Genomic DNA, 144,179 nt, shown 5'->3' on the forward strand with positions numbered 1-144,179 from the left:
CATGTGAAGAAGTCCTATGTTGCCCAAGAGCTACTAATTCTTATTCATTACTTACGTCTGTGGTAATTTCTTATAAAGCACTACAAATACTGACTTCTGACATATTAATAATTTGGTATTTCATAGACGACAGAGCAGGTATGGATTTCCCCCCAGAGCGCAGTTGGCAGGTTTCATTGTGCTGGTTTTGCTTTAACTAAAAGTAGTTTAGGAATGGGCACAGGTTAATAAACTAAAGTTTAACCTTGACGAGAAGAGCTAATGGTGAATAGAAGGTCTGACCCGGAATTTATGGTGCCGTCCACTCCGGATGGGGTTGCACTCCCTTTGAAAGAACAGGTCCATAGTCTGGGGGTGCTCTTGGACTGTGGCCTATTGCTGGATAAATGCCTTTTACCAGCTTCCACTATTTACTCAGCTGTAGACATTTCTGTACAGAAAAGGTCAGTTCATGATGATGCATGCCCTGGTTACATTTAGATTATATTACTGCAATGCACTGTGTTGGGCTATCCATGAAATGTGCTTGGAAATTTCAATTGGTGCAGAAAGCTGCAGCCAGGACATCGACTGGAGTGGATTGTGGGGACCGTATTTGTGGGGGCCAATTAACACTAGTTCCCGGTCTGTCTAGGCACAATTCAAGGTGCTGAGCTTTAAAGCCCTATATGGTTAGGGACGAACATACCTGAAGGACTGCCTACTCCCTTATGAACCTATCCAGCCACTGTGGACATTTTCCAAAGCCCTGCTTTGGGTGCTCCCACCTTCTGAGATTAGGCAGGTGGCAACCTGGGAGAGGGCCGCCTTGGTCATGGCACCAAAACGCCAGACTCTGTCTCCTTCTGTTGTCATCTTCCACCCACAGGTGAAGACTATTTTGTTTCATTTGGCTTTACCTCTTTCCTGCCGAATGTTTTGTTGTTTTTATATTTTTGTATGTGTATTTTAGTTTTGGTTTTAATTGTTTAATGATGTGTTTTTGTTGGTTTTCAAAATGTTATTTTACTATGTATGTTTTTAATTACCCTTATGAGGGCAGAAATGTGGAGCATAAATTTTGTAAAATAAAATATATTAAAAATACAGCATTTATTCATCATCAACGGAAAGCAAGTAAACCTTGATTCTGATTAAAATGACTTTAACAGGATGATATCAGGGCTTACATTTTCCTGCATTGACTCTGCTAATGTACTGTTGCTCTCCCCACCATCCAAGCGCCCCCTTTGTAGTTTAAAGGCTACTAGAAGCTGGTCTTCTATGTCAGACATTATATGTGCAGTATGAATGTGTGCCTTATGAACGCAGAACTGCCTCTGCAGATATGATGGGGAAAAAGGGATAGTATTACAGGGCTGGCATGAGACACATCCATGACTTCTTTCCAGGAGGATCATTTTTCAGTATGTTTAAAGAGCAGAGCAGGTGAGGAAAGAGAAGAGCAGGTGCTGGGGAAAAAAGCCAAAAGGGATGGACATAGTGGGCCTCAGTTACTGAACGGAGCAATAGCTTCTGATATTTGAAAGTTATTGATTAGCCTCAAACTCCACATCACAGCATAGATACGTCTGGCTTTAGAATCTTCAGGTTATTTAAATGGCAAACATTATGATGTTTTCCCCTCAAGCCTCCTTCAACACCACCTTTTAAAATAAAACATGGCATAAATTATTGATATATGTACAATTTCCAGGTTCAAATACCTAGTATTAAGAATGCTGACATATTCTGCACATGGATGGGTAATCTTGCCATATGTTTACTTCGAAAATGGATAGGCCATGAAGCAAAACTACAGAGTCGTCCAAAAGCGCAGAACAAAGATAAAAGAAGCAAAATATCTAAGCAGACTGAATTAATGGTGCCAAACATGCCAATCAAGAACTACTGTTCACTTTCGTTTTGGATTTACAGAATAATGTGAACCAAATGCAGTAAATGCATAAGCTTAACATGTATTGTGTGCATCTTTCTGAGGCCTCCAACACATTACCAGTACATCCCACAGCATCCCAATCACTATTGAACTGCATAGTACTTTAGATATGCAAGCTTCATTTCCAAAGCTATACCCAATGTGCACGATGGTCCTGACTAACAAAAAGAAACACCCCACAACTTTTTATATCAGGTTATTTTTTTAATTAGACTTCTGTATCAACTTCAGTAGAGAAAGGGTGATAAAAAATGTACACGGAGAGCAGACCAAACTAGAACATGTCTTGGTAACAGAACAATTGCTAACAACATTTACATCAGGGGAAACCATTAGACAGTAAACATGCTTGCTTTCTTAGGACCCAAGATAACTGCTTAGTGCATTGATGCAGTCTGATATCAGATATAATGGGAAGAAGAACTGAGAGTGTGTGTGTAGTAGAACATTTCCAACAATATTTGAAATAATTAAGTTGCGTGAAAAAATTCTAAAATGTAGACTTTGAAGAATGGAAATAACAGTTTTTCACATTAATTTTAACAGAGACAGAATACATTTTTCACATAAAAGAACACCATCATGTTTCTGTTAAGATATCTGCAAATGAGGCAGCCAACCATTACAGAATGGCTATTTGGTTGTACTGTTTCCATCAGGTCTTGCCTTCTCCCTGTAGGTTGCCAGGAATTGTCAGCAGATATCATGACACACCACTCATTGAAGGCAGTGGAAGTTCTAAAAATCCACATAAATAATCATTCCCGAGGATAATGAATATGCCTGTGATTACATTAGGCAGGACACAGCATCTATTAGATGCATAATGTACTCATGGATCCAAAAGGAGCAAAAGTTAGTAGATGCTTCCCCTCTAGGTTTGGTCTTATTTAATGTGAAGAATCCTCAACTTGCATATTTGCCTCCACAGCAGTGCAGTACCATGTGCCAAGTTTTCATAGCACTGATGAAGACCATTTGGGCAGCGCTTGGAAATATGGGGAGTACTTGCATAGTGATTTGCTGAAGGTGGTTTGGGCCATGGGCCATGGGGAGAGGCTGTGTCTCAGTAGTAGAACATCTGCTTTGCATGCAGAAGGTCCCAGGTTCAATTCCTGGCATCTCCAGTTAAAGGGTTGAGGGTTAGGTTATGTGAAAAACCTTTATCTGAGACCTTGGAGAGCTGCTGCCAGTAGATAATTCTCATCTTGAAAGACCAATGGTCTGACTCTAGTCCTGTGAACATGTGTCCAGTGCACACAGTTTTTCTTTGTATGCACTGTGTTTTTCTTACATTACATTCAGTGTGTGCATAGCTGCATGCGTGATTTAAAACCCCATCCAGATACTGGTCCCCAATTTTATTTTTAAACTTAATGCACATTGGTTCTTTCTTACATGCAGATAAAAACTTGTGCATACAGGATGTCTGTATGTTCACCAGTGTGTGTACAAGGCTAGCATAAGGCAGCTTCATGCATTCACAATCACCTCCCTCTCTTCCTCAGCCTGCTGTGTCATGCTCCTCCTTCCTACAGTGGCCATGCCTCATTTTAGTCCCTTTCAGGAAAAACAGTGCACTGTCTAGTAGAATTTGCAAATGAGCTGGGGGTATCAAGCTTCAGCCAAAGAAACAACGGCACAATGAAAGGTGCGTATTCCCTATATGAGCCCAGGGCACCTACCTACCCTAATGCTGACTACTGATATGCACAGCTCTTACAGATTTTCAGTACAATTTCTGATTTCGTAAACTCAAGAGACAAATGCAGGGCTAGTTTTCATGCCTGTTTGAGCAACCATTCTCTGTTTGAGCAACCATTCTCACTGAAGACTGGGGAGGTCATTTGAGCATGCCAATTTGCACCGAACAAGGTTTGGAGCCCATGGAAATGTGTATCCAAAAGCAGGCTGCATGACAACATGCTCACTTATTGCATATTGTTAGTAAAATGCCATAGAAAAGTGCAAATTTTAAGAAAGCTAAATCACCTGCCAGCAGTTGCTGATATTCAAGATAGCACATCCTTAAATTTATTCAGAGTAGGAGGGCTCCTCACGTGTGGCTTTACAAATAAATTTTGACATGAGGAGGAGGGAAGGCTACAGATGTGGAGTGTTTAAAGGCACTGATATATACTTTCAATATTTGCTGTTTTCCAGAAAATATGCATTTGGTGCATTAGACTGCCTGTAATTCAAATACACCTTTAATTGTTTCTGGAAAGCAGATGAGCCAGAACAAGTATAGCACACACAGCAGCACAACTCACAGGGGAAATGAGAATTCACTAGAAAATAATAACGCAGCTCAAGTCTGATTTTTTAAAACTTACTTTTGCATAACTGGCACTCAGCCCTGTCTCCAAAAAGGCACTTAGATATAAAAACAACAACAACAATCAACCAATAACACAAGGGCATTTAAGGATTCTCCAGGCTTGCCAACTCTGATGGAGCCAATAGTAAAAGAGGCAGAAGCCAACATGTTGTGCTATTGTGATGCCAAATCACAGTGGCCAAGAAAGTAAAATAATGGCATATGTATGTTATGTGTACATCCTCACTGCTCCAGTTTCACTAATGATGGGTGTGTGCATGGCCCAATCTGTCTGTATGGATACCACATCCCCACCCTTGGGATGCAACACATAGCTTAGTTATCAGCACTCTTCAGCAGTGGGGGTGAAGCTTGCACAGGACAGAGCTGTTTATCTGAAGTGTCAACAGTTAATAAATGGTGCATCTGAAGCCATTTTTGACTAGGTGCTGTCCGTGGCTTTGCTGGGGCTTTTACATTTTCCAGTTAGCAAGGGGAGTGGGTGAAAGCTCTCCCTACTGGTGAGAAACATATCTGCCAGAACAGAATGGAGTGGAACTCCTTTCAACTATATGCAGGCAGTAGGTCACTTTTCTCATCTACTAAAACCAAGTAAGGATGGGTAAATAACAGAAAGGACAGAGCAGGATACATATGAAGACTAAGTGCTCATCCAAATGGTGTTTCTGCTCCTAGTTCTGTCAGATGGCATAGAACTGGGGGCATGGAAACGTTTCCCAGGAGAAACAGCTGCACTGGCATCCCAAAATAGCCTGAAAGCCCTCTAAAAAACTGGATTACAGGGTCTACAAACGTGGAAATAACATTCCCAATCCATAAAACTGGAGTTTGTATGTAAGGGCAAAAGGAAGACCAGGTTGGGAAATGGAGGAAGCAGGGTCAGAAGCAGATAGGATTGTGTAATTTGAAGAAAAGCCCAGATGTTCCAGATTTTGCTAATGCCTGTTTTATATCTGGTACTTTTCATACTAAAACAGCCTTGGCTTCATTTGAGAACTGTTGGGCATCTTGCTGGTGCACATGGTCTATCTCTTGAGGGAAAGTCTAATTCTTGACATATATTCCACAACCAAGTTAGAATAAATTCTCATTCCTCCCCTCAATTTCCCCATGGAACACACATTCCTAAACAACATCTTTGAAATGAAAAAAGGGTAGACATTTCCATCAAACTCAATGCTTTAATCTCAAACTATTTTTATGGTAAAGACCATTTATGGGGGAAAAAGATATGAAAAAAGACACATTGTCCAATATTTTCTGAATCCCTCAACTAGAAAATAAGACTGCAGATGACAGGTAAGAACTGTTCACCATGCAGGCAAGTCAGCTTCCTGACTAAAAAAAAGTGTTTGTATGTGTGTGTGTGGGGGTCTTGTTAAGCTGTTAATCTCCCTGGAAACATCTTTCATGTGGCGGGGGCAGGATAAACAGTGTGCATGTCCAGTGCCAAATCATCTCCTGTGTGGGTGGAGTGCATTGCACAAACCATATGTTCACTCCTGAGGCCTGGCCCATGGCCTCACCACATGGACTATGTTATCACAGCCCAAGAGTTTGAACAGGACTTGAACTGGGGCTAGGTATAGAGACAAATCATGTGATATAACTGGAATTTCTTTGGAAGATGGTGTGCATACATGTTTTTGAAGGGTGAGGAAAAAACTTAACACAACTTGGGGCTTCTCTCTCTCTCTCTCTAAACATGCACACGCACACTCACACACACTTGGGTGCACACTGCTCTTCAAACGAAGGCTTTCCCTGAGGTCCCGTACTTTTTAATTCACTTTGATGGAATACACATCAAAGTATTAGCAATTGCTCTTGCTGATGCATTCTTTTTGATGGCCTGTTCCTTTTCACAACAAAACATAACAACAGAATCAGAAAAACACAGAAGAACAGAGGTTATTACCTGAGTTCTAAATCCTAAAACCACAGCTTGCCAGAAGCGGGTCAGACATACAAAAATGCTGAGGATGTATCTCCATTGAGGTCAATGGCATGATCCCATTGATTGTCAATGGACTGAGATTGCACCGTTTCCCACTGGCTAGCTGGATTACTTCCATTGGTTTATTTTCCCCCAAGGAACTAGAAATAATTTTTTAAAAATGAAAAGCATAGATGCAAACTGTAAACTCATTCCTGAGGTATAAAGTAACAATATAACTTTTACAGTTTTTACCCACAATGAACCTCTGGTAGTAATAGCATTTCTGGTAAATTGTATGGCCTAGTTAAAATGCCCTGCAGTAACCCTTCCTCTGATTCTCAGGGAGAACCAGAAGAAATGGAGGATACTAAAATGTGACTTCTCTCCGTCCACAATCCTGACTCATGCTCTGTTAGCCAGAAGCCTATAGACAGAACCTTCTCAAAGATCACTGCATTTTTTGTCAGAAGATCCTGCAGTGACTTCTGCTAACACGGCCCCGATGCATACCTCTCTAGAATGTGCAGCCACTATTCAAGTACAGTGTCTGTGGTGACTTTTCCAAGAGCAGAAATGAGGCAAAGGTAAGCAGTTTTGACATTTACTTTAAATGTAAAATCGGACTATGAATGTTTGTTTGGCTGATAAATCAAACAAACAAATAAGGAAGGCTTCGACATATTTTCTTTTTTAAAAACAACCACCACCAGAATTGCCTCTTCACTGCCTGTCTGCTCTCCCCATCCTCATCTCTATGCGCCATTCTAAGCAACCACTTTTAGCGCAATAACAGTTCAACCTTAGATAGTGTCTTTCTGCTGAGGACCGCATGTAAATGTGCAGGTTTGTGCACAGTACAAACAAAACTCAGAAGGCTGCTATTATGACTTCTGTATGGAATGTGATTGTGCAAGTGCCACATTGCTGGTGTAATCCATAGTGACAAGTGACCCAACTCCCTTCTGCCCCGTCACCATCTGCAGCATATTGGAAATGTTTATTTTTGCACTGAATTTTTAAATTTAAATTTATTTTAAAGAGGGGGTTATGATCTAGCTTCAGTGAAGCGAGGCTACAACAACCTTCATTCATTAAAGGTGCAACAGGATACCTTGTTACTGGTGCTTAGCCAGGGCTTGTTGAAATACTGCAGCAAATAAAAAGAGTAGTTCCGCCCCTTGATTACACAGAAAAGGCCTTCCTTTTTGTAGTGCTCAAAAACAATAAAGACAATAGGTGCAAACATGCTTAAAAGGTAAAGGTAGACCCCTGTGCAAGCACCAGGTCATTCCTGACCCATGGGGTGATGTCACATCCTGACATTTACTAGGCAGACTATGTTTATGGGGTGGTTTGCCATTGCCTTCCCCAGTCATCTACACTTTACCCCCAGCAAGCTGGGTACTCATTTTACTGGCCTCGGAAGGATGGAAGGCTGAGTCAACCTTGAGCCAGCTACCTTGAAAAATGCTTAGCAGAGGGGGAAAAACAACAACAAAAAACTCAGTGCACCAAGAAAAATTCATTAGGAACATACTGATCTGAAAAATCAGATCCTGTTTAGAAAAAAAAAAAAAAAAGCTGCGTATCACCTGTAAAGGTCTTTTTATTCTTTCCTCCAATAAACTCCATTTTGTATCTACTGCCTGAATTGCTTTCCGTTTCTCTTTGTGCTACTGCCATCTTTTGTATAGGACAGGGATTCCTAATGGGGCTTCCAGCAAAATAAGGGCCTTGATCTGTAAACAAGTGTGCACATGGCACACCTGAGATCCTTAAAGGAGGAAACTTGCCTAGGAACTACAGTTGCCTACTCCAGGTTGGGAAATACCTGGAGATTTTGGGGGGTGGAGCCTGAGGAGGGTGGGTTTGAGGAAGGGAGGAACTTCAATGGGGTATAATGCCATAGAGTCCACCTTCCAAAGCAGCCATTTTCTCCAGGCGGACTGATCTCTGTTGCCTTGAAATCAGTTCTAATAGCACGAGATCTCCAGCCACCACCTGTAGGTTGGCAACCCTACTAGGAACAGACTTATTAGTTTATTACATGTTTTCTCAATTTGAATGGTTAAATCTTTTCCTTTTGAACATTGCAGAAACTGGCTAAAGATTAGATGGAACCTTTTTTTTCCCACCGGTATTTCTTCCTCTACAGCTTATCAACAAGTAGGAGTCCGCTTGGAAAGGGCATTAGCCTGGGTATGCACCCAAGTGTATATATACTGCAGCAATATGCATGCAAATACAGACACCCACAAAACATACATACATACATATATGGAGTACCGTATATACAGATAGCTGGGCTGCTGCACCACATGCATCTGTGTGCCAACACACATGTACTTGAATATGGAGATACAGGTACTGTTCACCCACACATATGTGCAAATTTCATATTTGAAATAAATTTAATTTTATGCTGCCATTGCCTTTGTCATAAGGGAAAGGCTTTGCTACACCCATCCTATTTCCTCAGATTTTGACTTATAATTTGAAATGCAAATGATGCAAACGCTCAGGCTCACCAAACTTCCCCTTTCCTCTGTCAGTTGGTTAACACCACTAATTAAAATGGATTACAGTTGTTAAGCTGAGCAGGGCAAGAGCTTCTTGCAGGGTTCTGTCCAGAAGCCCTCCCTGGTGTGAAAATAACATTACGAGGCGAGAATCCTAGAGCATGTCTCTTGTATTACGGATTGCACAGCAGAGGACCATGCTGAAGATCATGCCGAAGATCTGAAAGATAAAGACCGTATGTTACGGATGACCAGCAATGCACAATACAGTTCCTCCTCTACCTCCACTGTCACAATCTCACAAGAAACAGGCAACTTAAACCAAGATCACCCAGGGAGCTTTACATCTGGGAGCCAAAGTACAAGTGGACATGGGTCCATCAGGTGCGTGGTGGTCCAAGGAGCTCTTGTTCCCCCCACCACTTCTTTGAAGGTGCAAAAAACAGCCCTCCTGTGGTTGTTTTGGCACTTGAAACGGTTATGTGGGGAGGAAAAAGAGCTCCTTGGGCTGCCCCACACCACATGTCTGATACAAATTGGGGCCTTGTGGCAAGTTGTAAATAAGTACAACTGCTTCTAAAATAATGTTGGCAGTGATCGACCTGTGGCCACCATCACTTGTGCTTAGGCCCTGAGGATCAAAACAGTCAAGATGCTGCAGATCCCACCCCCCAACAATTATTTAAAAACAACTGCAGCTGTACAGGGCCTCAATTCAGATTGGTGCCATGGCCTGAGGGATGACAGAATTTAACCCTTCCCCCACTGCACAGTTTAGCTACTGAACCCCTCTAGTGCACCTCCTTTTTCCCTTTCAAGTTTATTAACAGCATGGAGAGGTTAGGAAGACAGCCTGTTTTGATTAAGACTGAACACTCTGACCCCTCTCCATATGGCTCTGGTCCATACTTGGGGCTATGGCTGCAATGTTCTGGTTCAAAACACTGAGAAGAACCAGTCACAGATCTCCCAGCCAGGTCTGTCTCTTCCATGAGGTGAGGTGAGGCAGTCCTCAAGAGTCAGATTCATCCCTCCCCATTCTCTTACCTTTTTCTTTGATGCTACCGCTTTCCTGCCCAGAAGCTGAAACAAGCTAATAATCCTTGCTTCCTGACCTTGAAGACTCTCAGCAAGGTGAGCAATCCCTACAGGCTTCCCTCGCAAGATTTCTTGTGTGAGATTAGCCATTCTTTCAGTTGTTCCTGGGTCTGCCTTAGGGTTTCTAGCTCTGGGTTGGAAAATGCCTGGAATTTTTTGGGATGGAGTCTGGGGAGGGCAGCATTTGAGGAAGGGAGGGACCTCAGAAGGGTAAAATGCCATAAAGTCCACCTGCCAAAGCAGCCATTTTCTCTAGGAGAACTGATCTTGGTTGTCTGGAGATCAATAGTGGGAGAGCTCCAGGTGCCACCTGGAGGTTGGCAACCCTAGACTGCCCTGTTGGAGTGCAGTGCTCTACACAATATGAGTTCTACCTCAAAGTGTCTGCCACTATGTTTGGCCTTTCCTAAGACTTTAGTCATTTATTTAGAAAAAATATCTATGGTTTTCAGGGAATCTGCCTGAGGTGGCTTACAAAATAAAACAAAATAAAAAACATTAAACACCATTAAAAATTGTTAATTAAATTCCAGCATTAAGATTCCAGCTAGGACATTAAACATTGAGCAGCTTAAAATGAGTGTTACTGTTTTTCAGGCTAAAAGCAGACAATAAAAATGGTGTTAAAAGATCAACTCTATAATTAGGGTTACCAGCAAATGGCTGGCAACCAGTGGAAGTCTGGAGTGGGGTGGGGACAAAGAGGGTGCCGATGGAGTGCATTACATCACTTCCGGGGAAAACCCAGAGATGATGTCATGCCACTCTAGGAATCGCCAGAAACACTCTGGGTTTTCCCTGGAAGTGAAATAACACTGTTGCATAAACAATTATTTTTTACTATATTTTTTCCCCAACGGCCACCAGAGTGGTGGTGGGCAATGCTAGCTTGGGGCAGGAGATCTTGTGAGAAATGTCTTAGCTGGTAGGCTGCACAGTATAGGAAGAAGCAGTCCTTCAAGCATGGGGTTGCCAGCTTCCAGGTGGGGCCTGGTGATCTCTTGGAATTACAACTATCTGCAGACTACAGACATCAGTTCCCTTGGTGAAAGTGGCTGCTTTGGAGGCTGAACTCTATGGCATTACACCCCCGGAGGTCCCTCTCCTCCACAAACCCTGGACTTGCAGACTACCCCCAAATCTTCAGGAATTTCCCAACCTGGAGTTGGCAACCCTGTTCAAGTATCATTGCTTTTTGATGGCTGAGTCAAAAGCAGTGTCCAGTACTCTGCTCACTCACACTCTTGATTAAAATGTGTTAGTATGGCCTTCTTTGAACCAGGCAGGCAGGCGCAATGTCCTCTTAAATGCCCAGATACCAGGCTGACTTCAGTTTTATTCCCTCTCTGAGTTTGGTGGGCATATTTAGGTCTCTACTGAATTATTTTGACTCCATTAGTATACCACCTCAGTTAAGCTACATCTGGGCAATCTTCAGACAGTAGCATAATCTTTAATGCAAAGCAGGACACAAGCAGGTACAGGACAGACAATTCTTATCCAAGCTGACACCAGTAAAATATGTCAGGAGGATCACCTTCAGGATCAAGTAGTTTGCGATGTGAAAGACCTGTACCTGAGACCCTGGAGAGCCGCTGCCTGTGTGAGTAGACAATACTGATCTTGATGGGCCAATGGCAGGATTCACACTATAAGGCAGCTCCGTATGTGTCTTCTACAGCTGGACTTTTGTACAATAGCGACACCTAGAGGCTGACATTACTCCATTGCTTAACTACGTGGACCCAGAATGAGAAGAATAGTGTTTCTCAGGGCTAATCTCTGTGAATGGATCTCTCCATCATATTTAGCGGGGGGGGGGGGGGGGGAACGGCTGCACCAGGCACCTGCTTGGTCCTCATGAGCATTTCTAAAGCAGGAAAAGGAAGAGATGTCTGCAAACAATCTCCTGCCCCGGACCAGAGTTCAGCAGCCTATTATAATTAAATCAAACTGAGGGGATTCCTCTATCTTTTGTGGTCATTACCACATGCTCCTGCTGTGATTTTGCTGGCTTGAAACAAAATGGGGCAGTTGGCACATAATAATGATAATAATAACAATAATCAACAATAATTAAAAACCAGACAACTACTCACTGTGATTCCAGCAATTCCGATTCCAACAATGCCCACTAAATGAAGCTTTGAATCAATGAGAATCTGGATTTCGTCCAGGCAATTCTGTTTAGAGACATCAAGGGAGACACATTTCACTTCAAAGCATTGAGGAGCCATCCTGATTTCAATTAAGTTCATACAATCATTTTGCCTGTGACAGCAAAGGGAACATCCAATCTGCCCCGTCTTCCAGCCATTGAATTCACTCTCTTCCTATCTCCACCATGGGTACTGGAATTCTCTGCTCATCTTTGCTGCCTCAGCTGTCCTGCAAAACAGTTAACAAGTAGCCAGCTGGCTGAAACCTTTATCCCCCACTTGCAGAGATGAAAGTAATTTGCATTCCTTACTGCTACCGTTTTCCGGTTGGGGGTGGTAGTGGTGAAAGCAGAAAATGGAAGATACCACTTCAGCCACTTTCATACTGTCTCTCCATACTGGCCTGTAACACCATATTTTCACCTCAACTTACTTGATTTGGCTTTCTCTGCCGTCGAGGCACTTGCTTGGACTTCTGTGGTTCCTTGTTTTTTTAAAAATTTATGCATGTTAGGTACATGCCCAAGCTCCGATATGGTTTATATGTATATAAAATTTCAGTACTTACATTGTGGAGACATCCAGTGAACAGTTGGCTTCTCAAAGTGAGAGTAGCCATATTTTTGCTTGTATCTGTCCCTGCAGACCTTGGTGCATTTTAAAACCTGCCTTACACTTTTAACCCATGTTTTATTACATTTTACCAGTAGGAGCAGAAAGAGACCCGCATGCCTGTATTAACCAGCAGGAGATGAGGCACCTCCTCTTTTTCTCTATCGTTAATTGATTAGAACATGCTCTATGTTTGTAAACACCCTAGCAGCTCATCCTAGACCTGGAAGTGTTGGAAAGGTGCACACAGAGTTCACTATCTCAAAGGCACCATTGAGTCCATATGAATCTCTGCCTGCCATGGAAGACACATATGATGTCCTGCTGCCTACTAGTGTGGCCACATACTGATACAGATATCTGTATGTTTATCCACCAGTGGGACAAACAGCAATACCACAGAGCTATTTCAGCTTCAGAAAATGTTCCAGAGGAAAGGCTTAAACTCCCCTTTCCAGAACCATTGTCTTGATCAGAATCGGGTTCACAGAGTTGGAAGGGACCACCAGGTCCTCACACACTTATTTATTTTTATTCTTAATTATTTCTATTATTCATAGTTCAGCTTTCTCACAGGGACTCAAGGTGGATTACACATAGCAGGTCAGTACAATTAACAAGCTCTGACCTAGAAGGCCCGGGCTAGCCCGATCTCATCAGATCTCAGAATCTAAGAAAGATTGGTCCTTGTTAGTACTTGGATGGGAGACCACCAAGGAAGTCCAGGGTTATTGCACAGAGACAGGTAATGGCAAACTGCCTTTGTTCATCTCTTGTCTCGAAAAATGAAAACCCTATGGGGTCACCATAAGTTGGCTGTGACTTGATGGCATTTTACACACACACAATCAACAAAATGGGACATTCAATAATCAATGCATTAGTATTTTAGAAGTCTGGAACCATCTTCTGGAACCACCAGAAAGAACTGAAGCATAGCATAAGTATTAACATGATACACTAGACAGGAATTATGCAATAGGATCCTACTTACAATAGGCTATACTCTGCAGTATAGATCACAGTCGCAAACATTTATCCAAGTATGTTTGTGAGCCATTTTGTACAGTGCATCCCTATTACCTGTGCAGAACTCCTAGGCCTTTTATGCATAGTCTGTTTCTGCTGGGTCTGCTGCTCTCTAACTGCACAATATTTGCAGTCAAATTCTCAAAAAACTATGCACAGGGGCTTTTACCCCTGAAGAAATTCCAGGAGTACCTTGTGAACAATTATGCATCCCCAGCAGAAATGTGGAGATTCTGAGTTCATCTCCCCCTTAAAATGCTGCTTTGTAATTGGCTGTAGTATATATTATTTGAAATACATCACCAGTCCCCGCCAGCCCTGCAGTGGGATTCTTTCATTTTAACTGAACTGAGTGGCCATTTTACAGCCAAAGCACAGAAGGGTCCGATCAACCCCCCCCCCTCATTTTGTTTCTGGTTATCTCAATGCATCAGTAATCTTGTACTGGCAAATGAAAAAAAAGGCTTTCATGCCTACAAGAGGATGTGTATAAGGGGAGGGTGGGAAAACAGCCCGGCTCTGTTCGATCCTCAAGGTCTGAAAACACTCCTTGTGAAACTTACCAAGAGGACTGCGGGGGGGGGGGGGTAATCAGCCCATCTCTGTTAAATCCCAAGGTCTGAGAATACTCCTTGTGAAACTAACCAAGAGGACGGGGGGGGGAGGGGATCAGTCCGGCTCTGTTCCATCCCCAAGGTCTGAAAACACTCGTGAAACTGACCAGAGGAGGCCTATGAGGGGAAGGTGGGAAATCAGAGGATAGGCATGGCGAGACAAACCCGAAGCAAAACTACGCCCAGGACCGGCTTTCGATTTGGGACCGAGGCAGACTTTAAATGTGTGGCAAAACAGCATCTTGAAAATGCAGGGGAAACGTGGGGTGGGGGAGCGAAGTTACTACTGAAGGTCCAAAAAATCATGCATAATTCCAACGAAGCCCCGAAGTAGTCTGGTGGTGATCGCGATGCAAACTACCCATGCATAAAAGGCCCTAGTGTCTTGTGTGGTTTGGCCCTCAAACATGCTAGAAGGGTACAAGCAAATTTCAAGGAGATGGGAGGCAGTAAGTTAGCCAGTGTCAATTGCTTAAAATTCAGCACCACTCAATGGCATATCAAGAGACTAATGAAACCGGGGGGGGGGGGGGGGAATCTGCCCTCTGTCTAGATATTTCATCTGCTTGTGCATGACACACACACCCTGCCCCAGTTTCCTTTACTGTTGCCATTCCAAGGTTATTTTTATTACAGTGTCAGAATGATCTGTCCCTCAGAAGACACTTACTTTGTGTTCCTGAATGTCTTTTGGACAGGTGGCCTTCACTTGAGCGTCACTTTCTTTCCCACAACACTGAAGCTACAGAGAGAGAGGGAGAGAGGGAGAGAGGGAGAGAGGGAGGGAGAGAGGGAGAGAGAGAGAGAGAGAGAGAGAGAGAGAGAGAGAGAGAGAGAGAGATTTTAAAACTCCATATCAGATGAAGTCAATTTTGGAAAATGTCAGAGAAACCACTTTCAAATTCATCTTAAAATCTTTCTTCCAGATAATAATCTAGGAAGAGCCCGAACACACTGGTTCCAATTGTCCAAACCCTATGCTTTACAGTGAAAGACAGGCAAGCTTTGCTTACTTTGATAGGTCCAATTTTGCCCATTACAAACTTTTCTGAGCAGAATGTTTTTTTAAAATAACAAGTATTGATTTTCAACAAGTATGTTTACCGCTAGTTATCATACAGATCTCTGTGAGTATAACTACTAGAACAAATAGCAGGTTAACACAAGTGACAGAATTGCCAAACAAAATGCTGAACAAATATGTATCCCATTGTTTTTTTTAAAGAACTTCCTCCTCCACTTTAGCATTACTACTAATGGTGTGCTTCTACCATTTAGGTGCATCCTAAGACTGGAGACAGATGATAGTTTATAAGATAACTGACATCAGTATGACAGTTATAGATTCCTGTGATTAACATGTTCGTTTTGTTTGTCCTGGTGTCCTCTCTTGCAAGTCATGCTTTAAAAACAATGCAAAAGCCTGTAGAACCTGTTCACTGGAGCACATGCAGGGTGCAAGCTTAAAGAGGCATGGGTATTCTGCAGGACTCTGCCTGCAATGCAGTGTTTTGTTTTTCTCATTTTTGAAATAAAATAGAAAATTTTATGTCATGTGTCTGCATGCACAATGGAATGTTAGCCTGTGTTACATGTTTGTACTGGACTCGCAGAAACGATGCTTAGGCAATAAGCAAACCATAAGGAATGATGCCTCTCATCTGCCTTTTGACACCCTTAAGAAAACAATGCCTGTCTCCATCCTGAATTACCAACTAGAAATGTTAAAAGGCTACTGAATGTGAAGAATGTCTAATTTGCTCACCCGTGAACTGAAATATATGTCCCATTTGAGTTTCAGTTTGCAGAGAAGTAGGTTATTATTTCAAAGACTGGTTGCAGTTCTTTGAATAAATTCTCAATAGCAATGGAAATGTAAGCAGTATCCGTTTCAGCATCCTTAGCTGGTATGAACACAGGAAATACAACAAGGCAGACTAAGGCTGTGATCCCAACAGTATGTTCAGTTGGAAGCAAATTTGGCTGAAATTAATTAGATTTACTTCCTGTAATTACTTGTTATATCTTTCAGCACTGGAATAATCTGTTTGGCTCTAATTCCTGTAATTTACTGAATGTGGCTGTTTAATGAAGCTGGACTGGTTTTCAATTTCAATTTTTAAATCAAGTCAATTAAGTACAATGAACTCAAGTTCAGCCAAGCAAAGTACAGGAATGACTGAAGTCAAAGTTCATAAACATCTCTGTTTCATTCAAATCTGAATGCACATATTGATTAAAATTTGTAAACACCTATTATTAGGTGTTATTAAAATTTAAATTTGTGAACACCTGCTCTACTGGACCTTTTTATTCCGTCCTCAGAGCTGTTCCAAGGCAGACAGTAATATACCAACGTGAAGAGATGACGATCAGTCTGCCTATGTTCAACATGAGCTTATTATTGGCACAGTATTGTGGCCACAACCTTTGTTGATAAGACCAGTGTGAGGCTGAGGGCCTAACAAAGGAGTAAGGTGGTGACTAACAGGCACATCTCACCTCCTGATGTAGGTCAAGTGATAAAGTGAAAAAGATTGATCACTGCAGGATGAAAGAAGATATTTATTTAAAATTTAATGTTGAGATCAGAATTCTGTTCATTTCCACCTCAAGCAGAAATGTATCCTTATATGACTTTGGCCCAACAACCATAACCTGCTTCCAGTGAAGAAGGAAATTCAGGCAGGGCTTCTTTCTGATTCCCTCTTGCATAACAACCAGACCCAACACAAAGATTAAATGACAACCAATCATATGAATTACCTGCTCCATGGCCCACCAGGGTAACAAGAGACCCTGGAATTTTCCCTCTCAAGGACTCTCACAAGTTCCATCAGGCCAAAGTAATGCCAGGTAATGGACATATGAGGCAGGCCCAATGCAACATTGCAGCCTAGATTTTTCTGTCAGCTCTGTATTTCTGCATTTAAATTTTATATTTATTTATATTTTACTTTGCACCTCCTATCATTTGGGTTGTTGGTTTTAAATATGAGTATTTCTATTTACGCTTTTTAAAATGCTGTTTATACTGCTGTCTTTAAATCAGTGTATTACTGTTTTTATTTATCTTACCCGTCTTCTCTCGTTTACTGCCATTTTTATTAATGATTTTGCTACTAGTTGGGGTAGATATTTATGCTTGCCATTCTTACTTATAAAATTAATTTTTACAGATTAATTCAATTTTTGGAACCCTTTAATCTGCTACCGCCTACCAAGTGCACAACATTATCATCAAATGCTGCCCCAAAGACTCAAGTAAAAAATTAAAACTCAAAAACAGCATTCTATACAAGGCACCTTTTTTCTATAGATATAATTTATGACATATGTATATGATTTCCAGATCTCAGAAATACATTAAATGAGACCCTCATGCCTGAGGGCCACCAGACACCTCCTATTAATCTTAGGTTTGGTTCCTTTTTTGCCATATGTGTCTTATTGATGGGCCTAGGGGGAAAAATCCAAGACCTGTGATTTTATCCTCAGGATGGGCTGAGCAGTACAAAACAACCCTCATCCTCTGGCTGACCCAAAGGCATTACAAGTGGGGAGAAGGGGCTGCCAAAAATCCTGAATACCCCACATTTGCCTTCAAAAATTCTGACTGCCCCACAAAATTTGCAGCTCACCCCTTGTGGGCTATATTGTCCCAATTAAGAATCATTGGCTTAACTCTTTTTATTGTTTTCAATTAAATAAACAGTAAGCTGCTTTGGAAGCATTTTAATTGAGAGTGTGTAGTATAAACATTTTAAATACAAATAAATCAGTTTAGCTTCAAATGCTGCTTCAGCATTCTGGTTTTTTGGGGCAGAGCAACAGGGCAGTAGGCCCCATCATCTTTCTGAAGCCCCCTGAAGGCAACCTCGATGAGCTAAAGATTAGTGTTCATTCACTTTACTCACCGCATCGTGGAACTGGATGAGGGTTTTGTTGCCTTTCTCTGCATCTTTTACATAGTCGTCATAAGCTTCATTATAGATAGCTTGGACCTCATCGACAGCCTGCAGGAAATGAAACATTGGACTTACTGTAAATGTTCGTTTTACTCAAGAATAGAGGAGGACACTCTGGAACGTATATCATGTAAGACACAGTGTCTTATTCTTGGTTCTTTTTGTCCCCATATACATTTCTCAAACATTCTCTGAATTGCCATCATGAGTGGGATGAGAGAAAAGAGAAAAAGTAATCTTGGAAAATCTTGGAAGAATTTTTATCTTAAGTCACGCAATTTTACCTAGCCATGAAATATTTAACCTGGACCATCATTTTGATCTTACTCTACTCTTTTATGAACAAATATCACATTATATTTGAATAGTTCATCAATATTATCTATTATATTTAAACATAGGTATCTAGGCAAAGTAGTCTGCTTCCAGCATTCATTACACAGGTTGATCCTGTTATCTGTGATAGTTGCAGCTTAAGCTGTTTGTCAATATTAGTGCCCATCAGTAGAAATAGTTTTTTTAAAATAGAAATTTAGCTTTAAAATGATGGAAGCCTGTGGGAAGGAGGGATGGCACCGCAGGGTTGGAAGAACATCATTCAATGTGTAAAGCCCCAAAGCCTTCAAAACACTTCCCACCCCAACACCATAAATGTGCAAGCAACACCATGATACTTAGGACCTTTTTATGTATTAAGAAGCAACAGTCAGGTCTGATGTCCATGCTGCTGGACCTCATACACATCAGTGAGAACTTCTGAAATCAGCTGCTAACCCTTGGCCTACTGAGATCCATGGCTGAGTTCAACCCTTGTCAGATATCTCCTCCTTCCCATTCATTATCTCACACACAAGCACACGCACATGGCTGCCTCTTTCAGGTTCTAGTGCAGGTATAAGGGAAGGAGAGAGTATCAACTACCTGGGACTGGTGGCAGCAACAGGCAAACCCAGCTGTTCTGTACTTTGTTGACTCAGCAGATGCCTGCACCAGCTCACCCAGGGATCTCAAAGAAACTCTTCTGGATTTTGCCTCTGACCTGATTCACCCTTTCCACAGCGTGCATCACATAGCCCCCATTCAACATAGACACCAGAGAGAGGAAAAGCAAGTGGAACCTGGACCGGTGATTCAGTTTTGGCAGAAGAACAGAACATTTAATATGTTTTGTGAAAGGGGCATGTGCAGGACTATTCTCTTGCCAGCCCTCAAATTTCAATTAGGGTGTTTTGCCCAAGCCCCCCTCCCCCGAACGTGTAGCTGGTACTTGCAGTAAATCTGGGCTTGCCACCTACATTACATTTGACAAACAGCCACAGCCAATCCTGGATGATGTATGTAACAAAAACCACACTTTACATTTTTAAATGTCTATCAAAAATGTAATATGTGAAGAAGTCCCCCCACCCAAGCTTTTGGACTTGTATTCCTAGATAAAAATGCAGCTCCTTATATGCTCTTATGATTTGTGGCTCATCCGCAGAGCATGAAGACAAGGTTCACTCACCGCTTTCTTGCCAATAAAAGCGAAAACTCCAGCAGTAACTTCTGCAGCGAAAATCACCAACAAGCAAGTAAAGAACTACAAAAGGATGAAGACGGGGACACAGGTTTAATTTGCACAGGATCTTGGATACGACAGGCTGGATTCAGATGGCATTTTCAACTTTGCCCACTTCTACAACAACCCCTGTCCCACTTTTATCCCATGATCCCTAGCGCAGCCTTTTGGGTAGTCAAGGGGGACCCCTTGTCACCAGTGGAAAACAGGGTTGGATCCACATTTTTTTACCTCATTTAAACTCCACATTTAGTACCTTTCCCCAAGTTTTGGTACTAAATGCTTTGTGCAGGTCAAAGGTATGGAACAAAAGGGAACTCTGACTCAGGGCAAAGGATAACACAGAGGAGAATGCAGGAGAGAGAACTGTTCTGGTGCTTAAATCTCACAATGGAGACGGTGTGAGAGGATGAACCAAAGCGGCTGCCAAGCAGGGGCAGACTGGCCATTAATGTCTCCAGAAAAATTCCTAGTGGGCCATTGCCTGGAGGACTGCCTCTCCCTGAGATGCCCAGCACCATCCCCCCCTCCATGGGGCACTTGGTGTCAGCCTATTTGCTGCTGGTACCAATTCAGCCTCAATGAGTTCCTGCTGACAGGTCGCCAGCTTGTGGGCTACACTAGCCCTCCCAGGCTGAGGCATCACCCCCTAGCCACAGCACTACAGCTCCTGCTTCAGCCAGACACGTTGCTTCCTTCCAAACACCTCCAGCAGCTATGGTTCCTTATCATGCAGTGCTTGTGGGGCTAAGTAGCATCAGCTGCACTATGCCAGCTGGAGGCAGTGGGAGGCAGAGAGCACAGCTGGCCAAAGCAGGAACTGCAGTAGTTCACCAGCACTACTGCCCAGTCCAGCCAAAGGCTGGGGAAAAAGCACTGCTGGTTGGCTCTAGAGACTCCCCTCCCCAGTTGTCCTGGACTGTAACACAGAGCCCCTTCCCATAGAGCCAAGACATGGTGAGCTGCTGAATCGCCAGGGGAAGACCACCACCCCACCTGGCACAGCTGAACAACCAACTAGAAGGGAAGGAGGAACTTTCAACTGCATGGGATGGCACAGACAAAGGACACAGGCATGCCTGTGTGGATGCTTGGGATGAAGTGTGTTTTTTTTGGGGGGGGGGGGAGACTAGGAGGCAGAACATTTACTGGCAACTCAGCAGGCATGCTTATATCCCCTTCAGCCATTCCTGTCCAAGGTAGTTGCCAGAGTGATTAGGAAGCAGGCCTCCTTCTCCAGTTGGCTCCTCAGCTGCATTGGGTGGGGAGAGTGGTCCTCCTCTGACCAATCCAGCGCTCCCCCTACCTTGGCTCTAGCCAGCTTTTCACCAGGGGAGCAAGGAGACAGCCACTATGATGCCTTTACCCTGGACATTTTTGCTTCTATGTCTACCCCTGCAATACTGAATTCTAAGCAAATGCCCACAGGATAACCTCCGTCCTTTTCCCACCCACCTGAGAATTCTGGAAAGATATTGTGTGACCCGAGATGCACAAAAACCCATTACTTACTGCTCCAAGCAGGCACTGAGATTCACGGGCAGCTCCGCAACACCCAAAAAATCCCACTGTCATCATAAGTATACCTGCTCCTATAAGCACATACAGTCCTATGGAGGAATCCAGAATTGTGGAAGGGAGGGAGAGACGGCAAGGGAGGAGAGGGGAGGAGGGAGGGAGAGAAAGACAGAATTAGTGAGAAATTTCTTCTACCTATGAGTTAGGATGGTTCTCACCTGCTTTCCATCCCTTCAAGTACAGGACTGGTCAATAAATACCCTTTTGTCACTAGACAGGCCAATAAAACTCTCAGTGTCCAGATTCCAGGTTGCCGTGTGTACCTCATAATCCTGTGGAGAGCACAGTTCTCACAGTTATGCCGAACTGCATTCCAATGCATTATCAAAGCTGCACACTGTCTTCACCCCTCAGAGTGGAAATGTGAAGATATAGGAGTGCGAACATGGCCTTGAAGAGCCAACAGCTGAGAGGCATGTGACTGCAGACGAAAGAAGCTATAAAGTACAGTCTCCCGCAGACAAGATTTATGCATTATTAAAATGCAAAGTCAGAGCTACTCCACTAGAGGGAGGAATATGCCCTTCAAATAAGAGATACTTTGGCAAATATTTTTATGCCTTAGCAGTTTGCTTTCTTCAATTTCCCCCCAAATTGAATTCTTAACAAAATGTTAAGAATTAAGTGGTGGTACTCTCAGATCTTTGAGAAAGTGAACAAACATATGGATAACAGTGACCCAGTAGACATTATATTCTTGGACTTTCAAAAGTCTTTTAACAACCTACCTCACCAAAGACTCCTGAGTAAACTCATGGGACAAGTCCTCTTATGGATTAAAAATTGGTTAAATGACAGGAAACAAAGTGTAGTAATAAACGGACAGTTCTTACAACAGAGGGAAGTAAGCAGTGGGATTCCACCAGGATAGAAACTGGGGCCAGTACTATTTAATTTGTTCATAAATGATCTGCAACTAGCCTGAGCAGTATAGTGCCCAAGTTTGCAGATGAGACAAGATTATTCAGGATGGTGAAAACCAAGGATGTCTGTGAAGAGCTCCAGGAGGATCTCCACATATTGGATGAGTGGGCAAATGAAGTACAATGTTGGTAAGTGTAAGGTGATACACATTGGGACAAAAAAAATATCCCAACTTCAAGTATATGCTAATGGGTCTGAACTTGCAGAAACTGAGAGGGAAAAAGATCTGGGGGTCGCAGTAGATAGCTCAATGAAAGTGCCAACCCAGTGTGTTACGGCGGTGAAAAAGGCAAACTCTGTGTTGGGTAATGACTAGCATAAGGTCAGCAAGTAAGCTGTATGAGGATATGAGGCCACATCTTCGCAGTCTAACACACCTGCTCCTTTACTAAAAGGGTGTTCCCGGTTATGGCCTCCATGAGGATCCCCATCTCAACATCTGCAATTGTGACATTAACAGGCACCTTTCTCTCTCTCTCATCTGATTTGCATGTTTAAACTCTGCACCTTAATGACCCAAACACTCCAGGAAGCTTCAGGGAAGTGGAGAGAGAGACACATCTCCCATTTCATAGGCTCAGGCATAGATGAAAAGGCTTCTCCTGCTCTGCTTCAGCGCAAAAGTATAAAACATGCCTGCGCTACAGCTTCTCTCATGAAAATTTTCTTGCCATAAATTATTTTCATGTAATAATGTTCGTATCCGTTTGCAATGTTTTGCTTCAGAATTGAGAAACTGTTTGATGCGTGGAGAATGAAAAAAGGTAATAAAAAGGGATATACTTTTTACTCTTCAAGACATAACTCTCACTCTAGAATAGATATGATTTGGCTATCTAAAGATATTATATGCAAACTAGATGACCTTGAAATTTTACCGAAGGTTCTTTCAGATCATAATGCACTGTTGTTGCAAATGAATTTGGGAATTAAGAAAAACAAATCTTGGCATATTAATGAATATTTATTAAAAAATAAGAAAATTACAGACAAAATAAAAGTAGAAATACAACATTATTTTCAAGATAACATAAATAAAGGCACATCTGAAGATGTTGTCTGGGATGCGGGGAAAGCAGTGATAAGAGGCATTTTAATACAACAAAACTCGCGGTGGTTTAGAGAAAGAGAGTCAAAAAAGAAAAAAATACTGGAGGAAATTAAACAGGCGGAAATACAGTTAAGAAAAGCACAAACCAAATTACTTAAACAAGAACAGATTGATAAAATAAAAACTTGGCAACAACAATATGAGATTTTATTAACTACCGATATAGAAAGAAAAATATTATATAATAGACAAAGATTTTTTGAACATTCAAATAAACCAGGCAAAATGTTAGCATGGCAACTTAAACATAAAGAGAGGAGAAAGCCAATATTGAAAATAAGGAAGGATGGAAAAATTTTATTAGATAAACAAAAAATTACAGAAACTTTTATAGATTATTATTCTAATCTTTATACACAGGGAATAGTTTTAGAAAAAGAGATAGAAAAATATTTAACACAATTTGTATGGGATAAAATCTCACAGGAACAGAAAGAATTATTAGATGCAGAAATAACATTAGAGGAGTTAAAATCAGTAATAAAGAAAAGTAAATTAAACAAAGCACCAGGAGAAGATGGCTTCACAAATCTTTATTACAAAACTTTTATGGATCAACTATCACCAAATTTATTGAGAGTTATGAATAATTGTATACAGGGAGGATCCATTCCAAATACCTGGAAGAAAGCAAATATAGTTTTAATACCTAAACCAAACGCTGATTTAATGGAAGTTAAAAACTATAGACCAATATCATTATTAAACAATGATTATAAAATGTTTGTGATGATTTTAGCGAATAGATTGAAGAAAATTCTTAATAGTATTATACATGAAGACCAAGCAGGATTCCTTCCGGGGAGGTTAATCAATCAAAATGTTAGAGTTGTGTTAGACTTACTAGAATATGCAGAATTTGATAATACACCTTTTGCAATGATATTTTTAGATGCAGAAAAAGCGTTTGACAATGTAAATTGGAATTTTATGAGGAAAGTGTTAGAATATATGGGTTTTGGTGATAAATTTCAAAAGGTTATTGGAAATATTTATACTTGTCAAACTGCTAAGCTAATAATTAATGGAGAATTATCATCACAATTTGAAATACAAAAGGGCACCAGACAAGGGTGCCCCCTTTCACCACTGTTGTTTATTATTATTTTAGAGGTATTGATGAGAAAAATTAGAATGAATGCAGAGATTGTAGGTTATAAAATAGGGAGAAATCATTATAAAGTTAAGGCATATGCAGATGATTTAGTGTGTTTTTTAACTGATCCTATTACTCAGATAGCTGAATGGAGCAAAATGATTGAGGTTTACGGAAAACTTGCAGGCTTTAAAATAAACAAAAATAAAACTAAAATATTGGTTAAAAATATTACACTCTTGCAGCAGCAGGAATTAGCGAGAGTAACAGGTTTTGGTATAGAACATAAAGTAAAATATCTGGGAATATGGTTAACTCCTAACAATTTTAACCTATTTAAAAATAATTATGAAAAAACATGGCAACAAATAAATACCGATTTGACAAATTGGGAAAAAATACCCTTATCATTGTGGGGTAGAGTATCGGTGATTAAAATGATGGTATTACCCAGGATGCTTTTTTTATTTCAAAATTTACCGATTATTAAGGGGTTCAAAGTTTTTAAAATTTGGAAGAAGGATATTCAAAAATTTTTGTGGGGAAAAGGAAAACATAGAATAGCGTATAAAAATTTGATTCAATTAAGAGAAACAGGAGGATTAGGTTTACCTGACTTGCAACAATATTATGAGGCTTCCTGCTTCCTCTGGTTAAAAACCTGGATTAAATTAGAAAACTATCGATTATTAGAGTTAGAAGGGTATAATCTTCGATATGGCTGGCATGCATATCTGTGGTATGAAAAGGAAAAGGTAAACAGAGATTTTAAAATTCATATTATTAGAGCTGGGTTATTTCAAATTTGGACAAAATATAAGAAGACTTTAGAAAATATGACCCCGGGGTGGATTAATCCAATAGAAGCTTATATGAAGAGGGGAAAACAATTAAACTTAGATATAGAGATATATAGGGGTATTATTGAATGGAAGGAGAGTAAATGGGCTTTAAAAAGCAGGGAAGAATTAAATATAAAAGACTGGTTTTTATATTATAAACTACAAGATATTTTTAATAAAGATAGTAAACTTGGATTCAGTAAAAATAAATCCGAGTTAGAAAAGATATTAGATAAAGGAAATAAAGGATTGATTGGTAGGATGTATAAATTATTGATGACTATTAATTTAGAACAAGAAAGAATTAAACCAGTCATGATTAAATGGATGCAGGATTTAGGATTCAATATAGACTTGGATAAATGGGAAAATTTATGGAAGAGGGAGTTTAAATTTACAATAACTAATGAAATTAGAGAAAATCTCTATAAAATGTTTTATAGATGGCATATAACCCCATTTATGATATCTAAAATGAACAGTCAAGATAAAGGAATCTGTTGGAAATGTGGAAAAGAAAGAGGAACTTATATGCATGTCTGGTGGACTTGTAAAAAAATCAAAAAATTTTGGAAAAAAATAATAAAAGAAACAAATAATTTGATTAATAGTAAAGTGAAAAGAAAACCATTATTTTGTTTATTGGGAATACCCACAAACGATATCCATGATCGGGATAGGATTATTTGTCAATATAGTTTTGCTGCTGCAAGGATTGTGATAGCGAGAGTATGGAAACAAACAAGTAAACCCTCAATTACAGAATGGAGAGAGAAAGTGTGGTTATATATGAGGATGGCTAGATTAACAGAAATTCTGCATGGAAATGATTTGGAAGAATTTAAGTTAACATGGTTTAAGGCTACCTCATATTGGGATAAGTTGGCAAAAATGGATTTTACTTTGTTATTTAGTGAGCTATAGAAAATTATTCTTTAAGCAATATTAGAATTTAGATAAATAAATAAAGCTACCGGACACTTCTATGGAAGTCATGGTGATGGGTCACTTTTGGTGGGTGGGGGGAAAGGGTATTTTTCTTTTGATGAATGTATTAAAAAATGAAATGTATTCAATATGTTATGTGAATACCCTTTTATATCTATATATGTATTTTTTTTTTCTTGTTTCTTTTTTCTTTTCTTTTTTTTATATTGTAAAATTTAATAAAAAAATTAAAAAAAAAAAAAAAAAAAAACAGAATTGAGAAACTGGTTTACTAATTGAATGAATGCTTAAAACAACCGGGACCTGATGTAGCATAATGATTTAAAAACGTGAGCTATGGGAGGCTACCAGTTCAAATGTCACACAAGCTCACGAGATGCCTTTGGGCAGGATTCTCATCTCAGTGCCCTGTCTCCAAGATGGCGTATGCATGTCATCATCATTGTCAAGGACCAAGAACAAGCTGAGTAACCCCTGGGCAAATGCCAGTCCCCCAGAGGCCAGACCTTACAGCCGTGATCTTAGATCTGCTGGCATGAACAATTTGTTTTTCACACTTCTATCTTAACATCTAAGTCTGATGGAGAGTCCTGGTGGGTTTGAAATAGGGCTGTTGATTCGATTCGTCCCGAACCGAAAAACAGCCGAATTTTCTCCGATTCGGCGGTTTTCAGTTCGGATGGAACCGAATTTTTAAAAAGGCGGGAAAACGACGAGCCAAATTTGGCAAGTTCAGGGTGCGCCGAATAAATTCAGCAAATTTGGGGGCTCAGAATCAGCAGCATAACTGTCAGTTAGTAAGCAGCATTCTTCCGCGGCCAATGGTGGCCAAGCTGGGTCTTCTCCTGGCCAATCAGAGCAGGGATTCTCACTTTTGAAATGGCCAGGAGAAGAGTCCAAAAACTCCCGTCCCTCCCCTCCCGTCCCAACTGTATTCATTGCCTTCCAATTTGGTGGCGGTGCTGCTGAGAGATCCGATTCCTGACTGGACTGAGCTGCTGGTGCTTACCGGAATAGGATTGGATTTACTTCTCCTCTGTGCTCCTGCTGGAAGACATCCACACAGTTTGATTTTGGTTTTTTTTCTCTATACATTTTCTCCTGTGTGTGTGTGTGTGGGGGGGGGGGAAGCAGAGTCTCTGTGTGTGTGTGTGAGGCAGTTTCTGTGGGTGGGTGGGAAGCCAAAGGGGGCTTTCACCCATTCTACCGAGGGGTGTGTGCCCGCTCGCCTCTGCGGGAGTGTGTGTTTTGTTTTTAAAGTTTTAAAGTTCAAAGTTGAGTCTGTGCGGCGGCTAGCAAGTCTCTCTCCGCTTGGCACCCGGCTGCGCCTCCTCCTACTTGGTTATTTTCCTGTTTGGGGTTGAGTCGTACTGGTTTGAGAGAGGGGGGGACTTTTATGGCTTTATTCCAATGAGGGAATAAACATGCACATTAAGGATGGGGGGACCCCTTCCGGGCCCCATAATTTCGAACCCTGTGACCCAATCTTCACAAAACATGGGGGTTCTTGCAAGAAGGGTCCCCTCAAGCTACGCTGAAATTTTGGTATCTCTACCTTCAAAAATGCCCTGCCACGGAGCCGCGGATAGCCGCGACTGTGCTTTATGGCTTTATTCCAATGAGGGAATGGAATAACGATGCACATTAAGGGCTTCCGGGCCCCATAATTTTGGACCCCGTGACCCAATCTTCACAAAACTTGACGGTTCTTGCAAGAAGGGTCCTCTCAAGCTACGCTGAAATCTTTGGACCTCTACCTCCAAAAATGCCCCACCACGTAGCTGCAGAAAGCAGCGACTGTGCTTTATGGCTTTATTCCAATGACGGAATGGAATAAATATGCACGTTAAGGATGGGGGGGACCCCTTCCGGGCCCCATAATTTTGGACCCCGTGACCCAATCTTTACAAAACTTGGTTCTTGCAAGAAGGGTCCCCTCAAGCTACGCTGAAATTTTGGGACCCCTACCTCCAAAAATGCCCCGCCATGGAGCCGCGGAAAGCCACGACTGGGCTTTATAGCTTTATTCCAAGAGGGAATGGAATAAAGATGCACATTAAGGATAGGGGGACCCCTTCCGGGCCCCATAACTCTGGACCCCCTGACCCAATCATCACCAAACTTGGGGGTTCTTGCAAGAAGGGTCCCCTCAAGCTACAGTGAAAGTTTGGGACCTCTACTTCCAAAAAGCCCCCCCCCGGAGCTGCGGAAAGCAGCGAATGTGTTTGTAATGGCTTTATTGCAATGGGCAGATGGGGGCCCACTTCTGGGCCCCATAACTCGGGACCCCCTGCCCCAATCGTCACAAAACGTGGGGGTTCTTGCAAGATGGGTCCCCTCAAGCTATGCTGAAAGTTTGGGACCTCTACCTCCAAACATGCCCCCCCGAAGCCGCGGAAAGGCGCAAATGTGTTTTTAATGGCTTTAAACGGCCGATTTCCCCCCCGAACTCTGAATTTCACGCCGAATTCCACGGATCCGAATCGGGGGAGTCCGGACTTCGGCATTTCCCGAATCAAAATGGGCCAAATTTTGCTGAATCCGAATTTTACCTAATTTGTTTTTCAACAGCCCTAGTTCGAAAGCTTGCAGAATGCATTTTGCATATTTGCATTTACTTATTTATATCCCACCCTGATCTGGATGGCCCAGACTAGCCTGATCTCATCAGATCTCAGAAGCTAAGCAGGGTCAGCCCTGGTTAGTATTTGGATGGCAGACCACCAAGGAATACCAGGGTTGCTGTGCAGAGGAAGGCACTGGCAAACCACCTCTGCCATGAAAACCCCCAAAAGAGGTCGCCATAAGCCAGCTGCGACTTGACGGCACTTCACACACACACATTTATATCCCACTTACCAATGCTATGTTTATTTATTGACTTCATTTATACCCTGCCTTACTCCCCAGTGGGGACCCAAACCAGTTTACATCGTACTCCTCTCCTCCATTTTATCCTCACATAAACCCTGTAAGATAGGTTAGGCTGAGAGTGTGTAACTGGCCCAAGGTTATATGTCTGTGACTGGGGTGTGTGTGTGCTGTCAGGACTTCTCTGCTTTTATAGATAAAAGTACTTTGTGTGAATCTGCCCTTTGACTTCCCAGTGGAATAGCAGTGTGAAAGCTAAGTGGCTGAAGTCCTAATCTGCATCTGGATGGCAAGCTCAATGCATGCTGCTCTGAGATTTCTAAAGGAAGAAAAGGCCACGTGTATGACAAAATCTGAATTTGGACCAGATAACTTTGATTGTATATGATGGGGAAAGAATAGGGCTGTGGCGTTCCCATGGCAAGTGACGAGAATTACAGGGTCTCTCCTCTGGCTGACTACCAGTTACCACTTTCTAAGAGAAGTCCGTAACCATAGAAAAAGAAAGCACTTCAGGCATCCTAAGTCATACCCTGTCTTTGGACCCACTACTAAATCACTATGCTCTCTCTTACAAGTCTTGGCTTTGTATTTCTCTATATTCCTGGCTGCTTCCCTTATCTGAAAAGTAAAGCTGCAATCCCTTGAGGCATAACGCCCAGATCTGGCCACTCCAAAGGGACCTAATTGCCAGGCAATTTGCCCTTGCTTCAGCGGCTTTGCGCATTTCACTTGTATGACTCACTAAGCTGAACTGTCATCTCTAAGCAAAGCTTCCCTTTTAAGGCATCTGAAGAAAAAGCACCTCTAAGCTCACTCACTGGATGAAATTCCTTGCGGAACAGAACGTGCTGTGTGCCCTGTGGAGAGCTGCTCTTGACTAAGGTGAAAAGCTACCTCCTAACTTTCCCCTTTAAAAGGGTTTGACCTGCCATGCAGAGATTGAGCCATGTCTGGTACTACCCTTCCTCCTTTCCCAGTGTTGACTTCAGCTGGAAAATATGAATGACAGAGATTTAAAGGCTCCCATTGACACACATATCCATCCAACATTACTCAAGCAAGATAAGGTAATTTTGGTTCAGGACTGTTCATTCAATTCCTAGTGTTTACAACTACAGAGACGGCCAACTTCTGTACTCCCCAGTGCCACACTTATTTCTGGACAGTGTTTTAGGGGCTGGAAGTGTAATTTGTGGCTAGGAAGTGACCCTTTCGCAAGTGGTCAGACTCCATCATAATAATAACTACATTTTTATCTCACCCTTCTTCTATGCAGCTTGGGGTAGCATATATGGTTCTCCCCCTCTCCATTTTATCCTCACAACCCTGTGACTGGCACACCATCACCCAATAAGCTGCATGGCTGAGTGGTGTTTTGACCTCCCAGACCCCAGTCTGACACTCTTAATAATTATAATTACGGAACATATGTGCTCAGGGCCAAACTAGATGTGACAGTGTCCTTGTCATTTTAAAGTCATTTAAAAAGTCATTTAGAAAGGGGAGGGGCTGTGGCTCAGTGGTAAAGCATCTGCTTGGCATGCAGAAGGTCCCAGGTTCAATCCCTGACATTTCCAGTTCAAAGGATGAGGTAGTAGGTGATGTGAAAGACCTACTGGAGACCCTGGAGAGACCGCTGCCAGTCTGAGTAGACAATACTGACCTTGATGGACCAAGGGTATGATTCAGTACAAGGCAGCTTAGAGTGCCATAAATGTGGAGAGAGCCTGATCCTGATAGGGGGAACAAGAGTGCCACGCTGTGGGCCTATCTTTTCAAGTGCTGAAACAGTCGTCTCTGTCTGTGTGTTTTGGCACTTGATAAGTTGCAGGGAGGAAGGATTAAGAATGCCTCAGCCTGCTGCGTTGCCCTCACAACATTTTTAAATGTCTTTAAAATGGCGGTGGCGTCCTTGTGGTGGCCACAAGGATGATGTCTCATCTAGTTTAGCCCTTAGAATCCATGCTGTTACATTACATGCAATTGTATTACATGCAAAAGTCAAAGGGTGAGGAAACACAAAGGTGCAGTCTCTTTCTTTACCACACCTTGATAAGCCTTTGACAGGGCTTCCCAGGCCAGCTAAAATGATTTTGAGAGTGCCAGCTGGCCATCCTTGATTTAGACAAGGTTTTTGTACTTTGCTTTGCTTTCCTCTCTGTTTTAAGAACGTCCCGTTTAAGTCTGGGAAAGGAGGCAATGACCTCATAACATGAATTAGCACCTGATACAAGGACAAAGCATTTTGTCCTCTAGCCAAGGACGAACAGGGCTTTTGCCTCAAGCGATGAATGCAGAATTCCATCGCTCTGCACAGCCTATGGAGTGACCGGAGAGGACTTTGCAGCTGCAAAACGGGTGGGGTACTGCGTGGGCCTACGATGGGAGGCTGGCTGTGTTCCAGGCAGGCAAGCTGTATCTTGCTTCTTCCCTGCTTCAGAGCCCTGTCTCAAAGGTGACATGCAAAACCTTCAGCCAGTGTTTCTGCACATAATTAACCTCAGAGGAAGTTTACTTGTTTATGCAGCCAGCACGTAATGTGCTAGAAACCCCAAAGCACCACTTACATTCGGGCTAATGATGTAACTCCTTCCTAGCACAGTCAGTGACTGCTACCATTGTAAAGGAGCCCAAGTTGGGAACAGACAATACTTTGTTAGACTGGGAGTTTAACAGGCTGGGGAAAAAAAGTTCAGGCATCCAATATCGGCTGTGTCGTCTTTATGCACATTTTCAGAAACATCCTGCTAAACTTCTGTAGACTTCTGAAGCTTGGATTCCACTTACAAGCTGAAGAATGTCACGTGCCAGGAAGCTTCCTTAGCTGTAAAAATGAAGTGGTTATTCTTTTCTTATGACCATTCTATCTCACCATTCTGCCATAGAATCCAGAGTGACATTTTAGCCTCATGATAAGTCTGTGAGGTAAGTTAAGCTCAACAAGAGTTGTTGAAGATATCCAGTGGGCTTCAGAGAAGAGAGGGGAAGTGCTGAGATTTCAAAAGGGGTGTTCGGAAAGGCAAACTGGGCCCAAATCCAGTTGATTCGGAATGGCTTCCCCCAGCAGCATCCCTCTGCCATCACCGGCTACTTCTCTACCCAAATTTAACTGTATATGGTCATGACAGCAACAACAGGGCAAAGGTGAGGAATCAGCATTTGTTGAAGCAAATTAGGATTTGAATGGAGCAAGAGTCCAGTAGCACCTTAAAGACTAACAAAATTTCTGGCAGGGTATGAGCTTTAGCGAGCTCAATTCTTCAGATCTGAATGACTGTCTGCAAGTGGAATCCCACAGAATTGGATAGTTCATTGTGCTACAGCAGTCATTTGTGGCTGGATTATCCTGTGTAAGCAAACTAATCCATTTGCGAACAACAGATGTAGCGCAGTGACAGCGCAATATCCAACAACGTGGGAATGCAGCCCTGCTGGTTTCACAAATTAGCCACAGTTAAAATAAAGTATGGTTTTGTGCTACGTCCGAAGCAATCCTCTGATCCCCCCACCCCCAGTTGCCATGTTGTCAAGCTGAGGTTTGTTAGAAGCTGGCAACACAGGGGAAGGTGTAAACAGTAAAACCATTCCCTCAGTAATCATTACCTTTTCCTCTCCTCACTGAATAGCGTTCTAAGTGTAATTGTCAAGAGAACCATCTTACTAGTATGGAAGCCCATAAATGAGGCTTCCATGGGCATAAATGGGCCCAGGGCTTCATTCCACTTAACCGGCTATTAACCGGAAATTAAGTTCTCACCAGTTTGGATGAAAACCCAGAGAGTTAATGGCTCAAGATAATTAAAAAAAAACCTCTTCATTTCAGTTTTCCTTCCTTCCTGTCACATAGCTCTCTGCAACGAAACTGAATCTTTTCTTCTCTCATGTTTTACTGCAGTAGCATTTGGAAGCCTTTTATGGAATCATATTATAATTGCTATTAAGTACTGCACAAATACTGTATCAGAGATTTGTTCTTTTCCTACTACATATTTACCATTACAAATTATTTAGGATTAGGAATGCAATGCCTCCAAAATGAAAATAATAGGACCTATGTACTTGTAGTAGGCAGTATGCTTTACCCTATGTTAAATTGGAGAAAACAGAGGAATAAAATAGTGTTTAGATTTTACTCTCTGTTGTTCTTCATATTTCCATTCCTCTTTTACCTTAGGGATAGTTTACATATTGAAACCTCTACATGAATTCTGCTTTAAAATCACGAAACAGGAAGGCAATGTGTATATTTTCGGCTTCAGTATGAGTAACTGGACCCCCCCCCCTTTAGGGTTTCTGATCACATGTACTGAACCAGAAAATACATGGGTTGCCTTCTTCATATGATGACCATGCCAATCAAAAGGATCAGGTGTAATGAACCCTCCCATTTTGGGGTGCCAAAATGCGAAGGACTGTAAAGTGTTCTGAGGCTGGTCAAAGATCACACTGTGCAAAGCAGATGGAGAAAAATCAAGGGTTTTCAGTGACTTATTCAAGGTTACAACAAATGCTTGTTTACATTGTGCATTTGCAGAGGCTTAGTGCTCTGTTAAAATCCAGCTGCTTGAACTATAGTGTCTATACACTGACAACATCTGGAAACTGATGCAGGCACTAGTGGTAGTGCAGTTTACACAGGCTAAGTGGAAATATTTTGAAGAGAAAAGGGGGGAAATAGTAACTTCCATTTGGCAAGAAAGCTTTAATTGTCAAGAGTTTAGTTCAGTTCTGCAATTTCTTACAATACTCTTCCCTAAAGACTCCATGAGAGCCAGCATGGTGTAGTGGTTAAGGTGTCAAACTAGGACCTGGGAAACCCGGGTTCATAATCCCCACTCATGCCATGGAAGCTTGCTGGGTGACCTTGGGCCAGTCAGGTACTCTCAGCCCTGACCCTGGCTAATATCTGGACGGGAGACCTCCAAGGAATACCAGGGTTGTGATGCAAAGGCAGGCAATGGCAAACCACCTCCAAAAGTCTCTTTCCTTGAAAACCCCACTAGGAGTTGCCATAAGTCAGCTGTGACTTTATGGCAAAACAAAATACTCCATGTTCAATCAAACTTTGCAATTTCTGAATATGGCATTCAATGATTTCTAAATACAGGAAATATCATTTTCATTTTCATTTTTAAGCTGTCCAAAATAAAAAGCAAAGACCCAGCAAAACCCGAGTTTTATAGACTCATATCTGCATTGAATATAACATATTATCAGAAATTTTTATCCAGATGATTAAATAGATTGGTGGGAAAACAGATTCATATACATCAAACCAAACTGTTCTTAGAAATTGCTGCAATATTGGACTGGATATTTGCTTAACATTTTAGTGGCACTGGGTGTAATTTAAAGAAGCAGATTGAAATTATGTATACCATTCCAACAGATAAACTCCAACTGAACATATAAGATATGTCAACTCTGGCTTGGGAAACTCCTGGCGATTAGGGGGAGGAATCTCCTCCTGGTAAGGATTGGAGTTTGGGGAGGGATCTTGTAGGTTATCCGGGCTGTGTAACTGTGGTCTTGGAATTTTCTTTCCTGACGTTTCGCCAGCAACTGTGGCAGGCATCTTCAAAGTAGTAACACTGAAGGACAGTGTCTCTCAGTGTCAAGTGTGTAGGAAGATATAGTCAGAAAGGGGTTGGGTTTGAGCTGAGTCATTGTCCTGCAAAAGTAATGTGCTAGTCATTGTCCTGTAAGTATCAAGATAATGTGCTAATAACGGTGTGGTATGTTAATATGGAACCATTGTATCCTGAAGTGATCTGTTAATGTGTGAAGTCCAAAGCTAATCTGCATGGCTATTGTTGACTATAGTCTTTGTTAGTCTGGAGGTTTTTTAGGACAGGAAGCCAAGCCTTATTCATTCTTAAACTCTCTTCTTTTCTGTTAAAGTTGTGCTGATGTTTATGAATTTCAATGGCTTCTCTGTGCAATCTGACAGGAAAGAAAATTCCAAGACCACGGTTACACCGCCCGGATAACCTACAAGAACCAATGAACTCTGACCGTAAAAGCCTTCGACAATATTTTGGGGAGGGAGCTCAGGTTTTTTTTAATACCATAAAGTTTGTCCCCTGAACGCTTTCATAAATTCCTTTTCTTTCTTTTTTTTTCTTTTTTTGCATTCTCCTTTTCAGATAAAATTCTAAGAAACTGGAAAAGGATGGTTGGGAAGTTTTTCTGAGGCTGCCCAGATAAAAAAGTGAGACTTTTAGCTTTTTCACACCTCAGAAGGGAGAGGGAGCGCTGGCAGCTCCAAATATCTTACTGCACTGGGTGGCTCTTTAAATACTGTGTGAAAAACACAATGGGTTTGTCCAGAAGAAGAACACTGACGGTACACTTTAGAGCAGGACTTGTCTCCCATCCCATGAAAGGCAAAAAGGCAAAAGGATACATGTGGGGGTGGGAGCAGGGAATAAATAAAGGGTCAAACTAAACCCAAATTTGTGTTTTGCATCAGCCATTCAAGACAAATCCTTTAACATAAAAACTAATTTGGTGATGCGTCTAGAGAGATCTGCTTGTGGAACATAGCTCATGGAGCGGCATTTTCCTGCTTTACCCTCCTGCTGCAGGCAACTGAGTCCCCTCAAATTTGTTCCTGTGGGCAGCAGATCCCCGGAAGCAGCAGAGGAGAGAAAGGGGGAGGCGTTTGCAAAGATCACCCCCGTTTCAACAACAGAAGTGCTCTTTTGTCATCAGAAAGAAGTCATAGGATACATGCAACAACTTCTTTTTGTGGGAAGCAAATGATTGATATTTGAATAAGTGACTGCAAATACCTTCTTCCCTGTGAAACCAGGTTATTTTTTGTTATTTAAAAATAAGATGCCGGTACTTGTATATTTGGTTGCACTGATTTCCATCAATTCCCCTCTCAGGACTTGGGAGAGCCTCCCAAATTGCACTAGTACTCAGTACTGGTCCCTGTGTGGATCAAATAAGTGGAAAAACTGGAGGATGGTCATCCTCCTCTTTATCACATGGAATGAATTTTTAAAAAGCAATTACTGCCCTGGATAGCCCACGCTAGCCTGATCTCAGAAGCTAAGCAGAGTTTACCCTGGCAAGTATTTGGATGGGAGACCTCCAAGGAATACCAGGGTCGTGATGCGGAGACAAACCAGCTCTGAACATCTCTTGCCTTGAAATTAAAATGCAATTAAAATGCAATATGACACAAAGATAAAGTTAAAACAAATGAGAATACTAATGACTAATAAAACAAAATAATAGACAAAAATGACTCCAAGAAAACTTGGCACAGGCGTAGAGTTGCCATCCTCCAGTTGGAGCTTGGGGATCTCCCAGAATTACAACTTATCTCCAGCTGACAGAGATCAGTTCCCCTGGAGAAAATGGCTGCTTTGGAAGGTGGACTCTATGGCATTATACCCCACTCAGGTCCCTCCCCTCTTCAAACCCCACCCTTCTAGGCTCCATCCCCCCCAATCTCCAGAAATTTCCCAACCCATAGCTGGCAACCTTACACAGGAGAATAAAAAAGAGCAATTCTAAGGAGGCCTCCTCAGAAGCAAGTCCTATTTTATTCAGTGGTGCTTACTCCCAGGTAAGTGTCCTTAAGATTGCAACCAAAGGCAATCACAGCCTTCTGAACAAACCCCTCATAGGCCTGAGCACTGATTGCCTGCAGCGCAGACAAATCCACGAACTGAACCCAGCTCTTCATGTCCTAACCAATGCCTCCCACCACTCCTTCCAGGATATTTCTTCATTACAAGCAGCTGGTTTTAATTATTTGAAATCTTGTCTGCTGGAGCCATGCAATTCCCCGCGGAGATTGGAGGCAGCTGGCACAACAACAGTGTGCCTGGTCCCCCAGCACTGTTTGTCCGTAAATTCAGTGGAGGATTCCTGAAAGCAGGTGCAAAACAGCTAATGGGTGGTGAAGCCTAGGCACAGAAGCATATTTTACTCTGGTTTATGTATGCACATAATCCATTACCACAACTACAAATCACATTTCTCAGTGGCAAAGCTATTAACACTGGAAAAAAGACAGATCGTGAACAAAGGGGGATGCTGCAGTACATGCAATATCTTTGCCCCACTCTGTCTTAATATCGATCATTGTTCATTAAAGGTGCTGTTTAAAATTTTGGAGCAGCCCTACCTTGTTCATTCTCACAACAGCCCTGTGAGATGTCAGAATTATTCACGTCCGACAAACAGTGGAAATGGAAACAAATGGTCCCTTCCCACCTTGCCATATGTAAAACAAAATGCATCCTCCATTCTTTGTCTTGGGGACTGATAAAAAGCTCTTTCTCAAAGCCAAGGCCAATCGAACCACTTGACACCCCACTGGTATCTCTTATTAGTAGCATGAACTCAGCCATGCCTGAGACAGAAACAAGATCATTCATGTATGCAATAATCAAGGTCATATTCTAGATAATCATGGCAGGTCATTGTCACAGACCAGAATACAGACTCTTCCTTGTCAGGCAAAGAGGCTGCAGACTCAGAGGTAGCAGTGGCTGGGAACCTGACACCACAGAAGGAGGCAGCTGAGACACCTTCAGGAGCCCTTTTGATGTCTGAGTCAGGCCTGCTCACCCTGTGATACAGCCCTGTCTTCTGACTCTGACTTGGACCCTTCACCCCAGAACCTACTGTTGCACCAGCGATCTCCTCCTCAAGCCACCTTACCCCCCAGCATCACAGTACTTATCACTGTAATTGGGTGCAGCACCTTTAAGTACTCGCAGCCTGCTCCTGAAAGGGAGTGGACCCGTATCTCCACCTCCATGCAAGAGTATTTAAGGCCTCAGTTCACCTTCAGCCTTTGGTGGAATAATATTCATGTTATGGTGCTGTTGGCTCAAACTGCCCACTGAGACGCCTGGACTACAACCTTGAGCAGGGCAGTAATCATTTTTTGAGAATGATTGGGCACTTTTGGAAGACACTGTAGGCAGGGGCCAAGCATCGTTTCTTTGGGCCCAGTAAAAAGTTTAATACAGTTCTATCTCCCAATCCTAATTCCATTCTTTACATACAATCCCTTGAGCCAGGAAATGACTTTTTAAAAAAAATCTCATAAATATAGTAATTGGCTTGTGGCCCAGGTTGGGCTTCTGTACACTTCCATGCCTTGGTAAAGTATATCCACCCCCTGCTCCTATTGTTCTTGGGGCCTGAGAGAAAGGGAGACGTTTTCTCTCAAGCTGCCTTTGATTTCTGTCCGGCAACGGGTTTTGCCCCGAGCGTCGCAGGCCTTTCCCCGGTCCCAATACTCACTCTGCAACCGGGGGGGGGGGGGCGGGAGGCCGACCAAGACAACTCGTGGACGGGGAACGGAGACCAGGTTTGGTCGGGAAGCCAGTCCCCCGCCCCAAACACCATTGCGCCTGGAGACGAGAAGGCAGAGGGGAACGGCGCCACCAAAGACCGGGGGTGGATGGGCCAGTGCAGCACAATCTCATGGGCCCCTCCTCTCCATTCCGCAGGCCGACGACCAGAACAGGGAGCGGAAGGAGGTCCCGGAGGGGCATGCCGGGTGGAGCTCGACAGCCCGAGAATGCGGCGGACCGATGCGGGGGCCGGTAGCGGGGACCACGCCCGCCACCTGAGCTGCGGGCGAGTGAGGGCCGGGCGGGGGCGGGGCTGACAAGACAGCCTGTCAGCCCAATTGGCCCCAGAAGTCAGGTGGGGGATGGAGCCTTATGGGCTCAGAGGGGGCGGAGCCAGGGAAGGGATCCCTAAAAGGTTGTAAGGTGGAGGCCGAGGAGGACCCCCCCTGCCCCGTTTAATCCCCCTCCCCTGCCCCCTTTTATTCCTCTTATCCTACGGAACCCAGGACATCTCCTCTACAGGAAAGGTGCCGTATAGCCCATCAACGTATGCCTGCCACATTGGAAATTGTCTCTTTTCTTTTCTCTTTGTTTCCTAGATTCTCTGTGTATGTTTGTGTTGCCACATTTGGAATCCCTTGCCTCTGTCATTATTCTATGGTCACAGATTCTGTCTTTGGTATACATTGGTTGCATCCCGCTATATAAATATTAAAAAGTACCATATGCACAGCTAATTCCCCATTTAAAGCGCATTTTGGTTAACACAAGAGTCAGTTCCAGCTCCCTTTCTGCTTTGGGCATCATATTTGATTCAGCTTTCACTGCTTAAAAATGCACTAAGAAGGATCTGGTACAGGACCACAGAGCTTACTTTAAAAACTGACGAGGAGACAAGGCAATTACAGCAGGAGCGGACACCAGACTGCAAGATGCAACTTGCTCTCATTATGCTGGGCTGCTCCTGTCTGCGTGGGCCCCCACCTCTAAGGAGAAAATCTGCTAATATCCTTCAAGGGGAGACATGACTTCATCCTAAAGCATGATCTGTCTCTCTGAAATAAACAGCAGCACTGCCGCCTCTGACAAGGAAGGGCCAGTCAGTGAGCTTCCAACTGCAGAGAATTTAGCCCCCACAAATGATATGAATGTCTAGGCTGATGGGGAGGGAGTATTCTTACAACATTAACACAGAAGACCATGTGAAGTGGAAGGGACATCATGTTAAATAGTCTACAAGGAAAATCCATTGGCATTCTAGCATATTATCTCTCTTTCAGTTATATTTCAGTTGTTGCAAAAAGTATAGAGTTTATCTGATGGCTTCCCAAATTCTGCAAAACACGTTTTCTCTTTGGTTTGATGCCAAAGACTCCCTCATTCAGGGTCTCATGCCACCAAGACAGAACCCCCTTGGACAAATTACAAAAATTGTGGCTGAAGATCTTCAGCTTCTGTGGATGGTCATTGCAATGTTTCCTACATTGCAACAGTATAGAGAAGGCAGCCCAAGCCCTTGGCCTGTGACCAAGGATTAATGATGTATTGTACATCATGCAAAAATAAATTAAAAAACGGTATTTTTCAGATCCAGATATGATGAAGGCAAAAAAAAAAAAAAGTCTTCCTGGTCCCAAATACCAATTTGGTCTCCCCCCCTGCCCCGGGATTTCAATATTATTTGGCTGCATTATTCCCTATGAGGAATCTTGGAAGGGCTTTTTGTTAATCAAATGGCACCAAGATTGCAGTAGAGCTAATGGTGCCTGTCTGCTAAATAACTCCCAAGTTTCAAGTGAATTGGACCTGAGGTCAAATTCTATGGGCTCCCCAGCTATCCTCCATTGGCTCTTATGGGGGGGGGGGAATTCCATACTTTCTCCAGGGCAAAAAAATAGCCAAAGACACAAGAGCAAGCAAAGCTACCACTAGCCAAAAGCCTCCCAATACAAACAGAACCAACACAGAATCCCAGCAGAATGACGGGCCAATGTGGCAAGCCTAATGACAACCAATGTCAAAGTAGAGAATCTAACCCTAATGATTTAACAAGGAGGGATGTACTAAAACTAATGACAGGGTTGTGCATTGGGAACAATAAGAAATGCTGGAATGCCCGCTGGATATAGTGGGAGCTAGGAATGCCAACTGACTGCACAGTCTCCATTGAAATACATTACAGTGCACAAAAGTTGCAATGGATTTACAATGAGGGCCCAGATAGAATGCTCTGAGACTGGAATGACAGCCCCCAGAGTGGAATGATGGCCTCTGGGACTGAAATCAATGGGGTTTAACGCACGGCCAATTTGTCTCGCCTTTGTGCCTTAAAAGTAGCGAATCCCCGTGGTCCACACGCACGACCGTCCAAGGGCTGCACATCGGACCCACTTTAGTCGCGAATTAAGGCAAAAAAAAAAAAAGGGTTAAGCAATCCCTGGTTTCTAGCGATCTTTTCGGTGCTAAACTGCTACTTTTTTTTTTTCCGCCACATTACCGGAACGCCGATGTGTGAGTAATGACTCGACTAGCTTGCTACTAATGCCCCTTACTGGTCTCCTCCGCCCCGCCCCCTTTCCTGCGCGAGCAATTGCCACTTCCGGTCTCCCGTCCCGCCCCCTTTCCTGCGCGAGCAATTGGTTGAGACGATGGTATACCGGAACGCTGGTGTTCCAAGAAAAAAAAGGGGGGAGAATCACCCTTTGATTGGATAACTCCTCAGCCAATCCTTGGGCGATGTCACTCCCCTGCTATCCCACATTGCGAACTATCCCACATTATATGGTTGGTTCAAATGCACGGGGATCCTCCAGCAGCTACTTGTTTCAGACTTATAGTGGGATGGGCTGGCGTCATGCGTTTGATTATCTAGTCTTAAATATTGTGGGATTAAAATATTGTGAGATAACAGAGGAGCGAACCAGGAACATTCTGCCCATGCATTAATCCCCAATGTTCTCAGACTGGACTGTCAGCCCCCAGAGTGAAATGATAACCCCTGGGAGTAGTAGGAGTATTCTGGGCCTGGAATGACAGTCCTCAGAGTAGAAGTAGCAGAGGTTTTCCATGACTGGAATGACAGGCCCCAGAGAAGACTGATGGTCACTAGGAATAGAATCAGTGCACTGGGATTGGAATGCCCAAAGCAATTTATCTGGTTCCAGGGCCCATCATTCCACTCTGGGTGCGGTCATTCCAGTAGCCGAATACTTCTGCTACTTGCAGGGATGATAAATTTTATTTATTTATTTATTTTGATTTGTAGCCCACTCTCCCCAGCAAGCCAGCTTAGGTGGTGTCATTCCAGTCCCAGAGCAAATGATCTGGCTCGGTCAAAGCTCTTTTTAAAAATGTGACTTTAAAAATGCCTATTCAAACGGGAAAAGTCAAACTCGTTCGTCCCCTCGACACAAGCAGGGGCGGGAAAAGTCAAACCTGCCTCTTGAGGGCTGTGCAAATCACTTGAATTCTACCACCCCGCAGTCTGTCTCGTGTGATCGGATATGTTTTTATTGCTGACTCAATATATCGATATATCAAAAATATAATGTCAATTTAAAAAAAATTAATTTTTTTTAACAAGGTGGAGAGGGGGAGTAGCAAACCTTTGGTAGACCAATCACATCGCTCAATGTGGATGGACCAATCACGTTGCTCAATTTCGGTGGACCAATCAAAAAGAACAGGGGGAGGGGTGTGTGGCTGGGTCCTTCAACCAACCAGGAAAGAGGAGCTCACTCCTCCCGCAATTTCTGTATACATGCCTCCATTAGCACAGGGTTTTATCCCTGATCATTCCAGCCAATGCATACAGTTTGACCCAACCCGGGTTACTTTGATCCTGGCTGAAACAGGGAATGAAGAAGGCTAAACCGACCATGCATAAATGACCTAAAGCAACCATGCGTTTTCGCCCTTAGTTGCAAGACCAAGATAACCAATTTCAAAGCACAGAATCCAAGCCAGACCAATGAGGCAAGGTGACGCCAAACCCTGGCAAGAAGAAACTGACATAGACACACAGTAACATTAAAGAACAGTCCTGGGAGCCTTAAAATGCTGCCCCCCCAATATACATAGTTACTGATTAATATTTCTGAAGTTTTTCAGGACTCATTTACCAGTATCCCGATAGAATCCCAGACTCCCGAATGTATCTGGAAAATACCAATAAGATATTTGAAATATTTGAATGTACATCCCTACCCAGGACCATTCTCTGCCCTGTGCACTTCTTGCCTCAATGACTCCCACTACCCCTGGCATAGTAGCAACTTTTCCTTATGACAGGCTCAACAGAGGGGCGTTGCCATGTGGAAATGCTTGAAAGCCCCCTTTTCCTTATGTAAGATGCAACAGTTGCTTCTAAATGTCAGTCGTATGATAGATGTTCAGGTGCTGCTGTTAAAAAGTTGGTCAGTGGCTGAAGGGTAACAGGAGCATTTTACAAATGACAAAAATGAAATCTAGTTGACAGTGGGGAAACATATGTGTGTCCCATTTATAAGCACCCAGAGCACATTACAGTACAAGGGAATGGTAGGTGGCAATCCAGAGTATGCTAAAATACGTAAGGAACGCTCAGTTTCCTATAATGAAAATGGCAGTCATGGCACACCTGTCCAATCCAAAATCATTCTACTTCCTACTCATTAAGCCAAGGAAGAACACATCCAAGCAATCTTCTTCTTCCTGCAGAGTCCTAGTACTAGACAGGCAGGCAAGAAGGGGTGTCAAATTTGAGGGGAAAGACTACCCATGTCTTCAATAGCTGCATAGCAGGAAACGTTTTAGCAGTCCCACCTTCTCCCATGACAGCAGAACTGTGAACAATGACCCTTTCATTATGGCAGTGGAAGGCACGGGGGCTCTTTCCCATATTAATTATTGCCTGGATTAGAATGAATGCCCAGAAAGGACAAAATAGTGGGCTGCAACCAGGAAAAGAAAAAAATCTAGGGAGCAAACAACCCTGTGCTGAGAATGTAGAGACACTACATGGTAGTGCTTCCACATCAATATCTTTTTTCCTCAGTGTTAACTAATTCACCTAGCCTGGTACTTCCTACTCTTGACCAACTACTTCTCAAGCAGAGATCTCTCATGGAGCTGAGATCCATCTAAATGAAGATGCAGAAGACTAAAATGGGGTGGGGGAGCTGTGAATTTTCTGCACTGTGCAGGAGGTTGGATTAGATGATTCTTAGGGTCCCTTCCAGCTCTATGTTTCTATGAACCTGAGCCCTTTCTCATGCAAAGCAGGTGGTCTGTCACACAGCAATGACCTTCCCTCAACTGAACAATCAATAAAGTATGGGGAGGGAGAGAAGAAAAAAATACTTTATGCCTGAATGTTTCCTTTGTATGAAGCATCCAGAACTAAATCCATACTTGCTTACCCACTTTGGGTCTTGACATACTTGGCAGAAAGGTGGGCATATTATAAATAAATAGCTTAAATTGTAGTATAGTTATTGTGGGAGTGGAAATACAGTTGTGGCATGAATAGGGAGGACATGGAACATTTGGCTGCTGATTGAAAGCAGGGAATTAGGAGAAAAAAATTGGCAAAAGGAGTGCAGAGGCAGACCTGGAGGAGTCACCCATATCTACAGTTTCCAGCCTCTGACATGGGAGGAGAATTGTAAGTTTATTCAGAGATTGTAAGTCTGCACCAACTACACGAGCAGCTCAAAGATACTTGACCAGGGATATGGGGTCAGAATAAGTAACCCAGTGATAGGGGTTTCAGATTATACCCTGAAGACCACCCCAGCCCACCTTTGAAGAAGTGAGGGCAGGGTGAATTTTGGCTGCGGTCGCGAGAAGAGCAAAGAGTTGGGCATTGTCAGATCTGACGTGCAATGAGGGGAGGAGCCAAGGGAAGGGATATTATTGACTGGGTCGCGCAGACCCTCCCTCTTTGGAAGGCCTGAAACTCTAGTTGGTCTCTAAGGTGCTACTGGACTCAAATCTAACTGTTAAAGTGGAAGGCAGGTGAACGGGGGATCAAGAATCAGAATCTTTAAAGGGTGTTTGTGAGGTGGGGATTTTGGCAAAATGTTTGTCTATGGGTAGGGAGGCCATTTACGCATGGTTTTTTCCTTGCGGTCACCCTGCCGACTAATTTGGGTCTTTGCTTTGATTATACATGCATTTTCCGATTGTCAGAGGTCGCCTCGCTCTCCCCAAGCATTTCCATGTGTTTTCCCCACGTTTTCTGGACGCTGGCTAAACACAAATCTGGGCATGTCCTAGAATGCAATAGAGAATACTCACTGACAGTTATGTTATTGGTTCTCGCTGTTTCTGTTCACTTGTCACTGATTATTCTATGATTTACTGTGCTCATTTTTCCATACACTGTTATTTCCTGCATACATTCTCCTCTGCTGCTACAAATTCTGCTGTGTAAATATCATAGTTACCTTCAGGCTGCTAACATTTTCTGTAAAGATTTGAAGCCAGAAATTCTCACAAAACCAGGCACTCTTAGGCCATTTATGCAGGGCTGTTTCCCAGCGGTCACCCCCGCCGACTGCTCCGATGCTTTGTTTTGATTATGCATGCTTTTCCTGACCGTCAGAGGTTGCCTCGCTCTCCCTGAGCATTTCTGTGTGTTTTGCTCGTGTTTTCTGGATTCTTGCATCCGGAAAACACGGGCAAAATGCACAAAAACACACGGGGAGAGCAAGGCAACCTCTGATGGTTGGGAAAGGCATGCATAATCAAAACAAAGCACCACAGCAGTCGGAGGGGTGACTGCAAGGGAAACAGCCCTGCATAAATGGCCTTAGTCAGGGCCAAGGCTTAACTTTGACAGCCAGCGTGGTGTAGTGGTTAAAGTATTTGACTGGGATCTGGGAAACCTAGGTCAAAGCACCTCTCTGCCACTGTTGCTTGCTGGGTGGCCTTGGGCCAGCCACTCTCTCAGCCTTGCCTTCTTCACAGGGCTGAGTCATGAGGCTAAGACTGGAGATGGAGAGAACAATGTTGTAGGCTACTTTTTAAATTTATTTTTGGACTTGTACCCTGCCCTCTATCCCAACCAAAGCCCAGTTCAGGGCTGCTAGCATTAAACAAAACACCATAAAACAACAATAAAATATACTGGGAAAATTCAGTCCTTAAATTTAAAAAAATTCTCAATTTAAAACTTCCTCTAGGGCTGGAGTCAATATAACCTTACTTTCCCTCCTGCCTCTCATATGGGCCCAATTGATCCCTTTGGGAAACATCCCTGTGTTTCTAGGGCTTGTGCAGATGTTGGGGATGGGGAAACATGGAAACACCCTCCCTGTTCGGTCCATTGTAGAGAAACAGGATTTGACGAGGGTGGAGAAAGTTCCCATTTCCCCATCACTGTTGTGAACATTGGGATAGATGGACGACCAATGGGGGTAAAGGAACCTTTGGGGCCCCAATGAGAACGAGAACAATATCAAGGGGCTGATCCCAGTTCAGTCATGGTATAATAACATCATTTAATTGTGAGAATTTATAAGCAAATTTGATTCTATTTGGACTTAGGTCACCTCCACACGGGGTACTTCTGCACTGATTCTGCTACAGCAAGTACATTCTGCTACAGCAAGCACAAAGACATTAACAGCAGCAAAGGTGCTTTCCCATGAAGACTTACTCTGTGCTTTCCCCCCTCCCATTTCTTCATCCCCACCACCAGCAGGCTTCTTGGTGGTTTAAAAATATATATCTACAAATCATTTTTTTAAGTCAGAAAGCTTGCTCCGGGGTGGGTGCGCTGGGGGAGGGGGATGGAAAGCAGGAGGGAAACAGTGCTGGATGTGGCCATAGATGTGAGGGAGAAGTGCAAAAATCTGCACCTTCCAAATCCACTTTGGTTATGATCTTTCAGGAAACCAGATTTGGGAAGAATTGCAGTAGAGCCAGGGAAAACCTGGAAAGTTTGTGGAAGTATGATGGTGACATGTGAAAACCAAAATTAAATCTGATGTGATGGGGGGGCGGGTACATGGAGCAAGGGCTCCATGTGGAAGCAACCTTAATCAGGACTGGGTTTATTTCCCACTTGTAGTTATTAAATAAGCATAGCATAGTTCTAAGACAGTGTTATCAGGAATTAATGCTGTTGGGAATGAGTCTCCGCTCTTACACCCGTTTCGCTGTGAATAGGGTTTCTACAATTCTGATGTTTTGTCTTCACTGTGTACTTTTCTCCCCCTCTCTGAACCTTTGCTTGTATATACATCTGCCAGCTGAAGATAACTCTTCAGACATATGATGAAGTGGGTTGGTTCTAGTCCCAGAAATCTTGGGCTACAATAAACCGGTTTGTCTTTAATGTGACGCACTCTTTTTTTTTATTTAAAAAATGAACAGTCTGCAAAAACGATGAATAAATGGCAGCTCTATGTATTTTCCTCTTTAGAACAGACCCAAAATGAAGGCTGTGACACAAAACACTGGCACTTCAGCAGGCAGCTATGAGAACACTGGGATCTTGCCACCACAGTCAGCTTGACTCTAAAATGCTTGCTCCCACTCACCGCTGCTGTTACACTCCCCGGGATCTTGACTCACCACAGATGGCAGGTGGATCGATTCTGTAGAGGTCAAACAGTTTGGTTTCTATGGTGCTGGATTTCCTGCCAGCCTGGCTCCTGTGTACTGTATATTTAACACAAACCAACCAGGAATTGCAACTCATCCAGCAGGGCCCTATACCTGCAACAAAATTCACGCCCGAGCTGTTAGCACAGCTGCCTGCCTGTTGCCAAGGGGATGGATTCAGTGGATGGAAAAGATGAGCAAAGGCCTGGCTTGGACAACAAGAGGGCAGGAAAGGCCTGTTTGTGGGCAGAGATGGGACTCTGCACAACAGTCAGCTCAATGGAAAGTGCACGACTGTAATTACCAATGATTGTAAAGTCAAAAATACTGCTGGACGAGAAAAAAATCCCCCCACAAATAAGCAGGATATGAAAAGAAGAGAACGCCAGACATCCAGCTAGCAGTTCCAACCGGTCAGATGAGAACTGGCTAGGCTAACCAAGTAGCAACAATTGGCGGTTAATGTTTAAGTTCTACATGCCTGGTTCCCGTCTCATCTTACAACACCTTCCTCCCCTTGTCTGGTCCTCAAGGAATGCCTTATTTCACACGCCAGCTGATAGACCAAAATAGATACAACTGCTTATATTAAACGAACAATGAGTGGTTCATGCTATAACAGCGAACAAGCCATTTCCCAAGGAGTCTGGTAATATACATTGACTTGAAAGGGAACAATACCCTAAAGGTTTTTCATAGTTTACCTCAAAGCTCTGTGTAAGCTTGGAAGTAAATCAGGAAATACTGTGCCAGCTGCAAATGGCATTGTTGGCAAAAAAATTGGTTTGCAAATTCAGCATATACCAATCTCTGTGAAGAGTGAGAAAAATAAACACAAGTTGAGAGTATGCTGTTGCAATGAGCCCTAGATCTGTAGATCAACCAGACCAACCAGGTAATAAATTCTTAGTGCTGGACCATCATCACAGTCAGTTATGGAAACAGGAGATTCATTTTCCTGCTGAAGGGTGCCTGCTTTTTTCTATAAAAGGGGTAGAACTGGAAGCCCCTCTTTTTGTTGCATGTGGAGATCTCCTGTCCCTTTCATCCCCAAAGGCAGGCACGAGTAGAGTCTGCACCTCATCTTGGTTCCTCATTAGAGTTTTATTTCTGGGTTCCCCCCACCCTCCAGGAAAATCAGAAGAGGATCTCCAAACAAAATAACTGGTTATATCCTCAAAGGAAAGGGAAGGTAGTTGCACTTGGGGATCGAGCGATCAGTCGTGATGCAGCACACCCTGTGCCCACATACCATGCCCAATGAAGGCAATCCTTGGACTGAACCTCACCGGAGGCTCCTGGCTTTGCACAGCCAGAGGAAATCTGTATGGCTGCCAATATAAATGGGCCGGAAGAAGGATATTTAATGTAACTGACTAGATTTACATCTCCTTGTCACATTGATTATCTGATTCCTTTTCCTCTACCAAGCTCCTGAACAGTTTGCCCCAGCAAAGTGAACAAATGAAAGCTACACAGGAACCTCACACTGCTAAAAATGCAGCTGTTGGCTATACAGGGCCAGAGGACATAATACAGAACTCCTGCGCATGCCCTCTTGAAGCCATGTGAGAAGGTACCGATGAGCCCAGGATGTTTGCTCTGAATGCGCCCATGCAAGCTGGTGGAGAAAAACAAAATCTGCACAGGAAAGAGTGCTGCAGACAACTCACCTTTCACTCTCCTCGCAGGGTCAACCAACGAGCCACTTTTTCCTCTCCCATGTGATCTGATATAGACCAAGGAATGTCCCATTGAGCTTAACAGATTGAGCAGTGTTTCAACCATTGTTCAAAGTTACATGCACAGTAAGGGTATGGTAATGATTTTGTACAGTTTCATCCATTCCCAGGTTTTACATTTTCCTGTTAGCATGAACATAAGAACATATGAAGAACTCTGCTGGATCAGATCAAAGGTCCATCTAGTCCAGCATTCGGTCTTGCACATTAGCCAACCAGACACTTTTGGAAAACTCACAAGCTGGGCATGAAGGCCTTCTCACACTATGGCCCCCACTCTCAACAATTGACATCCAGTGCCTCGGAGACTGAAGGTTTCCTTCCATTATTGTGACAGCCAGATTACTTTGTAATCCACCTTGAGTCTTAGTGAGAAAGGCAGGCTATAAATATGCTAAATAAATCAATGTCACTCTTCAGACTATCTCTACACATCTTTGAGCTTCTGTCTGTGACTAGAGGTACAATTGTCTACCCATTACATCATGAGTACATCTCACAAGGGTATGGGTTGATTCTCATTTAGCTTCCACTGGGACTGGCAGAGTCAATGGCAATTTTGGTACAACTCTAGCCCCTTCATGTTTTGTGGGTTGTGGAGTGGTAGACCACCTGCTCTTTGCCAGGGAAATACCTCGCTAGCAGCACAGTGATTTTGGAGTGCCTGTATCTGACTCTTCTTTCAGTCAGTTGGGATAAAGCAATATATTTCTCTATAAAGTCAAGCTACAAAACAAAACTCAAACCATTTGTACACATTAAATGTCCCAATGGACATATGACAGCGAGACAGAGGGAGACACCTGTCAGAGTATCTAAAGTGATCAAGTGTCAGTTTGAATTAAGTCATTCTGGCTCAGATTCTCAGAGAAGTTGCAACTGGATATGTGGTTCTTTTCACATGAGCATCAAGCTCAGATTTGGGACAAACTGACAGACAAATTAGGGAACGGAGCCAAAATATTGAGGGCTGTAGTCCAAATGCATGGCTCCCGTACATGAGGAATGATGAGAACTCTGAGTGTAGGGAATGATGGAGACTTGCAAGGTACTTGGCTCTACATAAAGCCCTCAGTGCATTTGAATAAGGAACACAACATCCCTTCCTGTGTATTCTAGGATGGCAGATTGATTCTAGGAAAAAACCAATATTTGTACTAGGTCTAGGAAGGATTTATTAAAGAATAAAGGATTCAGTTCTAATCTCCCCCTTTGAAACAAACTCAGCTGAAGGAAATCTAGCCTGAAGGGATGCTACAGAGGTGCCAATTACTCTGCAGTCTGAGTAATATACTTTCCCAGTTCTGACGGCTGGGCCCTTTTGGAAATCTTGCCCTTTGTGTCCCATCAAACAGACTGGGCTCTGAGCCAATTCTTCACTCTACAAGAGACACTTAGAGCTATCTAGAGAGCAGCCAGCCCTTCAGAGGAATAACAGAGTCTCTGGGATACCATCTCTTACTCTTGGCACAAGTTCAGCTTTTTTCAGTAATTCTCTTACTCTGACAGCCGGCCTAGAGTTCAGTACCTGATGTTGTCCAAGCAGGTAAGCTAGTTTGGACCTTGTCTCCTTCACATTTGGCAATGCATAAAAGATGTAATAAGCATGGCAATCAAATTCTGTCACAATACCCAACATCCAAAAAGAAAAAGCTTAACATAACTGGAATCGAATTCCTCTTTGGCACAACTTTATGAACTGTCATCCAGCTTTCTGGAAATTGCCCACATGGATTTCTACATGTTCAGATCCAACATCTGACACAGGGACTTCTGTCAATCCCATTTGTTACATGCTCCCCATTTCCCTGACAGTGAGAATTTCCAGGACAGTTTTAATAGGTTTAGTGTCCTTTAGATGCAGACTTTTGGTGGCTGGGCTGTTTGCTTAATTTATGAGTAGACTAACAGAGCACAAGTGGATATGAGCAGGAACTCCTGCAAGGCAGCAGATCTTCCATCCCTTATCAGTTGCAGAAAAAGAAAACCAGAAAGGGTGCAATTAGCTGGCTTTGCCCTGTCAGGGACAACATGGTGGCGAGGGAGTCAGGGAGTCACAGCACACAGTTGGGTTGGACATGAAGCTCACCCAGATAGAGACTTCACTTTCCAAAGTGCTTCATTCTCAACCGGCTCATAATTCGCTCTTACCTCAGGGCCAAACTGGTGGGAGATCTGTGATTTGATCACCATTTTTTTTAACAAAAAGTCAAAGCAGTGGCAAAGGGCCCAGTTCAGGTTTGTAAAGCAATGCTGCAGGATGGGGTTAGCTCTTCCCACTATTTTTAAAAATTTAAATCATTGCACTGATTTGCCCTGTGGTGGAAAACAGTGAAGTACCCAACAGTCTATAAGAAAACACTTGTAAAAAAATGTTCCTGTGTACCAGTTGCATTCCTTGGATGACTTCCTCTTTGCTTGCTCTCAGCCCCACTCCTCTTCAGCTCAGGCAAGAGCTTTTTCACATGTAAGGCCATTTTTAGGGAATGGCTAGCCTGAGGAGGTGTGGAAGACACCATCACCTCCGATTTTCCACAGACTATGTATTTCTGAGACCCTTTTTTTGAGGCTGATGAAGTATTTGATTTCGCAATGGATGGTCGTCATAGGCTGCTGTATATCTTTAGGCTGTTTTTGATTTGTTATATGTATTGATAGAATTTTATACTGCTTTTTTATCACTATTGAGATTTAGTGTTGTATTTGTGAGGTGCCTTTGGAGAAAGGTTGGGTATAAATATTTTAAATAAATAAATAGAGTCCATCTCTAGCACCTCCATGTTGGAAGAAGAGATTTCTTGCATTTGATAATGTAATTCGTTAAGAGGATCAATCCATTCAGATTTCCATTAAGTCACTCTGCAGTGTATTTAAAGATTTTGTGCTGTTGCACCCAGAGTTGTCAAATATCAGTTTCAGTGTATATCTAAAGTATATTGGCAGAGGCAAGAAAACCAGGAGAAAGAAACTGAACATGTGAGTATACGTTGTGACATTATAGAATTAATGAGCAATATATGCACTTCATGCGATTGCTGAACTGAGAAGGTATTTATGTTTGAAAGCTATAATGGATCTAAGAACAGGGAGTGCAGAAACCCATGACACACACCACAAATGAGACATTCAAAACACCCATCTGTAACTTGGGCTGAGATTAAATGTCAAAGGACATCATACAGGCTAATTCTTCCCCTGAATAAATGGTCTTATAAAAGATTTGGGAAGGTGAAGTGATTGATTTTGCATACACTCTTGGAAATGATGCTCGAATGTACTGAGCAGAGTTTTGTTAGATTTATACGTGTAAGTAAAAACAGGCAAACAGTTTTCAATAAATTGGATTAGGCTAGTCATTTGGTTTCTAGACCAGATGTGGAAGCTATACCTCTCAGTCTGTTACACTTTTGCGTACACTCTTGACCCAAAAGCCAACACCTTCCTCTTCCGTTCCTACTGCAGCTCAGCAAGAGCAGGCTGTAAAATTCTAGCTGAACATACTAAGTACAGAGTTGTCACTAGAGTATAGTCAAAATTTAACTGCTCAGGTGTCTGTTTTAACCGTTTCTTGGGTTTGGAAGTTGCAGAACCTTCACACAACCAGTTTTTACTCAGCACTTACCCATATAAAAGTATTCTGGGGACTTTTCCTCAGTCGATAAATCTCTTACTACCTCTCCAAACCGCAGCCATAGTCCAAATGCGACGACTGCAGAGCCTGCCAACTGGAAAAGCAAAAACAAAACCCAAAAGGTTAACAGTTAAAATGAGGGGCTGTTGAGTATTGAAAATCTGCAAACAAACAACTCCTTGTTCTTCCTGGAAACTCCCAGGCAGATCATTACGAGGCCCTATCCACATGCTAGCGTAAAGACTGTACTGGCATTAACAAACTTTTCTCCACATGTGCAAAACTGCAAACACTGCTGGCCTAACAAGGGGACATACAGATACACGTCGTTTGAGCAGTGAGCCCACTTGTGAGGTACTCTCGCTCCAGTTTGTTTAGGATCTTCCCTCATGGACTGAGCTCAGGATAAACCGGCTGTTGTTCCCTTTGCACAGTGCAGCACTGATTGGCTAGAAACCAGTAGTATCACTAACCCTGGATACATGAAGCACGTTTTTCAGTGTTTTTAAAAAACGTATTCTGTTTTGATGAAAATAAGGGGGAGGCGAAGACAAGTGAATATGCAATTGAATAAATGTGTATGATGCACTTTAAGAATAAGAAAAGGCCGACTGAAGCACAGTGGTAGGTGAAAGACTGACCACTGAATCAGCATTTGGCTCACTGGTCAGTACATTTGTCAAATGCATTGTGAAGGTGGCAAGAAGTCAGGCTTGAGCTATGGGAGAGGGGGAAAAACCCTCACATGGGCTTGTACATATGTTTGTACATATCCCAAGGCCCTATGCCGGGGTGGGGAACCTTTTTTCTGCCAAGGGCCATTTGGATATTTATAACATCATTCGTGGGCCATACACAATTGTCAACTTAAAATTAGCCGACCAAGCCCCAAGTAGGCAGCTGCCCCAGATGACCCCCCCATGCGGGCAAGCAGGCAGGCATCCATCCAGTGGTGCACTCGCCCACCTGGTGGCACAGGATGGTCTGATCCACCAGCCGGGCATAGCCGTAAAGCCGCACGCCAGAGTTGCTCCTGCTCTGCATGGTCAGGTCTGGATTCTACAGCCGGCTCCTGCTACTTCCGCCTGCAGGGATGAAATGAGGACACACTAGCTAAGAACTCGCCCCCCCACGCATTCTGGCCCTGCCTCCTTTAACCCCTCCTTTGTTGCCACTTCCGCCCCCAGCCCTCTTGTAGTACAGAGGGAATATGTTTCTCCATGGCCCAGGTGGGAAAGGGTTAACACCGTTTCTTGGGCGGTCCTAGCAGCTCCATAGCTAATGATTCTTCTGCAAGGGGGGAAAAGGTTCCTTTTCTCAGCAAAACAAACTCACGTCTGCCTTGAATAGAGGCTATTCCTGTCCGTGGGAGGGGGTGGATCACCAGTCTTAGATCCTTCTGAGCTAGAGATCTGCCAGGACCCACGAAGGGCCAGACCAAATGATTTTGCCAACCTTAAACGGCCCCTGGGCCTGACACTCCCCACCCCTGCCCTACGCACAAGCAAAATCTGCTGACAGTTCCTCTGGGTGAACTCATGTTTTGATATTCACCTAGTGAAGGGCAGATTTTTTTCACTGGCACTGGCAGCTTGAAAGAGTATAGGATAAGAAGGTTTTGCATGATTGTTTTCCTGTATGGTGCTCAAAAAGTTATTTGCAGAATCTTTGTATCAGTCTCAAGATTTATATACGAACTGTGCACTCCATAATAAAAAGCTTGAGATGACATGCAAAATAAACGATATAAAACACCAATCCAGATCACATAAAATGTTAATATTTAACAGTACACTAAAAACACTGATCAAAATTAAAGACCTACATATATAGCAGAGCTTTTATGAGGTGACTAAAGGAAACAGATCAGGAGCCAGGAAAACTGTTGGGGGAAAGGCTTTTCATAATCAAGCTGTCACTATAGAAAAGGACCTGTATCTGGTTGAGTCAGAAGAATGCATCTTACATCAGAAGGTGGGGACACACTGAGCAGGCCTGTGATGCTGATTTTAGCTGACAAGCAGGTTGATATGGGAACAGGCAGTCAAACATCCAGATACCGGTAGGTTAGTTAAGAACCTGCACCTTCACTTGTGTCTCAACTGGCAGCCAATGAAGACGTTTTAAAATTAACAGAATATGCCCTATTTAGTCGATGCCACTTAACAACCTAGATTTGAGTCTAGTAGCACCTTAGAGACCAACACGATTTTCGGGGTATAAGCTTTCAAGGGTCAAAGCTGCCTTGGTAGGCTACTGGACTCGAATCTAGATGTTCTACTGCAGACCAATATGGCTATGTTCTGAAACAGTTAACAACCTAGTTGCTGTACTCTGAAGTAGCTGAAGTTTCCAGGCAGTCTGAAGGCAGCTCCATGTAGAGCGTGTTACTGTTATCTAACTTGGATGTTATCAGCGCAGTAATAATCATCTGGATCTCTCCTCTCAAAGAAAGGATGTAGATGGCCCACAGAGTTGGGCAAAGGTACCATGTAACACAGAGGAGATCTGATCCTCCATTTGTAGACATGGATATAAAAGCATCCCCAAGCTACGATCCCATCGAGGAACTGAAGTCCTATTCAGAACTCGACTCCTCAGTCCCTGATTGGCTACATTACTGACCATCAGTACCCCAGTCTTTTCTGAATTAAACTTGTTCATTGACTCTCACCCAGCCCATTACCCCTTCCATTCATTCATTCAGGCCATGCATCCATTCATCCTATAATGAGGAGAAGTTTTGGGTGTCATCAGCATACAAATGACATTTCACTCTGAGCTCCCAGATGATGCCTCCTAACACTTTCACATAGAAGGTAAACAGCATGAGGGTCAAGTCAGCAGGCCCCACAGCAGTGATGCCATGTAGTTGAGCTACTGTCCCCAGGATGAGCTTCTGCAACAGATCAACAAAACAGGACTGGAACCACAGAAGCATAGTACTCCCGATAACTGACTGGTCCAGAATGACACCATGATCTAAGGTACTAAAAACAGTTGTTGAGTGATCCAGTAGAATTAACAGGGTCCCCCTCCCCCATTTCCCTCTGGAAAAGGTTATCTATTAGATTAACCAAGGCACTTTCAGTCACAAAACTAGGTTGGAAGCTGAATTAAAATAAGTCTAGATAATGCAGGTTTTCCATGAATGCTGGAACTGCACAGCTATCACCTTACTGAGGTGGGCAGGGGAACCAAGAGTTCCCACCGCTTCATCTTGTACCAAGGGAGATTATCAGACCTTTAACTACTGAAGCCCATCTTTCATAAATCACACACGTAATCACATTCTCTAGAGGAAAGTACTAATCCTAGCTTAGAATTCACAAACCCAGATTACTTCGAGTTTGTTTCCAGTTTCTTCCAGGTGGTGTTAAATCGATCTGTTACAATTTTATCTTCATCCTTTCTCAAAAAAACTCAGGGCAACATATATGAGTCTCCCCTTCCTCCATTTTATCGTTGCAACAAACTTGTGGGGTAGGTTACGTTGAGAGAGAGAGAGAGAGTGGCTGTCCCAAAGTCACCCAGTGTGCTTGGTGTCTGAGTGGAGATTTGAACCCAGGTCTCCCAAGTCTGACACTCTAACCATTACACCACATTAGCACTGCGTGTGTTTGAGAGACAGTGACCTTCAGTCTGGAGGTTGGTGTCAGCTGGAAAGTTGATTAGCAAGTCTCTATGCAATACATGGCAAAAGTCAGACTTCTGGTGAAAGAAGAGTAATTACTTCCCTAGGAAAGCTTAGGTCCCATGTACCCATCACAAAGGCTTGATACAGACAACACGCCTTCACCAATCATGCTGAAGGGGGAAGGGAGGGCAGGGATGCCAACCCAGTTTCTCTCATGGCACCAGAGCGACTGAACAAGAGACAATAGCCAGAGCTTTTGCAAGGCCACACAACACACAGCTTTGTGCTGCTGCGGTTGGCTTTCCAGCTGCAGCAGAATGACACCAGCCTTATAACTCCGTACGCATTAGCACCGTAGTAGAATCGTACCTCATCCCTGTGAGGGCAGAGAAGGCCACTCTCTAGTGGCCTCATTTTCTTTTTCAATAGACGCATACACCACGGCTCTTCATTTGTAAGAAGTGCAATCTTGTAATGGCAGTGATTCATGTCTACAACAAAGGTTTCTTCAAGACATGCAAAATGGAAGCCCTTCCCCCCAAGTCTCAAGCATGAGGAGGGGAGGAAATGGGTACACTTTACCCATATGGTCTCTATGACATTTCAAGAAATAAAACAGAATATTTTCTTTCATTACACATGAAATTGTATGCATAGGAGACAACTCTGTGTTACAAGGTTGTACCATGCCCAGAGAAATTATGCTTTCTTTAAAAATAAAGTTTTTACCCAACAGGACATTGTTCTGACTGAGCCACATATACCTGAGGAAACTCTGAACATGCCCAAGTCCTTACATGCAGAGTCGCCTCTTCACACATTACAGAGTACACAGGTTGAGGCTGGATCCCACCCTGTGTCACATGTATCACAAGCACCTTTTGCATTGTGGACTCTCCTCAATTCCTGCACGTATGGTGCCTTAGGATCAGGACCATGATGCACACGAAGAAAGGACTTTAGCCTCCTCCCACTCCACACCATTTTTCCAGCCCAAAACAATCCAAGGAGAAGGGATTATGGAAGTACTAAGATAACTCATGTGTATGGGAACCTATACCCAATCTGTGTACTCCATAAAGTAAGAAGAATGCGCTCTTTCTCTCTGCACCAGAAAACCCTTGAAACAGCGTCTAACTATTTGATAATGATGCCATATAGATTACCTAGCTCAGTGCCCCAGTTCCCTTACCTGTAAAACTAATATGTTCATTTTGTTTGCAGGAATAGCCTTAGTAGCCAGGAGTCCAAATATAACCAAGTTCCACAGATTTCAAATTATTTCGGTCCAGAGCCACCTCCCTCCTCATTAATATTTGCCCGACTTTCTGTTACAGTCCTTTCCAATAACGGAACATCCCCACAGTGAAATATCACTTCATTGGCAAGCCACGGCAGCTTTTCAAAGTTTTGCTATCTGGCCCGCTGGCCTTTGGGTTGTAAAAGACCCTCAGACTGGTCAGGGGAATGAGCGGCTTATTCTGGGACAGAGCTGCCCTTCTCTTAAGTACCTCAACAAGAAAAACCCTCAGGGGCGTTTTCATTAGGCATCGACCAAGGCAAACACAAGCAGCCCTTTTAAGGAGGGCTGTCTGTCGAAACTCATATCTAACATGGAGCTCCATCAGTCACAACTGATTCCCTTCTCCCCTTTTCAGCAAGGTCATTTCATTATAAGAGCTCAGACAGAGTGGGAAGATTGAGGTCAGTATGATTGATTTAGAATAGTTAGAAAGGAAGATGACACCTCCATCTCCTACGAATGCCTCCATTACACCTGTACCTATTTACCAGGGACATTCCCTATTTTCTGGGTCCCTATCCCTTATAAAATTGTTTCTATTTTGTCTTTAGGAAGATGCTTTAAAAAAAAAGTTAGTGTATACACTTGTGATTCTTCAGATTTCAGCCTCCTGTCTTGGGTCACCAGACCGGGGGGGTGGGAGGAATGTATCTTGGCTCTAGAGCACATGCATGGACACAAAATAGCCGCAAGTCATTCTATATATACAGGCATATCCGCAGAGAGATTAAACACCTTACGTTTAAAGGAAACTGTTATGATCAGTTTCTAACATATCCTTCTTCAAAAGCAGGCACAGGGCAGGCTATTGTAGCTAAATAAATATAAGGTAAACGGTCAAGGAGAACAATGTGTGCGTGCATACCTTCAGAAAGAACAAATGTTACACTAACATAAGTATTGCCATTAAAGGGAAGTCAGATGGCATGCGATTGCCCTAAGAAACCCAGGTTAGAAGAACTGGTGCTCTCTTTCAGGAGGCCTTTACAAAAGGGGAAGCCAAACTATTTTTCACTGTAGGCACCATTTAAGGAAGAGGGGGCAGTCAAAAGCTCTGTGTTTCGGACCACATGTGATTGCTTGTTAGGAACATCTGTATTTCTAGCCAATTTACTGCTTCTACTCGAAACATAGTTATGTTTTATATACAGATAGATTAGATAGATGGCGGGGGGAGGATTGTCAACCTCCAGGTGGAGCCTGGAAATGTTCCAAAATTACAACAAATCTGCAGGCTACAGAGATCAGTTCCCCTGGCGGAAACGGCAGCTATGGCAGGTAGACTCTATGGCATCACATCCTTGCTGAGCCCCTTCCCTTCCCCAAACTCTGCTCTCCCCAGGCTCCACCCCTAAACCACTGGGATTTCCCAACCCGGAGTTGTCAACCCTAATATATATGTGTATGCTTGATTTACTTCATGCTCTACTTGCATTTAGGCAGTGAGAAAGAGGGCTAGGGTTGCCAACCTCCAGGTGGTGGCTGGAGATCTCCTGCTATTACAACTGATCTCCATGCTATAGAAGTCAGTTCCCCTGGAGAAAATGGATGCTTTGGCAATTGGCCTCTATGGCATTAAAGTCCCTCCCCTCTCCAAACTCCACCCTCAAAATCTCCAGGTATTTCCCAACCCGGAGTTGGCATCCCTAAAGAGGGCAGGAAGGGATGAACCAGTGCTTGGCTCTTGTGGCCCTTTCCTATATGCCCAGGGCAATGCCAATCACCACTTTGGGGTCAGGAAGGAATTTTCCTCCAGGCCAGAATGGCCCAGGGGTCCTGGAGGTTTTTTGCCTTCTGCTGAGCATAGAGCAGGGGGTCACTGGGGAAGTGGGGGGGGGGAGATAGCTGTGAATTTCCTGCATTGCACAGGGGGTTGGATTAGATGACCCTTGAGGTTCCTTCCAGCTCTATGCAAGGAGTTAGGCTAAGTCTAAGACCTCTCAGGAAGAGGCAGGGACTCTCTGTCATCTGCCTTTCTGGCCTCCTTTCTTCTGATTCATGAGCTCCTGGAAAATATTGCAGTAGATGTGACTAGCTGAGTGAGGCAACTCCTGTGTTTAGATCTATTAATTCAACAGAAAAAAATGGAATATATATTGTGTTGAGCTGAAGCTCTATAAAGAATTGGAGAGCCAATGGAATAATTTTTGAGCATACGGTACTAAAGGAAGAGATTTTCAGGCCAAAAGAATCCCATTCAGCAGACATAGGCCATTTATGCATGGGAGGTTTTGCCTTGAATTTGCTGCTCTCTAGATGCACATTTTCCCCATCTGAATTCTTAAAACTCTGCATGGGGCCTTATTGTTGAGTTTTGAGGATTTGTGTGGGAAAAATGTGCACCTAGAGAGCAGCACTGCCTATAGGGCTCGTTCAAGGAATTTTGCCACCTTAAGCACTATAGTGCTATTACTTTCTCCTGTGTCACTAGTAGCCGGTTGCAAGACAAGCTCCCACAGGTACTAGCTAGAGATCTCCTGCTATTACAACTTATCTCCAGCCAATTGAGATCAGTTCACCTGGAGAAAATGGCCACTGTGGCAATTGGACACTATGGCATTGAAGTACCTCCCCTCCCCAAACCCTGCCCTCCTCAGGCTCCACCCCAAAAACCTCCCACTGGTGGTGAAGAGGGACCTGGCAACCCTAGTCTAGCAGCAGCATAGGTCCAGAAGGCAACAGTGGGCCTAGGCTATGTACCAGAGGTGGGAGCTGGATTTGGTCCTGCAGCCTCTATCTGCTAATAACTACTATATCTGTTTATTTAAAACATTTCTGTGCTGCCTTTCCACCCCAAAAGGATTCCCAAGGCAGCAAACATCAAACATTGAAACATTTCATCATTAAAAATGTTTTAAAATAAAGAATAGATACAGTAATTCAATAAAAAAATATCAGGGCCTCCAAGGATGACTGGAGTGGACAGGTAGGTTCATATGGGAGAAGGTATGCTGGCCCCGAGCCATATAGGGGTTCAAAGGTCAATACCAACATGTTGAATTGGGCCCAGAAGACATAGTAGGAACCAGTATAGATGGAACAAGACTGGAATGATATGATCCACTCTATTCAACATTCTGACTGCAGCCTTCTGTATCAACTGTAGCTTCCAGGCAATCTTCAAGGGCAGCCCCATGCATTGCAGTAATCTAACCTAGATATTACCAGGGCATGCACCACATTGGCAAGGTCTTTCCACCCCATGAAGGGCTGCAGCTGGCTCACCAGCTGAAGCTGGCGAAAAGTAACCCTTGTCCACTGCTGCCACCCATTTGTCCAGCAGGAAGAGGCCCAGATCCAGGAGGACCTTCAAGCTATGAACCTGCTCGTTTAAGGGGGGGGGGGCCCTGCAACACCATGCAGAACAGAAGATAACCCACTTCCTTCCCCCACACTAGTAGCACTTCTGTTTCGTTGGGATTAAATTTATAACTATAGAGTGGTCCAGTGGCTTCTCTCCCCACTCCCGTTGACGAGATGACTGCCAGGGGACGAGATGGAACAATTTTTATAATACAGTAGCACTTAACAACAACAACAGCAAAACCCCCACCAGACCTTGTGTTGACTTCCTACCTCTCCATACCTAATGTCACACTTTTGCCACCGGTGGATTCCCAACCAGGAGGATAAATACAGCAAAGGAGGAGTACCAGTACACAGCGCTTGACCCCTTTGGACAGGCTAGGCTGAGAGCGTATGCACTCCCAGCCTCTTGCTTATCTGTACAATATATCCAACATAACAAATAACGCGGTTCCAGGAAACAACCTGCTTCGAGCAGACAATAATTGCTGGTGGCAAAGAGTCTCTTTACATCATCAGAGACCCAAGTGAAAATAAACATCCCCCCCCCCCCCGCAGCCTCACCTAACCGTGCACTCCCAGGGAGCCTGGGCACTGGGCAGAGAGCCAAGCTCCCTATTCAGTTGCCAAGAACAATTTCAGGGACCCTGCTGGGCTGTTCTGCAATTCTACAAACTGGTGGAGAAGGCAGGAGCATGGGGCGGCTGGGAGCTGTCAAACCACAAAGACACTTAAAAGGAATACGCTCCCTTCCCATAAATCCACAAGAGTGGGAAATGTGAGCTCTTTTTGTGTTTCCAGGCACCAAAGCAGTTGATTCCAGGCCTTTCTACTACAATGTGGGAACACAGTTTTAAGAGGAGCAACTGCATGCTCTTCCCTGGTGCAACTGCATGCTTATGCTAACTGAGAAACAGCAACCAAACTTAGAATGGCGGGCAGAGACAAAGGGGCACACCAGGACAAAGAGATCAGCAGGCTTATTAACAAAATCAATTTTTGTAAATGCCAAATCACCTTAGGTATGTCTCGGCTGGGAGAGAAGCAATATTAAATCAAGAGGATGCACACAGAACTAACACATTGTGGAACAGACCCTCATGCCGTTCATAATTCCAACAACAGTCCATTCGTATTTATATAACTGTTTAGGAAATTCATACCACCAAAGTTTCACAACAGACTGGTAAGGTGTGCTGTTATTGTTGTCCTCAGATGGCAGATCGGCAGCTAAGCTTGAAAGGAAGATACCAAAGACCACTACGGTGCAACCCAAAGCAGAGTTACATATTGACTTCAGGGGATTTAGAAGGGTATAACTTTGCTTAGGGTGGCACTGCTGGTAAGTTTTTGGCACAGAGAGGATTTCAATCAAGGTCTTCCCTTTTAAGCCTCTATATCATTCCAGTTCATGAAGTATGAAGGGGGAGGGAAGGAGTAACTATTTCCTTGCTAAGGAGAAGAAGGGGGCAGGCAACAAATACAACAAATAATTGTAGCATTGTTCACATTGCTAGTAATATTAAATTACAACCGAAGCTAGGAAAGAATTCGGGTATCTATACAGTGTTGCAGGCACAAGTTAGTCAGTGCCTCTGTTCTTTGCTCACTTTAGATTTATTAACGCTCCAGGAGGCCTTGTCTAAAGTCTCCAGCATTTATCCCCACCGTGCATAAAAATATAGATGCAAAGCATCTACCTATATCATGTGCTATGGCATATTATAGACGTAATGGTGGTGAAATCTATAGCTCTGATTGGCTGAGATGGCATAACATAATGGTTACAGTGTCGGGCTAGGGCCTGGGACAACTGGATTCGAATCCTTGCTCTGACATGAAAGTTTGCTGGATGACCTCAGGCCTGTCACGATCTCTCAGCTTAACCTATCTCACAAGGTTGTTGTGAGGATAACAAAGAGGAAGGGAAAACAATGTAACAAGCCATTTTGGGACCCAATTTGGAAGAAGAGCAGAATATAAATTTGGGAGAAAAGCAGAATATAAATTAAAATATAAGCATCATCCTCTCCTCTATTTTACTATGAATTGTAAGCTACCTTGAGCAGGACTCTGAAGAAATGGCATAAACAAATAATGGTGCTGTGATGTAATGGAAACTTAACAAACATTCTAGTTGGTCAGGGTGAATATGTGTGTGTGTTAAGTGCCGTCAAGTCGCTTCGGACTCATGGCGACTCTATGAATGAAAGTCCTCCAAAATGTCCTATCTTTGACAGTCTTGCTCAGATCTTGCAAATTGAAGGCTGTGGCTTCCTTTATTGAGTCAATCCATCTCTTGTTGGGTCTTCCTCTTTTCCTGCTGCCCTCAACTTTTCCTATCATGATGGTCTTTTCCAGTGACTCTTGTCGTCTCATGACGTGACCAAAATACGACAGTCTCAGTTTAGTCATTTTAGCTTCTAGGGTCAGTTCAGGCTTGATTTGATCTATAACCCACTGATTTGTTTTTTTGGCAGTCCAAGGGTGAATATATCTGTAAAATATAAACGCCTTCCCACAAACACCCACACAACTTGCATATTCCAAATGACACAACTCCTTCTTACAACCAACCATATGCACAACATGTTTAGATGAAATTTACCTGAAACATCACACACACACACAGAGCCTTCTGTGCACTGTGGTTCCGTTTTCGCAACGACAATTCTACCAAAATGGCATCTGAACTAGACCAGGGTTTCCCTTACCCATGCATCTCACTTGCCTCTTTTTAAAAATAAATAAATGGATAAACCAGATCTCTTCAGTCACCCAGGCTGAGAGCTCACCATTATCCACATCCTCTCCAGCTGCTCTTGTGCTTTGGGACCACCACCTCAGCCCATTCACAGGCCATTTAACTAACCAAAAATCTAGAGAAGGAAAAGCCACCAATGTACAGGCTGGTGCTGCTTAAAATCAAGTCGGTGTTGTTTAATCCTGCTGCGCTTCACTTACTGTTTATTGTTCAAATGGATGGTTGAGGCAAAACAGAGCAAAACAGAGTAAAAAGAAAGGGAAAGGCATAGAAAAGAGACGGTTTCAGGTCATGTGACTCTCCCTGCATCTGTAGAGGACAAGCACAAGTGCACTTTGGGCAGGAAAGGCTGTCTGCACAGTGAGGTTTTGCGCATGCACCGGCTCACCACTGCTTCTTACTGCGGTGCAGTTTCGTGCCTCATCATAGTATAGACAGAGCAGACATCCTCCACATCTCCTCCCACTGTCTGTTTCAGACCAGGCAGCTCTGTTTTCACTCTCATGTTCCTAATATGGTTTGCTTTTTCTTTTTTTGCAGACGTTATGCTTGCCTGTTGCCACTAAAGCTGAAAGACAAGTGCCAACACCCCCCCCAAGCTGAATATAAAGCCCGGAATTTTGATACATTTTAGTTATGGAAAAAATTAGAAGCGTTGATCCCATAACTATATAAGTTTGCATTGAGACAGAGGAAATGGGCATGACATTTGCAGATATATTCTGGGAAGTTTCTTCCTTAAACCACTAACAGGTAAGCCTGGATTGCATTGGATGAGAGATGGAAGGCAGGACTCAGAGGAAAGGGGTTTCTGTACCCCACACACACTTTAATTTATTGATAGAAGTTACGTTCTATCAATAAATGGTCTTCTTTCACTATCTGGTGAAGTATTTTTAAAACATATTTTTAGTGCTACCAGGAAAGGCAGGGGGAGAGGAAACCAGAAGTGGATATTTTTTGTGTGAACGTGAGGGCTTGTGGTTACAACAGCCCTTATACTTCACAAGCCTATATAGGCTCAGAGAATTTGAAGGGTGTGGGAGGCAGGAGGCTGTGGTTAATCATCAAAGATGAGGCAAAAGCACTCCACACATTCTCAAAGAAACTTTCCTTCACATATTCAAGGACTCATTGGGTGAGGTTTGGGGAGGAGAGGGACCACATCGGCGTATAATGTCATAGAGTCTACCTTCCAAAGCAGCCATTTTCTCCAGGAGAACTGATCTCTGTCACCTGGAGATCAGTTGTAATTCTGGGATATCTCCAGCTACCTCCTGGAGGTCGGCAACCTTACGTAACAGTCATACTACTGAGAACAGACTCCTCCTGGCTAAGCTTTGGTGAAGTCTTGGCATAAAATACAACCAGAGAAAGGAGGGGAGACAGGCAAGGAGGGCTTGCCCGTAAGAGAAGTGTATGTGGGGGGGAAAGTATGCCTTGTAGGGTTTCCGGGGCTTTCGCAAAGAAAAAACGTCTTTGCTCCAACTTAAAGGGGAAACAATGTGCTGGTCACAGGCTGTTATACTAGAGTGTTGTATTGCTTTGATGTGTTTGCAACTTGTTGATGTTTTGTCAGCTGCCCTGAATCTTCGGAAATAAGGTGAGATACCAATATTTTAAAATATATAATATATGTGGCAATGATAACAACATCCGCCATGTGAACAAAGGCCTCCAAGAGCATTATACCTCAAGAGTCAGAACTGGCGAAGAGTAAGGGACATACACAGACAATCAAATATTAAAAGATCAAGAGGGCTGATCTCACCTAAATTGTTCTTTGGTCCTAAGAATTGTTTTTAAACCTTTCCTGGTTGCTAATAATATCCTGGATGATACTTAGAGGACAGAGTTGGAGCTGGCTGTTAATTTGATTGAAAGTGCTGTACCAAATACTTGTTGCTTTTCTTAGAAGAGATTTCTCTGTTCTGCTCATATTCCCAGCACGTATGTGTTCAGTAGTAAGCTTGCTTCAAAAAACCAAAAGACAGTCAGCCAGGGCAAGAAACGGCTGAGTCGCGGCTTCCCTCTCCCCAAGAGCCACAGGAAGCTTCTCAGAACACCCACATGGCAGTTCAGGGTGTGCATATCGGATATGCATTCCACTGTACATCAATATCCACAGTCCAGTTGTACAGAGGCTTCAGCCCACACTGGTACACCACCCATCTACATAGCACAAGTAAGAGCATTACAAGAGTCATGTGGGCTTTGGAGTCTGCACTGGTGGTTTCTTAATGTCAGTGTAGAGGTGTCCTCAGAAGCAAAATCTGCCTTTTCTGGAAACGTTTTCTGTGCTCCCACATTCAGAGTTGAAAAACGGAATAAGCTCCTGGAGAGACTGGCGTGTGGATACTGAGCTTCATGACTTCTTCGCGCTGAAGATTCTGGATCTGCACTCTTGGTGGAGAAAAAAAGCAAATGTATGGCATGCCAGAACAGTACAGAAAGAGCAGGGGAGGCACAGGAGGGGGCACACATCATTTGGAGGACGCAGGGCTGTTGACGGATGCACCCCGTGGTGTGGTGCTTGCAGAGATTATGGCATATCCACAATGGAGACCTGCAGAGCACCATACATAGTGGTTTGCACTATAAGATTTCATGGGCCACGATACAGATGCTTTTAGATATTCAAATTCCATACACAAAACTCTGTGCACCCAGAACAGGCCAGCTGCAAAGACAGTGTCTACTTTGAATATCATTCAATGGCAAGCGGATTTTATAACCAGCATTGGTTATGCATTAAAGTTTCACCTAAACAACAACAAAATAAGACAACATGTTATTGAGAAGAATCAGCAGGGGGCTTGAGGGGCTGTGAGCTGGAATCCAGACTCTGCAATCTCATTAAAGAAATCTGAAGTGTTTCCTCATTCCACAGAACAAAAGGTGGCACCTCTCCATTCAGCCACAGTGCGGGTACAGCTACACATCCATTCGTTACTGTGTTCACTTTCTGATGAGAGCAGACATTTCCAATGTGCGATAGATTTTTGTCTCTGAATTTTGTCTCCAAAGACTTAACTGTATGCAGGTGCGTCACAAAGATCATTGCCCCACAAAATTCACATCACTGCCGTCTTTTCCATGAACTCAGTTACCTGCCATATCCTGGCACACATCTTTCCAGAATTCTACAAGTTTGGGGGCAAGAAGGGATGAATCTTACAAGCTTCTTAAACACAGTCATTGAAGCACTGCTAGACAAAAGCATGTTGTAGTTTTTCAGCACTCCCTTCCCCCAACCGGTGAATAAAAGCCATTGTCTGATCACAGTACCCACTTTCTGAGACCCTCAAGCATAAGAAGATTCACCCTTCAAAACAAAAATAAAGAGTGTAAGAATCAGAGACTTCAAATAAAGCAACTTGCAGACGTGCCACAATGGTGAACACACTCGCCTATAAAAAGTGGTCACTCACCAGATTCTGCAACTGTGCCTTGACCTCAGTACTGAAAAGAATAGTGAGAGCAAACCAGACCCCTTAGGCCACAGTCATGGAGGACCTTGCAGACCACGGCGCTTGGTACATAATCAGATGAATGACTCAACAAGGACACAGCGTCTGTCCACTGTCCACATACATTTCTCCCCGAGTACAACATGACTGAGCTCACCATACACCACAGCAGTTGGGCAACAGCATCAACACAAACTGACTAAGCGTCAATTACAGAAAAATTACCTGGAAAATGCTGATTTATTGTGGCACAAGTTCTTGGGCAACAGCCAGGTCCAAAAGATGCATGAAGTAGATTGAGAAGGTATGAGGAATACATGATCACGCTTGCCATCTTTTCTCCTGCCACTGCTCCTTGCTGTCAATGTAAAGGCACCTGAAATTATTCCTCTAGGGTCACCATTTTTTTTTTCTGGCACCTGTGCCTTTAACAGAGGCAGTGTAATACAGTACTTAGAGTGTCTGACCAGGATCTGGGAGATCCAGGTTTGAATCCCCACTCTGCCATGGAAGCTTGCTGGGAGACCTTGGGCCAGTCACTCACACTCAGCCTGACCCACCTCACAGGGATGTTGCTGTTAGGATAAAATGGAGACGAGAACGGTGTGAGCTGATTTTGGGTCCCGTTGGGGAGAAAGGTGGAGTATAAATGAACTAAATAAACAGTTACAAGAGAAAAAGAAATTCAACAGGAGCAGCTTTCCCCAACACCCTTCTCGTCAGCCATGCTGGGAAAGGCTCCACACGAAGACTCGCTGCCTGTCATGAAATTCTTAACAGCACAGGAAGGCTGCCAGGGAAAAAAAGAAAGATGTGAACTGTAGTTAAAACACATGGCTGGATAAACAAACTATATTTCTAAATGTACGGGAAATAAAATTAAATGGGGCCAAGCAGAGGAATCAACTAGTGTCAGGGAGTAATGGCCGGGAAAAGGCCAAGAAGCAACACTGGGGGCATTTGCGGTAATGGCTGCAGCATGTGCTGGAGAGCGGAAAGCAGCATGTACAGCCCCAGTTGCAAAGGAAAGAGGTGGATTGGAAAATGCCTTTTAATCTGCAATTTACAGTGATTTTTGTTGGGTGCCATCACCCTATTCTTGCCTGTCACGCAGATTAGAAAAAAAAGATTCCTTTTATGGGAGGCAGTGCCATTGTTAAATGGACGATACAAATCTCTTTGTATTCTTAGAACCGATGCCCACCCTACACCACAAGGAAACTGTAATACAGAGAAAGGAAACTCCTAAATTGCTGATTAACGATGAGATTATAGTTGCACAAAAGGAAAAGAGAAAGAAAATAGTTCCCACAAGGCAAAAATCTTAGCTCTGCAGCCCTGAGATGTTGTTTTGAACCATTTTTTTTAACTAAAATCTATCTCACACCCAGGCACAGCTGCACACATGTGGATCTAACATTTTTAGAACAGTGGGGTCACTCTGGAACTACTTTCCCTGCATTCAGTCCAAATGTACTTTCCTTTCCAGCTCTACAGCATTTGAATTACCGGGGTGTAGTCATTAAATGATTACTATAGATTTTTAGCCTGTGGCAGGTTTGCCTTTGATTTTATCGATTGCACAGCTTTTGCTTTGAAATTATAACTCATATGAACATGCATATGTGAAGTAGACCATAGGTGAATGCTCATTCTTGTTAAATAGACCCTATTGCTTGCACTATCCCAGGGCAGAAGCCAGTGTGGCCCCTTTAACAACCCTCCCCCAGCATTTCGCTAATAATCTTTGCTGTTTCATCCAATGTACATCTGAGTTACATGAACTACATTGTGCAGCTATTAGTTTCATTGTCACCAGGTAGAGTTCATACGTTTACGTAAGTTCTAATTTCATCTGTACAGAAACATTAAGGTTTCTTGTGTTCAGTTATAGAGGCTGCATTCAGATGTCTTACTAAGTACAAAAATACCTGAAAGTGGCATGTTCTGGGATCATCCCTACTAACTGGGATCCTGCAGGCAATGGCAAACCCTCTGAAGGTCTCTTGCCTTGAAAACCCTATGGGGTCGCCATAAGTCAGCTGTGACTTGATGGCACTTTCCACCACCACAACTGGGATCCTAAACCAGAGTAATTTCAGGTTTAGAATCTCGCTTAATGTAGGGTTGCCAATTCCAGGTTGGGAAATACCTGGAGATTTTGGGGGTGGAGCCTGGAGAAGGTCCTTATTGGTATATAATGTTACAGAGTACACCCTCCAAAGCAGCCATTTCTCCAGGAGAACTGATCTTTGTTGCCTGAAGATGAGTTGTAACAGCAGGAAATATCCAGGCAGAACCTGGAGGTTGGCCACCCTAGCTTAGTGGGAGGGGAAAACTAACTCCAATAATCCTGGGCACCTGCATTCATATATCAAGGGTAACTGAGGATAGTTTTTAACCACAGGTCTCTGGGTTAGAAGCTAAGGGGAGGAGCAGGGCACGTGGGCCTGCCAAGGAGCCAGCATAATGAACATGTTTTTCTTAACTGCAATTCAGAGATGTCCAAATCTGCCTTATTTAACAAAGTGGTAAAGTCTTAAAAGATGGTGGTGTATGGAAAGAGATCTTATGTGCAAGAAACTAATCATAGTTCTGCAAAGATGGTTGTTTGTAACATGAAACAACTGCCTCAATCATAGTATATATGCCACAGCCAGCTGTCCTGGGGCTGCCATATTCCCATGTGGGATTTCAAGGAAATGGCATGGGAAAACCAGTGACTGCATAACCAACAGAAACCTAGTCTCTTACCAAGCCCCAGTGAATGTGTGTGTTTTATTTCAGTGTGTATGAATTGTTAGTTTAAGTTTTACTTTTAACCATCCCCTTCTTTATATAGATAGCATCTTGTACAGATTCTCTTTTAACATGCTCACAGTCATAGTAACTAAGGGAGGACTTTATCCCTCTGGAATCACTTAAGCATCATCAAGGTGAACGGGGGAGCCCTGGAAGGCAAAGCGGAGCAACTCAGACAGGTGGAGTCCTGACCACTCCTATGCTTAAGGTTCACCAGCTGTCATTGATTTGTACTCTAAAAATATTATTTAAATAGAAGCTGTCATGTTATCAGCCTGTTTTTTTTTTAAACCCAACTAATTGGCAGGGAAAATCAGTGCTTTAAGTGAGGCAGTACACTCACTGTTACCGTTCTGACTACTGGCAGAATGTACATGCAGTGAACATAAGAAGAGCCCTGCCGGATCAGACTAGTAGTCCATCTAGTCCAGCATCCTGTCTCACATAGAGGCCTCCAATCAGGTATAAATCATCATCTTCAATCAGTATAAATCATGTATTTGGTTTTAAAGAGTTTTGACTATTATTTATTGTTTAGTACATTTTCATCCCACCTTTCCTCCACAGAGCTTGTCCCATTTTGCCCTCACAACTACCCTGTGAGGCAGGTTTGACTAAAAGAGTGTAACTGGCCCAAGGTCACCCAAAAAGCTTCCTGGCTAAGTGATAATTTGAATCCCCCCCTTTCGATCCTAGACAAACACTTTAACCATTACACCATAGTGCTGTTTTCAAGCAACGTTGGGCTTCTGCCTTCAAGCAGCTTCAGCTATATCACTCCGCAAGGTTGTGATGAAGTGAAGTCAAGACAGGTTGTGCTTTTCCGATGAATGCATGCCTGTGTATGGAAAATTAACTTTGACCTCATCCATCACAACAGTAACATACATTTGAATTCTTGTCAGCAAGCTACACCAGCCCTGCTAAAGCTGCTTGAAGACAGTGAGGACTCTTCAAAAAGCAAAGGCATGGTTTATGCGTGATTGAAAATTCTCGTCCAGCCCTTCTCCTACTAATAACAGAACTACACTGAGTTCAGTTACTCAGCAAGGTTCTGCAAAATTGCTGCTCTACTTTTACATTTGTCTCTTCTCATCTGTTTCCATCCATCAATTTCAAGGGAGAGTCAAGCTACATACCGTAAAGCCAAAATATTGCCCCGTTGGCCCCATCTACAGTGCACCTTAACTTACTGTTTAATATAGAGCGCACCGTAACTTTGCAAAGGGAATTTCACGATGCTGGAGAAGTATGCATAAAAATTGCAGAGGCTTGAAAGAGTCACTTTTCGGCAACACACGCACAGTTGGGATGCCTGTGCCTCGGGGTTAAAAGAAAGCCGGAAGGACGATAAGTCAACTCCCTGAAACAGAAACCACTGATTGAAGCAATTAAGGAGTTCCACAGGGCCTGTAAAACAGAGCTATTCTGCCTGGCCTATACCTGAGGACAGCGGCAAGAAGATCCATCTTTAGTGGCCTCCCCATCCCGCCCCCCACTTTGAAATCTGGGGGGCTGATCTGCTGACATTTACTGCTGTGGCGCCTAGGTATAGTTCGGCCATCTGTTTAGGGTTTTAAATGGTTTTAATGATTATGGTTTTACGGATGTACTTGATCTATATTGGATGTATTTATGTTTTAATTATTGTTAGCCGCCCTGAGCCTGGTTCTCTGGGGATGAGGGCGGGTTATAAATTTGAAAAATAAAATAAAATAAAAAATTAGAGAGCATGAGGAAGGCTGTGTCCTTAAAGAACCACCGCCATGGCACTGGGAGGTCCGAGGACAGTATCTCATGTGCGGCTGGTCAAATAGCCAATTCCCCAAACCGGAAAGGCCTTTTTCTAATAGGAAAAAAAATAATGTGGACAGGTATGAACGCTATATTTGTCTAAATCTGGTATTGGTCAAAGGACTTAGCATGCTGAGAATGACTGTCAGTTAACACTAAAAAAAAACACAACCCAACAAGGTCAGCAAGGCTCCCACTCTCCTGGCTTTCAGCAAGCTAGCAAAACTGAATTATTCAGAAGGGCTTTTCTACACAGGTAATAGGGCAGCACTGGAACAAAATGGTTCAGAAAGATACTTAGGAAAAGGGCTAGGGGCTATGGTCTATACTATGGTCATATAGCTCATGCTGCCTGTTGCTGTAAGTTGGATCTTACTACGTACTTTTTGCATTGTTTAACATGTCATGTTAAACAATTCAGTTCTTCAGTTCTACTTGCAGATTTCTAACTGGTTCCAGTTTTCTCCCTATACAATCCTATTGTATTGTTTTATTGGACATCCTATCCTTTTGACTGTACTGACTTACTCTGTGTAAGCCATCTTCAGTCCTAATGAGAAAAGTGGACTGTAAATGATGCAAATAAGTAAAACCACATTTCTAGCACTCATTGCTGTGAAGATCGGCTTGAAGGCATGTGGGTAACACAAAGCAAATCTTCAGAAGTCTGAAGAACAGTGCTGTGTTGGATTTTCATTGGTAAGAAGACAGATACTTAATGCCCTAACTTGTCCCCATGACCAGAAGTAGAAATGATTATGCAAATTATATGTGCAAACTCTTATAATTTGCAAAACTGCCGAAGCAAAGTAAGACCTTTGGTTTTACTCACATGTCTTCTAATTCCATTTGTTTATAATAAAATAATTCTGTTCAATGCTGGGATACTAGGAATCACATTTGGTACTCATGTTTAAGATACTATTCAAGTATGAATAGCAGCTTGAGGAAAATGAAACATATGTGAGATATGATCTTTCCCTTGAAGACTGACAGTGCAGAGTTCAATGAAGGCTGGGATGTATGAACAGGACACTATTCTATGTTCCAAGCTCAAATTCCAGTTCAACTCCTGCATTTGGTTTTGGGAAGCGGGAAGAAAAGATGCAAGTTGTATTGCATCGTGACATCCCTGAAACATTCTCCTTTACTGGTTTACAGGTCACAGAATTAACTTTTTCTGGGAGAAATTCATCCGTTGTTTTTAGCATGGAGTATACACAGCCTTGGAGCCCAAGATACATGATATATAATTTAAATGTTTTCATTGTTTGCCACATTAAAATGGAGGTATGACACCAAGCAAGCTCCCAAAAATCTAAGCAAAGCTGCAGAAGAGCCACAAGAGGAAGTGTCTGTTCACATGGGTTATTTTTATGTATCTGTGGAAGTGCTTTTAAGAGCTCCACGGTGTTCTTTAAGACTCGAGTCCTTTTGCTTCCCTTTAGATTAGCAGCCAGCAGCCCAGCCTAGGCACCGAGGACCACACAGCCCTGGGAAAGCGTTGATAGCAAAACAATGTCAAGGATAAACAAATGTGCCCCATTGTGGCTGTTTATTTCCTTTGCTGTTTCTATGGTTTCACTTGCTATTTTCTTCTAATGGCAGACTGATGTTGGTAGTCTGATCTGGGAGACATGTTATACAAGATGTAAACCTGGAGGACTAGCAATTAAAGTGATGTTTATGAATTGGGAATTAGGCTGTAAGCATCTTTACTAATGGAAAGATTCTTGTTATTCTTGTTGATGCACAGGCAAAAAGAAAAGGGGGATTATTGCATGCTCAGTAGCAGAATTTGAGTTTAATCCAAATTATTATAGAGAGAGCGAGAGTGAGAGACACATTTCATTATGTACCCTAAAATGCACTTAATATCAGTGGTAGTTTCTTTACCATGCGACTAGCTTTTCTCCTGAGAAAAGAGATCACAGTTCTACAAGCAGGATATTAGGCAACAGAAAGGATATGTTTGCAAAGACTGCTGCTATATTCAAAAGCAAACAATTAGTCAGATAGTGAATTAACTAGCTAGAGTCCCGATTAAGTGACTCTCACTAAACTTGCCAGACATAACCAGTCCACATCCTTTCGTTATGGAGCGAAAAACCCACAAATGTTCAAATCAGCCTCTGCTAACGGTCAAGTCTCATTCCAGCCATCCAGCACTGTAATATCTGGAGCCGACAGACTTCTCTATTAGCCCCTTTCTTCTTGCCTGTCACCAGCAACCATCCTGTTCAGTAAGGGGTGAATACCAGTCAGTGATGGGAGGACTGGTGATACAAGTGGCATGTCGAAAGGGACTCTGGTTTTTCTGACCACTGATGTTTTGTGGAATGGAAAGTTAGGAAAGAGCCAATCGGCCAGTGTCTGCCATCTTCAGCAAGCATGCTGCCCAATGGACTGGCGGGTCTCTATAATGCCTTTCTGAATGGTCCGTTTCATTCCTTTGGAAATGCAGTTGTTGTTCATTTGTAGCAGAGGTGATGATTTCCATCTCAAGACATTAGTCAGAGACTGAGTCCTCCCTCCCAGCTTGTTATCAGTCAAGCATGGAACTGTGAGAAGCAATTTTTAAATCATGGGAAAAGGAGATTAAAATTGACAAGGGGACCTGTTCTTTCCTACCAGAAGAGTAGCATTTGTTTCAAAAACGTTTTCCCCAGCTGCTTCTTTAAGTATTTCAAAAACTACAGTTTCCCCTTTCCTCTACGCTTGAGCACTGGTCTCCCACAACATGAAAAAAAAGAGAGGTAACAACAAGCAAACAGGCTATCCATTTCCCCATGCCCCACCCAACAGCAATACTACAGTGCCTGCCCTATTGTGGATCTGAGACATACTACTTCTGCTACCAGAGACAGCTAGCTTCAGTAAAAAGGCACAGGGAGGGAGGTTTGCCTGAAAAGGCAGATCCTCTTGGTTGGGTTTCCGCATGTCTCACCTCTGAGAATCAACAGAAGAAGATACAGTAGGATATTGCAGAATGATTTGTCAGAATTGATTATAAACGTATTACACTTCGCTTACACCATATCTGCTCACTTCTGGTAGCTGCTTATTCTATACAAGAAGAGTAAGTCATTTGCTTACTTGCTATGATATTCTGTATTTTAAGGTTTTGTGCTTTTTAAAAAAGGTTTGCACCTTTTATTTGAGATAGGAGGAACGCACTGCAAAAGAATGACAGCTCCAATGATATGCACATTCGGGAAGTAATAACAATTCTTATGTGCCAGATTCCCTCCTGACTATAATCACACTCATCATTCTGCAGCCCAATTCACTGTAGTGCTACAGACAGCATGACATTGCTGGTAAAACCATCCTGACATGTGGATGTATAGGTACGTCCCAAACAGAAATGTACAACTGTAAAGTGCCCCAATAGCTGGCACAAGAAGCAACATGTGCCACAGTAATGGTGTGTGCGACAAAATGTCCACATACTTTTTTCTCCAAACATACATAGGCCATAGCGTACTCATTTTAAGTAAGAAACTCCCCCACAAAGCTTCAGAGACACAGATATAAACAGCTTTTTGTACAGTAGTCTAACTAATCTTACAGGTGTTCTGCTCAAGGCTTTAAAAACTCTAGGTGGTTTCTTGACTGATACTGCATTCAACAAAATGCAGCGGCGGCAGTAAAGCATTTGTCCACGGTTTTTGATTTGATGGGTGCAATCCTGCTTTGCTTAAGGCACAAATCCTGCCTTGCTTGAGGCTTTGTTTATATCAAGTACTGGATAGGTATTAAAGGCACTATCACATGCAGACCCTTCTCCTGACTGTATACAGCCAGGTGGAGTCACCAGCCCAAAAGACAACAGATAAAGACAAAATAACAAAGGAAACTCACCCGCCAAATACATTTACCTAGCACTGAATCACCATAGGCAAGAATGCTAGACATTCCTCATATCAAGGGTATGGGTATGCCCCTTTTTCTAGTATATGACAGTGTAGTCATTATTTATTTTGAAATTTTTCTATGCTGCCTCTCCACAGAACCTGCTCAAGGAAACTTCTAAAACAAAAACATAAAAAACCACAAAAGTTGTTAACAATTAAAAACCCAGCATAAAAGTGTGCTGCTGACTTCAGAACACGTTAACTTCACGGCTCACTGTCTACAGCAGACTCCTCAGCATCCTTATCTTAGAAAAAGGACACGGCTGAGCCTTCGCGTTCATCACATAATGTTTCTAAATAATAACTAGTTTGCATTTGTGAAGCAGCTATTGCAGAGGAAGCCCGGAAGAGTGAGTCGGGCACAAGAAGTAGGGTTTTCTCCAACATCACGGCAAAGCAGATGCTTTCCTGGTGGAAGCCTTTCACCCATGTATGGCCTAGGAGCCTGTCACCCTTGGTGTCCCTGCGATCAAGCACACAGTAACGGGCAGAGGGTTGCTCTTCAGCCTTTCCTTCTGCAGTTCCAACCTAGCAATCTAAAGAGCCCCTCGAGTGGGACCATTACGGATTGTGCCGAAAAGGATGCTCCAGAGAGAGAGACTCTGGAGGGGCTTGCGGAACATCTGCTAAGCAAGCAGGTCAATTCTTTTTTTTTGGGGGGGGGGTGAAACCCCAGCTAGTGGCCGGGGACTCACCTCGTCTCCAAGAGGTGGGGCGTGGAGACCCACGCCAAACAATCGCCGCAGGGCTGGACCCCCCTCACCCCCAGCAGCGGCGTGGGCCACTGCTTTCCAGAATTCGCCAGCCCCCTCTCTGTCCCCCTCTCCCGCCCTCTGCTCTGACCACTGCTCGCCTCGGCCCCCGCACTGACCCAGAAGATGAAGTTGAAAAGAAAGAGCAGGAACTTGACGCAGCGCATCCCTCCTTGGACTCGCCCCATGGCCGCGCCTCTGTCTTCCGCGGTGGCACCAGCAGCTCCCAGCACCGAACTCGCTGGCAGGCTGGCAGCGCCCTCGCCGGCTGCCGCCTCCCCGCCTGGGAGGGCTCGGGGGCGGGGGAGAGGGCGGAGCCTGCGAGGAGGCAGGTGCCAGGCGGGGCAGGGGGCGGGGCCTATGCCCTCCTCTTCCCTGGGGACGCCGAGGTTCCCCCCCCCCGGTGCGCGGGGGAAGCCTGAACTCAAATCTGGCTGCGGTGGTGTCATTTTTCCTGGTAGCCTCGGGCGAGAATGCTAAATCTGTGTTCTTCAAAAAAAGGTCGAGGAAAGCGCTTTGCACCTGGTCAGGAGCATTGTTGCTTTATTCGTTTGCATTTCTTCAGGTATTGCAAGGGCTCAGCTCTTGCAATGAGCAGAACAGGAGTCAGCGCTAGAGGATCCCATATTCCGCTCATGTCCATGTTAACCGCGTGGGCGTCGGGACTGCCTCGGCTTGGCACGCCTCAAAACCAGGCTGGTGGCGTTTCAGAGGGGAAAATGTACGGGGCCATTTCAGTTTGCATTTTTAAGGCGCCTTCGTGTTTTAAAATAAATCTGTGCAAGTAGAGAGCTAGCACGTTCAAGGGGAAAGCTCTGCCCTAGCCCAGTCCCTAGCTTTCTGCTTGCAAGGTTAAAAAAAAAATCAGCAGTCTGAAATCAGTCTATTCCGCCAACTCATTCTGCTGCACGTGTAGATACAGCTTTAGAAAAGCGTGTGGCACTTTACAGTATTCTGCGTCGTCAGCTTTAAAAAAAAAATCCTCGGGATGCAACCAAGGCAACAAGCGTGTGCACATCTACCAAAGAGTAAGCTCCCATTGAACTCTGTGGAACTTACTTTGAATAAAATGCCTGGCATTGAGCGGTAGGATTCCGGCTTCATTCGCGCCAGACAGCATCAGGTCTTAGCCGCAAACCAACTTTCCATGGCCTGGAAGATCCAAAAAAAGAGTGCTTCGGAATGCCTGAAAAGTGCCTTCAGCGCAGCGGAGGGCTTTACGGCGCAAAAGTCAGCCCCGCTTTGTTTGTACCACCTCCGAACGTGTCATGCCTTGAAAATCCCTCTAAGGGGTCGCCGCAAGTCGGCTGTGACTTGACGGCGCGCACACGATCCCCAAAGGCAGCAGAGGCACGCCAGCGCCCCCCTCTGAACAACAGGGGCCCTGCGCAGTAAGCCCCGCCTCCTGGGAAAGCCCTGGGTCTTCTCTGTCGCCGACTGCGTGGAGTGGGCGGGGAACCTCCTTTGGCTGTCAGCAGGTCTGCCTTGCCAGCGCTGGTGAAGGCGGGAGGGTTGCTGCTGGCTGCGTTGTTGTGATGTGTTTTCCAGTCGTTGTCGGGGAGCTTCGAATCTGGGACTGGAGCCCTTTTGGAAAACGGCTCTTTAACAAAATATATAATGGGCGTCCTCAGGACTACTTTGGGCAACGTCAACAGCAATTTAAATTCGCACTGTGTTCTACATTTTTTTTTTTTTTTGCCAACAGCAGGGAAGGCACAAACTAAGCGTGGAAGGATAGGAAGTGTGGGTGTCTCCTCCCTATGTAAGATCCTGTTTGTCATTCATCTCTAGCACATTGGGTCTGCCAAGTGCTTTGGAATGCATCTCTGCAAATAAGCCTTTGAAACCCGAGGAGGATGCATTAAGAACATAAGAACATAAGAAAGGCCCTGCTGGATCAGACCAAGGCCCATCAAGTCCAGCAGTCTGTTCACACAGTGGTCAACCAGGTGCCTCTAGGAAGCCACTAACAAGATGACTGCAGCAGCACCATCCTGCCTGTGTTCCACCACACCCAAAATAATAGGCTTGCTCCTCTGATACTAGAGAGAATAGGTATGCAGCATGACTAGCATCCATTCTAACTAATGGCCACTTCCTGGGGCAGGGAGTTCCACAATTTAACTATGCGTTGTGTGAAAAAATACTTCCTTTTATCTGTTTTGAATCTCTCACCCTCCAGCTTTAGCAGATAACCCCGTGTTCTAGTATTATGGGAGAGGGAGAAAAACTTCTCCCTGTCCACTCTCTCCAAACCATTCATAATTTTATAGACCTCTATCATGTTTCCCCTCAGCCGCCTTCTTTCCAAGCTAAACAGCCCTAAGCGTCTTAACCGCTCCCCATAGGACAGTTGCTCTAGTCCCCTAATCATTTTGGTTGCTCTTTTCTGCACCTTCTCAAGCTCTGTAATATCCTTTTTTAGGTGTGGTGACCAGAACTGTACACAGTATTCCAAGTGTGGTCTCACCATAGATTTGTACAAGGGCAGTATGATATCAGCAGTTTTATTCTCTATTCCTCGTCTAATTATGGCCAGCATGGAATTTGCCTTTTTTACAGCAGCCGCACACTGGGTTGACATCTTCATTGAGCTATCCACTACCACCCCAAGATCCCTTTCTTGGTCTGTTGCTGCCAGCACAGATCCCATCAGTGTATATGTGAAGTTGGGAGTTTTTGTCCCAATATTCATCACTTTACACTTACTCACATTGAATCTCATTTGCCATTTTAATGCCCATTCTTCCAGGATGCAGAGATTCTTCTGGAGCTCTTCATAGTCCGATTTTGTTTTAACCACCCTAAATAATTTGGTGTAATCTGCAAACTTGGCTACTTCACTGTTTAACCCCAACTCCAGGTCATTGATGAACAGGTTGAAAAGCACTGGTCCCAACACAGATCCCTGAGGCATCCCACTGCTCACATCCCGCCATTGTGAGAACTGACCATTGATTCCTACTCTCTGCTTCCTATTTTTCAGCCAGCTGTCAATCCATAAGAGGACTTGTCCTCTTATCCCGTGACTATGAAGTTTGCTTAGCAGTCTTTGGTGGGGGACTTTGTCAAAAGCGTTTTGGAAATCCAAATACACAATATCCACAGGCTCATTCCTGTCCACATGCTTATTGACGCTTTCAAAAAACTCTAATAGGTTATTGAGACAGGACCTACCCTTACAGAAGCCATGTTGGGTTTTGCCCAGCAGACCTTGCCCTTCTATATGCTTGACAATTCTATCTTTAATAATGCTTTCCACTAATTTACCTGGAACAGACGTTAAGCTACCTTTTCACACATGAACACACATGAAGCTGCTTTATACCGAATCAGACCCTTGGTCCATCAAAGCCAGTATTGTCTACTCAGACCAGCAGTGGCTCTCCAGGGTCTCAGGCAGAGGTCTTTCCCATCACCTGCTCGCCTAGTCCCTTTTACTGGAGATGCCAATTACAGATCCACCTAACAGTAACAGGATCTAAATCACATTTTCCCAATTTGTCAACAAGAATATTATGGGGAACCTTATCAAAAGCCTTACTGAAATCTAGATAAACTATGTCTACTGCGTTCCCCTGATCCAGCAAGGTAGTAACTTTCTCAGAAAAGGAGATTAGTCTGACATGACTTGTTCTTGAGAAACCCGTGCTGGCTCTTAGTTATCAGATCCATCCTTTCTAAATGCTCAAGGACTGACTGTATGATGATTGGTTCAAAAACTGTTCCCTTTATAAAAGTCAAGCTGATGGGTCGGTAGTTAGCCGGATCCTCCTTTTTCCCCTTCTTGAAGATGGGGACAACATTTGCCCGCCTCCAGTCTTCTGGCACCTCACCTGTTCTCCAAGAATGCTCAAATGGTAAAAGGCTCAGAAATTACATCTGCACGTACCCTTGGATTCAATTCATCTGGCCCTGAGGACTTTGTTTCGTTTAAAGAAACTAGGTGTTTGTGCACTACCCAAATGCCAACCCTAGGCTGCAACTCCCTTCTCTCATCATGTGTGCTGTTTATGCCATGTTGAGCACCATTTCCCTCGCAAGAAAAGACTGAGGAAAAGTAGGTACATGAGTACCAAATGTGATTCCTAGTACAGGGAGTGGCATGTACAGTGAGGGAAAAAAGTATTTGATCCCCTGCTGAATTTGCCCATTTGCCCTTTAGCAGGGGATCAAATACTTTTAGCAGGGGATCAAATACTTTTTTCCCTCACTGTATGCGAGGAAACATAGTATTTATTAATTAAAATATTTATGCCCTAACTTTCCTCATGGTTCAATAATAAACATTTCCAGTTAAAACCAAAATAACAACCCCCAAATATCTCCCTCCCTCCCCCTCTCTTCCTCCCGTAAAAGATGCCAGCCAATTCAAACCCCCTCAAAAGCCACTTGAAGTGGTAGGTAGGCAACAAAGGGCTGTGAAGACCATCGCTAACGCAGAAGGACTTAGTGGAATGTAAAGGCTCCGTACTACCGGTAATAAAAAAGCACATCACAAAGAAAAGTTCTTGCCTTCACATGCTACATTAGTTTTACCAAAACGTTTAATGTAGGGGAAATTAGAAAAATGTTGTACCTTCATTCTGAAGTAGTACAACCAGTTCTACAACCTCATTCTGCTGCATGGTATAGTGGTTTGACTAGGATCTGGGACACCCAGTTTTGAATCCCTACTCAGCCACAGAAGCTTGCTGGGTGATCTTGGGGCTGTCACACACTCAGCCTAACCTACTTCTTCCTCGGGGTTTATTGTGAGGATATAACGGTGGAGAAGAGAGTTGCTGGATCTGAGCCCTGAGGCCACAACTTTCATTTAAGAAAATGCCATAACTGTAAAGTCACTATTAGAAAGACTGCTCCCATTTTATCCAGTTATGGCGAATGTTGTTTATTTTGGGTTTCATCGTACAGACCTTAAATCTCTGTAATGATTCACTGCGTCACTTAGGTAAGAGATGGGACAGGATGAACTGGGAAGAACTGTTAGAATTAATAATAGTAAATTATAAGGAGCGGGGAACCTAAATAATTAATATCATTTTATGGATCTTCATTAGAGTAACAATACAATGTCTTTTAAAATTCCATGCAGCACTGTGGGAAAGTAAAGAAGATATTAATCAGACAGCAGGAGGTAGATCAGGCTTTCTACATAATCTTTTTATTGGGACCTTGGGTACATTTTGTGGTTGCTGTAAGAAGGATCTCTTGTTCGTTGGCTGCTGATTCCTTTATAAACTGGCGATGTTTTACCCTCTCTGTCCTTACTGTGAAGTGTAGCGGTCCATTTCTTTCTGCTGATTTGAATGGCTATTGCAATGTTCGGTGCCTGACAGTTAAGGCTTTCAGTATGAGATGTTTAGTGGAGAACGGCTCAGAAAGATGAGGAATTAAAAGGACCAAAAATTTTTTTGGGGGGGATTCTCTAGGTATTAGGGCGCCTGGGATCAGATAACAGACAGAGACGAAGAAGAAGAGTTGGTTTTTATACCCCAATTTTCTTTGCCTTTAAGGAGTCTCAAACCGGCTTACAATTGCCTTCCCTTCCTCTCCCCACAATAGATACTTTGTGAGGTAGGTGGGGCTGACAGAGTTCGGAGAGAACTGTGACTAGCTCAAGGTCACCCAGCAAGTTTCATGTGGAGGAGTGGGGAATCAAACCTGGTTCTCCAGACGGTGTAGTGGTTAAGAGTCCACCACTCTTAACCACTACACCACGCTGTCTCTCAGGTATTCTCTGTAAGCTAGATGGAGACAGATGAGGCACAGGTAAGGGCCCTGGATAGCTTGGGGAAGGTGGGAATTAAGGGATAGGGTTGACAGCTCTGGGTTAGGAAATACCTGGAGATTTTGGGGGTGGAGCCTAGGGAGGGCAGGGTTTGGTGGGGGAAAGCATGGTATAATGCCATAGTCCACCCTCCAAAGCAGCCATTTTCTCTAGAGGAACTGCTCTTGGTTGTCTGGAGATCAATTGAAATAGTGGTAGATCTCCAGGGGCCACCTGGAGGTTGGAAACCCTAATTAAGGGTTCCAATAGTAAATAGAATAGAAGGTCCAAGAGGATAAAGAAATATGGAATCAGAATATTACAATGGAAGAACTTACATGGGCAATTGCAAGATTGAAGACAGACAAAGCCCCAGGGCAGGATGGCCTAACAGCAAAATATTATAAGTGTTTTGAAGAAGAAATAGCAGCACAATTGCAAATGACAATGAATGAAATTCCAATAAATGGGACAATTCCAGGCTCATGGCAAGAAGCGTATATTATGCTGATTCCCAAGGAAGGAAATTATTTGTATCTACCATCTTCATATAGGCCCATATCTTTACTAAACGTGGATTATAAAATCCACGTTTGCTTCCATTCTGGCTAAGAGACTGAAAAAGAAAATAGAAAAAGTTGTTCATCCTGATCAGACTGGATTCATTCCAAAAAGACAGATGAGAGAGAATGTACAATTCATTATTGATGCGATAGAACATGTGAAAAAGAAAAGATGCAAAGCAGCCAAATTTTTTTCAAGATGCTGAGAAGGCATTTGATATCTCCTGGAACTTTCTATTGGACACTATTCAAGGATTGAACTGTGGTGAGAAATTTGTAAAATGGATTCATAGAATCTATTCGAATCAATCTGCAAGATTACTGATTAATGAGAAATTGATGGAAAAATCTGCAATTAATAAGGGCACTGGGCAAGGGTGTCTGCTCTCCCCGCTACTGTTTGATCTCGCACTGGAAGTCTTAGTGGTTAGAATAAGAAGAGGAAAAAAATAAGGGTTTAAAAATCCATGGGGAGGAAATTAAGCTTAAATGCTATGTAGGTGATGTAGTTTTAACATTGGAGAATCCAAGTTTTTCTATTGAGCATTTAATGGAGCAAACAGACCAATACGGAAAAGTTTCTAAATATAAAATAAATAAGGCGAAGACTAAAATAATTTTAGAAAATATGGACAACTCAGAGAGAAAAGAAATACAGAACAAAACAGGATCCAAAATAGCAGAAAATCCAGCAAGATATTTGGGGATTAAAATCACTGGGCAAAATCAGACCTTTTTTAAAAACAACCATCAGAAGGTTTGGTCTACAATTCAGAAAGATTTAGAAAGATGGTCAAAACTGAAGCTGTCATGGCTGGGAAGAATAGCTGCCATTAAAATGAACGTATTACCAAGAATAATTTGTTTTATTCCAGATGTTACCTATTTATATAGAAGACAAGACAATAGACAGATGGCAAAGACAAACTAACAAATTCATATGGGGCGGTAAAAAACCAAGTATTAAGTTTAAGGTTATGCAAGATGAGAAAAGAAGAGGTGGATTAGCCTTACCGAACCTGAAGCTTTGTTATCAAGTAGTGGGGTTACTCTGGATTGCTGATTGGATTAAAAACCCAGAACAGAAAATACTGAGACTTGAGAGAGGAGAATGGAATCAAGGTCTACATTACTATCTATGTAAAGCTAAAAAGAAAGAAATATTTGAACACCGACATGTGCTTATAGAAGAGATGATGACGATCTGAATGAGATTGAGTCCAACGTCGGCCCTTGTGATGTTACCAACTGATGCTTATTTAAGCGAGGCGGAGAAAAAGCAAACGGATTTTATAAGATATCAAGATATGATAACAAAACAAGCCAGCTTGAAGTCATGGGAAGAAAGATAATAAGAAGATAATGTGGTTATCGGTTCTTGTAGGTTATCCGGGTTGTGTGACCGTGGTCTTGGTATTTTCTTTCCTGACATTTCGCCCACAGCTATGGCAGGCATCTTCAGAGGCAGGCATCTTCAGCTGTGGCAGGCATCTTCAGACTGTCCTTCATTGTTACTCCTCTGAAGATGCCTGCCACAGCTGTGGGAGAAACGTCAGGAAAGAAAATACCAAGACCACGGTCACACAACCCGGAAAACCTACAAGAACCGATGAACTCTGACCGTGAAGGCCTTCGACAATATAATGTGGTTAATTTATAATCAAATGACCGCGAAATGCAAGCAAGACAGCTTTCAACAAGGTAAATTGAAAGAAGCAACAGAATTTGAGGCAGTTCAGCAGACAAGGGTGCTGTTTCAGATTTGGGGTAGTAGTGATGAGAGTCTGAACAGTATTTTAAAGCCCCCCTCTTGGATATATTCAAGATTAATTTTTTTAAAAGCTGTGAATTTTATTTGCATTTTTTGTTTTATTTTGTAATGTATCATAACTACAGCAATGTTATCAGTAGAAGACCAATAAAACCCTTCTGTTTTTCTTTGGGCCTTTGACAGACAAACTTGATACAAAGCCTCAATTCACCGTATTTTTCGCTCCATAACACGCACTTCCCCCCCCCCAAAAGTGAGGGGAAATATCTGTGCGTGTTATGGAGCGAATGTACTGGTATGAGGTCCTTCCCAGCCGCCCAGCGCAGAGGCAGCGGGGCGCAGGGCCCCGGGAGCCCCCTAGGACGCTGCCAGCCAGCTGGCTGACGGCTTTAAAGCCGGCTCCCAGGGCGGCCTGGCTCTGCACCCCGCTGCCGCTGCGCTGGGAGGCTGGCAGGGACCTCCCGCCCCCCAGCTGGCTGGCGGCTTTAGAGCCGGCTCCCGGGGCGCCCGGCTCTAGAGCCCAGCGGCAGGGGTGGGGTCGGGGGTGCTTTCTGCGAGGATGCGCCGGCCGAGCGCAGGAGCATGCAGCAGCAGCAGCAGATGCAGGCGAGCCTTTTCCTTCCCCCAAGGCAGCGAGCCGCACCATTATCACCTGAGTACTCACTTCTCATTTACAGACTCGGTGCCCTCTCCTCACTTCACGGGCAGGCATTTTTTCAGGGCTCGGGGAGGCAGAGTTGGGAGAGCAAAAAAAAGGGGGAGAGAGAGCGAGAGCGAGGAAGACGCCGGGGTGGGGATGGGAGGAGAAGAGGGGAGGGGGAGAAAGGAAGGAAGGGGGAGAAGAGAAGCGAGCGGAGAGCGGGTCTGAGGCGGCAGCGCCGAGATGGAAGGAAGGAGAGAGAGGGAGAGAGGCGAGGCGCACGTGCAGACACCCCCCCCACACACTGAGGCACCCACAAATAAATAAATAAATCGGCTGAGGGGGGGAGAAAGGCTGGGCTGCCACGCGCGCCCACTCGCTGGGGGGTGTGAGCCGCCCACGCACCCCTCTGTACGCGCGAGTGTGTGTGTGTCAGCACGTGCTCGCGTGTGTCTGTAGCGCCTGGCGCGTGAGCTGTCTGGGCGCCCGGGCGAAGTGCCCCGCTGCCGGGCACCCCGGGAGCCGGCTTTAAAGCCGCCATCCAGCTGGGCTGCTGGGAGGGGCCTCCCAGCTGCCCAGCGCAGCGGCAGCGGGGCGCAGAGGTGGCTGGCGGCATCCTAGGCGGCTCCTGGGACAGCCCGGCTTTAGAGCCGGGCTCCCCGGGAGCCGGCTTTAAAGCCGCCAGCCAGCTGGGGGGCGGGAGGTCCCTGCAAGCCTCCTAGCGCAGTGGCAGCTGGGTGCAGAGCTGGCTGGCGGCATCCTAGGCGGCTCCTGGGACAGCCCGGCTTTAGAGCCGGCTTTAAAGCCGCCAGCCAGCTGGGGGGCGGGAGGTCCCTGCCAGCCTCCCAGCACAGCGGCAGCGGGGCTCGGAGCCAGGCCGCCCCAGGAGCCGGCTAGGGCCGCCAGCCAGGCACAGAGCTGGCTGGGCGCTTGCGCCAGCTCGCGCCAGCTCGCGCCGTCTGTGCAGCCCCGCCCGCCTCCCAGCTGGCCGTAGGGGCGGGGAACACCGGCTGGCACCGTCCCGGCATTCACTCCATAACACAAGTTTTTAGAGGAGGAAAACAAGATTTTTTCTTGTTTTTCTCCTCTTAAAACTAGGTGCGTTTTATGGTCAGGTGCGTGCTATGGAGCGAAAAATACAGGTAATTATTTTTAACAACTGGCATTGCACAAAAACAGGGAGATAGCCAGAAATGTAGAAAGTCATGTTTTTCGCTGAAAGGTCCCTACTGCGTTCCTTATGTGGCACTCCTGAATGCAGACAGTCCTACTTCCTACTCTGGGTATATCCTAAGGGGGACCTCTGTAGGAGGAGCAAATGCTCCCCTTCTCCAAACTTAAAACTTATTTCCTTCTGTGGAGTCCAACCCTGTTTTTTCTCTCGTTCTTAATCCTGAACACAGCTTTTCGAATAGAGTCCGTTTGAGCGTACAGAAATTAGAGGAGAAAAAAAATCATGCTGAAAATTTAATAATGTGTTGAACTGCCTTTTGGTATCAACATGCAGCTTTTTTATTTGAAGTGTTGACACCGATGACCAGTACTTTAGACAAATAATAAAAAGATCAATGTATTATTTAGGATCGTGATCTTGCTCATGTTTGCCAAGTGATGCATAATTGACAACACATGTATAAATGCATACCAGGCTACCAATAAATGTTGCAGATTTGAGCAATGTGGAAGAATTAAATCAACAACTTAAGCTCTGCACAGTGGAGAGACTGAGAGTTGTTTCCCTTAGAAATGTGTATAGTGGAACATAGTTGCACTGAAAACTTTCCATGAACAAACACTTGACCTTAATAGGCATTGAGTTGGAAGGTCCTGGGGCAGCTGCCAGCTAATAAACAGAACCCTCAGTGTTTGCTTGAGGCTTACAGCCCTTGAATAACTGCAAAGCTGATGCTTAGAGATGAGGGGGCAATTTTGTTGCCGGAGTACTCTGACTCTGGATGCTAAGGACATCTCAGTCATCATGTGGTTGGGCTGGTGATGGAAATAGGAGCCTGAATTCACCTGGGCATTGCCATAATAATCTTTGATGTTTTTAGCTTGCCCTTCCTGCAGCCAGTTCAGAACTTTGCACATGGTTCTCCTGCCCCCTCCCCTTTTATCCTCACAGAACCCTATGAATTAGGATAGGCTGAGAAAGAGAGCAACTGGCCCAAGATCACCCCACCCCTGCACTTCATTGCAGAGTCTGATTTTGAACCCTCTCCGCTCCTGCTCTTACACTCTAACCATGCTATTTTTTTATTATTACTACATAGTAAATGGGAAGGTGCTGCTAAGATAATATTTTTTGAGTGGGGATGGGGGTGGGTGATGATTGGAGTAGTGGACTGTATTGCCTTCTGATGTTATTTCTCCTAAACTTAGAATTCGTTCACACAGCCATTGGGTTCTGGAAAACCACTTGAGAAACCATTATGTAAAATGACTTACTGCCCCTTGAACACATGAACACATGAAGCTGCCTTCTACTGAATCAGACCTTTGGTCCATCAAAGTCAGTATTGTCTACTCAGACTGGCAGTGGCTTTCCAGGGTCTCAGGCGGAGGTCTTTCACATCACCTACTTGCCTGGTTCCTTTAACTGGAGGTGCAGGGGATTGAACCTGGGACTTTCTGCATGCCAAACAGATGCTCTTCCACTGAGCTACAGCCCCTCCCCTTGTGAGCTGACTGACTGTCCCTCCATATCAGGCAAGGGACTGGGAAGTTAAAATGGCCATGGGGCAAGCCAGGCTGAGTGGCCCCTGCAATACTGGCAGAGCTATTGGTGCTCAGCTCCGTATGGTCCTAGTTACAAGCAGCCCTCCAGGGGCAGTGACCCACTGGGGACTCTCCTTGTAAGTTAAATCATCGCTCTGCCCCTGATATCAGGTACAAACCATCCTAAATGCATGGACATGGTGGTGGTTGGCTTTCTACACCCTACTGGCTTGTCATAGGTAGGGAGTCAATGTTTGCAACTATTTCAGGCATCATCTAAGACTTTGTTCTCTGTTGACATATTTTTACATCTGCATTTCCTCTTATATGAGGAAAACTAGATGTTTGGCGTGATTGCTCAACATAGCAATTATTTAGTCAGTCATTAAGTTCAAAGATGCAGAATTAGGAAATGCCACCCTTCTTAGGCAAATTCAAGGCTTTTAAAAATATTGTCGAAGGCTTTCACGGTCAGAGTTCATTGGTTCTTGTAGGTTATCCGGGCTGTGTAACCGTGGTCTTGGAATTTTCTTTCCTGACGTTTCGCCAGCAACTGTGGCAGGCATCTTCAGAGTAGTAACACTGAAGGACAGTGTCTCTCAGTGTCAAGGGTGTAGGAAGAGTAATATATAGTCAGAAAGGGGTTGGATTTGAGCTGAGTATTGCCCTGCAAAAGTATTGTCCTGTAAGTATCAAGATAATGTGCTAATGAGGGTATGGTATGTTAATATGGAACCATTGTATCCTGAAGTGATCTGTTAATGTGTGTAATCCAAAGCTAATCTGTATGGCTATTGTTGAATGTTGTCTTTGTCTGGAGGTTTTTCAGGGCAGGAAGCCAAGCCTTATTCATTCTTAAACTCTCCTCTTTTCTGTTAAAGTTGTGCTGATGTTTATGAATTTCAATGGCTTCTCTGTGCAATCTGACAAAATAGTTGGTAGAATTGTCCAGTCTTTCAGTGTCTTGGAATAAGACCCTGTGTCCTGTTTGTGTCAGTCCATGTTCAGCCACTGCTGATTTCTCAGGTTGGCCAAGTCTGCAGTATCTTTCATGTTCTTTTATCCTTGTTTGTATGCTGCGTTTTGTGGTCCCGATGTAAACTTCTCCACAACTGCAAGGTATACGATATACTCCTGCAGAGGTGAGGGGGTCTCTTTTGTCTTTTGCTGATCGTAGCATTTGTTGTATTTTCTTGGTGGGTTTAAACACTGTTTGTAGGTTATGTTTTTTCAAAAGTTTCTCCATCCTATCAGTGACTCCTTTAATAAATGGCAAGAATACCTTTCCTATGGGAGACTGTTTTTCTTGAGTTTTCTGATTTTTGTTTGGTTTAATGGCCCTTCTGATTTCATTCTTGGAGTAGCCGTTTGCTAGCAGTGCGTGATTTAGATGATTAGTTTCTTCCTTGAGAAACTGTGGTTCACAGATCCGTCTTGCACGGTCCATTAATGTTTTGATTATTCCTCTTTTCTGTCGGGGGTGGTGGTTGGAGTTTTTGTGTAAGTAGCGATCTGTGTGAGTTGGTTTCCGGTAGACCTTGTGACCTAACTGAAGGTTTGTTTTATGGATGACAAGGGTATCAGGTTCAGGTTCGTAGATGATACATTTACCATTTGGAGCCATGGTGAAGAAAAATTAATGGACTTTCTAAACCATCTTAATAATATCCATCCAAACATTCAGTTTACCATGGAAAAGGAAATTGAGGGTAAACTCCCATTTCTTGATACCCTTGTCATCCGTAAAACAAACCTTCAGTTAGGTCACAAGGTCTACCGGAAACCAACTCACACAGATCGCTACTTACACAAAAACTCCAACCACCACCCCCGACAGAAAAGAGGAATAATCAAAACATTAATGGACCGTGCAAGACGGATCTGTGAACCACAGTTTCTCAAGGAAGAAACTAATCATCTAAATCACGCACTGCTAGCAAACGGCTACTCCAAGAATGAAATCAGAAGGGCCATTAAACCAAACAAAAATCAGAAAACTCAAGAAAAACAGTCTCCCATAGGAAAGGTATTCTTGCCATTTATTAAAGGAGTCACTGATAGGATGGAGAAACTTTTGAAAAAACATAACCTACAAACAGTGTTTAAACCCACCAAGAAAATACAACAAATGCTACGATCAGCAAAAGACAAAAGAGACCCCCTCACCTCTGCAGGAGTATATCGTATACCTTGCAGTTGTGGAGAAGTTTACATCGGGACCACAAAACGCAGCATACAAACAAGGATAAAAGAACATGAAAGATACTGCAGACTTGGCCAACCTGAGAAATCAGCAGTGGCTGAACATGGACTGACACAAACAGGACACAGGGTCTTATTCCAAGACACTGAAAGACTGGACAATTCTACCAACTATTTTGTCAGATTGCACAGAGAAGCCATTGAAATTCATAAACATCAGCACAACTTTAACAGAAAAGAGGAGAGTTTAAGAATGAATAAGGCTTGGCTTCCTGCCCTGAAAAACCTCCAGACAAAGACAACATTCAACAATAGCCATACAGATTAGCTTTGGATTACACACATTAACAGATCACTTCAGGATACAATGGTTCCATATTAACATACCATACCCTCATTAGCACATTATCTTGATACTTACAGGACAATACTTTTGCAGGGCAATACTCAGCTCAAATCCAACCCCTTTCTGACTATATATTACTCTTCCTACACCCTTGACACTGAGAGACACTGTCCTTCAGTGTTACTACTCTGAAGATGCCTGCCACAGTTGCTGGCGAAACGTCAGGAAAGAAAATTCCAAGACCACGGTTACACAGCCCGGATAACCTACAAGAACCAATCAAGGCTTTTAAGTTTCCTATAGAGAAATAGCCTAGATCTGTCTCAATGGAGAACATAATAGATATCAAAAAGCTTAGACTGGGGACTTGTAATGTGCTGTCACTCTCAGAGGATTAACAGAAAGGAGAAGTAGTAGCAGCAGTAGGAGTGTCCATGGGCCCCAGTCCAGAGGGATTCAAGTTACCGGTATCCTTTCATTTCTTCAAAAACCTCTTTGGGCAACAGAGAGCACTTTCACACATACTGAATAATGCACTTTAAATCCACTTTCAATGAGCTTTAGTTTGCAAGTGGATTTTGCTGTTTCACCCAGTAAAATCCAACTGCAAAGTACATTGAAAGTAGATTTAAAGTGCGTTATTCGGCACACGTGAAAGCGCCCAAAATGAGAGAGGTTGGACCATCCACATGGCTACAGAATTATAGGTTCATATTTTGATACACTTGCAGCATGGTACAACCCTCTCCCACAGCGTGCTTTCAGGGGATATGTATTAGCACGCCCCTGTCCTGTTCTTGCAGGGCTGGAGGCAAGCAGCAGTCATGATGATGCATTTAATGATGGCAGATGTCAAACATGGTTGCTCCATGAACTTCCCCTAGTAATACAATGCGATAGGAATGTGTGGGCACCCAGATTGTGCTGTGGAATGTGGTTCTTTCTGATTGCAGAAAAGAATGCTTATTAAGGAGAAATACCATTTCACATTAAGAAGAAATAGCATTTCTTCTTAATACCATTTGTGCTGGTGCAGAGGATTAGCAGAAATGTCAGTGCACATACCTTGATATATTTTGTTATTTCAGAGCCAAGTTGTATTCTCTGCAAGATGGAAGGTTTAAACTGCATTTATTAATTGGCCAGTGGGTATATTTCCACTGGCTTTGGACCTTAGTCTTACCTTGGGCCACCAGTGTTGCAGTGAACAGTCTACCCGTTGATGGCGGCTGAGTTGTCCTTTTCTCTGAAACAGGAAAAGACTGTCTTTCATGGAAGGAAAGGACTCTGGTGACAACCAGCCTAGTGTTTATTTCCCTTGTGCTGTTATTTGCCAAGGTTTTGCCTGGGCTAGTTTCCCATATTTCAAGGGAGAGAGAACATCAGGCCAGTCCAACTCAAACACACTCGGGGAAGCCGAGAGCCCTCCAAATAGCGCAAATATTGCGGGACCAAAAGTTTGATGGAAAACTATTCCCCTCCCACTGCAGACAGCACGTTCCCTTGCTATGTTCCTTTATCTGATATTTATACATTTCACTGGAGCCTGACCTCCTGATCTAATTTTAAACATTGCTAAGGCTGTGTTCTTTGCCAGACAACCCAACATCACAATTTGAATCATAGCAGGTAACTCGTTTGAATGTGTGTTCGTTAAGTCATTGCTTTTGAAAATTATTGTGGTGGTGACTACAGTGAGCATTTAATCAGGGGGCTAAGATTGTTTTGTTGTAGGTGGCTTTTGCTTGGAATGGCAAGTGGCTATTGCAGGAATGTTGATTTTATTTACTTAAAAAATTCTCTACAGTTGATGACCCCCCTGCTCACTCCTCAAACATGTGAGTGCTCACACAGGGATATCAACACGGTTGCTGTGTCAGACCTATTCCAGATACCGGTACCTCCCCAATGTCTAATAACATGGGGAGGGGGAGTAGTCAGTGACTGCAGTTATCCATGGCAGATTCTGCTAAAACAAAGCATACAGGCATTGCATCCTTTGGGCGGTTGTGTTTATGTGTGTGTGTGTGTGTGTGTGTGTGTGATCAGATCTGACTGGTTATTTCAGTCTTCACCTAGACCATATGATCACCACAATGGTGTTATGATAGTTGTATTATTTTCTCTGTCTTTGCTAACATGCGCTGAGGGTTTTTTTGTCTTTTGAAAATTGAATTGCATTGTACTGAAGTTTTGAAACAGCTGTCCATAATCATACAAATGTGTTACAGGAGATAAAGAATGGAGGATGAAAGAGATGGAGAAGATCTGAAAGATTCTCAAAGAAGGAAGGGGGATTTAATGCTGTGGGAAAACTGGCACGAGGCAGATGGACAGTGTAAATCATAAGTCGATATATTTGCATTGAAAGCGGCTTATAGACTGATCCTATGCAGAATAACTATCAAGTGTTATTATTACTGTTACAATTATTATTCACATTTTATTACACCTTTTGTCCAAGGAGCTAAAGGCAGTGTTCTTACGGTCCCTCAGCCCCCATGAACCACTTATGTACTTCAGAGAGGTGTCTCCTGGTGCTACCAGTGAAGGCCAGGGTTTTAACTGACATGTAAGTAGAGGTAAAGGTCCCCTGTGCAAGCACCGGGTCATTCCTGACCCATGGGGTGACGTCACATCCCGACGTTTACTAGGCAGACTTTGTTTACGGGGTGGTTTGCCAGTGCCTTCCCCAATCAACTTCCCTTTACCCCCAGCAAGCTGGGGACTCATTTTACTGACCTTGGAAGGATGGAAGGCTGAGTCAACCTTGATCCGGCTACCTGAAAACAACTTCCATTGGGATCGAACTCAGGTCATGAGCAGAGCTTGGACTGCAGTACTGCAGCTTACCACTCTGTGCCATGGGGCTCCGGTAGAGGTAGTGTAATTTAAAGTTTGACCATTGGGGTCTCTACCCCAACCTCCACCTGACAAATTGACCTAAAGCTGCTTCTAAATGCAGTTATTCCAATACTCATGAGAAATTTACCACATGAGATATTAGGGAAATAGGAAAAAATAGCAACTCTTATTCACTTACTGGGTTAGGGGAATAAGGATGTTCAGTAAAGAGGCCTGAAATTATTTACAAGGGTAATACACAGCATTTGCTGGACTCATTCTGTTATAATGTTCCAGTTGACAAATACTGGGTGCCACGAACAGTTAACGGTCAAGGTTTAACCTCTTGAAGTGAATCTTTGGCTTTCTCACAGTCTTAGCAGTCCCACAGTATAAGTGTGGGCTCCTCCTAGAAACTTTAGCAAGCTTTCCTGAGAGGATAGGCTCTGAGACATGTACAGTCTCCTCTTGAGAGCCAGCATGGTGTAGTGGTTAAGAGTGGTAGACCGTACTCTGGAGAACCGGGTTTGATTTCCCACTCCTCCTCTGTGACACTCTACGAATTTCCCCAGTCTCTATGGTCTTTATCATAGAGATAATCTTCATAGAGGGGGTCTTCATTGTGGCTATGGCCTCAGGTACGTGTCTTCACTCTGCAATGGAAGCTTCTTGGATGACTTTGGGCCAGTCACTCTCTCTCTCTTTACCATAGAGACTGGAGCATCACAGAGGATGTGACATCAAATCCCCTGAAGCTCTATGTTCCCCCGGTACTGTCCCCCAAATCTCCCAGCATTTACTAGTGCAGAGCTGGCAACTCTCCTGTTTGCTTTCTATTAAGTAAAACAAATTGAATTCAATGGGAATTCCTTCCAAGTGTTCAATAGGATTGCAGTTTTGATTTTACAGCTGTGGATGAGAAGGAAGTTGATAAATAGAAAGTGCTGGGGTAGGACAGAGGTGGGGAGGGAGTCATGTGGAACTACCTGAAAAAAACTAAAAGAATCTGGTTATGGAGAACTAGTGATGTGGGGGGATCTTCACTGTGGCTTTGGCCTCAGGTACATTTCCTCACTCTGCAGTGGAAACTTCTTGGATGATCTTGGGCCAGTCACTCTTTCTCTCATCCTAATCTACCTCAGAGGATTGTTGTTGTGAGGATAACATGGAGGGGGAGAACAGTGCTGTAAGCTGGTTTAGGTCCCCATTTGGGGAGAAAAGGGGGCATAGATATCTAAATAATCAGAGGTGAATTGACCATAATGAAAGCAAAGGCAATGGACAGAAGCAGAAAGTGATGGAGTAAGGTGGAGATAAAAGAAAGCGACAGATAGGGTGAACAATGGCAACAGAAAGAAAATTTGAAAATGCCTGAAAGTAAAATGTACTGGTTCAAGCTGAACTTGCGTATTCAGATGTTGCAGACGGAATTAAAAGTGGGTCCCAAATTAGGACACGTGGAAGAGCACTGTTCTAACAAATAGGCTTTCTGCATCTTCCTCCTCAGCTTTATGAACTAAGAAAGCATCTTATAATAGTATTCCAAAGTCTTGCAGAAGCCAAAATCAAAACATTATCTTTAATGTCTGGCTCTTTACATGCTATTAGTGGAGCGTATTGGAGATAATCTGATGCGGATTTACTGTAATCCTTTAACAATCATTTCTTTTCAGAAACACTGCATGAAGGGTAGTATTTTGGCCATTTCTGCAAAATTCTTATAGCATATTTATAGCAACACAGCAAGAAGTCACTAAGCAGTCCAAGATTAAACTAGAATCTTCCACAACAAAAAGCCATTTTTGCAATCTCATGCCTCCATTGCTTACTCACACACTGGATTTCTCTGTAACAAATCTTTAAAGGTTGTTTTGTGGAAATCGAAATGTGTAAACTGGTTCAGCTATTCACTTTACATTCATGGATTTTTATCTCTCTTCTCCATTGTAACCTTAGCATTTGTAACTGGGCCAGTTAGGAATGTTTACCTTTCATTTCCTACTGTTCTTCTTTCCAGCACCAACAATACAAAATACTTATACTTATAATCTACTCAATCTGCAATTCTGTTACCACAGCAAAATGACTCCAAGGCTTGCCAGGAAAACCTCAAAGTGAAGTCAGTCCTCTCTAGGAATCACCAAAAATCTACTATTCCTAGAGAGCATGACATCACTTCTGGGATTTTCTTGGAAGTGAAATCATACCATGGTTGATAGCTGTCCCCCCATGTTTCCCCCAGTCTTCTACTAGGGTTGCCAGGTCCCTCTTCAATAGAGTCCAATTGCCAAAGTGGCCATTTTCTCCAGGTGAACTGATCTCTGTTGGCTGGAGATCAGTTGTAATAGCAGGAGATCTCCAGCCAGTATCTGGAGGAATTATTTACACTTAAAAGTTAGCTGTGAGGGGTGGGAGGACTAGAACCATAATTAAATCTTCCCCCATGCTGTTTTCTCAGTGGAAAATGGAACCTAAGTGCTGTTTGGGCCTACAGTAGGGGAAAAAGACAGACACAATATAGATACTATATTGCATCCATACCTAGGGTAGTAGTAGCTGGAGATGTCCTGCTATTACAACTGATCTCCAGTCGATAGAGATCAGCTCACCTGGAGAACATGGCCACTTTGGCAATTGGACTCTATGGCATTGGTCCCTCCCCTCCCCAAACCCAACCCTCCTTAGGCTCCGCCCCAAAAATCTCCAGGTGTTTCTCAACCTGTAGCTGGCAACCCTATCCATACCAGAGTTTGAAGCAGCTCAGGGAAGAGCAGGCCATGTTTTAATGGGAAAATGGCATTCGAGGCAGGGGAGAAGTTAACCCTCTTTTCCAAGCACCATGGCCCCAATCCATATCTGGTCCCACTTCTGTGGCTGTTCTTTGCAATTAAACTGCGTGTTGTGGGGCCCAGTTGTGGATCAGCAGCTTTGTCTCTTGTAGAGAGGGAGGAACTACAGACAGCCTGCATTGTAAATACAGCACTACTTGCCACGATTTTGCAAGAACAGCATGTGGCGGGATTAGTGACTAGCAAGAAAAGAACAGCATATAAGAAAAACAAATTACGTAGCAATAGCACTAGATTTTGTGAGAACTATGGTGGACATATAAGATGAGGGACATCTCTGTACTAGCAGTGGAGATGATGTTTCTGCACATTGGCCAGGCCATACCACATTATTTCATTTGTGTATAGAAAGTTTACGATCTTCATTGGGTCTTTGGCCTCATCAGGCAGGCCTCTGCGAGATGAGCAGTTCTTATTTTTACTGATTAAGCTGGGTTGTGAGACAGGAGCTGCCTTGCCCCAAGCAGTACCATCCAAATGCAGCTTGTGAAGTTGTGTTAGCTTTTTTGCATTCTTTCCCTGGGTCTCAAATCTGGTGAAAAGTCCTCATGTGCAGCATGAAGCTGAGCAAAAGTAAGTCTTAACTGAGTTTGATGGGACTTATTCCCTGGGAAATGTACTTAGAATTGCAGCCTTTAAGGCCTATATTCAGTTTTCCATACCCAATTCAGAGTGTGTCAGTTGTAGGAAAATCCTAGTTGGTGCTGATCTACTGTCACATCTACTGTTGCCAGTCCCCCTAAAAACAGATTTGTGTTGATCTGCCAAAAGTTGAATTCAGAATATATTGGGGGCTTGCTGATGTGCAAAGTGAAGCACCAGCTGGAAATCAATACAGGATGAATTTTCCCTGCAGCTGCTGCATGACAGATGGGTTGCTATGACCACAGAGCCTTACCTGTGCAATCCTAAACAGCCTCCCAAGTATACAGAAGCCAGTGGGGCTTAGAAAGGTGTTACTCTGCTTAGTGCACTGTAAACCTGAGCCAGTGCTCCTGTCTCCACTCTTTATAAGAATTAACATTTCTCTATTCAGAAATTCTTCCATTGTTTGAAGAAGGAAAAAAATCCAGCAGGTCTTTCAAAATATACTTGCGATTGGCTAATACAAGTCTGATAATATCATTTATAAGCAAAACAGGAAACTGATTTAACACCTAAAGGCACAATGCAACAGCTTGAACTTCAAGGGGGAAGATTCAAAAGAACTCAAACCAGACCTCCAGGTGGGATCTCCCCCCCCCCCCGGAATTACAGCTCATCTCCAGACTACATCGATCAGTTCTCCTGAGAAAATGGATGCTTTCGAAGGTGGACTTTGTACCCCATTGAAGTCCCTGTCCTCCCCAGGCTAAATCCCTAAATCTCAAGGAGTTTCCCAACTTGGATCTGGCAACCCCATCCCATCCCCCGTCAGTGGCCAGGCCCCAGGGAGAACCTGGCAACCCTAAACCAGACATATGCACAGTCTGTCTTTAACACCCATGCATTTTAAGATGTCTGTGTCTTTAAAAAGTTATACTAGATGAGTAGAGTTGCCAGGTCCCTCTTTGCCACCGGCGGGAGGTTTTTGGGGCGGAGCCTGAGGAGGGTGAGTTTGGGGAGGGGAGGGACTGTGCAGTTAGGGCTGCCAGGTGCCCGGTGCTGCCCTGGTAACTTGCCCCTTTGCCCACCGACCACCTGAGGGTCGCCGGGCAAACGCAACCGGAAGTGCCACTAAAGAACTTTTACCACTAAAAGGCCCCTTGCAATGCGTTTACATCCAGAAGTGCCGCATTGGCATAAGGCTCCTCATGAGGCGACACTTCCGGTTGCAAACCATCACTCTCCTGCCCCATAAGCTCCCGCCGGAGGAGAAGCGGGAACTGGCAGCCCTAACATCAGTACCATAGAGTCCAATGACCAAACCAGCCATTTTCTCCAGGTGAACTGATCTCTATCGGCTGGAGATCAGTTGTAATAGCAGGAGATCTCCAGCTAGTACCTGGAGGTTGGCAACCCTATAGATGAGCCATACGTCAAAACCCATATCATGAAGGTGAATTGTTTCCCCCAAGTACTAGTTCTGAATGGTCCCACACTGGTTTGCATGAGTTTTGGGCTTAGTGTGACAGCATTTGATTTGCAAATGATGCCAAGAAAGCTTGTGATACTCTCTACATATAAATCGGGAATGCCCAGAACGATTTCTTGTTTGCTGTGGAGCACCCCAGGAGCCAGCCTTCAAGCCTTTGCTATGCTCAGTACAAATTCTAAGAAACAACGCATTCCTATCCTGGGACATATAAAAAGAATGGCCTAAATTTAGTGGAAAGCATTTTTCTGGCTTTTATATCACTCTTTCATCCGCTGCGCCAGAATGGAAAGCAGTACGGAACCAGGAAATGAAACGAAACCAGAAAAAGGAAGTGTTCAGTTTGGGGTTTAGTCCCCCCGACATGGGCGACGGAAGATAGTGATAGGCAGTATGTTATGTCAAAACAAAGTGTCTGTCATATAACCTGACCTTCTATTCCCTGCTGGCTTCCTTGGCCTGTGTAGCCCGTTTGAACAAATGTGACAGGGTTTGATTTGCAAATGAGTTTGGAAAATTGAGATCTCCCCATACAGCCCGCCTCCACGCCTGGTTTTATGTATTCCTGGCGCCCCCTTGTGTTAAAAGCCATCAGTACCAGGATTCAAATGTCCTTTTTACTTCTGTCGGAATTTTGTTCCGAAAGCTTTGGAAAACAGGAACGCGGGGCGGAGGGGAGGCAAAGAATGACCAAGCTAGCATTGCTCATTCTCTCCAGAACTTTCAGGAAGGGGCACTTTCGAAAGACTGTAATTGTTTAGCATAGTATCTGGATTTTACCCTTAAAGAAAATATATATTTAGGATAGCAAACAGATGTTATTGCCAATGGTAACAAAATCCAGCTCAGCAGAGTCCTGGAACCCTAAGAATATGTGACGTTTTGGTTGGGAGGCATGAATGGAAGAACTGACAGTGTAGCAGTTGTCTTGCTAAATAGGAGACCCCCTCCACATTGCTGCCAAAGGTTAAATTGGGAGACGCCCTCAGGTTTGATTTAAACACGATGCTGGTTTGTAAGAACTTACCTTTGCAACAGTCAATTTGCTTATGTGTATAATGTAACTTTGGTTATAACATCACTCTGCAAGAGCTCAGTAGCCTGAGCTGGTGTGGCACACATAGCGGGATTGCATGGGTAATTGTAGACTGCAAGCATTGTAAATGGATTATGCTTATCCTCAAAACAGTCTCATACTGGCTACATACCTTGATGATACAAAGTGGCAGGGGGAGACTGGGAAGTTAAAATGGCCATGGGCCTGTTGTCCTGCCAGCCAGCCCTTGTGTGGCCTGTTCAGCTCAGATCTGGCCAGTCCTTTAAACAACACCATTAGGTAGGGTTACCAGGTCCCTCTTCACCACTGGCAGGAGGTTTTTGGGGTGGAGCCTGAGGAGGGTAGGGTTTGGGAGGGGAGGGACTTCAATGCCATAGAGACCAATGGCCAAAGTGGCCATTTTCTCCAGGTAAACAGATCTCTGAGGCTGGAGATCAGTTGTAATAGCAGGTGATCTCCAGCTAGTACCTGGAAGCTAAAAAGCAAAATAAGAATCACCTGGTGCTGTACTGAGAATAGCTCAACCAAATCAACAGCACACACAATGTCTTAAGCAAACATAATTTACAGAAATGACAAGAATACAGGAACTACCTAACTAGCTATCTAATAACATGCAATATATGAACAAACACACAATGGTACTGAACAAAAATATTTACAACTATATACAACGAGCAAAATAAACGAAATTGTCCCACAGCACTCTAGTAGGGGTTGTAGGTTGTAAGCCGTAGACAGACTATGTAAGCCTTCAAAGCACGGTAATATCTTCAACTCCGCTCGTAGTACCGAAGCCAACATGGATCCCTTAGAAGGGTAATGTCGAGCGTCTAGTGGGACCCACAGGAAAGATTTGTTCAGGACCCCATAAAGGATGCAAATCCCAGGCATTTAATTGCGTTTCACCAACTAAGGCTTCATCAGCCATTGGTACAGCAGCACTGCACAGAAAGATCTGCTCCAAGCTCATCTTCATTGTCCAAGTAGAATGCTGGATAGGGATGCGAGAGGAATGCCAGGGCTGATCTCATTGCACATCCATGAATATAGACCATATGAAGGGGGCAGGCTGGAATAAGGACCTCACTCCTCATTCCTCTTAGTAGAAGGGGGCACCTCTCAATGATAGCCACCCCAGCCCCATAGCACCTCCTGGTCTCTGGTGAAGCTCATACACGAGGAACCTGTAAGGACTTGCAGAGAGCCAGCATGGTGGAGTGGTTAAGAGTGGCAGACTCGAATCTGGAGAACTGGTTTCGTTTCCCCACTCCTCCACATTAAGCCTGCTGGATGACCTCGGGCTTGTCACAGTTCTCTCAGCTCCACCTACATCACAAGGTGTCTGTTGTGGGGAGAGGAAGGGAAGGAGATGAAAGCTGGTTTGATTCTCCTTAAAGGTAGAGAAAATAGGGGTATAAAAACCAACTCTTCTTCTTCCTCCTCTTCCACCTGCTTGTCCTCCTCCTCCTCCTTCCTGTCCACAAGCCAATCTACCTTCTGTCTGCTCCCTCATCTTCAGCTATATTTATTATTTATTTACTTCATTTATGGATTTTTGCATATTAAAGAATACTATAGGATTCATATTACATTTGATCCCAGTTTCAAGAAAGAAATTATACTCACAACATTCTGGAATGGCACTTGCAGGGCCAGTCTAAGATGTGTTGCTGTCCTAAGATAGATCCCCCCCATTTCCATTTATTTTGAAGTGTTGCTGCGCATAAACGGTAAATAATGGGATCTCAAAATTTTACTAAGTACCGTTAACACAATCAAGCACCTCTTCCAAAACAGAACAAGTGTGCCTAACCACATGTGGGCAGTAGGTAATGCTATTATTCCAAATGCCATCACTGACAGTAGGCAATATCCATGCCAAAATTATGTCACAGGCTTTTCAATGGCTTTGTCAGTAACTGTACCAGCATCTGTCTCTAATCAGTCCTGTGGTTCTGTTGTTATAGATTTGGTTTCTTAAGGCGTCTGACTCCTTATTTATGGCATGCTGGCATTTTTGCTTTGAAAAAGAGGAAGTTAAAAGCAGTTGCTTCTGTGTTTAAACTTTGCTGCACTTACGACATATGTTCTTCTTGTCTCTTTGAGATGCCCCTTTGGTATTCATATGCCACGTGACTGCTATATTCAAGCTGATGCTGGTGCAACATGGTTTATGGTCCTACATTGGGGCTGCAATCCTAAGAACACTTTCCTGGGAGTAAGCCTCATTGAATAAAATGGGACTTACTTCTGAGTAGTCTTGCTTAGGATTGCTCAGTCAATCATCTACGGCATCAGTAGTGGTAGAAAGAAAAATGAATGTAGTAAAACAAATAGGTGTTTCCACAGCATCCCTAGTTACTCTATTGGCACCCTCCAACTGCAGCATTATAGAGCCATCATGGTATAGTGGTTAAGAGTGGTGGACTCTAATCTGGAGAACTGGGTTTGATTCCCCACTCCTCCACATGCAGCCTACTAGGTGACTTTGGGCTAGTCACAGTTCTCTCAGAACTCTCTCACTCACCTACCTCACAAGGTTGTGGGCGGGGGGAAGGGAAGGTGATTGTAAGCTGCTTTGAGACTCCTTCTGGTAGAGAAGCCCAGAAGCCTTGGAGGGCAAGGCAGAATAGGGCCTGCAGGTCTGAGTGGGGCTATTCCACCACATATGTGGGTAGCAGTGAATAATAGGTAGGAACTGCAACAGATAAACCCAATAACTAGGTTCGAACTGGAGTTGGTGGGTAAGAAAAGATGAGCAGTGGTGGAATCTCAGAGGTGTGTGGTTCTGAAAGAACAATGAAGAGACCAAGTCGGGAGTCTGAAGTGGGGGACGGGAATTGGAAATCTTCCTTCCTTCCTCCACAGATGGATAAGCTGTTCTGTTGGAGGAGATGCTACTGCGCCAATGGACGGCACTTTAGGATTCAAGCCAGTGTGGCTGACACAAAGACGTTGAAGAGTGATCTTATCTGGTTCATTGCCTTTCCTTTTATCCCTTAGAAGCTCCTTGATCAATTGATCTTGAGCAGCATATATCTAGTGTTGGAGGGATATAAGGATTTAAACAAATCTTGCCACTGACAATGTAGCCTTGGGGTCATGGTGCATTGCTGTTTTGTAATGTAGCCCTGATTTTATTTTGTTGAAGATCTCACTGATCTCTCAAGTATCATTCCTGTATGTCTATTGTAAATGAACACATATTTGATACAATCCGCTTTTTCCACGTTGTCCTGAAAATTCATTTCTGCTACGAAACATTTCTCAAGTGCCTTTTCTGTCTGTTGGTTTAACCTCCTTTCTTGGGAACTTGTCTTGGATAGGAGCTTTTGCCACATGCCTCTCCTTGTTTATGACGGGTCTTAATCTGTGCAGTTAGCACTGCCAGATTTCACCTCTGTATGAGAGTTTAGATGTGCACACTTCAATGTTTTTAATTCCTGTATGAACAAAGCAACTTGGTATGCACCTGTGCCCTACCTTTCCAGTGACTTATCCTGGTTTCCTGTTTTGATGCTGCTGCTTTGAATTTGTACCCACTAAGCTCAAGCCTTTGCCAAGTCCTAAATTATTCCCTTCTGCAAAGCAAACACTGAATTAAAAACACAATCTCAAGTCTTATTTCCCATCTCAAGTGAATGGTGTTCATGGAATTGCAATTTAATCAAAATTCCAGGCAATCATGTAGGAGGCTTTGGCTCCTGTTCTGACTCTGATGGAATCACCTAAGTGGTCCTTGTGCACATATTTTTGCTGGAAGTACCTCAAGCCTTGGCTTGATCTATTAGTCTGCAGTGCAGTCTTGACACAGTGTCTGTGCTGATGCACAGATGGAATATCAACAAGAGCTGAAAATCTGGCAGGGAGTATGGTACGCTCTACTCTGATTTGCTCTCTGGCTACACAGTGACCTAATGACCCATTCTGCACACTCCTTTCTCTCCCCCAATTCAATTGTTTTGCAGACCCTGATTCAGAAATTGAGTAACAGTCCAAAGTGATCAAAGTTAGCACAATCCACAGGGTTGCTAGCCTCCAGGAGATCTCCTGCTATAACAACTGATCTCCAGGCAACCGAGAACAGTTCCCCTGGAGAAAATGGCCACTTTGGCAATTGGACTCTATGGCATAGAAGCCACTCCCTTCTCCAAACCCCCCTCAGGCTCCACCCCCAAAATTTCCAGGTACTTCACAATCCTAACAATCAAATGCAAAAACACATCTGACTATATTCTGAGAAGAGAAGGCCGATAATATCTTTCTAGAAGAAAGCGAAGTACAGAGCACAGGGTTAAAAACTGGAAGATCTAAACATAAGTAAATGCTATGGTAGCTGACAAGGCAGTTTGCAACAACAGTTCAAGAAAGTGGTAAATACATGTGAAACCAGACATCTATTTTTAAGGTGATGAGTGGCAAGGTAGAAGATTTGGGCAGAAGATGGGCTAGCAGGAGAGAGAAATGAGGTAAGTAATTATGAAGCCAGAAAAGAGAAGAGGGTTTGATGCTGTAATGGAATTTCAAAAGATCCTCCATGTTCCCTAAAGAATTAATCCCAGACTGCTATGAAGGAAATGGTGTTTATTTTATATGTTATACAACTTGAGCCTAGAGAGGCCCCAACTTCAGTCACTCCAGCAGTCATCTTACAAAACTGGCTGTTAGTTCTCCCTTCCAGATTCCCCCAGGTGGCAGATGGCCTCACCTCCAAATATTCACTTTTTATTAACTATATAATCATTTTGTGTACTTGGCTCTTTACCACATTTGGGAACTCAGATGGTAATGAATGAATGATGACCTACATTTTTTGTCTTTGTGTGAAAAGTTCTCATTTGTAGAAATAGTGTCGCATATCTCATCCACACAAAAGGTTGGATCTGAACTAGTGTTTCTGTGGGTGCAAGGGCAGAGTGTGTTTTCCCTCCTCCCACGGCAGCCTGAAATGCCTCCCAAACTCTCATTCCTGTTTGGACTGTGGTGGCTGCGGAGGTGGTGAGAGATCACGCTCCACAAGTGAAAGTCCCACGGAAGAGGTAGTTCAGATTCAAGCTGAACAATGGTGGGGAGAAATAGATTGTAATCTGTTGCAGCACTACACTCTTAGTCCTTGCAGATCCAGAAGTCTCAGAGGCAAATACTACATTACGTGAATGTGTACCAGTACATGAAGGTGTATACATGTCATATTTATATGTTATCAGCCACCCTAAGCCCAGTTCACTTGGAAAGGGCAGGGTACAAATTGAATAAAATAAATAAAAAATACCAAGTTTTGGTGCTTTTTGGGGGGAAGAAATGTAGGGGCCATTTTTAGTGTTCCTGCCCCCAGCAAATTCTAGACATGTGTTTATTATTTATAGGCGACCTCTATCTTTACAATCCACCTTTTCTCATGAAACTCAATGTAGATTACACAGTGCATATCAATGTAATCAGTAGGACGAGACATCTAATAAGCAATGTATTAGGAGTAGGATTATAGAAATCTGAAGTGAGGGTAAATTATATCTGGAAGTTGGAGGGGAGAGAGAGAAAGCAGGTGTAAGTGACTTGGAGGAGAAAGAATAGCTGTCAGGAAAATCCCTTCCTCCTCAACTGTTTTGTGAGGGGGTGAGGGTATGCTATTTTGTTTGTTCTGCACCTGGTGAGAAGTTGTTGCTATTACATCTGGTGTTCCTTCGGTGATCCTCCTTGTGTATATATATTTTAACTGTGTATGTGTTTTAACTGTTGTTTTAATTGTTTTTATACCCTTGTTTTAATGTTTTTGATTGTTCACTGACTGGGGGACCCTAGGCTCAGCGGGAAGGCAGCATAGACAGGTTTTATATAAATAAATAATAAACTATGCTCCAAATTTCCTTGAAAAAACAGCCTTGGGCATTGTTATACGCATTTACAGTTTAGGCTTGGAGATACAGCTCTCAGGTAGCTTGTTTATTTAGTAGGCATGCTGCTTCAATATGTCTGTCCACACTGAAGTCCTGTAATGACCTTGTATGGAACACACACAAGCAAAAGTCTGGGGTTGCAAATTCTTATAGTTGTAATTATAGTGGAGATCTTAAGAGTCTACTGCAGAGGATTTTGCATATTATTTTAAAGATGCCCTTTTAGGCTCTTCTGAGTAAGGAGTGAAGAACTTCAAAAGAACCATAACCATTGACATTTTATGATGTCTCACAATCTGAAAACCCACTTCCTGTGGGGTGCCCAGTATTTTTGAGCATTGCATTTTAGAATCCCTGATCTGGTCATGGAAACACAATTATCATCATCATCATTCCTTTATTGGCATAGAAACATAATACCAATTATCATCTTGGCGGGCTGGAAATCCCCCTAAGGTACCCCTTTTATACAAAGGCAGGATTGTCCAAAAACAAATGTAATCCTGGCCTCAGCAGACAACTGTGTCAATCCCATAGTGACAACTTCTCCCCTCCTGTCTCATGTTAAGAGACAACACTATAAAAATACCCCCTGGGGCATCCTAAACCCTGCACCAAGATTGAGAAACAGGCAGTTTAAGGGAAATTCCTGGAAGGTTACAAGTTTGAAAGATGGGTTGCCCCCAAACAGCTATTAATGAAACTTGAGCTGACAATTGCTTTGTAGTTTCCAGTTAGAAAATTCCTCTTCTTTACTTTTTCTTGGGCCGCTGCCTGAAAAGCTACAGAATGGCAGCTGCATTACCTTCACCATTAGTAGTATGTATTAGCTTCCCACAAATTTATGCTGCCTTCCTTTGCATTTTGTGCCATAGATACTGGCATATTCATATCGATATGCAGACAAGACATAGCATCAATCCATTCTTCCCAGCCATTTATCCCTGTTCCAGTGAAACTGATCTAGAGAAACAGCTCGCGTTCATTAAGCACTTTTTCAGGAAGTGTATTCATTTATTACAGATACTTTGGGAAACTATTTTTTGTGTGTCAAGGACAGAGACTATTGTTGAAGGAAAAAGATGAAATATGGGTAGTAGGCAGAAGAGGGCAGCAGAGAAATAGAGACTCACAGAGATCTATCTGGCTTTACACTTTCATTCACTCTTCATCCAAGAAGCTCTAGGCTCTGATGTATGTGGGTCTCCCCCTTTATTTTACCCTCACAATAACCACAGGAGGTAAGTTAGGCTGAGAAAGATTAACTGGTCCAGGGCCATTCAGTAAACGTCTTGGATGTTTGGGGATTTGAACCCAGGTTTCCCGAGCCCAAAGCTAACCATTACATACCCTGGCTTTCCCAAGATAGCAAGGGATGGAGAAGCCCAGCACTGCTCATCATATCACATGCCCCCAAGACCACAGAAGCTTTCTTTCAGTCCCAAGGCTTGGTTTTGTTTCCTGCTCTATTCCCCCTTCTGCTCCAACTTCCCTCTTTATCACCAATGCTGTCACTAGAGAATTTGGCACATTATCTCCTGCGACTACTTGACAATGTTAAAAGGTTTGATTTGTCTCTTACTCTGAAGATTTAAAAAATGGCTATCAGGAAATTGCTCAGAGGTAAACACACCCTTTGCTCTGTGCAGAATTTAACATTTTGGAGCAGCATTCATGGAATACAGGGACAGAGACTTTGCTGAGAAGACCTTATGGGACCTTTTGTTCCACTTTGCTATGAGGGCTTGTCTTCCTAACAGCTTGGAAGGAGTACAGATAAGTTGATAAGAAAATGGTAGCCCAAACATTTTCCTAATGTAAAACATCTGGAAACACACTGTAAGATTTTTGTTTTTAAAATTTAATATCACGGTATAAATATCAAATCTTTCAAAACAGCCATGTGTGTAAAGGTTTCCAGCTATTTCGTTTTATCCCATTGGCCTTGATTCTCTTAATCAAGAGATTCCTGTGTTTATAGCAGAAGTAGGGTTGTCATTTCTGACTTGGGAAATTTCTGGAGATTTGGGGGTGGTATCTGGGGAGGGTAGAGTTTGGGGAGGGGACTAGGGAAGGTGTACAGCCAGGATGTGATGCCATAGAGTTCATCTTTCGAAGCTGCCATTTCCTCCAGGGAAACTGATCTCTAATGTTTGGAGAGCAGTTGTAATTCCAGAAGAACACCAGGCCCCATCTTATGGTTGCCAATCAACTGGCATGGCTTGGCAACTGGCAGGAGTCTAGGATAGGGTTGCCAGCCCCCCGCTGTCGATGAGCTGGCCGGCAGAGAGACTTATAGCAGGAGAGGCAGGCCTAGGCAGCTGTTGCTGGCGACATGGTGACATCACTTCCGGCATGTACCAGAAGTGATGTCATGGCATTGTAGTGACGTTCTGGTATTTGGGCAAAAACTCTATGCAGAGTTTTAACCATAGAGTTTTTGCCCAAATACTAGAGTGTTGCTGCAACACTGGTAAAATGGTGACACAACTTTCATTTTTATTAGAGTTAGGGATTAAAATAAAATTTCAAATGATAGGATTTTTTTCTGGGATAGATGTATCCAATTCTGAACCGGAGGACAACTCAGCATGAGGCAAAATGCTACAAGAGGCATCTATATCTCTTAGTTGTTATCCAAAATGCTCGGTTATGAATATTTATATGGGGAAATTAGCAAATCAATAACTGGCAAGGGGCCTAACCTCAGGATCTAACCTTTGTATACGGAAGTCCGTTCCAAGATTCAAACAAGAGGTGGAAGCAATGGTTTCTTTTAAGAAGTTTACTTTAAAATATGTGCACAATCAAGGCAACAACAGGTACACAACACACAAACAGAGCCTAGGAAGTAAAGGTATGAATACAGAGACGTTCACCAATGTGGCAGTTTCCGTGATGAGGGGTAATACTACACCTGGTCTAGTAGCGGGGATGTCCTGGATTCTGTGCGGCTTATGGAAAGGACGGGGACAGGGATTCCCAGGGCTTGACCAGCAAGTCGGGAGGGGATTTTGGCTGTGCTGTGCAAAACCCACACCAACAGAGTGACGGCAAGTATAACAGGGGTCAAAGAAGGGGGACCGCTTATGGCTGAAAAACTACCCCAGTTATACTCTTTTGGGATGAGGGATGATGGGCTTACCCCCTCGTGGTTCCCTTGGCAAATAAAGGTAGACAATAGTATTAATGATCGGCTACCGAGGTGGGGCGATGGGCGATTTAGACAGGCTAACTAGAACCTATAAGCTTTGCGCAGTTCCAGGAGGTCCGGGAGACACTCGTTGATGGGTTTATTGAGTTTGACACAAAGGCGCGAATAGCTGCGTCCGGGGTGAGTCATTTCCTAGTTGCCTGAGGTGCGGTCTCTTTGGTGCTGATACCTCGGGGCTTCCCATGGATCGTTAGTCATGCAGATGGGGGGGCTGGCTACGTGTCTAGTTGTTCCTTGGAAACTGGCATTAACAGGGTCACAGGAACATGGATTCCCTCTGGTTCACTTCGGAGGGGTCATCCTGGCTGTGGATCCTTAGTGCCGGTCTCGCAAGATGATGCATGCGTCCTTCCCTTTGCATCTAGGGCTTGCTGCATGTCTGGAACGGTGGTGACACATGTTGTTGTGGTGGCCAGGCAACAAAGCTCAGGAGAGGGCCATTGCCAGGCTTCATAGTAATGGGCATGAGTAACTTTTGCCTGGCAAGTTAACAGAGTCAAGATTGGTCTTGAAGATTAACAATTCCAGAAGCCACTGCTTTCTGGATTCTCAGTGGGATCTGAGAGGCCTACAGAACAATAGTTTACAGAGTACGGGAAAAGCCTCATAAAATATTTATTTATTTGGGATTAATACAGCCATGGAGTTGTTTTGTTTTCAAGGAGGCTTTTGAGCCAGTAGGCACTTGGAGAACCTGGCAAAAATCCAGAGAAAACAGGTATTAGACTCACTATTTAGAAATATTTATCAATGGGCCAATTTCAAGTAGCATGAGTGAACATGATAAGTTGGTGGGGGGTGATGTTATGGCAGGCCCAAGAACTCCTGGTGACCAAGTGTGCATGGTGCTGCTCTTGTGAAATTCTAGGCATAGGCAGAATTATATGTGCAACAAGTGGCATCCCACAAGGCATTTCATTTCCCCTAGTATCTTCCTCTCCACACTATTTCGTCTTTCCTACTGGTGGCCCCCATATCCTCTCCCTTTTCCTGCTTTCTTCTCTCCCACACACCCACCCACTAACCTATCTTTATGTGCCCCATCCAGCCTTCAGCTTTCCTTCCTTCTCTCCCTTGGGCAGCCTCTCCCATTTTCTTCTCTTCCATCTACCCTTTTCCACCTCCCCTTTTCAGTGCCCCCTTGTTCTCTCCCCTTTCTCTGCCCTCCTTTCTATCTTTTGCCCTTTTCAGTGCACCCTCCCCGACCTTTCATGGACAAAAACCAAGGCTTGGAAGGCTCAACAATATTATTGTGGCTGCCTTGCAACCCCATAATGGCCACAGTCAGTCTCAGAACATAATCTCAGCGGGCATTCATCTCTTAAAGCTACAGACACTGCTTCTATTATCTGGGCACTTAAACCCCACAATATATTTTTTTCAGATTTTTCTGCAAACCTGAGGCTTCCTTCAGGTTTATAGAGAAATTCTACCTGCCTCTCTTTGTTCCCACTGTCTAGATTTTTTGATCCACATTCTAGGGATCTAAATTAGATATAATGATTACACACGAGGCCTGAGGTTGCTATGCTGTCATGGGTGCAGTCATCATCATATTTTAAGAAGGTATTTCAAATATAGATAACCTTGTATGAGATTTGAAGTTATAAGATAATTAGATAGACAAGAATGTGTACCCTTTTCAAGTGGGACAGTTAGCTGTTGCTAAAATCCTATAAATCGAGGAAGTTCAACTGATCGAGACCTTCTCAAATGGAGCTGCTTGCTTATGACCTACATTTTTGGGGGTAAGAAACTTTTATGGATTCATGTCATTGCTCTCCTTTAATTTCCTGTGTAATAATGATGGATGGTATAATGTTTTGTTGGTTTAGTCAATGTTAAGAATCAATAGTTATGCTTTAATAAATGGTTAAATAGAAGCAGAGATTCTCTAATAGTATTTGCTTGTGTACTGTACCCATAATGAACCTGCAACATCACTGAGTTATGCCTCTGGCTAGCAGTTAAATGGTCTGATATAGGAAAGCTAACTAGATGCCTAGGGCATCCTAAGTGCATGCCTGTATCTGAATTAGGCCTGACCAGACTCATCCAGAACACTCTGTCTAGGACTGCACTATAAGAGCCGTTAAGAGCAGCAGAGTGGGCACATCTGAAATCTCCACCCACATTTGATGGCTTCTCTTTACAGCACCAGCAGTGAAGAGCCCACATCCAATCTGGAATTCTCAGAAGCAGGTCAACCCAGTTGTGTCCCTCCAGTTGAAACATTTGCCCACCCCTGTTTTAGATCATACTTGTCAGTTCTAAATTAGGAAACCAGCTGGGCAGTTTTAACACACCTGAGAACCCCACATAGACAGGCAAAAGAGGTATGTGATCTGAAGAGAAACCAGAGTACAGTAATACAGACAGAGGGCTTTAGATCAGGTTAATCTCTTGAGGGACCTCATGACTGATAGGAACTATATGGATCTGGGCTGCCCTTGTTTTCTGATTTTTAAAGCCGATCTGGTTTGGACCACGGGCCAGCATGGGTTATGAAGTAAGAACACATAATCATTGCCCTAAAGGCTCAGACCTAGGGCCAGCTTTCAGTTTCTAGCAAAGACCAGACAGGAGCTCCCAGAATTAGGGCACAAATGTGATAACCGTTTCTTATTCATCTGTAGGGTAATCAGAAGTATACTGCCTTTCATATGGAGTTTGCACTTAGCTATCACGGCTGATGGCCACCGTGGATCCATTTTCCATATACTCCTTTACTTATTTTTAACAGCTTTCTAAAATAGTGACTATTGCTCATCCTGCAGCAGTGAATTGCACAGTTTAATTATGTGCTATATGAAGAAACAAGTCTGCAAAGAAGGCTTCCTGTGGTGAGTCAGAGGGTGTCTGATGGAAAAGGTAGCAGGAACACTGAAAAAGGAACACTGGAAGTTGTCAACCAGATTTAGCTCTGGATTTTGCTCATGGATTCAGTCGTTTAACATTTTACTCTGTTTTGTTAGCATTTGCCAGAAGGCAAACACTATATTTATGGAGAATTAGAAAATTACTACCACCTTTTTATCTCATGGTAATGCCAGAACATGGCAAAGATTGTTTGCCTTTCCCCCTTGTTAGTGGCGCATATGATTGTAAAATTTTTAGCCCGCACATATTATTTCATGTCATGCATATAATCTCTAAAACTGTGATTAGTCAAAGTGTTTTAGCCTTTTTGGTCTTTGCTGCTTGATCTTGGCTGCTGTCCTTGCACTTTCTGGGAATCCATGTGCCTCTTTAGTGGCAAACCAACTTGATATTGTAGCCATAATGAAAAGGCATCTGAACAAGATCTGTTATCCTCTGGAATATTATGAGCTGTTTCACCACTACTGCGTCAATAGTTAAACAAGTTCTCCGAAAGTAGCCCTGCTCCTTGGAAGAAAAAAAAATGTAACTTTGAAATTGTCTCTAGTCTACAAATTCAATATTTTGCAACAGGCCTCCTGCAACAATTCTTTGGCCTGATATCTGGTCTTATAGAAAATATTGTTCTGCAGGAATCATTTTCTGGAGGACAGTGAGTGGTTATGACTCCCCCACCCCCTCAAGTCACAGCCAACTTATGGTGACCTCGTAGGGTTTTCATGGCAAGCGACATTAAGAGGTGGTTTGCCATTGCTTGCCTCTGCCTAGTGAATGTGGACTTCCTTGGTGGTCTCCCATCCAAATACTAACCAGGGTCAACCCCGCTTAGCAGCTGAGATCTGATGAAATCAGGCTAGTTTGGGCTGGCTATGACTTACCCCATGGTAATTGAGAGAGTTTATTAGTGGAAAAAACAAAAGGGAGCAGGATACTAATGCTTGCTAGCTGGTGTGTCATCGACTCATTCACACTTTGCTTCAAATATGCTGAGAATTACAGCCTATTACTCACCAGTAGAACTGGCTGGTGCTGAGTACTTCCAAAGGCATTTTCCTAAGTCCAAATAGGGTCATTTCTACAGCCAATTAAGTTTCATTTCATATTGCTGACCTTGAGAAGGTGTCTGTGTGACTGCCTGAATGGAGGGAGGACTGTCCTGAGGGGCAGTGGTAGAGAGAGAGAGAGAGAGAGAGAGAGAGAAAGTGACTAAATTCAAAGCACATGCCTCCGTGTCAAGGAAGTTTATGAGACAGGTTTTAAACTATGCATTTCTGTGGTCCTTCAAAAATTCACAGAGGCTGGAATGTGTAATAGGAGAACTCAGAGGGGAAAGGAACCACATACTTTCTGTGTTCCATGTTATTTACATAACAGACCATGGTGACGTGTGATGTGGCAAGAAATAACTTCCCTGGGAGAATTGCTCTCCTGGGCAATGACTGCAGTTTGTGCCACCCAACTTTCCCTCCCCAACAGGCTTAGCCTCAATGGGCAGATTCCAGATTTCATTGGGCATCGGTCTTAGCAAAAGAATTGGGCAAACAGATGTACCAACCCTCTGAGGTCTAAGAGGCCTCCTGATCCCTTGCAATGTTGCAGCCATTTGGAACAGCAAAACTTCTTGGCATAGCCCAGCCCTGCACACACAGATGCATGCATATGGAGGCTTACTTATATGCCTTTCCACTAGGGTTGCCACTGCCAGCTCTGGGCTGGGAAATACCTGGAGATTTTGGGGGTGGAGTCTGAGGAGGGCAAGGTTTGGGCAGGGGAGGGACTTCAATGCCCTAGAGTCCAATTGCCAAAGCAGCCATTTTCTCCAGAGGAACTGATTTCTACTGCCTGGTGATCAGTTGTAATAGCGGGAGATCTCCAGCCACCACCTGGAGGTTGGCAACCCTACTTTCCACAGCTTCACCATCTACCTGTTTGCCTCCTGTCAGAGTGTTCACCCCGCCCCCCGCAAATCTCTCAGTAAAGTCTGACATGTAGATTGATCCCATAGCCAGCCCCGGATCTTCTTGAGTGTTCTTTTGCCACTTTCGGCAGCTGCCGACATTCGTGGTTTATTACCTGGCCTTTCCAGTATGAGGCTGCCTGTTCTTCCTCTGCCCCTTGATGATTCTGAGCAGCCAGGGAAAGGAAGCTCTCTTACACCTGCCGATCTGTAGCAAAAATTGCTGCCCAATCCCGGTGGTTACAGGCAACCGCCACCAAGTGTTGCCAAATAGTGGTGCCTGCGCTGGCTGAGGGAGAGCTGGGTGCGGCAGCGTGTGTTGAAGAAAGGGCTGCATTTTCCTCATTAGGGAGGGGAATAGCTGGAGATAGCCTTTTCTTGTGTACTTCCTCACAGAGTACTATGTTTCATATTTGGTGCTTGGTACAGGTAGGGCCAGGAACAGTTTGACTGTCCAATATTCATGGGTGTGGGTAGCTTTCAGAGAAAGCAGAAAACAGAGAGGAGTTGCCAGTTTGTAAAACTCATGTGTGTTCTCTATTTATGGGAGATGAACTTATTTATTTATTATTTCAATTTACGATCCCGCTGTCCCTGGCCAAGGATTTCAGGAAACTGTTCAAGGCAAGAGGAGATACAGGAGGGATTTAGGTGGTCAGGAATATAAAAAGGGTAAAAATCCAAAGGCAGGAACATGAAGAGGTCTGGGCCAGGGTTACAGCAGAATCTAGCTGTGGGTTGGCCACTGCCTACCAAAAAGATATGTGTTATACTCGCCACTTTTGTACCCTGAGCTGCCAACCAGAAGATAACTGGTGAGTTTGCTCACCCTCTACAGTAGGGTTGCCAACTCCAGGGTAGGAAATTCCTGGATATTTGAGGGTGGAGCCTGGGGAGGGCCAGATCTGGAGAGGGAAGGGACCTCAGTGTGGTATAATGCCAAATAGTCCACCCTCCAAGGCAACCATTTTCTCCAAGGGAGCTTATCTGTTTGGAGATCACTTGTAATTCTGGGAGATCTCAAAGCCCCACCTGGAGACTGGCAACCCTAAAGCCTGGGATAATTCCTATAGCTGGGTTGGGGTTGTACTTCCTAAATGATCCCTGTATAGTTCCTAAAGCATCTGTAATGAGGTCTGCCGCCTACAAAACTTGAACTTAATATCTGTGATAAGAGAATGACTACCAGTCTGAATCTTTACCTCTGACAACAATCTGCTCATGTAGTTGGATGCTTACTGCATTCATGAGTTCCTTTCTTTACAACTGTAGTTACCACTAGTGAGTTGAAACTTTCTTTTATGTTGTTAAATGAAGATACATTTTTATCAACTGAAATTTTCCAAGAGAATATCCCACACTTGGCAGGTTAACTGGCAAGGTAACTACTCTAGTCCTTTCCATGACATGGATATACATATCTGATAGTAAACTCTTTAGGCATTCATACTTCTTGCACATGTGGCACATTCCGCCAAATTTTTCTGCAGGAAGAGAGTGCTCATTTGTGAAAAACAGCCATTTGAGATGGAAAGCAGCCCTTGAAAATTATCACAATTGGTTAAGAATTCCAGTAGAGTGAAAAACAGGGAAGATCAGAAATTAGAACCCCCCCCCCCATTCTAATCTGGAGAAACAGGTTTGATTCCCCCCTCCTCCACATGAAGCTTGCTGGGTGACCATGGGCCAGTAGCGGTTCTCTTTGAACTCTCTCAGCCCACGCAGAGGCAGGAAATGGCAAACCACCTCTGAACATCTCTTGCTTTCAAAACCCTATGGAGTAACCATAAACTGTGACTTAATGACAAAATCACACAAGCTGTGACTTGATGACAAAATCACACATACACCTTCCCGCTGCTATCACTCAGGCACCCAGCTTTTTTTCTATTCTGTTGTGAACCTGACTTTTGGAAAAGAAGACGAAAGAGTGTTTGGAGAACTATGGGATCAACACACTTCTACAAGAAATTTTAGGTTGGCAAGCGGAGGCGGGGTAAAGCACAGTTTTAAAGGTAGATTAAAGTAGAAGTTTACAGTCCAGTGAATACACCTTGACCTGCATAGCCCAGACTAGCCTGATCTTCTCAGATCTTGGAAGCTAAACAGGCTGAACCCTGATTAGTATTTGGGAGACCATTGAGGAAATAGTAGAGGCAGGCAATGGCAAACCACCTTTGAATGTTTCTTTCCTTGAAAACTCCATGAGGGATTGCCATAAGTCAGCTGTGACTTGATGGCAAAAAAAAAAAAAAAAAAAAAAAACTGTATGAGTTTACAGTAAATATCTTTTTATAATTTTTCTGGGAATCTTTTTGTTCTGGTAAATTAAGTGCTGTCATCTTGGATCATGGCAAAATGCTCCACTCTGGAGAGTCTGACTCAGTCCCTCTGAACACTCTCATTACTAAAACCCATCCTTAGACTAAAGTTACTGCAGGAATTTCCAGGAAGGCTTGATATTAGCAGGTCTGGAAGCTGTCTAGACTAGATTTGGATGGACAAAATCTGATACATGAGTCTTCCTTAGATTTCAGACCAAGCAGATTAACAGTGCAATTCTAAACAGAGTTATACCTTCAAAGGCAACTGGAGTTGATGGGTTTAGAAGGCTGTAACTCTGTTTAGGATTGCAGTGATGAACTGTGTCCATTGTAGTGTAGGTTTGCCTGGAACCAACAAAAAGTGGAGGGGATGGTGGACATCTATCAAATCTTCATCTCTCAAAATCCCCAAGGTTGGTATTTTATTTTCTTGTACATTTTTGCCTTTGGCTGATGTAGAAAAGGGCAAGAATATCTCTGCATGACTTTTGTCCAAATGACAACATGTGCATTATTTGTCTTTAACCTAGTGTTCAGAGTAAGTGAACATTTATGAAGCATCTTACATATCCCTTAGTGTTCCATTACAGCTGACGAGACTCCTCCTGTTTTATAATTACATATGACATAAACACAAAATACATTACAACATATGCAGCACATCACCTTGAATACAGAAAGAAACAAAAATGCACTATAATAACTCATAAAACACACAAAGAAACACTTTCTCTTTTTCCTTATTATTGAAAACCATATAAACAATGCCCAGCACTTAATAAATTTATACTAATATTGAACATTATTTTTCTAGGTCCTTTGACAATATGTTAATTTAATTAGTAAGGCAGTATTCCACACACAGTGGAACCATTCGCCCTTGGAACGAGGTTCTAACTTCCCATTTTGCTGTTATTATAAGTTTGGTAAGACAAATTCTACACCTGACAGGGTTACAGAACCCAACAGAATAACTTTTGGATCAAGGGTAGGGTTGTCAACCTCCAGGTGGCGGCTGGAGATCTCCCGCTATTACGACTGATGTTCAGGTGATAGAAATCAGCTGTCTTGGAGAAAATGGCCGCTTTAGCAATTGGACTCTATGGTATTGAAGTCCCTCCCCTCTCCAAACCCTGCCCTCCTTAGACTCCACCCCCAAAATCTCCAGGTATTTCCCAACCTGGAGCTGGCCACCCTAATCAAGGGCTATATTACAGGCCAATATTGCATTAAGAAACTGTTTGACAGTAATTCAGAAATTGTCCACAGTTCTGCTGTAAAAACAGGAGAGGTGGCTAAACTGATTTCTACAAGTTTAAAAGAAAATGTCTTTAACAGTTTGTTTCCATGGTATCAAATTTTTTTTGAACATGACCAAAAACATATAAAAACCTGCCCTAGATGAGCAATGGCAGCAAAGACCACCACTAATACTGTGCTGGCATATTTCTGAATATAGGGACTAAGCTATGCAGAGCGAGATACCATGGAAACAAACTTAAAGACATTTTCTTTTAAACTTGTAGAAATCAGTTTAGCCACCTCTCCTGTTTTTACAGCAGAACTGTGGAAATTTCTGAATTACTGTCAAACAGCAGCTTGCCCCCAAAGTGAGATAGACTCTCTGGCACCTTCCTGTTATGATGGCTGACAAGATGGAAATAAAAGGAAAAGATCAGAGAAAATAAGTAAATGCTCAACAATTCCTATCTCATTCAGTCTCCAGCTTGCTGCTGGGATTAAAAGCATACAAGATGTCTTTCCAGGGGAAGCAGATACTATTCAATATCATACATAACCAAATGTTTTGGCAGCTTGTAAAACTATAAAAATATTCATGTGTTTGCTTTGTAAATTAAAGTCAATTGAGGGAGATTTGGAGGCTAACAAGTTGAGATTGCAAGTGACTGTATCTGTGACTGTATTTATATGGGAAGTTCCAAAAATGATATGCCCTCATTCTGCGTGTGAATGTATAAATTCACTTTAATCAGGTGTTTCACCTAACCTAGCCAGTTAGTACAAACATCAGGTACTCAGCAACTGGTAAGAAAGCCTCCCTTTGCATATTTCAGCATTAGGACCGAAAGATGACAATTCTGAAAATACATTATTCCAGATGAGTAGTTGTGTTAGTATGTAGCAGTAAAATAAAACAGGAGTCCAGTGACCAGGCCTGGTGGAACACCATGCCCGGTGAGATTCGGGCCCTGTGGGATTCAAAACAGTACTGCAGGGCCTGTAAAATTGAGCTGTTCCACCAGGCCTATGGTTGAGGACAGTGATGGTTAGGGTTGCCAACCTCCAGGTACTAGCTGGAGAGCTCCTGCTATTTCAGCTGATCTCCAGCCGATAGAGATCAGATCACCTGAAGAAAATGGCCACTTTGGCAATTGGACTCTATGGCATTGAAGTCCCTCCCCTCCCCAAACCCCGCCCTCCTTAGGCTCTGCCCCCAAAACCTCCTGCCGGTGGCAAAGAGGAACCTGGCAACCCTAGTGATGGTATTCCATCAATACTCCATCTAGCTAGCCTCTCCCTCTCCCCATTTTCTCTGCCTGAATGTTCCGTGTTGTGCTGCTGTGTTGTACGGTTTGTTGTTATTATAATGATGTAATTATTTTTCTATTAGTGCTGATGCTGTGATATGTTAAGGTGCCAGAGTTTTTATGATCTTTATGATTAAATTCTATGTAGTATATAACGTTTTTTAATTGTTTTAGTATGATGTTAGCTGCATTCACCTGTTTCTCCAGCAATAAAGCTGGGGTAGGGTTGCCAGGTCCCTCTTCGCCACTGGCGGGAGGTTTTTGTGGCAGAGTCTGAGGAGGGCGGGGTTTGGGGAAGGGAGGGACTTCAATGCCATAGAGTCCAATTGGCAAAGTGGCCATTTTTCTCCAGGCGAACTGATTGCTATCAGCTGGACATCAGTTGTAGTAGCAGGAGATTTTTTGCTATTACCTGGAGGTTTAGCAATCAAAAATCAACACCTCTGCACCATTAGCTAAGGTTAGAAAATTAGTACAGGAACACGCTGATAACAATGTGTAATGACAAAAGTATATTGAATGTAACAACGTGCTACCAAGTCAATTGCATATGTACAACAAAGTATTTCTCAATTCTGAGTGTATAACAACGTGCTAACAAGCCAATTGCATATGTACAACAAAGTATTTCTTAGTCCTGGTACAGTAGCAATCAATCTGAGGTCGATGTCTTCAAGTGAAGAAGGGTAGATTTCCATAGACTTTTAAGCATCACCCTTTTAGGGACAAAATAGCAACCATGTGTATTTTTTAGCTTATCTATTCCAACATCAGGATATCCATTGAAACAAGGTTGCACAGACAAATTTACTGTTTCCACGTTCCCAAATGGGATACAAGTTTTGTCCCTAAAAGGGTGATGCTTAAAAGTCTATGGAAATTTTTTGAAGCTACAGAAGCTTACATTGAAATGAGTACATTTTGACATCAATATATAAACGGGACTGAGGAAGAACTGAAACGATCGTATCCCTTTCTACCCTTCTTCACTTGAAGACATCGACCTCAGATTGATTGTTACTGAACCAGGACTGAGAAATACTTCGTTGTACATATGCAATTGGCTTTTTAGCACGTTGTTAAACACTCAGAATTGAGAAATACTTTGTTGTATATATGCAATTGGCTTGGTAGCACGTTGTTACATTCAATATACTTTTGCCATTACCTGGAGGTTGGCAACCCTATGCTGGGACCAGTACAACCCCTACACTCTTAACTGAGTCATCTGAATCCCATCAAATGTGGGCAGCAGCACAATGCCCTTCAAGGCCTCTAGCTTTCCTAACCAGTATCATGCCCATCATGCCAGGGTTCCGTTTCAGTGTCCTTATGAGACAATCTCAGGCAAGACTCCAAGGCAGAGGACCCCACATTAGAAGCAGCTTTGTAAACAAATGGGGAAAATGTTACATCTGCTCACTTGAATTAAATGCCTGGTCTATAAAATTTCCATACAATTTTCTTTTTTTTAAAATTATTTTTATTATTTTTTACAATTCAACAAAAATAAACATATCTCAACAATATATTCAGTTGTAACTACTTGTAACAAAAAAACTCATTGCTATTACTGAGAATATGTTATCTATAGTATTCAATGCTATCTGCTATATATGACTTCCCTGCATCTTCTTCAGTCACTAATTCTACTGGTTAACACTTTTGCATTTCAATTTAATTTATAATCCTTATTTTCTCTCATACAGACTTGCTTTAAGCTATCTATACTACTTCTATAAGCAATTTCTATAAATCCTACCTAGTTATAATATTATCATCATTGTCTCTATATAACATTCTATTATTCTATAATAAAGGGATTAGGTCAATACATAAACAAATTTTCCCATTAGAAATTAGAAGTATTTCCCATTAGAAGTAAATCCACCGTGCCTCCCTTACACCCCAAAAATAAGCATCATCTTAGCCATTATCTTGTTTTGGGAGGGGATCTGCCAGTCCTTCTTTATTTCCCAATCCCCACCCCCCGTTTTTCAGTATAGTAGCTGCATTTCTGGCCTCTGAAAATGTAAAAGAAGATCCCAGTGATTGTATCCATTGGCTTCTTGTTAAAATTTCCAGCAGCTTCTTGGTAAAATCCTTCGTCATGTCTCCCTCCATCGCTGGGTGCCAGGAAGTGTTTTCTTGGGATAATAATGTTCCTCCTGTCAGCAGTAACTCAGACAAGTAGATTGTAGAGGTATTGAATTCTCTCATGTTGCTCTCTCTCATTGCCAGCTGGTCACTTGCAGCTACCTCTTTAAAAATAAATTGTTCTAATTCATTGTCATTTTTTCCAGATTTTATCACCATTTCCACATAGCATTCAATCATCATCTCCTTAGTAGAATCTTTTTTTTCCATGGACATAATTGTTGTCGTATCTTGGGTCTTCATATCGTGGATCTCCTCAATAATTGTGTCCAGTTTTCCATTAATTGATTTAAATAGGATATTCATCACCTCAGCTAGTTGAAATACTTGATGTGAGAGCGCTTGTTGTTTTTCAAAGACTAAATCTTGTTGCACTGCAAACATGTCCATTTGTTTGAGTAACATCTCTTCCATCCTCTTTTTTGACATATCTGCTTGTATTCTTATATAGAAGCAGGCTTTGTAATTTTCAAGATATCCTCAATTACGCTTCAAAGCGGCACAGATAAAGAAAAGAAAGTAGACAGGAAACTGCAGTATCATAGACCCTGCGTCGTCTCCTCTCGGTGGTTAAGTGGTAGGAACGATTTGATGGTTACACCAGGGAGATTCACTTCAAGTCTTCCAATCTGCCCTGTCTTTTCGATGGTAACAAAGCCCTTCTTATTATCTTCCGGTCTTAAGAGGCGACGTGGCTGGACTGATTGAATCAAAGAGAGCCGGAAGTGGGGGGGGGGAAGGTTTTTGTCTCCCTCCCCTCAAAGCATTTAATTGGTAGTTGTAAAGTCATTCAAAAGTCCCTTTTATTGTGTCTACTCACTGATCAAGTTGATAAGGTCTTAGTCGGTTCATTTAATGGCATTTGTTTATTTAAAAAGTCTCGTTACGCTGGGCAGGGAGTTGCCGGTTTTCGTAGGTGTTTTTATCGTCATTCAGGTCTTCTCAATCAAGATAAAGGCAAAAAGTGTCTTTTTACTCACTCTGACTTCCAAAGGTGAGGCTTCTTGTTCTTTTCATAGATTCTTTGATGTTAATGTATAGAGGAGGTCAAAGCCTAAATCCAAAGAGTCGTCCGTGGCAATGGTAGCCCCTATGTGCCGGCGGGGACAGCTTCCAAATCTCCAAGAGGCTTAATACAAGCTCTCTCAGAGAATATGGGAGTCCAAACCGCTCTTGAAGGCTGCAGGGGAATTTCCTGCTTCCCGATTTCCATAGAATTTTCAACCAAGTAAAATATTCTACAGACATTCACACATTCATCCTCACAAAAGTCTTGCACTAATAGATCACTACTGTTTGTATTTTACAAAGAAGGACATGAGGCATGCAAAAATGATTTTCCCAAAGCAACCAATGAGTGTACAACTCCAGCAAATCTGAACTCAAGGAGAATTCACATGTGCCAGTTAAAGTACGTTTTAGCTATTTTCCCACCATTAGTGTGCATGTATGAAAATAAATGTGGTTGTACTAAGCTTCTGATTGAAGGCCACAAAGGAAAAGTCATAATCATGCTTCCTGCATTTTATAATGTACTCGATATACTTGTAATTTTTAATTTTAGGTCTCCCAGTGAAAAACACAGCATACTGGTTGTGTGGACCATAAATCATCTGTAAAAGCATCCAGGTTAGAAATGAGAAATGCCCCCAAAGCATTCTGTGAACACAGATCTTCCCCTGAAAATTGTCCACTATGGACAATAGAGAATGCACTTTTTGGAGCCCTTGCAATACATAAGTTTTTGTCAATCTAAGCTAGACAAAAATGAAGGAGGTAGGTTTTTTTTAAAAAGGACAGTAGTTGAACATAAAATATTTAATCAGCAGATATGCTTAGCTTTTCCTGGCTCATGGTGTGTTCTCAGGTTCCAGATAAAAACACAAGCTGTACAAACCTACCAGCACGTTCTCCATGAGAGAGAGAGAGAGAGAGAGAGAGAGAGAGAGAGAGAGAGAGAGAGAGAGAGAGAGAGAGAGAGAGAGAGAGAGAGAGAGAGAGATTCATTAATAAGAAGATGTAAGGCATGAGTACAAGGAGAAATATCAAGTTTCCATAAAAAGAGGGAGGGAAGCCAATGTCCACTATTTCAGTTCAGTTCTGGAATACTTCAATTGACAGCTAAAAACAGACAAATGTTAGCAACATACCTAAAGTATCTTAGCAGTGAGAGGATCTTGTGGGAAGGTGTCTACCATCTCCACTGCATTCAGAATCTCTAGTGTCCAAACCTGATGGCCCTGTGCCAAAGTCTGAAACCGACTCCCCCCTCCGTTTAAGAATGGAAAAAGGGAACATTCCCGGACAGCATTAGGAGGAGAGGGATAAGCCCTTGCCACATCTTGCTGTGCTGCCCAGTTGGGGGACCTTGCTGCACAGCCAGCCCCCCAGTCACCCATGCTCTCATCTACAGTGCTATGGCGATGTGGCTTTCAACTTGCATCAGCCCCACACTCTCTGATCATGTTCAGCTTGCTGCATAGCCATACTTAGCCTTCCTTACCCAATTTTGCATGCCATAATGCTCGGGGTTGGAAGTGGTTTAGAGCAGCAATGTGTGGGCTCAAACTGCTCCCCTCCCCATCATTGTGCTGTTCAGAGAGGGGGCTACTCATTACAATCACTCTCCTCTTCCCAATAACCACTGAAGAGAGAAGAGCGGTTGACTTCTCCCATGCATCCTCATAGCCCCTGAACTTGGCAATGGTCTTTCATGCATGGCTGTTTCACTTGCCATCACCCCTCCAACGACTTTGGGTCTTTGTTTGGATTATGCATTCTGTTTCTGACTGTCAGAGGTCACTTCGTTCTCCCTCTGCATGTTTCTGTGTTTTGCCCACATATTGGGAGACCAGTTTTATCTTGAATTTGAAAACGTGGGCAAAATGCAGGGCAATGCAGGGGGAGAGCGGGGCAACCTCTGATGGTTGGAAACGGCATGCACCATCCAAACAAAGGCCCAAAATCTTCAGAGGGGTGATGATCAGTGAAACAGCCATGCATAAAAGACCAATGTCTGTTTCTGATGAAGGAGCAGATGGTCACATATCATGATGCCAGCCTTGCCACATGCATCTTCTTCCTTTAGAAACGTCTTGTATTCTGATGGGAATTCATAAGCGTCATTGGTGATGTTTTTGATGTGTCTGTACCTTACACCATGCAGTGAAAATTGTACTGGGATACATATTCTTGGTTCTATGTTTAGGTTCAAAGAAGATCACTCACAAGATTTGCAATCCTTCTCTTGAGCATTGAGCTTCTAAAACCATTCATAAGGGCTGAAGATCTTCCCCCTAAAAGTTCTCTCAATGTTTGGTTAGTGCCATCTAGATTGGCCTTCCCCTAGTTTTACAATGAATTTTCACCCCCCTTCCTTTGAACATACTCTGAGCTTTGTCACAGCTTGTCAGCACAAAACCACTCCCACCTAGTACTCAATACACCATGCTTGAAGTTGTGCCACATGAGCCCTGCCTCACACTCACATGGCTAACATTTAGAGTCATATCCTTTGCTCTGTTTTATCTTGTGTGGCAGGCCAGATGTGTGCTACCCAAAGCAAAATTGTTGATGTGCCTGATTCACTTAGTGCACACAACCAGTTTCCCTGGTGGAAAATGAACCTGGTAATGAAAATTTAAACCCTCACAAACCATCAGTACCTTAATTTTATATTATAATGTTGATTGCTTTTAAGATTCGAGGTCTTTGGGGAAGAGAGTAAATACTTCAGTTAATAAACTTGAAATAAAAAGTTCAAGATTTCCCCCCAAAAAGGTTCCTCTCAGAGAGGGGCTTAGTCACATTCATTTAATTTGCCTATCTCATCTCCCAGACATGCACAAACTCATTCCACATGCCTCTCTAAAGCGATGTGTAAAAGATACTTACATGAATGTCCACTAGAGGGCACTTGAACTGTATGCCTCTGGTTGCGAGGTGACTAGTATGGCTATGAATTCCCTTTGAGAAATTCTACTCTACGAAATTGGATGTCAAATATTTCCCAGATGTGTTCTGAATACTCACAAGTCTTAGGACTATTGAGCAAATATATATCTGTATTTGTCATCCAGTGATATTTGCAATAAAATAGCAATTCAAACAATTAAAATCAATATATGACAGCAATAGTATATATATTAAGGTTTATTTATATTATTCATAGTCCACCTTTCTCACTTGGACTCAAGGCGGATTACTAATGTTTAGTGACTGATCATATTTGATAGCTGATCTGCAGTTGTGTTTTATATTTGATAGCTAGCATGCAAAGGTATTAGTATTCAAAAGTGATCAATAGTCGGCATGCAAGGGCATAGGATGTTAGTATTTCACAGTATTTGAGAGGTCTCAACTTATCCAATTTCAGATTTCGTGTTTTACAAAAGACTGCTAGCCTAAAGCAAAATTTTGAGGTATTTTAATTTGCAATTTCCTGCTGAAGATTTGAATGCCAAATGACAGTTGGGTATTTGTAAATGAGATCTTGATTTTTTGAAAACCAGGTTAGCATATTTTGCTATACCTGGACTGCAGAGGTAGACAGTGTGCCAGACTGGAATCCTTCTGACAACCCATGATACTGTATCCCAATGAGCTGTTATCTTTAGTCTTACTTTGAGTGGAGAATGAGGTAATGTTTGATTAGCAGAAACTGATGAGTATGGTTGGGGTTACTTTTTAATCAAGCCATTACATCTTGCTATGTTTGGATAAGCAAAAGACACTTCAGGAATTTTGAGAAAGGCTAGCATAGGGGGACCAATTACAAATTGACTTCCGTGTGTGTGTGGGAGATTACAGGATGTTGGGAGATTTCAAGTTTAGCAGCTTCCTGTGATAGAGGTAGCTGGTTTCAAACAGATTCTTGCAGACACAGAGGTGGCTCTTTGTAGGGTTTTCTGAAGCACCTCTTGCTCCAGAGAGATGGAGGAAAGCCAGAACCGGCTCTTTGCTTGAGGAATCAAGGAAGTGGGCACTAGAAAACACATTGGTGGGTGTCATGGGCATCAGATTGGGGCTGAGTGGCCTGAAGAAAAAAATGTCCTGTCCCCTTAACAGAAGCTTAATGAGTAGAAATGGGCAGCTGAAACTTTTCATGGCATGGAGGTAAATAACATCACCTGGTAAATAATACCCCACTGAGCCTCTACTGGAGAGACAGGACATTTTTCTCCAGACCAGTTGGCAACCCTATAGGGATCACTGGTGCAAAATATTGAGATTATTTTTAAAGACATCTATTTTGTCGCTAGTTGTAGGCAATTTGTTTCTGATTGCTGAGAGCAGGAATGTACTCTGCAGAGACTTGAGCCATTTATGTATGGCTGTTTCCTCGTGGTTACCTCACCGACTACTTCGAAGCTTCCTTTTGATTATGCATGCCTTTCCCAACTATCAGAGAATGCCTCGCTCTCCCCGCATTTTGCCCGTGTTTTCCAGATGTTTCTGTGCATTTTGCCCTTGTTTTCCAGATGCTGTTTTAGTCAGAATCCAGAAAACGCGGGAAAAACACACAGAAACACGTGGAGGCAAGGCAATCTCTGACGGTCAGGAAAGGCATGCATAATCAAAAGGAAGCTTCGAAGCAGTCGGTGGGGTGACTGTGGGGAAACTGCCCTGCTTAAATGGCCTTAGAGGCTACCAGGTAACTTGTACAAATCTCTTTAATTTCTCGTGGTCTGGGTCTCAGCTTTGCACAAACTCAGCATTCTTCCTGCGATCAGAGATTGGTGGCCTTTGGGATGTCGGCAGGAGGGCCTCGTCCCTCAGGCATTGGGATCTAGGCGTGGATCTCAGCAGCAAAGTGGCTGTTTTGCATTCCTGCTCTGCTCGTTTGCAGAATATGATCTGAGTGGGTGGCTGGGGCCAGAGGTAGCTACATGACTAGATCAAAAATTCATTTCAAACAGATGATATTATTACTATATTGGAAAAACAAACTTTACAGTAGAATGGACATTAGTTGGAGGCACAGGACTGGCTTCACTTCAGATACTACGCTCCTTCCCGTGATGGCAGATATCAACCTGTGCTCTGCAACAGTTTCTAATTTACCGCCTCTTTTATTTTCCTGTTGGAAGGTGAGACATGGTAGGGCTTGCTAATAATCATGTTTCTTGGATCCCAGCTCTAGAAAAATATCCCATCAGGTCCTCCTGTTCTAAATGCCTTCCAGGATACAGAGATGGGGAGGGAAAGGATTTTTTTTTAGACATGATATTTTGTGTAGGAAAACTGCACAATGTATTGAGCCATATGCACGCATTTTTAGGAAGCCAACTGGCTCCATCAGAAAGGTTTGAACAGTCAAAGATGAGAGGCTCCCTCATTATGGCTGCCAGGCCCTAATGTCTCATTGCCCACTGCCGTTCCGAGCTGCAGTGGGAGAAAAATACTCCCCCGCCCCCCCCACCCAGCATCACATTCTTACCAGAAGTGACAAACGATACCTCTAGGAATCACTAGGAAATCTACGGTTTCCTGTAAATCCTACAACTACCCTTTGTCACTTACTTTTTCTTTTAACCAGAAATGACATAGTGCCACATCCACAATCCTGCTGCCAGTTGCCAGTTGTCTGGCAACCCTGTCCATTATGGAGTGACTTAGCCATATGTTATTAGAAGGGCTCTGCAAGCAGGTAATTTTATATGACTTTGCTGATTAGCAGAACCCCACACTTGATGATTTCCTAACAATTTCAACTTGTAGTGCAAGATAGATTTCAGTCCATAAATAGATAAAAGTCAGCAAATTTGCTATTTCCTTGGAAGAGGGATTCTGGCTTGGGGCATGCTTTTTTAGATAAACACTTTGCCCTTCTGAGGACCTTGTGTTCAGCTACCAACTCTGAAGGAGCTCATTTGAGGATCTTTTGCTTTGCAAGTGCCAGGCACCATGGGAGCTGGCTCAGCCTTGTACATTTTATTTCTGAAATGATGCAAAACAGAGAAGTCTTCCAACAGCATGCTGCCCACGTAAAATGTAAACTGCCCACAACTGTCTCTGTTTTGCAAACTTTTGCTCTTGTGGGAGTTGGATATCTATCTCATCTGGAAATGGCACTCCAGAAATTAGGACTGTGGAGCTGCTTAAAATTTAGATATACAAAGAAAAACATATAAAGGTGTTGGTGGTATAGGATACTGTAGAGCAGCCACCCTGCTTCTAAGGTCAGTGCATCTTCAGTGTGAGACCAGCTGCGTTTAGATTTCAAACACTGGTTAGAAAATCCACTCTCTATACATTACTGAGATCATTAGGTTACATGGTGACTCTTGGCTCCCCAAAGTACAATACACACTGATATAACACTTAGCACTTAAACTTTACAATGCTTCTCTATGGAGGAGTGGGGGGTGACCCCTTCCAGACCCCATAAAATTGGACCTCTTGACCCAATCTTCACCAAACTTTGGGGGTAGATGCAAGGAGAGTCCCTTGAAGGTACCCTGGAAATTTGGTAACTTTGCCTCCAAATAATGCCTCCCCTAGAACTCATTAAAAATTCCCTTAGGGAAAAGCCTGGGGAAAGCCAAAGCTGAAAAAAGCCGAATACCAGCTATCTGGCTTCAGCTTTATTTCCAGGTTTTGGTATTTGGTACAACCGAAACCCGAAAATGGCCAAAACAGCTAATTTCAGGTTTATTTTTCAGTTCGGTTTTATCGATATGCTCAACCCTAGTGTAGATGAAGGTCCGGGATACAGGGTCATTTTTCTTTTAAAGAGAAATTACCAAAGACTCACTGTGACCTTTGCATCATCTGTTTATTCACAATATAGAGGTTAAAGAATTAAGACTTACATAGGCAGGCAGTGCTGTTATTGGTCCCTCAAAACAACAGTCCCCTCCTTAGAGCTCTAAAAAGCACAATTCTTTTGTTTTTCTCTGGCTGCATTCAGAAGATCATGCGCTTTTTTGCTTTTAAAATTAGGCCCCCTTCTTTTTCTGTCACTGGGGGCAGTTTGGTGTTCAACAAGCAGGCCTGCCACCTTAGTGGTTCAGTCAAGCCAATTAGTGTAACCTGTTTATTAGCTGATGGGACTGACTGCATTTTTTTAAAAAAATAAAAAGATGAAGCTTGAACAGTTGTATGTTTGGGAAATTGCACCCCCCCTCCAAATTATGCTTTCAGTTCCAAGGCCGTAGCCTCTGCATACCACAGCAACCTCTCAAGAAGAAAGCACGTAGTATTTATTTTCATGATGTATAAATCTGGAAACAGCAGGGGAAAGCCCTGTAGGCCACAGAGGTTGATGAACTCACCAGGTCATGTGAGTTCTTGCAGTGGATTTCACTATCATGCCAAAAGAATGTAAAAACTGAATGCGTGCAATCACCTCCAACAAGCCACAGCTGGGCTGTGCAGCAGGGGACCGCTGAGGCAGAGCAGTGAGCTGGCAGTGACCACGGAGCGGAAACGGCAAGCGGGAACTCACTGCAGGCAACCTTTCAACACAGCTGAGGTGAAAGTGCTGGAAGAGCCCATGCAAGACAAGGAGTAGAGCAAATGTGAGTCAGCTACAAGAGAAAGGCTGGAAATAAGAGCTAGCATTCCCAGCAAAAGTGAGTGATGCATCCTCCCCTCAACCATGACGGACACAATAAGGGCCATTTGTAGGTTGCCATCTTTGCCTGTCAGAGGTACTTGGCCCTGTGTCTTTTAACCACAGGAGGACCGGAAAGGCACAGTCAGGGCTGCTATGTCTCCTGTTATAATGGAGACCTCCTGGGGGCAGCCCCAGACCCCCACTTCCAATAAGGAGAGCAGCAAGGGGAAAAATAGCCCCAAATTGTTGTTGTGTGGACAGCATGATGTCATTTCAGGTGTGAACTGAGAAGTGATGTCACACTATTGATGCAATGTTAGTGTCGCCACACTATTGATGCACACTATCAATGCATTCACTGGAAACCATAGAACAGTAGCGCATAGGGTTGCCAACCTCCAGGTACTAGCTGGAGATCTCCTGCTATTACACTGATCTCCAGCCGATAAAGATCAGTTCACCTGCAGAAAATGGCCACTTTGGCAATTGGACTCTATGGCATTGAAGCCCCTCCCTTCCCCAAACCCCACCCTCCTCAGGCACCACCCAAAAAACCTCCCACCGGTGGCGAAGAGGGACCTGGCAATCCTAGTAGAGCATCCTGTGATGATGTGACATCACTTCCAGGTTTGTCCCAGAAATGATGTCATGCTGCTGATGTGACAGCTTACCCCATGCCTCCCCACCCCTAGTCTCCCACCAGTTGCCAGCCAGCAGCTGGCAACCCTAGACAGTGTTGCAAAAAGATATAACTATATTGCGTGGCGGCTGCGATGCCATTTTGGGGGGGGTTTGCTGGTTGTGACATCATGATTCTGCCCCCCCCCCATTTTCCTTCTGCTAACTGGAGCAGGTGGACAGCAGCGAAAGTGGGGGGATGCCTGTCACCACAGGGTAAGTGGCAACCCTCTTGAAATGACATATGTACCCTGGTACTGATCTCCACTTTCTTTTGTAAAGTGAATGCCCATTGGCTCTTTCTTTCAAACAGATGCACATGTGTTCACTCTATCATGAACAGGGCTAAAGAACGGCTACATTGCAGTAAAGTGCTTGCAAGACACAACTGCAGATAGAAACTGCAAAGAAGTGAATCAAGCTACATGCCTGAGGGCCCCTTATTGCCTCCTCTCAGGTTCTTATTCCCTTTCCTCCTTTCACACCCAACATTCTTTTCAGATTCACTTTTCATGTTGGTATTGAAGGGCTTAAAGGATACCCAGCAGCTAGTCTTGTAGGGTGGTATGCTTTGGGGGGCTTCTTTTCTCCTATCATGGCAGTATTGGTTTAGTTCATTGCTGCAGTATACCTGTTAAAGTCACAACTATTGTCTTGTTGTTAGAAGATGGTAACTTTAAAAGATGATCTGAAAATTGCCGGTGGGTAATAAATAATAGTATCAGGATAAGGTAATATCCCAGTGACTAATAACCATGGTATTGCCAACAGGAAGTGTGGGAGTCTTACATTCAGCTGATGGTGGTAATTCTATAATTGAAATAGGGATAGTTGGTGACTTCATAGCAGTTTTCATTTTCTTATTTCTTACTGCTCCTTGAGCCACAGCTGAATCTCTGAGATTACTTAAAAGAGGATTTCCTCTATTTCCAAACTTTCCCCCCTCAGCAGTGCAATCTTTCTCATATCCTCTCCAATTTGCTAACCTTTCCAACTGTAAACCAGACATTTTCTCCAGTATCAGAGGAGCATGCCTATTATATTAGGTGATGTGGAACACAGGCAGGATAATGCTGCTGCAGTCATCTTGCTTGTGGGCTTCCTAGAAGCACCTGGTTGGCCATTGTGTAAACAGACTGCTGGACTTGATGGGCCTTGGTCTGATACAGCATGGCTTTTCATATGTCATGTAGTTTTCTCAATGAAGACATATAAACTATATATCTGATGGTACACAATACTGCAGAATGTGAAAAAGAGAGCAGACAATTCTGTGAACCGGCACAAAATGGTTTGAACTGTTTAGAATAACTAGGGACTGAAAATTAAGAGTTACAGGATGAGGGGCTAAATTGAACCACATTTTTTTTGCCATCAAGTCACATCTGACTTATGGTGACCCCTGGTGGGGTTTTCAAGGCAAGAGATGTTCAGAGGTGGTTTGCCTTTGCCTGCCTCAGCATCTGGTATTCCTTGGAGGTCTCCCATCCAAATACTTGCCAGGGTAAACCCTGCTTAGCATGTGAGATCTGATGAGATCAGGCTAGCCTGGGCTATCCAGGTCAGGTCAGGGAACCACATTTTAGGCCCCATGTTTTGAATCATCAACCACCCCCTCTTTTCTGACAGCATTCTCACACTAATGCAGCTAATCGCTTCCTGATACGTAGGATTCTGGCTTTTAAGGGTAGGCAGCAGAAACTACAATCCTACTTTTTGTTGTAGTTAGGGAAAGAATCACAGATCTCTTGTTTCACAATGAAGTATCAGCCTGAATTTCAGTTTTAAAATAGAGCTCTATACTAAAGAGCACAAGGAACTCATGCTCCATATAATTGTGCTACAGACATGCCCCTTTTGGCTAGCTTAATTTGTATAATTGTTAGTGAAGCCCTGGGAAAAGCTGTGCAGACTTGAAGGTGGGAGAGAAAGGAGAGTGTAGGAGGCATATATTTACCAGGCCTCTTTATGCAAATCAGTGGTATCTGTCCTAATGACATAAAGCAGCCACGGATTTTGGAAAGAAGAACTGGACACACAGTTCCCAAGGAAAAAGTGGAAATGTTACAAATGCACACTTAGAGAATGGATGCTATGTATTGTAGGGGCAATAGTTACACTGAGCAGATTTCAGAGGGGCACAATCCAGCATTTATGGCATTCATATCAGATAAAGCTCTCATTGGTGTTTTCAAATGGAACAGGCACTTTGTTAAAACTTAAACAAGATATTGAGTTTCTACTCTTCATCTGACAGAAAAGAAGGATAAGCAAAGCCCAAAGCAGTGAAGTCACACTCTGGCAAAAAAGAAACATCTCCTTTTTATCAGAGGCTAGGTTAAGTGGCAGCACCCATTCAGACAGAAGCTCCCTCAACACCCAGGCTTGTGTGTAGGGTTGCTGGCTCTGGGTTGGGAAATAATTGGATATGTTAGGGGTGGAGCCTGATGAGGGTGGGGTTTGGAGAGGGGAGGGACTTCAATGCCATATTTGTGTGTGTGTGTGGGGGTAACACAAGCATGTGGAAACTGCCCCAGGGAAAGGTGGTGTGACAGACAGGAGGCTGTCCTGCCCTTAAAAGGGGACAACAGCCACTCAGCTGAGTAGTGTTGCTGCAGCATCCAATCACCTGTTGGAGGGAAGCACAGGAGGAGAGAGTTAAGGTCTGCCTCAGGGAGAGAGCAATAATAGCTCAAGTCTGGCTGAGCAAAGAAGATGGCATGGAGCGAAGGCTGAAGTTCCTCCTTCATCTGTGCCACATTCCTGAGCTGAATTGGGTCCCAGATGGGATTGCCAGCTCCTGGTTGGGAAATACATGGAGATTTTGGGGGTGGAGACTGAGGAGAGCAGGGTTTGGGGAAGGGAGGGATTTCAGTGGGGTATAATGCTATAGAGTCCACCTTCCAAAGCGTCCTTTATCTCCAAGTGATCTCTGTTACCTGGATATCAGTGGTAATCTGAGATCTCCAGACACCACCTGGAGGGTGGCAACCATAGTCCCAGAACACTTGGGACATTAGTTCTCCAATGCCACCTCTGTCTTAATAGCAAACAGCAAACCCCAACCTGACTCATTGCAGATGTAATGTCTAGTTGAGCCCTAAGAGATTTCCTGTGCTGGGTTTGTGAACTTTCCCCTCCTTTTGTAATTGAGATCTTCTAAACTTGTTGTGTACCAATATTGGGAAGGTCAATAGAACATGATGAGAGAAATCCTAAGCAGATCTGCTCAGAATCCTATTCAATGGGGCCTATTCCAGGGAAAGAGTCTTTGGGATTGCACTAGATGTCTTTTTGCTTTCAGTGCGAAGCAACATTGGGAGGATTTTTCCAACAAACATGCTCTTGCTGTGTGCATGATATTTCCAACAAACATGCTCTTTCTGTGTGCAAGATATTTGTGTGTTTCAGATCTAGATAATTTTTAGGAGAGTTGTAGTGCCATCCTAAGGAGAGTTATACTCTTCTAAGCCCATTAACTTCAATGGAGTTAAAGGGGTGTAATTGTGCTTAAAGTGACATGGATAGGCTATCAATTTTTTGGGAGTAAGTCCCAAATATTGATTGCTCCCAGTCACTCTTTCTTCTAAGATGGTAAGTTGTATTGAACTCAGTGGAAATTTACATTCATAGTGCCAGATTGTGAGTGTGTAAAGCAATAGTGCTTGCTTTTTAAATATGGTCTTAACTCAGATGCAAGTATGGTTTCTGTATTTAAATAGTTATCTTTGCCCGTGGACGCACTAGCAATTTACCTTGCAATTTAAACGTGTCCAGTACTCAAGCATCCAACACGACTTAATAATTCTGTTCCCACCATGACGCCTTCCTCCACTGTATTAGATAAAATCCGTATGTTTTCCCCTCGCGGCAGCATTCACGCGCCAGCTCGAAGGAGCATTGTGATTGGCTGAGGTGGTAGCCTGCCATGCATGCCCACTTGGTGCTTGAAACAAGGACGGCGATTGGTCCAGCGTGGGCAGTGAGGCGGGGGGAGTGGGGGGAACAAGGACAGCAATTGGTCCAGCATGGGCAGTGGATGATGGGCTGGCAGCAGGAAGTGGATTGAAGACAGATTATATGTTCTCACTTCAGGCTCCGGGTGAGGAAAATGTTTAATTTCTATTAATTCGTCGTATAAGCGAATGCTCTTAACACGGAGAAATTGTGCTCTGGAGACGTCTCCAGAATCCTTCGGAAGAGATGAAGTGTGAACATGCAAGGAAACCCCGTAGAAATCGGAGCTGCAAACGCGAAGTGCGGACACGGCCCTGGTAACAGTGAAAGCCAAGTCTGGTGGACTGGCCATGTGATCAGTTTCCTTTCCAGGTTCTGTATGAGGCATCCTGATTCAGGATTATGTGTACTGGCTAGGGTTGCAAGATTTTGTAGTTCTCTGCCCTAGCAGTTTACTGTGGATCACTTCATATTTTAAGTAGCTTTAGCAGGCATTTGACTTGCAGGGTTTATACTGATAACATCCAGGAATTGTTTGTAGTGGTGTAGGGACTTAATGCCGTTCAGTTATACTACTTGGAAGAGAGAAAAATAAAATATGGTCAGAAAATCTATGAAAACTAAAGGGCGCATAGTTATTGCACAGTAGTTAAGTGATGGTTTTTGTGCTTTCCTTTCCCTGTCTCTCCTGTGGTCTTTGGAAGAAGAAGAATCGGTTTTTATATGCCGACTTTCTCTACCACTTAAGGAGGAATCAAACTGGCTTACAATCACCTTCCTTTCCCCTCCCCACAACAGACACCCTGTGAGGTAGGTGGGGCTGAGAGAGCATGAGTAGCCCAAGGTCACCCAGCTGGTTCATGTGTAGGAGTGGGGAAACCAACCCAGTTCACCAGATTAGCCTCCGCTGCTCATGTGTAGGAGTAGGGAATCAAACCCAGTTCTCCAGATCAGAGGCCACTGTTCCAAACCACCTCTCTTAACCACTATACCACGCTGGCTCTCAGTTCCCAGGACAAAAGGGGATGCACACAGATAATCATTGTTTCGGTATAGTTCATGGAGTTTGGGTGGATATGTGTTTGGAAGATTTCTCATTCAGTCATGCAAAAGTGAGACTTGTGGAGAACAGCCATGTGCAGTTCCTTTCCAGTTAAAAACTGACTAGTGCCCCCCAACTGCGTACATGGTTGCCACCTATAGAAGCATAAACAAACATCTTCAGGAACAGCCAAGTTACCATACATCACCTGAGATACTGGCAAGAAAGCAGTTGCTGAGGGAGCAAGAAAATGTACTGTAGATGATATAAGCCTCAAATAACTCATCAGGGTGAAATAATGTAACCTAGAGTGTAGGAATAAGCTTGGGAGAGGAAAAGCTATGTGCTAATCCAATGATGTCTTTCTCTGGACAAAAATGTAAAGAGAAAATATTATCTGGCTTCTCTGGCTATTTGTTGATCTCTAGTTGATTTTTAGAGGGCTAAACTGGGCCCTCCTTCTTTCTCTGGACTTTTGATCTCCAGTGTTAACAACTTAACACAATTTAAGGTTGTCATTACTTGATCCCATTGGGCCTTCTATGTGTGTGGTCAGCCAGGCCTTCTCTGGGACTCAGGGAATTTGGAGGTTTTCTCATGAAAAGCAGCTGAATTTGTAAGCCGATAAACTATAAACAGAGGAAGGGAAAGGGAAGAAACATTGACCAAAGTGGATGACCCACCTGGAGCACTCAGAGTAGAGACTGGCTGTAGTCATAGTCAGGCAAAATAACTTGAGGCTACAGCTGCAATCCTATGCACATTTACTTGGGAGTGAGTCTTATTGCCTTCATTAAGACTGAGAAAAGTGAGAATAGGAAGAAGTCAGCCATTTCAAACAGCCTTCTAAGTGCTGTTGTAGTTAGTATGGAGCCTGCAAGGGGGGTGGGCTGGCAAACTCTGACAGCTCATTCCTGAGCCCTGCAGTGGCCGGGGACGGAGTGGCTGAGGTGCTGCTGTGGTTCTTCCAAAGAGGATTCGCAGCTGCTGTGCACACGGGGGGGGGGGTGGGATCCCTTTTAAAAAGTTGGCATATAAAAGCCAACTCTTCTTCTTCAGTCTCACAAGAACTGATATCAGCAAGTTGGAATGCTAGCATCAACTCCCCCCCCCCATTTTCACCTTTATTTTTCTCCTGCTGCCCAGCTCAGCAGTAATGGGAAGGGGATTCCTAGGGTTCCCATTTGCCAGTTAATTAACAGGCTTGCCCACTGGCCCTCAGCTGGCTGGTGGGGGGAAGCAGGCCAGCTGAAGGGGGGTGATCCATCGTTGTGCATGGCAGTGCGCAGTGAAATAATGTCCCTTCCGGATTGACCCTGGAAGCATCAGGAACGCTCTAGCACGCCCCTTGATAAACTCTATGGAAACGTATTTGTTTACCCTTTTCCCCTCTCCATATCCTTTTATCTTTTGTACCCTAAAAAACTTGTTTTTTTAAAGAAAATAACAGAAAAGGCAGCAGCAAGAAAGGCAGCACAGTACCTTGGAAAAGACTACCTCATCCGTACAAGACAACTTGTTTAGCCAGTGATAGGGATTGTTGAGGCAGTCATGGAGCCAACTTCTGTGTTAATCTACATAAACGTTTTAGTAGGAACATTTGATTATCTTCAAAGTGGTGCAGCCTGAGCCCTTTAAAACAACTTCATGTGGCAACTGAATCCCAGATGTTTTCAGTATCAATGACATAGGTCAACCACTAGTTAAATCAACCTCTGCTCAGCAGTGACCCATGGTAAACTCATAATGTGGACAAGCCCTGGGTGTCACTGTTCTGTATTCATGACACTAGAGGCCCCTGAAAAGCAGATGGCATTCAGCTGGGGCAGGAAGTTGTGCATTAGTGCCAAACTTGACAGAAAGGATTTTAACACCTTCAGCAATTTTAAAATCTCTGCAAATTAAGTCTAAATTACTTTAGCTGAAATTAAGCACACATGTGTAAATTAGTGTCTGTTCCACACCTGCAAGTTTTAAAGTCTGCTCCTGTTTAGCATATGAACAAATAAAGAACTTTTAAATAGACTTGATGTTTGTAGCAGTACTGATTAGTCCTAGATATGGATAAATATGTCAGGCTACCCTGATTTCAGCTGCCGGGTGAAATAGCAAATTATGAATAAAATTATATTTGGGGGACATGTCTTCTAGAAAGGCATTGATATATGCCAAGTGACAAAAGGAAAGAATCAGACATCTGTCTTGGTTGTATCCCATAGATCATGTGACACACACAAAGATGACATCATCTCATCACAGATCACTACCTTCATCTTGTTGCATCCTATTCTGTGTCCATGGAATAAAAAGAAGTATCATTTTTGAAGGGAAGATAACCGTATTGCGGGATACAGGTGTTTCCCTCTTGGCTCTTTTACGGAGATGTAGACTTATAGGAGATGTGGACTCCAGGAGAGTATGTTACAAATAAGTAAGCTGAGGAGAGAGATGGAGTTGGAACGCATTGTTGCAGAGGAAGGAATTGTTCCTCATTGTCCCCCTTAAGTTGTGCTGCCAGAGATTAGTGAAGAATGTGGGAACTGCCTGATCTGAAAAATGTGTTTAAAGTTGAACAATTTCCCCCCCTCACAAAACTGTAAGGGTGTAGTGAGGGGGGAATGTGTCATTTATTAGCAGTGATATCATGGGTACAATTTTGATGCCCATGGTGTGGAAATGATAGCTGGAAGTAAGAAAGACCACATTTTCCCCATGACAAGTGCCGTGAAAATTCAACAACTCCAGTGATCGATATCTAGTATTTTGTTAGAGGGGACTGTGGTTTTTCTGTGGTTCAACTTCCTAAAGAGACATTATCTGGCTCCCCCATAACAACTGAATGAAAACTTGATATTTATTGCATACACACAGACACAAAAAATGTTTGGAAAGGTTCTGTGTTTGCTGAAAATACCCAAATTACCAAAGACTTGCCCTAAACATCTTTAGCTTAAATGCGAGTACAGGAAATAGGTTTGGAACTGGATCAAACCAGAGTTCAGCTTTGCCATCCTTCATTCAAAATCATAAACATGAGTTTACTGCAGCATATTTCCCACATGTGTCCCACATGTGTCTCCAATCTTTATGTTGTGAGCGCTGCAAGTAAACACCCCAAAGAGCAATATGAAAGTGTAGCTCAGATGGAATAGTCAGCTGACACAGATAGTAATAGACACCCAGAGCAAAGCCTAGGGTCACCCAGGATTATTTAAGGAACAATTCAATCTGTGTAATCACAAAAGACACATTCTTATAAACTGCAGGAAACATACTTAAGTCTTATTGAAATCAATAAGACTTGAGTATACTGTTTAAGCCGTAAAGAAAAGAAAAGCATGTGATAAAGTCATCATGTTGCTAGCAAAGATGGCAATCTTGTGTTGAGTCCCCTCCCACCTTCTGCAACGTCTATTTCAACTTGCTCTCTGTTCTATCAGCCAAAACATTGAAGGGAAATATAAATCAGAAGGTTGTCAGAATAGATAATCTGAACTAGATGTCACGGAGTGGAGTGGAACTCAGCTCTGGGGCACCATTTTTAGCTGAAGCTGTGCATATTTCCCCCAGTATGTTCCATCCTCATCCCCATTGATTTCAAAGGGGTGTTGGCGTGCTCAACTTTATTAGGAATTGCAGTATACTTCACTCACTTTCTTCTGTAGGATCTTGCTTTAAAAACGGTTTTGCAATATTTCCCAAATACTTTCACCATGGTGGAATTACATGGTACCAGACGCAGATGCATGCTCCCAGACGTGGTATTCCAGTATTGACTTCTCTGTTGCCTTGCAATGTGTACCACCAGTTACCCTGTGATGTGAGGCCATCATGGTATCCATTTCTACATCTGCTAGAAGCTGATGCCAGGCACAAACAACAGGGAATAATTGTTACCTTCATGCATTAAATTTTTAGAGGCATTTGGCTGGCTATTGCTGGTAAGAGAATACTGTGGATTAGAAGAATAATTAGCCAGTAAAGTCAGTAACTTTGCAAAAGAGGTTTTGAAATTTATGACATTTCCAATCTATATTGATCATGTTAAATTAAGGACTTGGCAACAATATGTTACTAAATTCATCTGGGCAGATAACAACCATGTGTGAAGCAGATATTTCTGCAAAGCACAGTGAAGAATTGTGGATCAGTGATGCCTGGTCTAATACTCCGCAAATGTTATGCTACGTATTTAGCTGCAGCAAAGAATTTGGTTTGCAATGTGGAGAGCTTAGAATTAGAACAGTATGAATGTAGTGTTCCACTGTTTTTTGTGGAAAGTTATATCATACGCTGGATTTTGTTTTTAAGAACTGAACAACCACTTTGTTGTTGCTACTTGGGAAACACAGATTGTAATAAAAAATTAAGTCCAGGTAAATCATCATTAATCTCTGTGGATCTACTGGGACACTTCCAAGGATGGAAAGAAGAAGAAGAGTTGGTTTTTATATGCTGACTTTCTCTACCACTTAAGAATCAAACCGGCATAAGATCACCTTCCCTCCCCCCAATAACAGACATCCTGTGAGGTAGGTGAGGCTGAGAGAGCTCTAAGAGAGCTACCCAAGGTCACCCAGCTGGCTTCATGTGTAGGAGTGGGGAAACCAACCCAGTTCACCAGATTAGCGTCCTCCGCTCATGTGGAGGAGTAGGGAATCAAACTCAGTTCTCCAGATTAGAGTCCACCCCTCTTAACCACTACACCATGCTGGCTTTACACCTGTGGAGTACGCTTTCCCCTTTCTGCTGCAGCTCCAACTGGAGGATAGAGAACCCCCAGATGCAACTTTTCACAGGGCATTTTGTGCTTGCAGCAGGAGAGAGGAGGGGAGAGAGTTGCACTCAGTGGACAGAAATTCTTATATTCCCAGAAACACTCTTCTGTATCCAATTCCTTTCCCCCTGAGTTGAGGTTACTGGGAGATTAACCGTGCATTCCCAAGATTCGGCGTATGGGAATGGCAGGGAGAAGGTGCAGGCGAGCCGCCTCCTAAAGCTGTTCGCCGTATGCCGAAAAACAAAAAAAAGCCTTTTCGCTGCTTTTTTTGTGTTAAATAGGGCCTTTCGCCCCATAGAGAATAGTGAGGCTGCGGCTGCTAAAAAGCAGGCGCAGCAAGCAGGGTCGTCTTAACAGCATTATGGGGCCCTGGGCAAACCAGTGTGCTGGGGCCCCTATGACAACCACTCACAGGAATAAAAAGTAAATGGTCGATAATCAGAGACAAATCACAATGTTCATTTGTAACACAATAACATTGCAGCAAATATTATTTTATAGTTTAGTATAGTCTAGACTACTGTGTAGTAGTATTTATTTATGGCAAGTCACTTAACATACACAGATTAGCATAGGGCCCCTATGCTCGTGGGGCCCCCGGGCAAGTGCCCATCTGGCCCATGCCTTAAGATGGCCCTGGCAGCAAGCTGTTCTTGGCACCGGCATAATGGGGCGAAAGGGGAGAGGAAGCTGCCTACTGGCAACTCCTCCCCCCGCCCTGTCCCAGGAACGCCCCCCTATGCCGGCGCCGCTATTCTCCGCTGTGGTCTGCACCATGGGGAGACTGCACCCGCAGTGGAGCTCTGTACAGCTCCGTGGTGCTCAGGCACCGACGGAACTGCCCTCGCCACCAGTGTAAGTGCGTCTTGTCCCATGATTAGACACACTTACGCTGGTGGCGAGGTCATGCCGCCTCCTAAGGGGATTCCCCCCCTCAGGAATGCACGGTTAGAATGATGGGAGTGGTGTAATAATACTTTCCTCTGTATCTGTGATGTATCTGTGGTCCTTCAGGTCATTCCTGTTTCTTTTTTATTTTATTTTTATCTATTAGATCTATCCCACATCTTTCCTTACTCCAGGAGGGCCACTTACAGAGCTAGGTTTGATAGGTATTTAATTGTTCCAGTGTTACATCTGGCATGAAATCCACCCGAAAGACTAGAAAATAGTAGCTGCCACCACATACTGGATTAAAGTGCAATGGGGCCTTTAAGTATTATGGGGAAGAGATCCAACTGTGTAACCATACAGGCCGCCTAAACTCCCGGACTGGACATGGCAACCCGGTATGCAGGCACACAACTACGGTTCCAGCTGGGACTGCCGCTGCGAGCTCCGTTGAAACTGACACGGCAGCTCTTGTGCACTCCGTGCAGCCGGCAGCTAGGAAGCAGAGGCAAAGGCAACCTCCAGTGAACTTGAGAGACTCCATGTTCCTGTTCATCCCTGTTCCAGCCGCCGCCATCTCGTGGAAAGCAAACTGTCACGTAGTCCGTGCCAATACCCCCCTCCCATTGCAACATCAGCAGATTAATGGGCAATCAGCAGCGATCCTGATATCAGCGATGAGTCATCCTTCCAGCTATGCAGCAGTGATCCCCAGACGTTAGCAGAGATCGCGCCTTTTGTTTAAGAACATTAATCACTTCAGCAAAGATCTCCTGGTTTCTTCCGGGTTGCAAAAGCCATTGGAATCAGAATAGATTTCTAAATTCTCACTTCCCCACCCTGGCAGCCGAAGATTAATCCTTTTGTCACCTTTTGTCACCTGGGAACCTAGGAGGGGTGATCCCCTCACTCCGCCCCCAGAAAAACAGTATATCTGGGGTGACAGTGTCATCCTAAGCAGGGTAACACCATTCTAAGCCCATTGACTTGAATGGATTTAGAGATGAGTAACTCTGCTTAGGATAACACTATAAATTACAGTTTAAAAGGCTGAGGGAAAGAGCCTTCTCCAGAATTGTAATATGTCTGATTAGAAATATTTATTCTATATTGAACAGACTTGAGCAATGTCAAAGAAAGTGGGAGAAAGATCTGAAGACATCAGCTTCATGGAAATGGATTTGAGTAATGTACTGTTGGGATAAATTTCTATAAATCTGAAACAAAAATTGTATATCCATGTTATTTAATATTTTTTAAATTAGAAAAATAAATTATGACTCTGTCTTGGCTAACTGTTGGAGTTGTGATTTACTTCCAGCACATTTTATTCATTCTTTATGGCTCAGATGAACAGTACAAATATATTGGAAAGCAATAATTTGATGTATTAAAGACTCAATATTTGTTACCATTACATCTTTATGATTGGAAGGAAGGGGATGAAATGTGAATTTAAAAGTTCTATAACTGTTGTGTGTGCTGGTAAGATTAATATGGCAGCAAATGGGAAGAAGGCATCTACTCCTAAGCCTAAAGGATATTTGGGAAGGACCTGACAAAGAGCTGAAGTGACAGCCTATAGAAGGTGATAGGTCATGATGGGTAGCTGTGTTAGTCTGTCAATAGCAGTAGAAAAGAGCAAGAGTCTAGTAGCACCTTAAAGACTACAAATTCCTGGCAGGGTATGAGCTTTTGGGAGCTACAGCTCGCATCTTGATCTGAAGAAGTGAGCAGTAGCTCACTGACAGTGCATTCCTGACTTGAGCCGGCGGACCTCACCAAAGGCCTTTGGAGGCCAGCGAAGGCCCACACCGGTGCAAGGGCCCACAGCGGCATTGTCTGGGAGGCGCATGCCAGCATTTGTAGCCCCAGTGTCAGCATGAAGGGCGGGACACTGGTCTCTGGCTGCTGGCGCGGCAGCGCCAGGCCCGAACACTGGCATAGCCTGCCGCCAGTGTCCAGACACTGGCAAAGGCCACGGTGGTGTCCTGGGAGGCATTCCTGGGGTGTCCCGGCATCCCAGTAGGCGTTCCTGGGGCGTCACGGCACTGGCTGTGGGGCGGGGCCACCATTGGGCGCCCTCCTGAGCCGTTTCAGCTCGGGAACGCCCCCTCCCCCCCCCAGAGATACGCCACCTTTTAGGTGCAGTATCTCCTGTGTAACCCTATGAGGGTTGCATGGATTTTTTTGCGCTGGGCGTAGGAGGCAGCGCCGCTCCTTAGGAGGCATAGGAGGCATACGCCTTAGGAGGCATAGGAGGCAACGCCGTTCCTTAGGAGGCAGCGCCGCTACGTTGCCTCCTAAGCCCGGTGCAGGCATTCCGGTTAGGAATGCACTGAAAAGCTCATACCCTGCCAGACTTTTCGTTAGTCTTTAAGGTGCTACTGGACTCTTGCTCTTTTCTAAACCTATAGAAGTGTTAGGGAAAGATTCCACTCAGATGATGAGTTTATGGAGCATTAGCATTGCTTATTTGACAGCAGAATGAGTTATTGAATGATAATGTCATCAAGCAATTGTGTATTTCTCTTTGTTGTAAAAATGGATAGATTCTTACATCTCTTTTGTATCTTGAAAAATTAAAAAAAGAAATGAGAGTACTTCTATTCTGCTCTCCTGGTTGTACCCTTTAGCAGCCAACCAGGAGAGAATGGTGAGCCATAAGGGCTGTAGTCTGTGTGCTCTTTCAACTCTCTTCTCTGCAGTGCCTTGTACAAAGACTGTGGATGGAATTGCACAAGTATATATACACCCTCAGTTTGCAGCTTTATGGGTTCCAGTGCTGGAGTTTTCTTTGGAATCTACTTCCCCCATCTTGATTTGAGTTTAGTGTTCTAGGGATATTTTTAAAAGATACTGCTTGGATGCTTTCTGCAAATTTTCTGTCTCCAGCAGGCTTACTACTTTGCATTTTATTTATTCAAAATATTTCAGTCTCATACTTTTCATGAAACATGTACAAATACACATCACCTTAATATATTCTAAGGAAAGGTTACCCATCTTCTTTTCATTTAAACAGCAATTTTGCCCTTGATTCTTGCATCAGTTCTCCCATTGGGCTTGCATTAGCGATAGAAATTGATGTGTCCTGACAGAAGATGAAAAGCAAAGAAAAGATGGTAATGTCGGTCAGGTTTGATTTCCAGGATGTCATTTAATATAATATACACTAACTGACCTTTGTGGTCAATATTACTCTGAGAAATATTGCACCAACAGCTGCTACCTAGTGTTCTGGTGATATTACCTGGTTCTCCTACATGACTGAAAAATTAATAAAGATTGTCCCATTTCCAAGAATTCAACAATAGCTTATTATTTTAAACGACTTTCCCATTTTGATCGGACACTAGAAAAAATAGAAGCACACCTGTATGCCTGATCACCACATAGGAACTGAAGAAACTGCTAGGCCCAAGGGATGCTGTATGACTGGTCTCAAACCTGAACAACTACTGCATTTCTACGATCCCCAGTTTTGGAGTCCACCCTGGGAACATCTGCTAGCAGTCATTGGATTCCTGAAAGAGTGTTAATATTTCTCAGAAGGACCCTAAAAGCTTTGTTGAACACATGAAACTGCCTTATACTGAGTGAGACTATTGGTCTATCAAAGCCAGTATCATCTGTTCATAATGGTCAAACTCTTTCACATTACCTACTGCCTGGGTATGCTGGGGACTGAACCTGGGAACTTCTGCATGCAAAGTAAATGCTGTACCACTGAACCAAACCCCTCCTATCTAACAAATTTTATAAGTGATAATTCCAAATGGTTAGCAGAGGTAGTCTGTATCAGTAAAACAAAACAGAGGCATCTTAAAGACTAACAGAATTAATTCCAGCATAAGCGTTTTTAAATCAGAGTCATATGGGACTTACTTTAATATATCTTCCTTGCTTTTTCTCTTCTGCTAGCTCACATCTGTTTCTGCGTGACAATTTTTGCTTCACATAACAGAGATGAGGAAAGCTCTGAGAAACTTTGCTAGTTGAACCTCTTTTAACTTCCATTGACATTCCAACAGATGATTTGTGTGAAGAAGGCCTTCCAAATTCACTTTATATGTGAAATCCCAGTGTGTTAGCCCCTCCCCACTGGAATATATCACTCATTTTATTGACATTTTTGTAACTTATGTATGGAGGGGTTCATAACATTCTTACAGGGTTTTTGTTGGTGTGAGCATGGCTCTTCAGCCCAATTTCCACTTGTGGCAATAACTGGTGGCTAACCTTTACATGAACGTAGCTACCCT

General features: G+C 43.5%; 1 protein-coding gene across 1 annotated transcript; it reads right to left on the reverse strand.

Moving 5' to 3' along the window:
- Positions 1-8,876: 8,876 nt before the first annotated feature.
- TSPAN2 (tetraspanin 2) lies at positions 8,877-76,381 on the reverse strand. Its single transcript, XM_056845013.1, has 8 exons — positions 76,311-76,381; positions 52,438-52,540; positions 21,292-21,389; positions 19,726-19,800; positions 18,168-18,266; positions 14,921-14,992; positions 11,936-12,019; positions 8,877-8,958 (listed from the first exon to the last, which is right to left on the reverse strand). The coding sequence occupies exons 1-8, from the start codon at positions 76,377-76,379 to the stop codon at positions 8,893-8,895; spliced, it is 666 nt and encodes a 221-aa protein (XP_056700991.1). The 5' UTR covers positions 76,380-76,381; the 3' UTR covers positions 8,877-8,892.
- Between the last annotated feature and the right edge of the window lie 67,798 nt (positions 76,382-144,179).

Source organism: Euleptes europaea, chromosome 2, assembly GCF_029931775.1.
Source record: "Euleptes europaea isolate rEulEur1 chromosome 2, rEulEur1.hap1, whole genome shotgun sequence".
Taxonomy (NCBI): domain Eukaryota; kingdom Metazoa; phylum Chordata; class Lepidosauria; order Squamata; family Sphaerodactylidae; genus Euleptes; species Euleptes europaea.

What these genes read in the sequence shown, in the direction of transcription:
- TSPAN2 (XM_056845013.1), bottom strand. Translation starts at nt 76,379, where the DNA reads ATGGGGCGAGTCCAAGGAGGGATGCGCTGCGTCAAGTTCCTGCTCTTT. An exon ending in CCCAGAATACTTTTATATGG is followed by an intron (nt 21,390 to 52,437) that starts GTAAGTGCTGAG and finishes ATTCCTCCATAG; the next exon opens with GACTGTATGTGCTTATAGGA. An exon ending in CTTTTATTGGCAAGAAAGCG is followed by an intron (nt 18,267 to 19,725) that starts GTGAGTGAACCT and finishes CATTTCCTGCAG; the next exon opens with GCTGTCGATGAGGTCCAAGC.